Here is a 104853-nt window from a genome sequence, read left to right on the forward strand (position 1 = left end):
ACATCTCCCTGTTTGTTCTTGACCCCTCGCGTGCACGAGCCCACACTCAAAGCGCGTCACCAGTGATAGAGTTAAAACTGAGTTTTTGGTCACATCTTTTAACATGCAGTATACAGTATAATGATAAAGTTTAGTGTTTACTTGTCGCTGAATGAGACATGAGACAACGACGTTTCTACACAATACAAGGGATGAGTTTAGGTCCACTTCTGGAGCACCAGCGCTTGTGCATGTGAGTGAGGGGCGTAGCTATAGAGGGAGCACAGAGGGGAGGGGGCGGGTAAATGCGCAGCACTTGGAGGATGCTACTTACAAAATCATGCTAGTTTTTGAAAATTACTTACCCTGCCTTTAATTATGCGAGGCGCTCAGAGCATAGACTGGGTGCAGAAACTGAAATTGTGTGTGCGCACGAGTGTTTGTGTGTGTGTGCGCGCACGAGTGTTTGTGTGTGTTCGCGCACGAGTGTTTGTGCGTGCATGAGTGTTTGTGTGTGTGCGCCCATCTGTGTTTCAATCTTGGGGTCAGGCAACTGATAACTAAAATGTCTAGTAATTGATAAAAAAAAAAAAAAAAGTAATAGTGAATTAAAATAGTATTTTTGAAATTTTTTGAATTATTATTGTTCAAATACAAATCACACACAATACATTTCAAATAACTGTATTTCAAACTTAAAGTTTCTCAAATACAAATCTAGTTAAAATAAAATGCAGTATAAAAATATCTAAGGTGGCGCATTTGTCACTAATCCTGGGTACTCCTTATTAACACACTTTAATAAACATCATCAAAAACTAATTTCAGGAAGAAAAAAATAATTCTCTGAGGTTGGGAACCTCTGGGTTATGGTGAAGTAAAAATAAAGCTTATATAATAATGCAAGAATACTAGTTTAGTTTCCGGGCGGGAAAAAAAAGGTGTGCAACACTTGGTTTGTAGACAGGGCCCAGAATGTGGTGCTGTACGGCCCTGCAGGGACTACAAACCTTCTGGTTAAAACTGGTAGGTTTTCTGTATTGATATTAATGTACACTGTCCCTGTAAAATAAACCAATAAAATAAATGAAAACTATAACTCAGAATAGCATTTCTTTTATTAGCCCAACAAAGAAAGGCAACATTATCTCAGCAACAAACAACAAAAAAGAGATTCCCATAAGGCAAGGTGGGCAACTGGTGGACCGAGGACCAAAGACGGCCCTCATTTTGATTTAATGCAGCCCTCCAAGTAAACACAAAAAGTACTTTATTTTTTAAACAAAAATCTATAAAATTACAGAATAGAAAAATGCACAAAATGGTTCCAAAAACTCAAAATGAGAGAATGATATACAAAATGATATATTTAGAAAATGAAAAAACATACAAAACACTGACAAATATATAAAAAAATTACACAAAACGATAACATACACAAATGACTTCAAAACTGAACAAATGACAACAAAATACAAAAAATGACACATAACTCACAAAATAACACAACCCCCCCCAATACTCAAAATGAATTCAAAAACAAAATATGAAATAAATGCACAAATCAACAATAACAGAAAAAACAGCAAAGAGACACTTGAACGCAGCATTAAATCACAACACAAACTAAGAACGTAAAAGCCCAAGTTGGTTTGAACAAATGTGGCTTTATTTTTATTATACAAAGCACGTGTTTATTGTCAGCGACGACATTTTAAAAATGGTCAAAACAACAAAAACTCTTCAAAGAACAGTTACAGAATATTTCTCACTCAAGGGCAGATGACAGAGAAATAATTAAAAATGCAATTAAGTGACTTAAAATAAAAAAAAATGTTGCATTACAAATATTATGAAGAAAAAAAAAGAACAAAACTAGGCATTAAATACAATATTGTCAAACAATTATGAATTTGTCTCGCACGCGCGTGATTTCATACGCACAGAATAACGTATGTTATATTACTATATTAAAAGCATATAACAAAGAAAAAAAATGGCAACAATAAATAAAATAAAAATGTTACTGTGCAACGTCTCACCTCCAGCTGGAATATCTTTTAAAATTGCAACAATCTTAAATGAAATAGGGTGACTTAATATTTTATTTCTTTTTTTTTAAAAAAAAAAGCAAACAAACAATAACATCTTAATAACATTGTTAATAAGTCTATAACACATTCTTAGAGCAAGAAAAAAGTCCCAGTCGACAGCGATGAGTGATCACACAACCTCCAGTGCAACTTCAATTCTACACTTTTTTCTTTTTTTAATACTTCTAATACTCCTGCTTTTGACCGGGTCGTTTGGCATAGAATTTATTTGCCTGCAGACACACATCCTCATAAGATTTTTTTTTTACCTTCCATTTCATCAGATTCAATCGTATTGGTTTTATTTGTATTTTTTTAGGTTATTTTTTGTTAATAATACTGATCCGTGCCTGTGGACATCCTGTGTTTGCGTTCACTGTAAAATGCTGAGGATTTCCTTGGCGTTCTCCGTGTTCCAGCCCTGGCCCTGCAGAGGACCCTCACATGCCAGCACGTATTTGTTTAAGATCTGAGTGCCAATGTCCCGAAACTGGAGGCGGTCTTCCTTTCGCTCCGTGCTCTCGCTGCTGCAGTCCTCGTACTTCACCGCCCAGAAACACATCTCCCCAATGTACATCATGGTCAGCAGGTGTGTGTCTGAGAAGATGCCTGAGCAAAAACAGACAGACGTCAACATCAGTGCGAGACGATTTTTATTCCCGAATATAAAAGAAACGACTTTACCTTCAGATAAAAAGCTGGCTGCGGCACTGTCATGGAGAACCACACCGTCGTTGAGCTTCACTGAGTTTCTGACTTGTAGCATCCGCATCAAGTAGCGCACGCCCTCCTGGATACACTGGATCACAACGTGCATTAGGACCAGTATCAGCAAAACAATACAATTATGAGCCTTACATTTAACGTATGGTGGAAACTAGTGCTGCACGATTTGGGGAAATATTGCGATTGGATAAACAGTGTAATGACACTGTTTGCCTTGTTAACAAACATGCAGAGTATGGATCATTTAACTTAAAACACAAAGTATAATTAATTACAAATGAAAGCTTTTAGAGCACTTTTTTCAATTTATTTTCCCCTGAAAATGAAGTGCAAAGACATAATAATGCAGCATAACTGTAATTTTAAAGTATTTCTATATAAAAAAAAAACAAAAGCACATTGTACAGTCCTTTCAGAAAATAAAGCAATTTCTGCAAAACGTAAACAGAAACAGTGCGACTGTTAAATTACATTTATTTTTTTAGAAATACTTTATAAATGCTTTTTTCAGAAAAGATTACTTTTCAGCTCATGTGAAAAAAAACTAAATAAATAATAATAATAAAAAAGAAAACCATACTAAAAAAAGTATGAAAAAAATAAAAATGTAAATTTAAAACCATGTGTAAATTCCAATTAAAAGGTAGATCTAAGTTGTACTGACATGAAGGATTTATAAGATGTCTTATTAGTACTGCTCTCATACATCTTTATGTCACCCAACGCCCCACCCCCCCCTCGGGGATCAATGGTTCACTGAATCTGAGCAGGTTTATTGATGAAGTTTTGATCAACTTCATTTAAAAATTAGCTTAATTTAAATTATTGTGATGACATCATTGCAGACCGTGATAATTAGACAAAAATTAAACAGTGGATTCCGTTAATGTGGAAGTTATAGGGCCCTACTATTAACCTAACATTCATGTATTTTCATTGAGGGAAGAAGCAGGGATAGATGGAGAAAACCAACACAAGCACAACAACGTCACTAAACAAACATTATAGATCATGATGTAGTAGAGCGGTACCTTGAGGAAAGTGTCCTTATTTTTCTTGATCCACTGTTTTCTCTGATGAAGGGTGTGACAGTACATGTAGAGCAGAGCCCCGCGTCTCCAGTACAGACATTCCAACAGCTCCAGACCCAACACTGACTGCACCTAACACAGTCACACAGGAGTACACATAGTTTCTAATGTCTGTATTATATTCACACAAACATTACATTCATATTTTCCTGCAGGTCACATGATTTCAGTCAGATAAAGTCAACAGTTTTACTACTATTCTCGGTTTCTGTTTCATATTTATTGTACAGTGAGTTGTAATTTGAAGCGTTTTAAATAAAAAACCCTCTTTGAGGACATTTCCCGTACCTCCTGTGCTGGAGCTAGCCGTGCTGCTAACACTTCTGGTTCTGTGAGGTCCTGCAGCAGCTGCTGGATTTTGAACGGTGAACAGTCCTCAGGGAACTCCTGGTCCACCAGTTTATTCTCCTCATAGAAAGTAATGTCTAGAATCACCTGAACAGAGGAGAAAAAAATTATTATAAACCAACATGGATTTAATCAAATGTTCCCTGTTCATTTTTACAAAAAATGTATCAGCTTTACACCCAAACCTCCTTTTTAATTTCTTCAGGTATATTTTAAATTTAACACAAAATCTACTTTTTTTAATTAATCATTTATAAATAGGGATGCACCGAAATGAAAATTTGTGGCCGAAACCGAATAAAATATAAACGCTTGGCCAAATACGAATAATACTGAATATCAAATGCGGTTGTTAAGTTTTTCACTATTTTTTTTTTTAAATGGTGCATAAATAGCCTAAAATAAATTCTTAGAATATTAAATAACATTTACTTTATTTAAAAAAACATGTCTGACATTTTTTAAATATTCCAGTAGTCTGCTTTTCATAAAAGTACAACAAAGTTTTTCATTTATATTAGCCCTTCAAATAAAACAAAACATGCATTCAAAAAAAAAACTAAAGTGCATTAAAGGGGAGGTATGATGAAAAAAATCACTTTATAATGGTTTTGATAGTGATATACATCCTTTAGCTTCATTCAGAGGGACAAAGTAGAAAAAGTTCTGTTTCCTCCCTCCTTTGTTAATTCACATTTTATAAAAAGTCAGCTTTAAATGGGCGAGTTGGAGTTTGCCCACGTTGGCAGGTGACGTCACCTAACACGCCTCCGAGAATGTGAGCTCCTCCCTCTCCAACTCTCTTACAGCTAAAACAACACTGCGGTTTAATATAGAATATATATTATACTTTATTGCCATATATGTAAATACAAACCGTGTTCGTGTTGGGAGTCACTGCTTGGAGCCATTGTTTACACTAGGGATGTAACGATTGATCGTAAGGCAGTTAAAAATCGATTCATAGGTATCATGGTTCACATCGATGCTCTGAACTCATATCTGACGTGCTGACGTGGTGACGTATCGATCATTTCCTGTTTACACTCTACCGCTGTTTGCAGCGCTCTACTACTGTGTTCTGCTAACGCTAATCAAACTTGTTGTCATTGATATTTTAGCCTTGAAAACACTTGTTTTACCGTAGAGTTAAACGTACGAAGGTTAAGTAAAAAGCAATCCCGCCTCTTATAGGCAGTGTAATCTCCTTTAAACTTCCTTTTGTCCTTAGCTTAGCTTAGCTTAAATTTAGCACCAATGGCTTCTCTCTCCTCCCCTCCGCTCTCCTGCCCGGTGTGTCAGATGTTTAGTTACTCCTCGTCCTCCTTTAGGGACAATGGTAGTTGCATAAAGTGTAGCGTACTGTTAGATATGGAGGCGAGGATCAACAATCTGGAGAAGCGGTTCCGCACCCCTGATACCAAAACAGAAGCTAGCAAGCAGGACCTAGCCGGTGCGGACCGTGCTAGCGCTAGCCCAGCTTCCCCCCCGGCCAGCAATGAGTGGGTTACTGTCCGTGGTAAGCATAGTCGAAGGTCAAAAAGCCGCTCGGGACACCACCATGTTCACGTCTCAAACAGGTTCTCCCCCCTCCGTGAGGACAACACACTCACCGGGGAACAAACTCTGATAATTGGCGACTCCATAGTGAGAAACGTGAAGCTAGCGAAGTCAGCGGGCATCGTGAGGTGCATCCCAGGGGCCAGAGCGGGCGACATAGAATCAAATCTAAAGTTGCTGGCAAAGAGTAATCGTAAGTTTGATAGGATAGTCCTCCATGTCGGCACTAATGACTCCCGACGTCGTCAGTCGGAAGCAACCAAAGTGAACATTGAATCAGTTTGTGCTTATGCTAAAACAATGTCGGACTCCGTAATTTTCTCTGGTCCCTTACCAAATCTGACCAGTGATGACATGTATAGCCGCATGTCATCATTTAACCGCTGGCTATCGAGGTGGTGTCCAGAAAACGAGGTGGGCTTCATTGATAATTGGAGATCCTTCTGGGGAAAACCGAACCTGATAGGAAGAGATGGAATCCATCCTACTTTGGAGGGAGCATCTCTACTATCAGAAAACATGGCACATTTATGACATCTCATGAATGAGACCATGTTACAGAGGGGGAGTCCTCCACGCCCCTCTGCGCTTGCCTTAGGACAGTTTCCCTCCCATTGCTATCAGGATAGCTGTGTTCATCACCATGACAACTGTTGTGATGGTGATGAATATTATTTTATGGAGACGGTGTCAGTCCCCCGACCCAAATTTCACAATGATTTTAACATAAAATCAAATAAAAGAGCTATCAATTATAAAAATCTGAAAAAAATTAAAATCTCAAATCTAGAAACACCAAAACATAAAACCATTAGATGTGCTCTATTAAATATTAGATCACTGAGATCCAAATCTCTACTAGTAAATGACCTTATCTCAGAAAATAACTTTGATTTATTCTGTTTAACTGAAACATGGCTGTATCAAGATGAATATGTTAGTTTAAATGAAGCCACTCCTCCCAGTCATTTAAATACTCATATGCCACGAGACATAGGCCGTGGAGGTGGTGTAGCAGCTATTTATCATTCCTCTCTCCTAATCTATCCTAAACCAAAGGCCAGTTACACTTCCTTTGAAAGCCTGGTTCTAAATTTATCTCATACCGAATCAAAAACCTGCCAGCCAGTCTTATTTGCGATAATTTACCGTCCTCCAGGCCCTTATTCTGAATTTCTATCAGAATTCTCTGAGTTTATATCAAACTTAGTCCTCAGTTCTGATAAAATACTGATAGTAGGAGATTTTAATATCCATGTGGACAAAGATAGTGATAGCCTGAGCTCAGCCTTTATGACCCTAATAGACTCAGTTGGCTTTTTTCAAACTATTAATGAAGCTACTCATCATTTAAATCATACTCTTGATCTTGTTCTAACATATGGCCTTGATATAAATGAACTAAAAGTCTACCCTGAAAATCCTCTGCTATCAGATCACTTTTTAATATCTTTTAACATTATCCTAGAGGATCTCGCACTGTGCAATAAAATAGTTACGAGTAGAAATCTGTCCAATAGTGCTGTGGCTAAATTTAAAGAGGCCATTCCTGCTGCCTTAAACTCAGTGCACCATCCAATAAATAACTATGATATTAATTATAACCCCTCTCAACTGGATCGGCTTGTCGATAGCTCTGCTAGTCTACTAAAATCCACCTTGGACTCAATTGCCCCATTGAGGGAAAAAACTATTAAACGTCAGAGGAAAGCTCCGTGGTTTAGCTCTGAAACTCGCACACTCAAACAAACAACCCGTAAATTAGAGAGAATGTGGCGCTCCAATAAAACAGAGGAGTCACGAATACTTTGGCAAGAAAGCCATAGTAAATACATGACAGCCTTACGACATAGTCGATCTACATACTATTCCTCACTAATTGAAGAAAATAAAAATAATCCGAGGTACCTTTTCAGCACTGTAGCCAGGCTAACACAAAGTCAGAGCTCTATTGAGCCCATGATTCCTCTAGCCCTCAGCTGTGAGGACTTTATGACATTTTTTAACGATAAAATTCACAAGATTAGAGATAAAATTAGCCACTCCCTGCCTTCACCTGGGCCTGCTGTACCATTAAATGTAAATAGGCCTAACCTAAACTGTTTCACACATATAGGACTTCAGGAACTTAACTCTATTATTTCATCCTCCAAACCATCGACCTGCCTTTCAGATCCGATCCCAACTAAGCTGTTTAAAGAAATTATTCCCCTAGTCTGCCCATCTTTGTTGGAGACAATAAATATATCCCTATCAATAGGCTACGTGCCACAGTCCTTTAAAGTAGCTGTAATCAAACCCCTTCTCAAAAAACCTACTCTTGATTCCAGCACTTTAGCAAACTACAGGCCTATATCTAATCTTCCTTTTATTTCAAAGATTCTTGAGAAAGTTGTGGCAGCTCAGCTCTGTGAATTTCTTCAAAACAACAGCCTGTTCGAGGACTTCCAGTCAGGCTTTAGAGCTCAACACAGCACAGAGACTGCTTTAGTTAAAGTAACTAATGATCTACTCTGGGCTTCAGATGAAGGACGACTCTCAGTGCTGGTTTTATTAGATCTTAGTGCAGCTTTTGACACTATAGATCACTATATTCTACTAGAGAGATTAGAGAAATTACTTGGAATCACAGGGACTGCCCTAAACTGGTTTAAGTCCTACCTATCTGATAGGTACCAGTTTGTACACGTGAATAATAAGTCTTCTGTGTACACTAAAGTAAGCTACGGGGTTCCTCAGGGCTCTGTGCTAGGTCCAATCCTCTTCTGTATCTATATGATCCCCCTTGGTAATGTTATGAGAAAATACTCTGTTAACTTTCACTGCTATGCTGATGATACCCAACTGTATGTATCAATGAAGCCAGGTGAGACAAATCAGCTATCTAAACTTGAGGCCTGTCTAAAGGACATTAGGGCCTGGATGGACCAAAATTTTCTTCTTCTCAACTCAGACAAGACTGAGGTCATTGTACTGGGCCCACGACACCTTAGAGAAACCTATGCTAGCCTAACTGCCCTAGATGGCATTACTCTGGCACAAAGCACAACTGTTAAAAACCTTGGGGTTCTATTTGATCAGGACTTATCCTTCAACTCTCACATAAAACAAACTTCAAGAACTGCCTTCTTTCATCTCCGTAACATTGCTAAAATCAGATCTATCCTGTCTCAGGGCGACGCCGAAAAACTAGTCCATGCTTTTGTTACCTCTAGACTGGATTATTGTAACTCTCTTTTAGCAGGCTGCCCGAGCAAGTCGCTTAAGACACTTCAGCTGGTTCAAAATGCTGCAGCACGTGTACTGACTAAAACTAGGAGAAGAGATCACATTACTCCTGTATTAGCCTATCTGCATTGGCTTCCCATAAAATATAGAATAGAATTCAAGATTCTTCTTCTCACTTATAAAGCCCTAAATGGACAGGCACCAGTCTATCTCAAGGAGCTTGTAGTGCCATACAATCCCCCCAGAACACTACGCTCTCAAAATGCTGGACTACTCGTTGTTCCATTCGTCTCTAAAAGTAGTATAGGAGGAAGAGCTTTCAGTTATCAGGCCCCACTTCTCTGGAACCATCTACCAACCACGGTTCGGGGGGCAGACACCCTCTCTACCTTTAAGGTTAGGCTCAAAACATTCCTCTTTGATAAAGCTTTTAGTTAGGAACCAGCTCATAGCTCATAATTAAGATGCAATAGGCATAGACTGCCGGGGGGGGGTCTGGCATGCTCGGTTGGAGAGAGGTTGGAGAGGGCGTTAAGAGAGAGGTCATTTAGGTTAGAGAGGGACCGGAGAGGGTCCCATTCCTCTCTCAAACACTCCCTCTATGTCTGCTTCTTCCCTTGTGTGTTTGCTCCTGTACTCCTTCTGGCTTTTGTCTTGCAGGTCCGTGGGATCCTCAGTGTGGAGTCACAGAGTCTCAACAACTCTGTCTCCACCCTTTCCTCTGCACACACCCAACACAGCATAACGTGGATGGCTGTTCATCATAGGAATGGGATCCACACAAGGTTCCTGCTGCTTAACAGAAGGTTTTCCTTGCCGCCATGATGAATTCATGTTGGGTGTGGGATACATATGTATGTGTATATACGTATATATGCATATGTGTGTATCCATAAAATGAAGAGTTCGTCCTTAAGACTGCTCTACTGTAAAGTGTCTTGAGATACCATTGGTTATGATTTGACGCTATACAAATAAAGATTGATTGATTGATTGAACTCTGTACTTTTGTTTAAACAGTAGAGGGCGCTATATATATTTATCCTTCTCATCCAAAAGTGTAGGCGGCAGGCGGAATCTGCTACTACTTTTTTTCTGGCTGCCTTCTACTCTTAAACATGTTCATAAATGATTCCGTACTCCTTCAGCACCGAAAGAATATCTGTAATATTACGTGAATATCTGTGAAAGTCACATTTTTCTATTAGCTCTGTCTGCTAGCATAGCATCTCTTCTTCACTGCAATAATATCTGCATGCCAACCGACCACTGGGCTACCAGCGCCCTCTGCTGGTCCAAACAATTATCTGACGTAAATACAGACATTTTTAAACAAATGTTTATGTAATAGCACACAAAACAAAACAGTGCAACTAAATGATCAACACATAAATGTTACAACCATTTTAAAAAGCACAAAACGGTTGATTTGTTTAATAATGCATATCTACACAAACAGGTTTTGAAATAAATAAAAATACTTTAATTCCTCAATATTTAATTGTTAATTTCTTATAATTCAATGACACTCCGAGTGTGTGCAGGTACCTGAGTGTAATCTTGAAGAAGTTTGGAAATGTTGCTACTTTCCCCTCCTTGTCTGTAAAAGTTTTTCAGCTTTTCTAGTATGGAAAAGGCATTCTGCAGGTAGTCGTCATCTATGGCACAAAACACACAATAATGTTAACAATAATAACACCTTAGACATGCGTGCAAAAGATACATTACAAAGAAATGAAAGATATTCTCTATACAGTCATAGGCACAGGTATTTTTACTCCAAATATTGATTTAAACTCCAAAAGTATATGAAACATAGGTGTGGTGACAAAAGTTGATAATCACAATTATTAACGCTTATGAATCGATTTCTACATTTCATAGTTCAATTGTTTGAAATACAAAGAACAAGGCAAGTCTTCCTATGATATTTTCTTATTAGATAGAGATTCTTTATTCATCCCGCAGTGGGGAAATTTACTGACATAACAGCTCACTATTTATAGAAGGTGCAATAACAAAAGACAACAGAAGGCAACGCACGGAAAGACACCCAAAAAAATAGTGCAATGAAAATACTTTTGAAATAAACCCTAAAATAATAGAAGCTATAAATAAATATAAATATAAATAGAAAAAATAATCTAAAAATCATTAAAAAATACAAATATACATATTAGCAGGCAGGGGCAAGGAGATATATATATATATATATATATATACACACACACATATTTACAGACAGTACAATGCCTCAGACTGTTTTATTGAACAGTCGTACAGCGGTGGGGATGAATGACATGCGGTAGAACTCAGTCCTACACTGTGGGTGTTTCAGTCTACCACTTATTATCCTTATTCATTTAGTGCAAATTAATACAAACAGAAAAGATTTCGTAGTGTGTATATAATGTTTCTCCATTTGTAGCCTACATGGCTAATATACATGATATGTATTAACATATATACTGTAGATCAGGGGTGTCCAATTCCGGTCCTCGAGGGCCACTATCCAGCATGTTTTAGATGTTTCCCTCTTCCAACACACCTGATTCAAATGATCAACTCTGCATCCAGCTCTGCAGAAGCCTGATTACTATCCTAATCATTAGAATCAGGTGTGTTGGAAGAGGGAAACATTTAAAACATGCTGGATAGTGGCCCTCGAGGACCGGAATTGGACACCCCTACTGTAGATAAACAAAAATATATAATTCTTGATATATTAAATAGGCAGTGGCTATCCGCACGTAGCCGTATCAATATACTGACATTATATCCGTAAGTAGCGCCCCTCACTGGCCAGACGTGATGGGTCACGTGATTAATACGTTGATTCCTAAACTACGTTATGGACTAACTAACCCTAATCCTAAACTACATTACGGACTAACTAAACCTAACCCCTAACCGTCTCCTCTGGCCCCCTCCCTTCCTCCCTCCCTGCAGATGGCAGCAGGAGGTGAGCCGTAAGGGCAGCGCCATCCTGTGGCCGACCTGCGAAACTACCCATCCTAAGACTCATTCCCTGTGCTAACATGCTGTTGTATTGAATTGAATGTTGTGTTTGTTGGTTTTTGTAACAATGTTTGCTGAGGAGTTTTTTCATGATCCCAAACCCCGCCCCTCTCTACAAGGGCCTAGTTTGGTCTTATTATTATTATTATTTACCTCTTCTTCCTACTCATTGTTCCATACTTCTCATCTAAGAAATGGGGCGCCGCCTGCTGTGGCTGCTCCCTAGTACTCCCGTACCTGTCCCCCCATGCGATATGTTATTGTCTTACATGTTTCTTGGTCGGGATGTATCTGAAACTGAATGGCCCCTTGGGGATAAATAAAGTTTTCTGAATTTGAATCTGACCTTCTGAAGTGGATTTTAATTTCTCGCACGGAACGGTCACATGACTTCCGGTAAAATCATAGGCCATGTACAAATAGCACCGGGGGTTGTCCATGCAGCTACCCACTTCGTATTAAATAGAAAGTGTCTATTTGTACGTTTGCCGTATATTCAACCCACGGTGCTATTGGTACGGTTATCAAAGTACAAGTACGTATAGTCTTAGGGTTGGGGTTAGGGTATAACCCAATATCACAAAATTTTTTAGAGTTAGGTTTAGTCTTAGTCACACGACCTAAACTGGCCAATGACTGACCTATCACGAGACCTAAAACGGCCAAAAAGGGACGCTGCGTACAGATGGAATGTCGGTATATTGATACGGCAACTGTACAGATAGCCACTGCCTATTACATACACCATAAGATATTGAAGTTTATGTGAGGTGTTACATAGAAGAAAACTCGAATTTTCCCACAGTTTAAACAGAAGATCATCATAGTCGATAACAATTTAATATCAGTTTGTAATCAAATCAAGATTTAATAAATCGGAATCTGGCTAATTACGCTTACTGTATCCAGCTATAACTAAACATATATTAATGTTTCAAGACAGTCATTTTAGCCCTACTTTAATAATTATTTCATTAATCATTATATTAAATACAAACACACACATGTAAACGTATGAAAAACGGGTTGTTTGTAATTCCAATAACATTAATACAACTGTCAATGCACGAGTGTTTGTCAACATTGCAAATAAGTTAGCATTAGCATTTTAGCCCAGCTAAGCGCTAACAAAACCAACGAGTAAGTCAGTGAACGTATATAAAACATCACTGCACTACCTGATTGATACATTCAATCAAACATGGACTAACTATGCGCATAGTTGCATTATTTAGCGACGCACATTACTGTAGCAAGCTAACCGATGCTAAGGCTAGGTTAGCCCGTTTGCTAACCGGACAACACATCGAATCGGTCCCGTTTGCCTCGTTAATCGCGGTGTGCCCACGCGCACAGGACGTCAGCAAACATAGCCGTTGTTACCTTGTTTCTCAGCTCTGAGCGATGAACACTTGGTGTCCAGCTCAAATATCCTTCTCTCCAACTCGAAACCCTGTTGCCTGTAGTCGTCGGCCATGACTGAGAGAGAGCGTCACGTGACACGGGATTACTCACGTGCTCCTCGGATGTCGTTGCCATAGAATTTTTTTTTTTTTGACGTGTGCGCGCGCGCGATTTTTATGAACCCACGTGAACCCGTCAAACAGTTTACTTTGAGATTTTATTTATTTCGCTTTTATAAAACAATCAACTACATCTAAAAAATTGCTTTTTTATAACAAAATAGTGCAACTGATAAAGGTTAGAGAAAGTTTTTCAACCTTGGGGTCGGGACCCCATTTGGGGTCGCCTGGAATTAAAATGGCGTCGCCTATAAAGTCTAGTAATTGATGCATTTATTTTTTAAATGACTGATTAAAAATACATTATTTTTATTTTTCAAAATTAATATTTTACAAATTAAAACAACACAATCTTAAACTGTATTTGTATTACAAATACAGCCGCCAGTATTAGTAAGTAAGTAAATAAGTAAGTAAGTAAGTAAGTAATGTTAATTTATTTAGCACCTTTCACAGACAGAGATTGTACCAGCTCAGATATTTGTATATTGCGCTTTAGTATTATTATTATTAACTAGATTTATGTTTGACAAAATAAAAGTATAGCATACAGTTGTGTTTTTAATGTGGACAATGAGGTTAATGATTGCGATTAAGGTATGTAATGCATTTATGTATTGTAAATGTAATCAGTGTTAGTTTTGATTGAGTTTTAGTCATAGTCTTTTCTTTTGTCTAAAATGTAACTTAGTTTTAGTCAAAATGTAGTCATCAGTTGTAGTCCATATATATATATATATATATATATATATATATATATATATATATATATATATAGATAGATAGATAGATAGATAGATAGATAGATAGATAGATAGATTAAAGAATATATCCAAATAATCCATTCATCCATTTATGATCCACCCATTGCTCCTTTTCAGGGTAGCAGGGAGTTATAGTCTAGTTTTTAGTCAAATATATGACATTAAAATTTAGTCGACTATATTAATATATCACAAATATAGATTAGAATAGATAGATAAATAGATAGATAGATAGATAGATAGATAGATAGATAGATAGATAATAGATAGATAGATAGATAGATAGATAGATAGATAGATAGAAATAAGATAGATAGATAGATAGATAGATAGATAGATAGATAGATAGATAGATAGATAGATAGATAGATAGATAGATAGATAGATAGATAGATAGATAGATAGATAGATAGATAGATAGATAGATAGATAGATAGATAGATAGATAGATAAATAGATAGATAGATAGATAAATAGATAGATAGATAGATAGATAAATAGATAAATAGATAGATAGATAGATAGATAGATAGATAGATAGATAGATAGATAGATAGATAGATAGATAAATAGATAGATAGATAGATAGATAGATAGATAGATAGATAGATAGATAGATAGATAATATCAAAGTATTCAAAAGCTACATTAATGCAAAAATATCGTCAGCAATGACATTTTCTATTACATTTAATGGTAATTTTGTTTTAGACGCATTTTTACTTTGAATGACATGATGATATGATAACTTGACGGTATAATTATTAAATGACAACGAATTAAAGACGCGTACACGCCCCTTTAAACCTGAGCATCTCATTCGCTGGAGCAGTAGTGGCGCGTGACAGACCCCCCTTAGAGCGGAAGTGAACCCCTCGTGCTCGAGCTCGTCGTCCTCCTCGTGCTCGTGCCGCACAGTGCGTGAACGCGCCTCCGTGCTCCACCAATCATCTACGCGTGCTCGTGCGTGTGAGCGAGCTCAGAAACATGGCGGCCCTCAGAGCTTTGTGCAGAGCGGACGGAGTTCTGCTGCTCAGATCGGTATCGGTACCGGTACCGGGACCATACCGACTCACCGACAGCTACGGAACACACCGACTCACCAAGGTGGGAAATTATAACCATAATAAAGTTAGTGTGCTGTGACTTTAATATTGTCTATTTAATAATATAGTCGGTTGACAGCGTCACGTGTGGATCACATTATTTCATGTCATCTGATATTGTTCCATTTTTAAATAAATAAATTATAAATAAATTAAATTTAAATGATCACCGTATGGAATGTATGTATTGTTTACGTGTATTTCCATTATTTAGGACAAAAAATTATTTATATAGCGCTTTTCACACATAAAATTTAATTGATAGTGCTTTACACTTTACATGCCTTGAATCAAAATCAGAAATGTTTTTAGTGGCCATGTACAGTTTTAAGGACAGTACAAGGAATTTGTCTTGGTAGTTGGTGCACAAAAAAAAAAAAAAGAACAACCCAGCAACAATAATAATAATAATAATAATGATAAATATAAAGGATGAGTGATAAATAAAGGATAGATAGAGAATAAAGGATAAATAGGATAAATATATATATACAGTGCAGCAGATAATGTCATCATGGAGGTGGTGATCGGGTGTGGGGGGGGGGGGGGGGGGGGTTCAGTGGGTGACTTGGGGTGTGTTCATGTGGATGGTGGCAGAGGGAAAGAAGCTGTTTTTGTGTCTGGAGGTTCTGGTCCTGATGGACCGAAACCTCCTTCCAGAAGGGAGAGATTGAAACAGTTTATGACCGGGGTGGGAGGGGTCGGTCACAATCTTTCCTGCACGCCTCAAAATCCTGGAGGGGTACAGGTCCTGGAGGGAGGGCAGATTGCAGCCGATGACCTTCTCTGCAGAGTGGATGATACGCTGCAGTCTGGCCTTGTCCTTGGCCGTAGCTGCAGCGTACCAGATGGTGATGGAGGAGCAGAGGATGGACTGGATGATGGAGCTGTAGAAGTTCACTATCTACAGCTCCATCATCCAGTCCATCCTCTGCTCTATCATCTAAAGAGGCCTACATTAAAATATGATGTTATTATTAATTCCACTTTATTTTATTCACAAGAAACAGATCTTGTCCAAGTGTGATCGACTCTCAACCACAAGATTTTGGCTTCAGAAGATCAATACAAAATGTTATTTTGAAAAGGAAAAAAAAAGAAAAGAAAAATATGAATAAATATGATTACTATTATTATCAAATTAATTAAATACAATTTAGTTGACTTTGAATCCTGCGTGAGCGTTTCAAATTTCAAACTGAATATGAAAACAAAAAGAAAATATCTTGGGTTGGATGTGGAGTCCCTTAGACCTGTGTTTCTCAAATGGTGGTATGTGTACGGATATGATCAAAACTATCAACATAAATCTATTAAGGAACCAATAAATCCTGTTTCATTGCAGTTCATTACAAAATGAGACCATTCAAAATGTGCGTTATCATTCATTCCATCATTATAGTTGTTTTTTTCCTATAATTCTGAGCAAAATGTTGTAGTTGAATAAAAGGGGGAACTTGGATATTAATGAAGTGATATCACGGGAAATACCGGAAACATAAATGGAGTTAAACCATTCACTGTCCTCCTTATCTGGCGAAGAAACACAAGAAATCACAGTAAGAATGAAGTAAAAAGGCATCTATTTATCCGTCTACAAGACTCCACATCCCACAATGCAATGCAGCAAACTTTTCCAACAATGTCAATAAACTGAGATTACAATGGAGATCAAAACAAACTTTTGAGCAGTAATTTCAACTTTTTGCATCTTTTTTTTTTTTTCAAGCAAATTATCTTTGATTTATTGATCTATGAAGCTTACACTATGGATTTGATAGAAAACGATAATTTCGAACAGCTTGAAGAGATTTTACCCCCCAATAAATGTACATTTAGGGTGGTAGCAAAATTTCACCAAGGTTGTCATACGTTCATTCCCTGAACTTGATCATCCAATATCAACATTACAAAAAGTCACATGATTAGGTGTCTGTATCCAAAAGAACATTTTGTGTAAGTTCTATTTTGATAGTTTTTTCACTCTCACAGGTTTGTAGCTGCTACTTTTCCACCTCCAACCAGAAAAGATCAAAGTTTTACTCGGATCCTTTAGACGCGGTTCGGGATATTCCAAATGGAGCGACTCTACTCGTTGGAGGTATTACATCACCACTCAAACACACAGCTTTATGTTTACCTATGAAAGTAACGTTCATGTGCATTAAAGAACAAAGGTGTTCTGCTGCATGGTTAGCACCCACAACACAGAGCAGTCACACATTCCTTTGATCTTATTTATAGTCGAGTCCACGGTGACATTGTTGAACATTTTCCATTGGGTCACACTTCACTTCTGTCTGAGACAACAGCCTGGTTCAGTGTAATACTACTGTAGAAATGTTGACTATAAACACTAACCCAAGGTTAACGGACTTTGGTTTTTTTCCTCTGTGTAATTTGCAAGTGTTTTAATGGGATCATGAAGTCCTCGTAAAACGTCAATGGATCACCTTGAAACCTCTGCCTATTCTTTTCACTGACCGAATCCTTTCAACGCCTGTGTGAAATGCGTCTACATTCAGTCGTCTATTTTACACCAGTTTGTGTTTTATTGAAAAAGTTGAAAACCTGCTATTTAAAACGAAATAGAAATGTGTGTTTTGAGTGAATTCCAATTTATTTTGGCCTTTATCTTATTTCCTTTATGTTTTTGATTGTCAATGTTGTGTATTGTTTTTTTTTTTATATCAGTTTTTTTTTTTTAAACTTACAATAAAAAACAGTCACATATTTACAGACACACCACAGACTGTGTGACCTAAAGAGTTGACCCATGAGAGTTATTTTAAATGATTCCTCAGGCCAATAAACAGTGTTTAACAGAATCAATGCTCCGAGCAGGGCTTCCCTCTTGAAATAAGTAAGTTTGGAGAGACGGCCCGTCTTTCACCAGGTCATGTGACCTGGACAACGCCTGGAGAATGTTTCACTTTACTGCAGTCATGTGACCACAGGCTTGGATATACATTGTTCCCACGTGACGGGCATTTCTCGACTCGGCATCATTGCTGTGGGCAGCTGAAACGAGTTTAGCCTTTGTTTACATCCAAAAGAGCACAATATGGTAGTTTGGTGTTGGGTTAATGGTGCACTAATCGCTGCGATAGTTCAGTTAAACGTGGATTCTTTAGTAAGGGAAGTCGGCAAGTCAGATCTGTAACTTTGGGATAAGGATCGGCTCTCAGGGCTGGGGTGCGAAGTGGGGCTGGGCTGAACTACCGTCTGCAAACACAATCAAAAGACAATGGAGGCTAGCCCGACTGACTGTTTATTGATTTATGCGACAATGCTGCTGCGCTTTTAGCCACTAGGGGCGCTTGACGTGAAAGTTACAGGTCTAGCGCCCCTAGTGGCCAAAAGTAACACAGTGTGCCTTTAAGGATTGAGTGTGAAGGAAGTGACGAAGGATCTGAAGGGATTCGGTCGTGACAACCTCCATATTTCACTTTTCACACTCAGCTTTCCTGATGATTTCATGTTTTCTTTTTTTTTTTAATCCTAAAACAGGATTTGGATTGTGTGGAATACCAGAAAACCTAATCCATAGTTTGCTGAAGACGGGTGTGAAGGATATCACAGCAGTCAGCAACAATGCAGGGTAAGTAACTTAACCTTCCTATTATCCTTTGGGTCAATTTGACCCCAGGTATCATTAAAAAAATAGTAGTTGACCGTTTTCTTTTGCGTCATATTTCATGACTTTTCCTAATTTGAGGGGTACAGTTAACGTGATGACAAGTTTCCAATGTGCTGAACACATTGCACGCATTGGTGGTGTTTTGGGGTTAATTTGATCCCAAGTGGTTTTAGCTGTGTAAATATTTTGCGGGGTATTCCCACAACAACATCGGTAGTTCATGCAAAATAAGGGAGGAGCAAACACATAAAAACTTGCATGGCAACCATTTTATTTAATCAAAGCCTCCAAAAAAAAAAAATTATAAACAAAAAAACTAAAGAAAGAAGAAAAAAAAACAACTCTAACTCTGCCACTGCCGGTTCCAAGCCTGGATAATGAAAGAGGGGTGTGTGAAACTTTAGTTAATAACCCCTAATATGTTACCAAAAAAGGAGTAACAAATAAATAAATAAATATCTTTATGAGAACAGACACGGTGCCAGGATCTCTTTGTCACCCAGTGTTAAGGGGGTGCAGGATTGATATGTGGGGGTGCTGATAATTAAAAAAACAAAACAAAAAATATTACTTTTATAAGTCGTTTCTTATGTTTTCTTCAATTAAAGAAGTTGTGCAACACAGAATGTTACATATAAATCTAGTTTTAACTGAATTTGGTCAAAGAATATTTAACAAATTAGTTAAGCATAATACAAGTGACCACAAGAAGGCAATGGCAACAAAACAAATAACGAGCAAAAGTGACCTATTCAACACCTGACAGCCACTCTTTCACCTGCCAATAATCAGACAGTAAATCTAAAATGCAAAACGTCAGGGAAGAACTGACTAACCCTAGCTGTTTTATAGGAAAACAATGTGTTTGTTGTTGTTTCTGCGTGTTTGGACAGGCAGGCAACATTGCCGAGTCGAGGGTTTGCCTTTCAGTTTCTCAGGTATGTTTTAATGCTCGCATGCAGGAAAAACAAATAAACAAAGTGACAAAAAATCATTTACTTGAGGCAAATATCCCTGGGGTCAAATTGACCCCAGGGGTAAAATGTGTTCGTAATATTTGAGGATAATAGGAGGGTCAAATACAGTGTGGTGCAACCATTGTTTTACATGCAGCGCCTTCTTACATGCATTAAATGTCACATGCTAAAGTTTTTCCATTATTTTCGTTTTCAATATTTTCTCTATTTGTTTATTTAATGTGGACATCACAGTTACATTGGTTACATTACAAAGCAGATGTAATGATTTAAGTGTGTTGGCACATGTGCTACTTTGCAACACCTGCCCACAGGAGGCTTTTAAAGGGTTTAAAGTAATAAGAAAGTAAGGAGGAAAAAAAAACAATAAAAGAGAAGCATTATTAAAAGTTAAATAGTCATTAGTTAAAGTGCAGAGGCTACACATGCAAGCAAGAAGACCGTTAAAACGATTAATTTGTACACTGTTATTTAGATTGTTTTAGTCCTTTGTTCTAAGCATTGTCACTAGTTTCTAATCTCAGATCAGTGGGTTGAGAATTCCACAGTTTTTGCTCCTTTTACATAGAGAGCATTATTTTTTAAACAAATATTACTTACAGGCTGGTTCTAAGGTTAAAGAGTCTGTCGATGAAGGTGTAACTTGCCACTAATGATTGTCATTGAAGAGGTTATGCTCAGATTAACCATTTGTCTGTTAACCTTGGTGTTGTTCATAAACTCACGCTCACCCGGGGGTGGTGACCTTGGAGGTTAATCTTCATCTTTTAGTGGCTGCTTTGATTCTCTCTGTGCTCCGATGTTTCGTCTGATGCGTGTTTTTTATTATCTCTGTGATATAGAAACGTAAATATGCACGTAGAGCCCTCGTGACGCCACGACCTGAGTCAAATATCCAACACGGTAAAGTCGGACTTTTGCTAAAATCATTTGTCTGACGTCCCAAAACAACAATGGAACCTGTTAGAGGTGGGAACCTCTGGGTACCTCACGATACGATACGATACGCGATACAAGGCTCACAATAACGATTATCTCACGATATGACGATACTGCGATTATCGATATATTGGTCAGAAATCGATCTGCGATAATCTATGACATAACAAGAAAAACAAAGATTTTTATTTTATATCTCTGAAAGACAATACATTGAAAAAGTGTCCTATGAACAGTGACACTATTTTAGTGCAACGTTTCTGTAAATAAGTGTAAACAAATAAGTATCTCCAATAGTGTAAACAAAAAATAGGGTCTTTCTTACCAGTGACACCATTATAGTGAAATATTCCAGTAAACAATATCTTGGTTCCTTCAACAAACAGTGACAACATTTCTGTGAAGACGTACCTGCACATTCTAGTGAAAAAGCAGAAAAGGAAAAACCCCAAAAATAACAGAAAAGAAAAAAAACAAAATAAATAAATTAAATTAAATAAAAAAAATATATATATATATCGTGATATATCGCCGTATCGAGATATCGTCACACTCCTAGAACCCGTGCAGAACCACGTGTCGTTGGTGATTAAAGGCATTTTAATGTAAAAAAATTTAAGGTAATAATATACAATGTTTAATACGTTCACAGATTAATTACACCTGTTAAGCCTGTATTACTGAACACAGTAATGCAGGCTTTATTTCTTTAGATTTTAAATGTACGGAACATGATTAGGGCCACTGAAAAAAAACAAAACAAGGTCCAATATTTTTTCATTAATATTAAAGTAAAAATAAGTCAGAATTCTGAGAAAACATGAATAATAAAAAAAAAAAAAATTGGACCCTTTGTTTTTCTTTTTCACTAGCCCTCTTCTATACAGTTTTTATAAAATTTAAAAAAAATGTTTTGTTTTTTTTTTAAACTTGAGCCTTGCGTCATGTTTTTTTTTAAAGTCTTACGTGAATCACTTTGAATGCCTTGTTGTTGCTGAAATATACGACATAATGTTGCCTTGTTTTGTTGGTCCAATGGAAAAAATGAACATTCAGAATAATCATAAATTTAATCACAAATTATTGCCTTTATTGTAATTTCTCTGAATTTTCAACTGAGAAACACAGAGTTCAGAGTTGCCTTGAACGCAGCGTCAGTGTCACAAAAAAGCACTAGAATGGAGATGATGGGAAACACGGTTTACAATTGTTTTCATATTAGGTACTATTAACCGTCCCATCCAATTTTCTGGGGGCCCCCCCAATCAAAATACTGACATAGAGCTTTATTTTTTTGGTATCTGGGGGAAATAAGGAGCCAGATGGGCCTAAGCAGGAGTTTTTCACACGTTCCACAGATTCCTGTACCATAGATTTATTATTTGAGACTGTGACCCTTGTATCTGTTTAACACATCTGTGTCATATTTGGATTTCCTGGGTCTGTGGGAAAGAAGTCGTTATGTAACATTTAATTTTAGAGGTTGACTGGCTGAGACTGGATACTCCTCCTCGTACTGCCTTTCGGTCACTCCAGTTAAACCTGTAGAGGCGCACACATGGTACACGGGTGGCCCGGGGGCCCACATGAATCCAAAACGACAACAAAAACTCACAAAATGATGGAAAATTTCATGAAATGAATCCAAAAAACACACAAAACAACAACCAAAACACACAAAATGAGTCATAAATTTAGATAATTAATCCAAAAACACAAAATGAGAGAAAAATTCACAAAATGAATCCAAAAACACACAAAACGACAACGAAAAGTCACAAAATCAATTTAAAAACACACAAAAGGACAACAGGAACGCACAAATTGAGAGAAAAATACACAAAATGATAGAAAAATACACAAAATGATAGAAAAATACACAAAAAGAATAAACTAAACAACACAAAACAACCACAGAAACACACACAACCGTTTTAATGTTTCTTGCGTTAATGCTCAGATTGGTAATTTTTTAAAATGCTGACATGAACGTTAATAAAGTGACCCTCGGATCAAACAATCACAGTCGTGGCTTCTCACAGCCTTTTCTTAAATGAGGTATTGATTAAAATGATAACGCTCTTCTTTCCATGAACTTATGACACACACAAGCCAGAAATAAACAACATACCAACAATCTGATGCTAAATTTTAGCACAAGGGACATTTAGAATCAACTGTTTAATCACAGGCTTGTTTTTAAAATGTTTTAATTTGCATTAAGACAATTTCATTAGGCTGCATTTCTTTATCCAGAGATATTTTAAAAGTGTCGTAGTGTGTCATTCACTGTGTAATCTGAGATGAGACGCTTTCAGCTGCACACAAGGACATTATTGTGTCTCCCTCTGCAGCTACTGTGGCTTCAACTTCCTGTTTCATTGGCAGCTCAAACATTCACATACACTATTCTTAACATAATATAGTAGAGAATAGTCAGAGTTGTTTTAGCCTAATTCATTGATCCATTTCTACGTCAGTTTACAATTTTCTTCTTTTTAATGGCTTTTAAACTTTCCAGAATCATCCCAAACGTGCTGAATAGGGTTAATAGTCATCATTTGTTATTCATCTATATTTATAGAATGGTGGGACTTGATTTTAAAAAAAAAATAAATAAAAAATCTAATTAAGTAGCGATTTTGTATTTATTTAATCTTGATTATTCTAAATTAATCTCATAACAATATTTGACAAGAGAATCTATTTTAATGGATTTTGGGAAATGACTGAAATCAATGAAAAAACCATAAACGAGCTTAAACAACAAAATAATGTTTATTATTTCCATCACTGAGTGCTAACATAATGTGTAATATGAATAAAGAATATTATGATTGCATGGCTCACAAAGATATATTCACTTTATATAACAGTTATTCCAGGATATTCCAACTTTTAGTAATGTGTGTTTGCAATGTTTTTTTTCTAAATCAGAGTGGATAACTTTGGGCTGGGCCTCCTGCTGCAGACTAAACAGATCAAAAGGATGATTTCCTCCTATGTTGGAGAGAATCAGGAGTTTGAGCGACAGTATCTGTCGGGAGAGCTGGAAGTGGAGCTGACACCACAGGTTGGTGGAAAAATGTTGGAAATGTTTCACCAGAACATATTATAACAGGGGTGTAACGATTTGTTTTAACTATTTGATTGGAATCACGATTCATGGATGATATTCGTTAATTTAGAACGATTCAATCTTTTTATACAAAATAATAATAATAACCAGTGTGACTATGAATCAAATCCCTGGATACTGGACAGTACAGGTGAGCTTTCATAATCTTTCTGTTGTTTCTTGTTTAAAATACTTAAAATACACAAAAATATCAGAAAATTGTACTAAATGCCAACAAAACACGCAAAACTACCACAAAAATACACTGAGAAGTAACACCAAAGTATATAAAATGACATAAATACACAAAGGTAACGAGAAGTTGCACGAGACGACTTAAAATGCTCAAAAGTAACACAAGATCTTTGAAAATGACAACAAAATACACAAGGTAACAACAGGAATACACAAAATTAACCAAAAAAAGACATGACTTAAAATACACAAAAATAACTGGAAATTGTACTAAATGACAATAACAATATGCAAAATGACTTAAACATACCAAATTACAGAAAATAACACTAAATTATACAAGACGACAACAGAAATAAACAAAATGAAAACATAAATACACAAAATAAACCAAAAACTTACTTAAAATACACTAAAAGACTACAAAAAGACACAGAAAAACAACACCAAATTATATAAAATGACGACAGAAGTGCACAAAGGCAACCAGAAGTTGCACAAGACGACTAAAAATGCTCAACGATAACCAAGATCTTTAAAAATGACAACAGAAATACACAAAATGAACCAAAAAAAACATATGATGACTTAAAATACACAAAAATAACTAAAAATTGTACTAAATGACAATAAAAATATACCAATTGACTTCAACATACCAAATTACAGAAAAATACACAGAAAATAACACTAAAGTATACAAGACGACAACAGAAATACACAAAAGTAACTAGAAGTTGCACAAGATGACTAAAAAGCTCAAACATAACAGAAGTGACAACAAAAATACACAAAATGAAAACATGAATACACAAAATAAACCAAAAACTTACTTAAAATGCACAAAAAAAAAACCTGAAAATTGCACTAAATGACAATGAAAATATACAAAATGACTTAAACATACCAATTACAGAAAAATACACAGAAAAAAAGCACAAAATTTTACAAGATGACAACAGAAATACAAAAAATGAAAACAGAAATACACAAAATAAACCAAAAACTTACTTAAAAGATACAAAACAACCCTGAAAATTGTATCAAAGGACAACAAAAATACACAAAATGACTCAAACATATGAAATTACAGAAATATACCCAGAAAGAAAATTAAAATACACAGAAAAATAACACTAAATTTTATGAAACGACGACAGAAGTACACAAAGGTAACTAAAAGTTGCACAAAACGACTAAAAATGCTTAAAAAATAACAGAAGTCTGCCGTGCTTAAATCCAATGCATTATTTCCTTGTATCGATACAATCGATTGATGACCTTTTAAAACAACTTTATATCAATATGTGTCAACTTGCTGAGCACAGATCGATGTAGTTGGTTAGTAGGAATATAAATCCATTCATTGATCTAATGGATGAATCGTTGCACCCTTAGATTCCAATGTTGTGGAGATGTTGGAGACAATAGAAAATGATCATCTCCTGCAGCTTTAATGTAAAAAAAAAAACTATCAAAGTTGGTGATATTTTTGTGCATTTGACGTGTTGTGTGTAAAATAATAATATTCTGGTTTTATTCCCACAGGGGACTCTGGCAGAGCGGATCAGGGCGGGGGGTGCTGGTATTCCCGCCTTTTTCACAGCCACTGGTTACGGAACTCTGATCCAGGAGGGAGGCTCTCCCATTAAATATAATAAAGATGGAAGCATTGCTATTTCCAGTGAAAAGAGAGAGGTGAGCTTTGTCACGCACACGTTGTGTCATAATCCGAATGACAGCAATCACTGTGAATAATTTCCATGTGTTTACATTGTTAAAGATTGACACTTAGGATGTAATGTGCAACAGTCTGTGACAGAAGTGAAGCTCTAATGTCTTTATACACACATTAGGGAATGTAAACAGCTGATTTTATGACTAAACAGGCGTGTCAAACTCGTTTTTGTTCGTTGGCCAAATACTGTCTAGTTTGATATCAAGATGGCCTCAGATTTTAGGCGGAAAATTATTATTTTCAAAATGAATGTGCCTTAGTTTGCACTTCCACGTATAAATAATATATAAAGTGTGTAAGGGACCGACACGGTCCAAGCAACAAGTGACACATATCAGTAAATGCAGCATCTTCACTTAAAATTTCCTCTGTTTTGGGACAAATTTTTATGTAATATGGGGAAATTCAGTGGAATATTTTAAGAAAAAATAGCAGGATTTTGGAAAAAAGTGAGTTTGTGATTAAAAATAACTGTCGTCATGTAATATCATAGAGGTAGATTTGTGTCTTTATTATTCAATCAAAAAAACAACTTCAATCAAAATAAACCTTTTTGATTAAAAAAACAACCTTTTTCAATCAAAAAAATATTTGAGACCCAGCTACACAGAGACACAAATCTACCTCCAAATAATATAAGCATGTAACATAATATATGGAATTAGTTTGTGATTTACACAAAGATTCATATTTTTCTCCTGTGAGCCACATTGGATGCTCTAAAGGGCCGTATTTGGTCCTCGGGCCTTGGGTTTGACACATGCTGTAAAACAAAAACAGCATTATTGTGCAAATCTTCCATTTTCAGCTGACAAAGCTTTTAGTTTGAGTTTCTTTCATTAACTTCTATGCTCGTTCGACATCCCAATTATTAAAACTTTTCCTCACGTTATTTTAACAGTTTGCTCTAAAGGTTTCTGAAACATTTAAAGAAAGGAAAAATACTGACTTTCATTTCTCTCCTCTTTGTACGAAGGTGCAAGAGTTTAACGGGAGGCATTACATCATGGAGAAGGCCATCACTGGAGATTTTGCTCTCGTTAAGGCGTGGAAAGCTGATCGGGCAGGAAACATCGTTTTCAGGTACTTTTAACATTAGATTAATACAGTATGAGTTTAGTAGGAACATATGTAAATAAGAAGATCAGACATGGGCAGCAATAGATGGCCTGGGGGGCCACATGCAGCCTTATTTTGAGCGCCCCAAAGTAAACGAACAAAAAACATAAAAACCGACTGAATTATACACAAATGGACAACAAAAAAGTCAGAAACATTTAAAGTGAGAACAGAAACACACAAAATTAACTAAAAAACAGACATGACTACTTGAAATACACAAAAAATGAAAAGTTTCACAAAATTACAATAAAAATACACAAATTTAACCAAAATCAGACTTTAATGACACAAAAATTTTACTAAATGACAACTGAAATACACGAAATGACTCAAACACACCAAATTTCAGAAAAATACACCAAAGGACAACAAAAATACACAGAAAATAACAATTTTATTTTTTTATAAAATTATGACAGAAATACACAAAGTAACCGTAAGTTGCACAAGATGACTACAAATGCTAAAAAAAATAATCGAATATTTTTAAAAGTGACAACATAAATATACAATATGAACCAAACACAGACGTGACAGTTTAAAATACACAAAATCGATAACAAAAATACACAAAATTAACCAAAATCCGACTTAAGACACACAAAAATACACAAAAGGACCACATAAATACACAGAAAATAACTCTAAATTTTATAAAAAGGTGACAGAAATACATAAAATAACCAGAAGTTGCACAAAATGACTACAAATGCTAAAAAAATATTAGAATATTTGTAAAAGTGACCAAATAAATTAACCAAAAACAGACGTGACAGTTTAAAATACACAAAAATGGTAACAAAATGAAAACAAAACTACCAAAATCAGACTTAAGAGACACAAAAATAACTGAAAATTTCAGTAAATGACAACAAAAATACACAATTGTTCAAAAATACAAAGGACCACATAAATACTCAGAAAAAACACCAAATTATATAAAATGATGACAGAATTACACAAACGTAACCAGAAGTCTCATAAGACAATTAAAAATGCTTGAAAATAACAGATTATGTAAAAATGACAACTAAAAAACAGTGACAACAAAAATACACAAAATTAACCAAAAATTTGACTAATTTATATTAAAATATACACATAAAATAACATAAAATGACAGCAGGAATACACAAAATGAATCAAAACGCAGGTGACTGAAAATTTTATTAAATGACATCAAAAATACAAAAAATGGCAATAAAAATACACAGAAAATAACACCAAATTATATAAAATGACGACAATACATGAAGTAACCAGAAGTTGCACAATACGACTAAAAATGACAAAATATTTTTAAAAAATGACGACTAAAATACACAAGATTATTCCAATAACACTCATGACGGCTGCAAAAATAACAAAAGTTAAAAAAAACTAGTATAAAAATGCACCAAAACTAGAACAAAACCACACAAATGTTGATGCTTAGATTGCTCATTATTCTAAATGTCCATATTAATGTTGATCATGTGACCCTCACATTATTCTGTGATGAAATTAGATGAATAGAGGATAGAAGTAATGTCCTATACCACTAGAGGGCAGCGTCACCTCTCTAAACATGAAACCAATGGGTTTTTTTTAAAAATCAGAATTCCTTTATTAATCCCAGGTGGAAATTTATTTTGTTACAGCTACTTTATGAAAACTAAAATCACAAATAAAAGAATAAAACGTTTAACAAAGGCGGAAGAAGGAATAAACGTTAAATAAGCGCATAATTAAGTAAAAGACTGTTAAATATAAGGATCAGATATGCACACATTACAGTAGTAAAAAATAAAGTAAGATAGATAATAATAATACAAATATACAAATATGATACAGATATTTACAACAATCAAGCTTACAGTGATTTTTTTTTTTTTACGTGGACAGAAAAACAGCCAGAAACTTCAACCAGCCAATGTGCAAGGCAGCTAAAACTACTATTGTGGAGGTATGTGTCACTTTCACTCACTCTTCATGCTTTCAGTCAAACGTTCTCGTCAGATTTGATCAATATTTGTCAACCTAACTGTTCCAGTGGCAATCTTCGCTTCCTCTTGTGTTTCTTTTGTTCAGTGGAGTTTGAAAAGCCCACAGGCAGTGTTTAATGGTCCGTTCCTGAGCTTTAGTCTTGTAATGAGTAACACTGACCACACCATGTGCAACCTGGGTTAAAATAACCTGAACACAATGAGCAGATAATGGACGTAATGAGTTAAAGGTTAAAGATGTCTTTGCTTTTCTCTCTCACATGTGTGATTATCCACCTGTTTCTCCATCTCTTTGTCCTTTTGCTGCTAATGCATAATAAACAGCTTCACACCTCCGATAGAAACACGTTATAAAGGACAGAGCTGCAAGAAAGGAACTGTGAAATCTCCATAAATAAATATGTAAGAAAAAAAGTGTCTCATGAATCTCATAGAGCGACAAAAACTGATTAGGCCAGGCTACCGGACTCAAAACGCCACTCACTTGTTAAAATCACTACCCCTCTGTTATTCACGAATGGATCAGGCTGAATTTGGTAGCTATAATCTATGGATGTGTACGCATCGACGCTCGGAGTCCGATTTTCGATTTGGGGCCCAGGGTGGCTCCTTGGGGCCTCAAATGAAAAGAAAAAAAAACTTGATTTCTCATTTATTTGCGAGTCAAATATTACGACGGTTGGTGGTACCGAATCATTGGCACATACCAATATATACTGTAAATGGGGCCCATTACCCTGTATGTGTCATGGGGGTGCCAAGGGGCCCCCGGGACCCCTGTTTTTCAAATGACTACTCCGTTAGTTCTCGTTAGATTGGAATGCAGTTTGGTATGAATACTCTATGAATGAATATGATGAGATGCTCGGACACCTTTTTCTTAAATGGGGCCCACCCCCCATTTCTGGTAATTTCTAAATTTATGGGAACATGTCAACAGTCATGTGATATATCATTTCAAAGGTCATTCAACGTAGATTAAATGGACTGGACTTGGACTTGATTTTATATAGCGCTTTATCACCACACTGAAGCAGTCTCAAAGCGCTTTACACATCAGCTCATTCACCCAATCACTCTCACATTCACACACCAGTGGGACAGGACTGCCATGCAAGGCGCTAGTCGACCATTGGGAGCAACTTAGGGTTCAGTGTCTTGCCCAAGGACACTTCGACACATAGTCAGGTACTGGGATCGAACCCCCAACCTCTCGATCAGAAGACGACCCACTACCACCTGAGCCACGGTCGCGATTATACCTCACAGTTTTGATTAGGGGCCAGGGTTGCCGGGGGGCCCACCCCCTTTTTTTAGGCAATTTTCATTTTCTTCTTGGTGGTAATGAATCATTGCCACATACTGATATATGAATGGGGCTCATTTCTCCGTTTTTTCACATGACTACTCCTCTGTTAATGCTCGTTGAATTGGGCTGTAATTTGACATGGATATTCTATGAACGGATGTCAAGAGCCTCTCGGAGAACTTTTTTATTCGGTGGAACCAGGTCATTTGACTGAATTCTCTGGAACGTGGTACGTGCTATTTGGAGTGGAGACATTCCGGGAGCCCAGCCGTAGTTCATCCAAACTTGTTTTTTTAAGCATTTATCCCAACGAGGAGAAGATTTCACACAGTGTAGATGTTAATTAAGTTTAATGACACATTAATTAATCACTAAAGGCCAGTGGAGTTGAAGTGAACACTTTAATTAGTGTTTTAATTAATCACATGTCGTGCAGTGAACCAATGAGATTGTATATTTTAGTTTTCACATACAGCGATAACGAGGATAATTACTATTACTAATGTTACTATTACTGAGCTTTGGGATGCAGATGTGATTGATTCAGGTTTAGCATTAGGAATCATGTAGTGAAGAGAAAACGAGTAAAAATTAGTGGCTGTATTTAGGTTATTGTTATTGTTATTAATAATAATAAATAATAACTGTAATAATAATTTGGTGGCATTAGAACATAAATTAAATTATATATTGGATGTATATACTGTATATTATTAATGATATTGTAACAATATTATATTACATATTTTTTTTAAATTTGTATTATTATATTATCTTATTATATGATAACTGATTTGGTGGCATTAGAACATTATGATATATATATATATATATATATATATAACAACTGCAATAACTGTTCTATTTTATAATATTTTGTGAGATGTCTCACTATGGGATGCAACCTCTGTCTGCATTCCTCAGAAGCATTATTTCAATCTGCCATTCCTGATTGGCCAGTGAAGCATGTCCGTCCGCTAGGGAGCCACCCACCTCCTATAAAAGGAGGACACGGACAGACGTGCACCATTCAAACATCTCTTCTCTTCTCAGCTGTCTCGCGTTATTTTGCCAGTTTAACTGTCCACAGGCGGATTCTTTTTCCAGTCGACGGACTCTGGCAGAATTAGCGCCTGCTCTGGAAAACACCAGGTCAAGAAGTGGGTAAATTCAGCTCTTACCTTGCTTTGCTTTGTAAGTGCTGTCCTTCACTACCAAAAGGTAGTGACCCTCCGGGCCTCAGTTCCGACTGACGACTCCTTCCAGCGCTGCTGCTGCGGCGCACGTTGGTTCCCAGCGGTTCTCTCACTCCGGTGTTAGCCCCGCTGCATGGTCCTTGCCTCAAGGCCAGTGCGTTGACTTCAGCACACCCCGCTGTCGTCTCGGTCCCACTGCCTTCGGCGCCTACGGGCCCGTGCGCACGTCGGTCCTTCCTCTGGGCTCTCACGAAAGTGTGTAGCCTGGTTCCAGCTCCAGATACTGTGGTATCCGAGCAAACGGCTGCTGTCTCGAAATCCAATGCTGTCCTTGATGGACATCCCGCTCCCTCGGTGAGAGGGAGCGGGATGTCCGCTCTGGGATGCTCTGGGGCTTGCCTCTGTCCATGTGGGGGTAAAATCTCCACTAAGGACAGGCACAAAGTCTGCTGTAACTGCCTGGGACTGGAACATGCCCGTATGGCGGTCGAAACTCCGGTCTTGTGTCAGCATTGCGCCGTGTTCAATGCACAAAGCCTCCACAAGAGGCTGGCATGCCAGGTTAGCCTGTCCAAGCAGGACTCCTTCCCTCCTCACGGCGTCCCCATAGAGGCGGGTGAAGTAGAGACTCTGCTGATGTAAACTGCGGCTGCTCAGGGTTCCAGCTGGGGTTCCCAGCTCGTCCATGCTTCACGAGGATGTCCTCGTGATTGACTTTGGAGAGTTTGATGATGAGTCTTCTGACGAGGAGGATGGACCTTTCATCATCCTGGCTCGGGACGGGCTTCCTGCAGCTTCTTTTGCCTCCAAGGAGGAAATGGAGGGCTCCACGGCCGTCTCCTATTCTCCCAGCCTAGAGACGGTGGATGTGTGTAAATGCGTGCCTCATCCCTCGACTGTGAGGTGATGGAGAGCTTCGGACTGCTTTGTATGCCGCTGGTGGAGCCCCTCGTTGCGGCTCATCTGCTCCCTCGACAGCCTGCTGTGTCCCCTCGGAGGCCCATGTTGCAGTCCATAGCGGGCCGTCTCCAGTCGGACCTGTCCGGTAGGGCATTTGCAGCCGCTGCTGTCTCAGTCAGGGCGCTGAATGTCCTCTCTCCCCACTGTCTATCAGGCTGAACTCTGTGAGGATTTCTCTCTGTCTAAAGATCCTGCGACGATGGAGGAAATATCCACGGTCGCCGACGTGTGTCTCCGCACCCAACGCTGCTCCGTGCATGCTATGGGAATGGTGATGAGCAACATGGTGGTCCAGGAGCAAGCCCGCTGGCTCGACCTTGCCAAAATGTCTGACGCAGAAACGAGCGACATCCTGGATGCCCCCGTTGTTCCCCAAAGGATTTTCCGCTTTATCTTCAATGCAGCGGCCTTGCAAGGAGAAAAAGAGAGACGATGAGGCTCATCGCCTCAGTCTCCCCAGGAAGCCCCTGCTCACGTCTCCACTGGCGCAACAAAGGCCTTTCCCTCAGACTGCTTCCCAAGATCTGCAGTTTAAAGCGGCAAGACCTTCAGTTCCCTGGCCGGCTCCGCCACAGCCTTGACGAGGCCCACCCACCTGGCCCGGAAACGATGCAGCTCCGGCAGCTGCACGGATACTGCGATTGCTCTGCTGAGGAAGTGGGGCATTTGCCTGGCTACGTACCTGGACGATTGGCTACTTTTGGCACAATCGGAGATTGAGGCCGGGGCGCACATGCGCATCCTGCTGGATCACCTGTCAAATCTGGGATTTGTGGTGAATGCGGAAAAGAGCGTGTTGTCCTCTATACAGGAAACAATTTTCCTGGGTCTGTCCCTGTGCACGTCTTTCACCGTAGCGGGTAAAGACGTTCGGGTTGTGTCTCAAGTTGTTTCGAACAACCTTCTGTTCATTTTAGATTATGTCTTCGTTTACTCAGGTTGATGGCTTCGGCCATCCCGTGATCCGCCTTGGTTGCCTTCACATGAGGAATTTCCAACTGTGGGTGGCTTCCCATGGGCTTGATCCTGTGCCTCATGGTGCACGAAGGGTCTTGGTTACACCGGAGTGCGACACAGCTCTGCCTCGGGCTTTCTGACGGAGGGGGTGCCTATAGGTATCGTTACATCCAGGAAGGTGGTCTCCACGGACGACAGGCGAGGGCGGGATCCACAGGGGCAGGTCTGTGAGGGGTCGCTGAGATGCGATCCTCTAGCGCGCTCACATAAATTACTTGGAACTGTCAGCGGTGTTCATCTTGCTTATCCACTTCCTTGTGTTTCTCAGGGGGCATCATGTCCTAGTGAGAACAAACAACACCACGGCGGTGGTGTACATCAACCATCAGGGCGGGCTGTGCTCATGTCAGTTGCTGTCACTGGCACGCAAACTGATCCTGTGGATTGTTGGGCGTTTCCTCTTGCTGAGGGCGAGGCACGTCCCAGGGATTGTGAACGTGGGCGCGCCAGTTTACGGGGAATGGATGCTGCACCCGGAAGTGGTGCGGCAGCTGTGGGCCCTTTACGGAAGGGCCGAGGTGGACCTGTTCGCAGGGGAAGAAAACGTACAATGCACAATGTTCTTCTCCCTGCGCAGCACTGAGTTTCCCCTCGGCATTGATGCACTAGAAGCATGGCCGTGCATGCTTCTTGACGCGTTCCCCTTGTTGGCTCTGATCCCCCCACGATGTCCAGAGTGAGGGAGTGCGGACACACACTGATTCTGGTGGCTCCACTTTGGCCAACCATGCACTGGCTGGCGGAGATTTACCAGCTGCTGTGTGCACGTCATTCTGGAGGGACTTAAACGTCCTCCGTTCGAACCACTGGAGGAGGTGGACCTGAAGTTCACCTCTCTTAAGACTGTCTTGTTACTGGCTCTGGCTTCGGCCAAGAGGGTCAGTGACATCCATGCGCTCACCCGTCGTACGCTCAGCCTTTCCCTGGTGATGCGAGGATCATTCTGAGATCCAACCCAGCCTTTGTGCGGAAGTTTGTGGGCACATGTTCTCCCATTGGCCTTTTTTTTGCCTCACAGGGTGTTATGTCCAGTTTGTGCAATCCGCACTGATATGGATATGACGAGGAGCCTAACCCTAACCCTAACCCAGCAATGCCTGTCACACTGGGTGGTGGAGGCTATTGCTTTGGCTTACTCGTGTCAGGGTCTGCAGCCGCCTGCGGGTCTGCATGCACACTGCACACACACTCCAGCATCCACTTTTGATGGAAATGATGGGAGTGCGAGGAGCAGTAAAAGTTTTTAGGATGTGGGGCCACTTGTTTCAATTTACAACATTTATAAAAAAAAAAAAAAAATCTCTTCCTCACCCTCCGCGGGCGGTCTCTTTTTTCCTCCAAGCTCGGGTCCTCTACCAGAGGCCTGGGAGCTTGAGGGTTCTGCGCAGTATCTTTGCTGTTCCTAGAACTGCACTTTTCTGGACCGAGATGTCTGATGTATTTCCTGGGATCTGCTGGAGCCACTCCTCCAGTTTGGGGGTCACTGCCCCGAGTGCCCCAATGACCACGGGCACCACTGATGCCTTCACCCTGTGTTGGACCTGGAGTTGATGTACTAATTTGGCAGTTCCGCTGCAAATACTGTGATGTAATAGTTTAAAAAAACGCAATAGAGAATAGAAAAATCGAAACAGATTGAAAAATATGAGCAAAACAGAATATAAAGATATCTACGGAGCACCTGAAGAGATTAATTTGATTTTTTCTGTACTTCTAAGCACTCTAAATATACAACAAAATGCATATAAGGGCTAAAAAAGTAGATTTAGCATGATATGTCCTCTTTAAAGGATGTTGAAATTTTAAGTCATTGTGAATAGTTCTGGTTTATATTATTCTGCCATAGGTTTATCTGAACCTAGAAATCATTTCTGCAGTTTATATAAATGAATAGCCGACTTGATCACTTCAGAAGCGTAAGAGTTATTGGACATGAGAAGAAATGGCCGTTTCACTGCCACAAGACTTTGGAATTTTGAGGGTAAAATAGTTTTCAGTAACTTCCCTGATTCAGATAAAGAGTGCGATGTAAAAAGCAGGCGTCAGAGCAAGATTTCCTCCCATTTAATTAGCCCCGTCTACATTAATGTAATACTTGTCTTGAGAATACTTAATTATCTGTGAAATTAGCTGCTCTCAACGTCAGAGGAAAATGCTAATCATATCGGGATGATTCTCATTATTATTTGCTGTTAACAGATAGCGTATTGCTAATATTTTACAGCAATGCTACGTTCTGACTTCACTGAATGAACGCCACTGCCTATTAACTCCTTTCAGTGAGGTTAAATCCAGCAAAACCACTGGTCTGTAATGGCTTTTTGATGGTTTGTGCTCTGAATGCAGCTGGTGGTGACACTGCAACCTTTGGACTCAGATCTACATCATTTACAGCTGGATGTGAACATATTAAGATTCCCTCTCACGTGCTGATATTAAACCTTGAAATATTATTACGTCTGGAAGTCACTAATTGACTTCCTGAGGAGTCGATTGAAATCACTGTCACGTTTGTATCCAAAAGTCTATGATAAACATTAACGTTTATATCTTATATCAGAGATTTAGTTTTATCACAGCGGGGCCACAAAAATCAGATTGATTTTATGTTGTATGAGTCATTTCTGATAACTTTTTGTACTCTTTTTTTGTAGTCGTCTTTCATGTTTTTTGCCAAAATGTGTATTTTTTAGTCATTTTGTGTTTTTCAAGTCATTTTGTGCATTTACTTGTGAGCACAATTAGACTGAGGGCCACATATGTTTTTCTTATTTGAAACTGCAGCAGAATAAGCAGCACTTGGACATGCAGAGATCAAACTTAGATGATGGCTGATAGTGCTTTACTGTAATGGCTGTGGCCCAGTTCTAAGATGAATTTATTGAAATTGTTTTAAATGTGAAGAGATTACAGAGTGTCGGTGGAGGAGAAAAAAGAAAAAGAAAAAAAGACGGCGACGGCACAAAAGCAAAATTGTCAGAACGTTGCCAGCCAAAGCCGTGGTTGCCAGGCAACCAAACCCCTTCTTTTCAATCGCCCCAGTGCTTGCTCAGGCATCCAGCTGGTCCTGGTCATTGTCTTTATTGCAGGTATACAGTGACACACCCCGGTGCATTGTGGGACACAATGCAGCAGCAGCAGAGATCCAGAGCGTGGTTGGATGATGCTGTCATCCAACGATCAGTCACGGTTAAAATGAGTCAACGGCGCCTCGCGCTGCAAATGCAACGCGTGGGCGTTGGTGTGCAGGCACAGGCAGTCAGTCATGCATGAATTGAATCAACGTGTTTAAGCGTGATTTCTTTTTTTTTTTTTTTTTTTTCTGAGCAGGCAGTCGGGCTAATTGGATATAAATGACCTCCATCCTCAGGGGCTCCAGCATCTGCCTCCTACGGGAGATTTGCTTTCAAAATAAAATGATTTGCATTGCTTAGATCTGCAACAGAATATTGTTTTTATTTATTTTTTAATCACAGTTTGACTAAAAAACTGATATTAAAAAATCATGTTCAACATTTAATTATTTCCCACAAACCTTTGTTGGTTGTTGGTGTTTGGCAGCAGACTGCTGTAATGTTTTCCACGCTGTGCAGAATAGATTTGATCTAATTTTTCTCTGCCAGAATTTCAATTAGTTGCTCCAACCAGTCATTTTTTTCCTGCTGTTTTCCGTCGTTCACTGAGCCTCGTTCAGCTTTCGAGGGTTGGTTGTGATTTGTTGCCGTCTTTTGCTCCGTTACATAACCTGTTGACACAGAAAGGGCATGTGTTTAGTGCATTATTTGTTCCTTTAAGAAGGTTTATGACACGACTTCTACATACCGTACTTAAAGCTGTGCAGTGCGTCATTGTGTGTTTGGTGCATGAAGCAGCAATCGATCCTAGACTTACAGAAATACAAAAAGATGAGGATAAAATGTGATATTTGACCTTTTTGACCGGGTTGTGTTTGCACACACTACACACTACAGCAGGATTGTAAAACGCATTTTAATTCAGGGGCCAAATACAGACCAGTTTGAGCTTTTTAGTGGGCCACAGATCTTATTTTAGATGGGGAAAGAGTTTGCTCTTTCACGTATAAATTATATATCAATGATAAAGTATGCGAGTATATCAGTCCCCGCATGATCTTAACTTAAATTTCCCTGATTTTGGGAATTTGGGGAAATTTCATGAAATGCTTAAATTAATTTTTGACAGATTTTGGAAAAATTTAGCTCTAAAAATATTGTGGATTTTAACAGATTTTTTTGTATTTGGAGGGGCTTAGGTATCATTTACAAAATGTTTCATGTTTTTCCTATCATTTTAACTTTCGTAAGGGTCAGATTTGGCCCCCGGGCCTCGAGTTTGACAGTGTTTTTGTTCAACAAAAATCATGTGCATCAAGGTTATTCAACAGTTTTTCACTAGTTTAGAGCCTCCATTTCTTTGTAATTGCAGAAAAGGAACAGGAAATTATAGAATTCACTTCCAGAAACAGAGATGGCAAATTTTTTTAATTAAACAATTTAATGGAGGAGATTGCCATGTGACATAAAATATATCACATGCATCTTTTGGGGGAAATATGCCACATTTACTTGCACTTTTTCACCTCAGACAAGTGAGCGCAGGGAGAGGATTATTAAATGTGGCACAAAATGTTGCAACTAAAGCTGGTAACGTGACAGATGGTAAAAAAAATTTAGAATATTTTTTTGCTCTGAAACAGGTGGCTGAATTTCTGGCATATGTAGCAAAAACTGATGGTTAATACGGTGAAGTTTTTACAGTTTATTATGGTGGAGATCAAAACAAACTTTCAAATGACAACTTCAACCTTTTACATATTTTTTCTCGAACAAATGATCTTTGATTTATTGATCAATGAAGCCTATACTTTGTCTTTATCTAATAAAAAAATGAGCGTCTTGAGCTGTTTTTAGGAAATCTGATTAAACATAAATAGATAATCTCTGAAATGGAATTAAGTAAACTTTCAGACAGAATATCAGAGGTTGTAATAATACCAATTAAACCTAATTAAAAAAAAAGTTGTATTTTCACTAATCCGTGTGCTATATTGATTTATTCACATTTTCTCCTTCCAATATTTATCACGCTGTAACTTCTCCGCCTAGATTGTATATTAATTAGAGGCAAATTTCTTGTGTGTAATGCGCGCTGTGATGTTTGCACTTGTTTTTATGCACACAAACCTTTCACAAGCTTTTCCCTTGGGTCCCTTGGGAGAGCTCTTCTTCTCTGCTTCATTGTCTACTATGCCCCCTGCGATCACAGAATTTTTTTCAGCTCACAACTGTTTTTATCCTCTTTCGTTAAACAAAAGAAGGTTACATTGAGATCTTTAACTCTTTTATTTAGAGCAACCAAAAGCAGCATAAGTTGTCATTTTGACTGAAAAAGCTTCTAAATGATGTAAAAATCAGGCTGAATGTTTCATTCCAATAGAAAACAATGGGATGTTTACAGGCAGTGGGTCTGTGTGACATCATCAGTCACGTGATTTCAAGATGGAGGAACACAGGCTCTAAAATGGTAAAGTAGCCCCACATTTTTAATAAGCAATTAAACAAATATGATGCAAAAATAAGGCATAGATTATTGCATTATCTAATAAGTACATTTCAAAGCTTTTAGGCAACATTTGTAAAATGTTTTTATAATGTAACTGAAGGAAATATATCTTCACTTCACTTGGCTTGTTTTTTATTTATTTATTTATTTTTTTAATGAATAAAATAAATCTTTAAACAGTTTGGGTTGTCAGAGTTAAATTTAAGTTATGCTGACATTAACATGAACCTGATGTTGCTGATTGTAGCAGGTTTATGGTTTATTATCAGCTCTAGATCATCATAGATTAGAACTACTGGAGCAGAGACGATCCAGGTCAGTAGAAGCTGAAGAGACTCAAGAACTAACCTAAGTGTGTCTGTGTTTAGGACCTGATGTGCCAGGAAATTAGTTCTATTTGAAATGTAAACATTAGCATTTAGCTAGCAGCAGGGCTTTCCATTCATTTTGTTTTTAAAAGAAAGTATTTCAAGTTGTTATGAGTAAAGTTTGCTCTGGTTTTCCATCTGTGTTGGTTTCTATTTGATTTCACCTAATGGCTCTTAATCAATGAAAACTCTATTAGCTGAAAGGAAGCGGTTTGCTGATGATGTCAGTGTTTGGGGTCGGAAGATGGAGCCCTCAAAGTGCTAGCTGAGCTTGGCCACCACACACACACACACACACACACACACACTGGGAGCAGGATGGAGAGGCTATAAATACACTGGATAATAAGTGGTGTGGTGTCACTGTCATCATGCTCCATTGCCAACAGACGCCCAATGTTGTATTTCTCCAGAGTTTTTCCACCACTGCCCATCAGCTGGTTCACGCCCAGTCAACATAGAGATAAAGAGTGGCTAACTGTGGATTTTATAGTTGATAATAATGAGTGGTTCTCTGTGTGGTAGAGGAGCAGGTTTATGGATTCATCCCAGGCCATTAGAGTCCTCGTCTGTCACCACGAGTGACTTACTCATGTACCCAACGACTATAAGTCTGATACCGTAGATTTGACTTTATTAGCAAACATTCCACTTTAATCACAATATTTTATTTCAATTTCATTCTTGAAATGTATTTCTCAGTTTTAATCCAACACTCTATGGTCCCAATTTTTTCATTTTTTCCCCTCTTTTGTTTGGTACATTTTAAAATCCAACGAAAACATAATAATGTCAACAGTGGACAGACATTAACAGAAATCAATACACTTTAGAGGCATGCCAGGGAAAACCCAAAAAACCCTCAAGAGGCTTGAATAAGAGGGCTTCCGACATAACAGTTAAATTACAACAAAAATACAAAAAGTGACCCCAAAAAACTCTCAAATCATTGGCTAAAATGACTGAAAAATATACAAAAAGCGACCCTAAAAAAAACGCACAAATAGATCGCTAAAATTACAGAAAAATGCACAAAATTACAACAGAACACAAAAACTAACAATAACATACAATGACTCATAAAACAGAAAATGTAAACTGAATTGCCCTTTGGGGATAGGTCGTCTGAATCTGAAATGACAACAAAGACAGACACAACAACCACTTAAACAAACAAAATGACAACAAAAACATCAAGAAATTACCGAATAGCCCCAAAGCCACAGAAAAATACAGAAAACAACAACAATACAGAAATCAACACAAAAAATTCACAAATCGACAGCTAAAATAACCGACAAACACATAAAATGACACCAAAAATACAGTAAACGACCCCGAAACTGCACAAATCGACCGCTGAAATGATTGAAAAATACACAAAATTACAACAAAACTACAGAAAGCGACCCAAAAAATGCACAAATTGACTGCTAAAATGAAAATAAAATTACAACAGCACAAAAATAAAAAACACATAATGACAAGCAATTAAAAAAGACAAATCCATTTTTTCTGTCTTAATGCTTTGATTGGTCATTATTCTGATGCTGACATGATAATGTGACCCTGGGATCAGACACAAACACCCGTTTGTGGTATAGTTGCCCATCCCTGCTCTATGGAGTGATGCTCTGCGTTTGCTTAGTTTTGTTGACATTGTGCACAGATCAGATTTGAGATTAACCAGATTTGATGAAGCTGTCGTTCTAAAAAAAGCAGCGAGTGTAGAAGAAGAAGAGGTGTTAAGCGTGTCCCCGCAGGGCCCTTTGATTCCTTCTGTCCTGCTGCCAGCTCTGCAGTCCTCGCTCCGCTCTCATTGATGTGAAAATACAAGCACGCAGCACTGGAGCGCCGTCGTCGGTTTTTATTTTTTTTTAAATTTTTGCACGTACTCATTCACACCTGCTCATTTGCGTTTGTGTGTTATTTGGTTTTAAACGCTTCATCCCTCGTCTGTCTGAACTACATCTGAGCGTCGGAGCAGCGAGGACGCGTCCATCACAGATGAAAGGAACGCGGCCCTTTTTTTCTGACGCTGCACATTTAAATTGTATGAGCTTGTTATTGTGGATAATTGAAAATGTACTGCATGGTTTTGGTTTGTTTGTTGGTTTCTCTCTGAAAACAAACGTCTCTGACCAACTCCAAAATAATTTTCAGTCTTGAGCTTTATTGTGAAGGAGGGCAACTTTAAGCATACAGTATATGGTAGAGATGAGCGATATTATTGGTTGTATGATTTTTTCCCGGAGCTTTTATTGAACAGCTCTGAGGACAGATGACAAGAGTAGAACTATTTAAATCATGTTTATTCTAGTTACAGTCACTGTTATAATATACACACGGGTGGCTAGCAGAAGAAGTCAATAGCTGGGTTTCCATTTCAGATTTTCGCAAAATAAAAGCAATATTTCTAAATGTCGACAAAGTGTAGTTGCGCTTTGAACGTGTTTCCATTGAAGGTTGTTTCGGAGCCTCGCAACGCCCTTGAAATCTCCTCCCACAAGACTTTGCCGCAGAAAGACGGACGCTCCGAATCCCCTCATAACACCCTGTATTCCTTTGTTTTTTCACGTCTAATGTGGCAGTAATAATTTTTAAGTATAATGCTATGAAATGTCTGGGTCTCCTCTTCTGTCCACACGTACCGTGCCATGTTTTCTCAGAGAGAAGTGGTCATGTGACCAGGTATGTCACGTCCTGTGATGTGTGTTTGCGGAAAAAGTGTTTCCAAAGCGCGTTTGCGACACATTTCAATATCGAAACGTCTGGGAAAAACCTCTTCATGAGAGCGTAATAACTTTAGTGATATTTGAGTGTTTTTTTTTTATTTTTTAAATTGGGTGTTTCCATTATGTCTCTATGTAATAAAGCACAAACAGGTATCTTCATGGCTGGGCCCTCCTTTTTGGACTGTACACAGAAGAGGCTGGTACAGTATATAACACAGGGAAGTCCAGTCTCTGCTCTGCTCACTCGGTGACCTTGAGGTCATGTGAAAACATTGCTCAATGTGTGAGTGTTCAAACCAAAGCATGTAGAATGTCAGGGCCTACAAGAGACAGAAATTGAAAAATACAGAAATAAAAGAAAAATCTTTCACGGTCAACATCCTCAAGCTGTGTGTTACCGAATTGACTTTATTTATGGTGTTGCAGCGCTCACTAGTGGTTGAAAAGAGTATTGTTTTGGTTTCGGCGGGTCATTTATTTTGAAAACAGGAAGTAGTATAACATACTCCCATGACGCAGTTATGCCTTCTATAAATTCTGTTGCTAAAGCAACATCTGTGTTTTCAGTCACTAAACATCATTCATGATGTGTTTCAGTCATTTTAAGTGCTCCTCGTTTCATTAGATGTTTAACTAGCTAACTCGCTAATGCTAACTCACTATCTTAATTGACTTGCACCTCATTTATAAGGGGAGAGCTTTTTGAGGCCCATACATAAAGTTAGCAAAATGATGATCCATTGTTCTATGAATCTGTGATAACCATATTTATTTAGTTATCTGAATAATATCCACTGTTATCCAGGAAGTTTTTGATTATTATAGTCATCTTAAAGATGTAAATCTTTGTTTTAATCTTTAAAAAATGGGTTAAAAGTGACCAAAAATGGTGGTGAAGTTGGATTTTAAAAACCCACAGAAATTGGTTAAAAGTTGCAAAGTAGAGTAAAAAGTAGTTAAAAGGGTTCAAAGTGTCATTATTGGAACAATTAGTTTAAACAGGCAAATAATGGGCATGACAAACTGTGAATGTGGTTAAATTGGTAAAAAAAAAAAAAAAGCATGAAATATGGTGAAAACATAAAAGTGACCAAAAATGGTGGAAAATAAGATTTTAAAAACCACAGAAATTGGTTAAAAGATGCAAATTTGAGTAGTCAAAAGCTGGTTGAAAAAGTGGTAAAAAGGGTTCAAAGTGTTAATATTGGCTTAAAAGTGGCAGAAATGGGTGAAGGGGGTTTGGAGTAATGTATGGTAAACTAAAAAGTAGGAAAATTTGGTTTTTAAATGGCAAATAACAGGCATGACAATGTGGTTAAGTTGGCAAAAACAAGCATGAATTATGGTGAAAAGAGGATAACCCTACGCAACATTAGGTGGGAGAAGTAGTGGAAAGGGTTTATAAGTGCTGAAAATGTCTTGAAAATGGAAAAAATGTGCAGAATAGGCATTGAAATTTGATGGAGAAGTGGAAGAAATGAGAGTAATGTAGCAAAAATACATTAAAAGGAGCAAAAATATGGCAAGAAAAAGTGATGAAAATAGGTCACAATATGGCAAGTTTGGTGAAATGGCAAAAATGGGCTCAAATTTTTGGACGGGCCAGATTTGGCCCCTGGGCCTTGATTTTGACACGTGTTCTGTAATATATACATTTGGTTTATCTAATCCTATTTATATTAAATCTTTTTTTTATTTTCTGTAGTTTCAGGGATATACTGTATGATGTTCTTTAATGTCCTTATTGGGCCCTATGGTGCATATGTAACATAGATTAATCCCCTCTGAAAGCAGTGGGACTGCTGTATCACTGTTCCCATGCCACCAGTTTCATCTCTGGCCTAGTTTAGCTTTTACAGCAACAGACAGTTGCTGTAAACCAAGAAAAAAAAAAAATACCTGCGAAAATGACTTTATGGACCTGAATGGCCCCGGCTCATATCAGACCAAAGCCTGCGTATCCATGACAACGCTAAGATGGGATCCACTCTAAGCCATTGACTCGTCAGTCAGCTCCGAGTGCTCAGAGAGGAAGTAGAGATAAGGAGAGATTCAATTCAATTTGTAGTGAACGGCTGCTTGGCCCCTCATGTAAATGGAATAAGTAGCTCCAATCTGAGCCGCACAGGAGCCACGAGCACAAAGGTAAAGGAAAAGGTGAGAATTATGTTGTCAAGGCTAAACCCTCAGATAGATTTGATGATAATCAGAGTGCGTTTTATTCAAACCATTTCCCTGTTTAACGGAGAAGCAGTTTCTCACGTAAGTTTATTAATAGGAGAGAGAACTCGGGGAGTGCAAACCTCCACCCATGGTGCCAAATCTCCTCCAAATTATGGAATTGATCAGGTGGTCTCTCAATGCAATCGACCACATTTTTTGACAAAAGAACGGGCAGAGCCGAGCCAGCCTGTCCTGACAGAACATTTGCGGCGGGATACACAATGGACTCCTGGAACAAGTGGAGGATCGTGTTCTGTTGGCTACATAATTGGAATTATGATTGCAGGTATGCTGCTGATTGGAGCTGTCAGCTTTCTGACCTCTCGCTGTCAGCTGTTTTGGGAGGGCTACCAGTCATTTCTGATGGATTGTGCAGGGCTCTTATCACTCATTCTCCAGGATGTTCGTGTGGAAGGATACTCCGCCCACCTTCTCCTCCTCCTCTTCCCCACCGCCACCACTTGGAAACTTTGAATCAGATCTACTCAAGGTCATTTTTTCGTCATCTGCGATGGGCTGAACTGTACAGAACAAAGCACAGCAGGAGGGGCGAGCGAGGCACCTGTAAGAGGCTGCACGCACCCGCCCCCCAGCGGCTGGCTACAATCCTCCCTGTCCACAAGTCCCCTCCCCCGTGCTATGTCCTTGAATTTTGTTTTAATTGTGTTTTTTGGAGCCTCTGTGTCCCGAGGAGTTTTTTTTTCTAATTCCACACTGTGCCCCTAAAGGAGCACAATTTGGGACCTGCCTTTTCCCCACTTCTTACATCATGTTTTCCAATTCTCAACTAAGATACGGGGTGCTGCCGTTGTGGTGACCCTACAGTTCTTGCGCTTCCATGTTATATGTGATTGTCTTTTCATGTTTCTTGGACGGGATGTAACTGAACCTGAATTGCCCCTCGGGGATAAATAAAGTATTCCGAATCTCTATCTGAATCTGAAAATATGAGCACCTCCTTGGTGGAGGCAATGACAACAAGAATCCACAAAAACACAATTTAATCACACAAATTGTTGACAAAAAATATACAAAGATGGCAGGAAAACATACAAAACTACAAAAAAAAGACAAAACCCCCTTTTTTGTGGGTGGAATGACTGTTTTCTTTATTTAGTTAATAAAAAACTCTTCATTACAGATTTTTGGCACTCAATTAAGTATTAACACAGTTTTCCACATTTGGTACAGTAATTGCGTGCATGAAAAACAACAAAAAAGCCCCAAAGGGATCTGGGATAAACACAAAATTGGAAATAAAATGTACAACATTTTAAAATAAAGTGAAAGTAAACAAATACATTACACAGAATAAAATCAAACACACAGCATACAGATATTTAAAATAAAAAAATAAGCAAAACAAAAATTATATACTGTATATAAAACTAAATAATACTAAATAAATGAATGAAATAAAAGTTAGGATAGGTCAGATGGTAAACGGAGGTTCATCAACAACCATACCAGCCATAGCGTACCAATGTGTACAAAGTTACAAAAGATGACTGTTTTATTTATGTGATACTTTCATCTCGAAGAGATGTGATGTCTGCAGATGAGGAGAGAACTCATCACTGTGTGTGTGTTTGTGTGTAGGTGGAGGAGGTGGTGGATGTTGGGACATTTGCTGCAGAGGACATCCACATCCCCAGCATCTACGTCCACAGGGTCGTCCAGGGAGCGAGCTACGAGAAGAGAATCGAGGTACGACTGAAGAAAATAATTTAACATTATTTTTTTAAATGTTTGATACTGTAATTAGTGTCAAACACACAAACCGTGTGCGTCAGGAACCTTTTTACTTATTATCTTGTCTCTTCTGGAACGTTTCAGAAACGCACAGTGAAAAAAAGCCAAGAAGCAAAACCTAAACCAAAGAAAGATTCTGACATTGTTCGAGAAAGAATCATTCGTAGAGCTGCTCTGGAGTTCCAGGATGGGATGTATGGTATCCTTTGTCCTAAAAAAGCCCCATAATAATACATTTTTTATTATAAATTATCGGAAGTAAAACCACATTTCTATGCTACAGGAGCCACTGATGAACCAAACATGGAACTTTCCTCAATATAACTTTTGTATTATTTTGATTTCTGAAACAAAACTAATTTATCTGTCATTGTGGAAACGTGTGCTATACTTCAAATATTTGTTAAATATTTAAACAATGTCTCAGTTTCTAAGCTTGACAGAAAAATACACAAGACAACAGGAAAAATGCACAAGAATTACTCTCAAAACACACAAAACAATGAAAACAGAACATTATTCAAAACAATAACAAATATACACAAAAATGACTCCAAAAACTTACAAAATTACAGAAGAATACACAAAAAACTGGAAAAATACACAAATGACAAAAAAATACACAAAACAGGAAAAATACACAGAATTACTCCAAATATACACAAACTGACTAGAATAAAGAATAACAATACTATGCAAAACAAAATTACAGAAAAATGCACAATACAACTGGAAAAATACTCACGATTATTCCCAAAACGGATACAAAAACACACACAATAATAACAAAACAATATGCAAAACTTTAACCAATATACACAAAAATGACTCCAAAAACTTACAAAATTACAGAAGAATACACAAAAAACTGGAAAAATACACAAATGACTCCTAAAACACTCAAAATGACAAAAAATAATACACAAAACAACAGGAAAAATACACAGAATTACTCCAAATATGCACAAAATGACTAGAATAAAGAATAACAGAACACTATGCAAAACAAAATTACAGAAAAATACTCAATATTACTCCCAAAACACACAAGACGACTACAAAAACACCCAATATAAACAAAACAACACGCAAAGCGATAACAATATACACAACAATTACTCCAAAAACATACAAAATTACAGAAAAATACACAATCATTACAAAAAATCTGAAAAATGTGCAAAACAATGACAAATACACAAAATGCCTAAAAAAACAAAAAGATAACTGGAATACACAAAAGTTATACAATAAATATCCATAAAACCATACAAAACCACAGAAATACAGTCAAAAGCTTTTGTTGTTTCCTGTGTTAATGCTCAGGTTGGTCATTTTTCTAAATGCTCACATGAATGTCGATCACTGCCATGTGATACTGTAAGTTGTCCATCTCTGTCATAGTTTGTTATTCATTTCCATCCTTCTTTAAAACATAATAACAAAGTAAAAACAGCAAAGGAAGCAAAAGTCTTTAACTTTTTGTACAGCTAACCTTGGCATTGGCATCCCCATGTTGGCGAGCAACTTCATCAAACCAGATATCACCGTTCACCTTCAAAGTGAAAATGGAATTCTGGGATTGGTAAGGAATTTCTCCTCTTTTTCTACCAGTTGTGTTTTTACTTGGTTGGAGGATTGGACGCCTTTGGGGTGCGTGTGTGTGTGTGTGTGCATGTGTGTGTGAGAGATGCTTCTTTCTTTAACACAAGACGAGAAAAAAAATCAATGTCTCATTTAATCGTGTGTGTGTGTGTGTCGTGCTGAGTGACGTGTGTGTAGATTGTTGTTTGTTCATCTTTATCTGTCTGTCATAGGGTCCGTACCCCACTGAGGATGCAGTGGACGCAGATCTCATTAATGCTGGTGAGTGTTATTGTAATTAATAAGATCTATAAATCAAGTTTGTATTATTACCTCCACCATGGAGCTCATATTTTTTTTACCAGCGTGTATTTGTTTGTTTGTTTGTTAGCAAAATCACGTCAAAATCAGGGATTTTGATAAAGATTTAATCAAAGATAGACTCAGTTATGTTGGGTTGGTTCTTCTATTACCTCACACAGTTTCATCCAGATTGGATTAGGTTCATCTAGATCATTGATTCCCAGCCCCTAGGGGTACAGGAGCACATTGCAGGGGTTACTCTGAAACATTTTAAGAAAAAAAATTACGAATATGTTTCTCGTTCTTTTTTAAAGTTTCATTTAGTGCGTTATTTTTCTGTAATTAATTAATCGCAATTAATGCGATAAATTCCCAGCCCTACTCGGAACACTTTGAATTACATTATTCTAAAAGGTTATTATGGATTTTTGACCAAATGATGCCAAAAAAAAACTTACATACTGCAGCTTTAAAGCCCGATAAAACTTTCTCCAAGAGATCAGACTAGAAAATGCAACTATTGAAGAATCCTGTTATTTACAATTTTCACTGTTGGTCACAATTTAGAACAGCCATTAGTGCAGTGGTTCTCAATCTTGGGGTCGCCAGATGCCTTCAAGAAACAAGGAATGTTTTTTTTGTTTTTAACATTTTGAGCCCATTTTGGCTTATTTTGACCTTTTTTTTTGCAACTACAATAAACTTGCCATATTTTAACCTATTTTCATCACTTTTTCTTGCCATATTTTTGCTCCTTTTAATAAATTTTTGCTACATTACTGCCATTTCTGCTACTTCTCAGTTACATTTCGATGTCTTTTCTGCACATTTTTCCTGCTTTCAAGACTTTTACAGCACTTATAAACCCTATCCACCACGTTTCTACCTAATGTCACATATGTTGATCCATTATTGTCACTTTTAATCTCTTTTCATGCTTATTTTAACCAATTTAACCACATTCACGATTTGTAATGTTCATTATTTGCCAGTTTAGACTAATTGTTCCTACTTTTGAAATTACATTACCCCAATCCCCTTCATTTCTGCCACTTTTAGCCAATATTGACACTTTGAGCCCTTTTTTTACCACTTTTTCTGTCCGTTTTCTAATTTGCAACTTTTAACCAATTTCTTTGGTTTTTAAAATCCCTTTTGGCCACTTTTAACCCATTTTTGCTCGTTTTGAACCTTTTTTTATGCAACTACACCAAACTTGCCATATTTTTGCTTCTTTTAATGCATTTTTGCTACATTTGCAACTCACTATGGTTGTATAATTGAGGTGTTGGTGTCTTTGTTCCACAGGAAAGGAGACGGTGACTGTTCTACCAGGGGCCGCCTATTTCTCCAGTGATGAGTCATTCGCTATGATCCGAGGGTGAGACTGTGATAAGTCATCAGCTGACTAAATGTCAGGAACCGCTGACATTTATGTGGAAAGTGTCCGTTGATTTCTAATTGGATAAGAAAAAGAAAGCAAGGACTCCTTTAGCTTTAGCGCCCGTGGCGTCTACGGTCACACACGTATATGACTTTTATACAAACGCAGCAACAAAAACATCACCGTGCCATTTCAAAAGCATGTCTGTCACCTGTTGAAAAAGTGTGAGCAAAAGAGCGAGTAATAAATGACTGCCCTCACGCATAAACCTGGACAGCTCTAAAGTCAATATTCCCAAGGGCTGTGATGCTATTGATTTAGCAGCTGGCTGGAACTGCCCACCCGCACTCCGACAGCATCGTTTCTGTTTGTCCACCCCGTAGAAATCCAATAGTTCTCATAAATAGCGTTCTCTTGTCACACGGGTGTTTGCCATGTGTGTGTGTGTCGGTGTGCAGGATAATGAAGGTCCAGAGCTGCTTCAGAAACAACTACTCTACCCACAGTGGAGATGTGGATATATAGACACCATATTGTCACACAACAGTGTTTCCTTAGTTACTGATTACATTTAGTTAAATTACTTATGTATTATGTATTTTGAGGCAGTGTCATGAAGAATCAAGCCCACGTCAGTGCCTGATCCTTTCAGAACTACGTCAATTCAGCCTGTGAGCCAGATAGCAAAATAATAGGTGACATGTAGGAGGTAGCAGCGCACCTTTGGATGAGAGATCATCCGAGCTCATCACAGCTCAGAGGGAGAGAGGAAAGGCGCTTACGAGACAGAAAATGGTGCTACGTACAGGGTTGACGTTCCCAGCAGCGCACACTCCGACCAGAGCAAGTGTGGAATTCATGGATAATGTGGCGATTGTGAGATAAAACCATAAAAAAATGGGGAAAGCAGTGACACTCTGCATGTCCGGGAGGAAGAGGAAGTTGTATGTGTGTGCAGACTGACGGGAGAGAAAGTTGGAGGAACGTCAAAATACAGTAAGAAATCTATTCAACTCTGACCCAGATAGATAAATAATAATAATTTTGCCATCAAAAGCCCGGTCTGTGTTTTTTTATTTTATTTTTTTTATATGAGGAAATGATTTAGATGGTTTAGATTTTAGAGTTGTCACTAAAGCAAAAAAAAGCTTTAAAGTCACTGACGGGTTTTTTTTAGAAAAAGGCTTTGTGTAAAACTTGCTCTATTCAACGGCTGATTACAAAAGAACAAAACGAGCCAGAAACAATTTTTTCTGTTGATGAAAGTAGAGGCTTCAATCTTTCAGTATCTGGTGTCAGATTTCAGGTAGTCATAGTAGAAAATATTCTGTGGGTCTTTAAAATCAGTCAAAATGCTCAAAAACGGCTGGCACTGAGGGGGGTAGAAAATCTGAGAATGGCTGGCACTGAATGAGTTAAGTTAATATTTCATGGTTGTTTAAAATTATTCCTGCGTCTCAAAAACGGAGCTCTCTGAATAGATCATTTGAAACCGTCAGCCACTGGTGAGTCTTTTGCTGACAAGTTTCCCATTGTGTAAACCATATAACTGTCCGTGTAATTGCTCACTAACGCGCTGTTTCACTAGAGTCGGTATTGAACTCAACCTGTTCAGTACTACATCTGGAAAACTGCGGGTGTTTCTTCTTCTTATATTCTGTGTGTTAAAGCAGAACAAAGTAACTTGCGCTTAGCGCTCCCCCTAAAGGTCCCTTTTGGTTATGTCACTGTCGTAGACACACCGCACCCCCTGAGGCAGAAGCTCCTCCCTCCCGCTTCAGTGAGACGGGCAGCGGGAGGCTTCCTAAACGTACCGGGGCAAAATTAAAGCGGTTCATTTTGAATAAACCAACATTCTGAGTGAAGTCATCCTTTAGTAACTCAGTAAGTTGATCATTAATACCGTAAAAACAGCGCTGTTTGATCAGCCAGTTGTCTCTCCTGTCACCCTGCTGTGCAGACACACACACACACACACACACACGTTACCTTGTAATGACATCACTGGAGAGATGAAGTGACCAAAAAGCACCACTGTGTTCAAGCGACTCATCACGGGCGATTGAAGTGACTCCAGCCACTACAGTCGCGTTCGGTGTGAACGCGCCTTTAGTGTGTATTGGGCTGTCGTAAAGCAGTACGTGTTATCGCAAGAACAGAGCTGCGTGACTGCCATCGGGTCGGAGGCAGGGAAAGTTGCAAGTGCTGTTTTCTGGCCAGAGACAGTAGGGAGGGGATGAAAAGACCCTTTGATCACCCCATAAACACTTGTATTACCCTCATGTCTGAGTCTCCTCTTCTGTCCACATGTACCACGCCATGTTTTCTCGGAGGGAAGTGGTCATGTGAGCATAAAAAGCATAAAACGTTGTTTGCGATATTTGAGTGTTTTTTCAAAATATAGGTGTTTCCATTACCAGTTTGTATTGCGCTATTTAAATTTTGTGCATTTCCAAGGGTAATGGAACCGCAGCTACTGATCTAATCTCAGCCAATAGCACAATCAAATTGCAATAGCCGGCGTTCAACCCATAGAGGGCAGTCACTCTGATAATTTACAATTAAAAACACTACATTTAAATACCAGGATCAATAAACTACATTACTTCATACCTAATCATATAAGAATTCAGCTTAAAAAAGTGGTTTTAGGGTGTCCTTACATTTCAATTGTATAGCGCCATTTCATGCACAAGGTAAACAACAATAAAATAATCACAAATAGTGATTAATAAAATTATTAAAAGTCTCCCTGTCAGTTATAAAGCTTTTAACTTGGATTTAAAAATGTTCATATGTGATGCTGACTTCAGCTCTGCTGGCAGTTTGTTCCACTTCTTTGCAGCATAACAACTAAAAGCAGCGCCACTATGTTTACTGTGAGCTCTGGGCTCCACTATCTGACCTGTGTCCATAGATCTGTGAGACCTGCTGGGTTCATACCTCACTAACATCTCACTGATGTATTCTGGACCAAACCCATTCACACATTTAAACACCAGCAGCAGAACTTTAAAGTCTATTCTGAGGCTGACTGCTATATATATATATATATATATATTTATTTATTTTTTTTCTAGGGGTCACGTCAACCTGACTATGTTGGGAGCGATGCAGGTATCAAAACATGGAGATTTAGCCAACTGGATGATCCCAGTAAGTGATATTTTTTTCATATAACATGATTTCTGTTTAATGTGCAGCTTTTAATACTGTCACTGTTGATTAATTACAATGAATGATCACAACAAAGTGCTTTCAACAGCTGCTGAATGTAATCAGATGTATTAATATACATTTATGAGCACACTGCTGGATGTAAGACACAAGAGAATTTGATTGAATCTTAGTATTTTCTCAAATCAATAAAGAATGACAAACCATGCAAATGCGTTTATTATCAACACTCCTATTGGCTCCTTATTTATTTACTCTTTGAGGTTGTTGTGCAAATATTGACCTCCAAAAGCTTCATGCTGCACTGTGGCTGCAGAGGTTAGATGTTTATGCAAATTCACAACAAAATGTGACTCGTAAATGAACTTTTACATTTGTAACCATGGTAACAGCCTGTGGTATTTGTCTCATTTTTATTGTTTACGTTATTGATCAGTAGATACAATGTTGCATCTGTTTTATTCCTCAAACTGTATAATCATTTCATAAATATATATTTTTCTGTATTGAAAATGTTGTGGCTATTAGCTAACTGTTGCTACAGTATATCTGCATTTAAACAGGGGATTGTGTATTTCATCTCATGTTTAGTTGCAAGCATAGAAATCAGGTCCTCAGACTGGGTCATTTCATGTTATTTCAACAAATGGACTTTTCCACGCACTTCGGTCTAAAAAAAATTCAGAATTTTTACCAATTGTTCCTTGATTATTCGATAGGCACACTGTAAATTTCTAGTTTGATCAGATGAACACTTTTTGAGATATGGCCAATTTAGTGATGGGGGTTATGTGTTGATTTTTGCTCGTTCTTATTTTTCTTCCATTTTCAGCTTCCAATATTTTAGGAACTACATCACATAGAAAACTGAAATTTGGTATAGTAATACAGCTTCACCTATTCTCTCAGAATATATAAAAATATCTGCTGTACATCCTATCTGGTGGACATGGTAGCCCCTCAAAATTGGGAAAAGGTTAGTGTGTGTTTGGGTCTGGAACTTGTTTGGACCTTCAGTAAATAACTTAGCATATGTCTCAGCTCCCTGTAATGTGATCATCTTAGAGCTATGAACATAGACTGTTCACATCACTAATGATTAGTCACATATGCATTGGTTCATGGGTGACACGCTCTTAAAATCTGAAAAAATACTTTTTTTCACCATTTTCATTGGTTTATAACTGCATGTGGAAATGTCGGAAAAAAGCTAATCTGTGTTTTAATTTATAATATAAAGGTTACCTTTTCTTGGGATATAAAATTTTTTGTCTTCTTGGGACTTCATTTTTATTTTGGACCCAACTTTGGGTTATTTCACCACTCACGATTATTGAAAATCATTGTAGCTTGGCTGTGTCTCATAATATTTATTTTGATCAAATTTCTCAGGAATTTTTTTGTATATTCTGAGAAAGTAGGTGGAGCTGTATCATTATACCAAATTTCAGTTTCCTATATAATGTAGTTCCTAAAATATTGGAAGTTCAAAATGGAAGAAAATTAAGGACAAGCGAAAATCGACACATACCCCCCTCACTGAATTGTCCATATCTCAAAAAGCGTTAATCTGATCTAACTGATAATTTACAGTGTGTCTATTGAATAACTGGGGAACAATTGATAAAAAATTCAGAATTGTTTGAGACCGAAGTGCGTGGGATGTCCAGAAAATGTGTTGAAATGACATAGAATGACTCAGTTCTGGTTTTATGGGTGGACTCATTTTGGTCTTTGCTGCTTTGGAATTGGTTTAAAATGGATTCATAAAAGCTCCGTTCTCACTCTGCAAACGCTTCACTGTGACGGTCAGATGACATTTGTGCAACATGTGTGAGGCGGCCCGGAGGCTTCTTGTTGAGGGTCAACGACCAATCGAGGGCTTGTTCACGTTCTAAAGAGCTCAGCAAGAGGCCCTTCAGCGTAGAGATGTTTACCGTTGTCCTCCAGTGTACAATATGCAAAAGTGTCAGTGTTTCGTTAAAGATAAAACCTTTATTTATAATAATGTTGATAACAGGCAATTACAATATTAAATATCATTATTTATTATTATTATAGTATTATTTACTGAGTGTCTGTTCTTATTTGTTTTTACATTTATTTATTTATTTATTTTTTATGACAATTGTGTAATGCAGGGGTTCTCAATCTTGGGGTCCCATTGGGAATTGTAAGACACTGTGAGGGGGTCACCAGATGCCTTCAAGAAACTAAGAATATATTTCTTTGCAATTTGAGCCCATTTTTGCTTATTTTTACCCTTTTTCTGCAACTCCACCAAACTTATTTTAACCTATTTTCGTCACTTTTTCTTGCTATATTTTCTCTCCTTTTATAGCATTTTTGCTACATTACTCCTATTTCTGGCCTTTTCTGCACATTTTTTCCACTTTCAAGATATTTTCAGCACTTCCATCACTTTTTCCACCTAATGTCACATATATTGACCCATTATTGCCACTTTTAACCTTTGTTAACCATATTTCATGATTATTTTGCCAATTTAATCACATTCACGACTTTTCATGCCCATTATTTGCCAGTTTATACTAATTGTTTCAATACTGACACTTTGAAACCTTTTTACTACATTTATGGTCTGTTTTTGTATTTGTGTTTTAACCAATTTTTAATGATTTTTCTAAACCCAATATCACCACCTATTCTACCATTTTTAGTCAATTTTAACCCTTTTTTATTATTAAGACAAGGGTTTACATCTTTAAGATGTTATTTTATTTCAGGGGCTTAATACCAACAACTTTAATCTCAAGTGGGCTGCAGATTATAGGTGGGAAAACCAATTCTTATTTTATTGGGAGAAATTTAGTGGAATAAATTATGGAAAATTGCAGAATTTTAGAAAAAAAATAGCTATTTCAACAATTTGAGATTAGAAATTAAAAATGTGTGCGTATCTGTGAGCCTAGCAAATATTGTGAATTTTTATTTGAATATGTTTTATGATTTTTATTTTCTTTGTTATTTTACTTTCTACTGATTAGGTGCTTTAAAGGGACGGATTTGGCTTTTAGTTTGACTATATACTATCTTGCAAATAATAATAAACTTCCTGGATAACACTGGATATTATTCAGATGAATAAATAAATGTGGTTATCACAGATTCATAGAACAATGTACTATTATGTTGCTGACTTTATGGATGAACCCCAAAAATCTCTCCCCTTTATTCCCCCTTATAGATGGTCCTGTCTCCACATGACTGTTCTTCAATGTTCATGTTTGTGTTCAACCACCTTCAGTTACAGTGGGGGTCCCCGCTCTCTGGAACCTTTATTTTGGGCGTCACGGGCTGAAAAGGTTTAGAACCACTGCTGTAACGCATGACTGAGCATGTAATATTTAATATTTATATGTTCAGGTGAGCTGCTCAGGAGGAACAGAGAGTTTATTATTATTTTTGGTCAATCTCGAGGCTGTTTAAGGAGTGTAAAAAACAAAAATAAAAATGCAGGAACGCAGAGTACTTCTTAACTTGCCCACGCATCAGTCTTCATTATCCGCTCTGTTTGAAAGGACGGATCAAGAGAATTACATTCCCCACCTTCGACGCTAATGGGAAATATTCACTATCTAAAGATGGGCGCATAGCGTGAAATTGGAAATGTTTTACGTAGGAGTCAGGGACACTGTACTCTCAGCACGATTATGATGATTGAGAATATTTTGAATATGCAGAATTTTTTCATTTAATTTTTTTTTTTTTAAATCTAACTGAAGGCTTAAAAATGATTATAAATCCTCATACAGCAGTAAAAATGTGAAAAGGATGAAGAATGCTGATGGTTTTACACTCCAACCTTTTTTTAAAGCACCAAAGCTCTGCACAGAAAGGCTGAGTGTTAAACCATTGTCATCTGGAATGTTTACTTTAGTTCACACAGTCAGAAAATATGTTTTGAAAGAGCTAACGGTCTCTCTCTCTTTAATTGAAGCGACCCAACTTTCAGCGTTGTCTCTCTAATTGCACACACGGTTGTGAGTGAGTGTGTTTTTCTGCCCTTCTGATTCTAGTTTGTAGTTGTCTGTTTATTGGAGGCTTGTGGCAGCTCGTCGCCATGGTATTGAATATAATTATTTATGTTAGAAGGGGAAGGAACTCTCAGATCGTGAACAGACACTTTAAGACAGCAAAGTAAACACTTACACAGCAATGAATAATTCCATTTGGCTTTATTAATTACTAGTACAGTTAAGTACAGTTGTCAATTATGGCCAAATGAGTATGTGTTTGAAAGTTGGATGTACAAAGTGGTGTACATACTCAGTACTCTGTAGTGTTATAAAGGGGCTTATTTGCGGGTGCAAAGTAAAAAAGCGTGTGCAATTTCCCTGGTTTAATTCTATGGGACATGCACATGATACTGTAAATTGATAAAGTTTGCACCAATGCAGCGGTTTAGATAGAATCTAATAAAAGACATACATTCCTACAAATAAAACTTATTTATTTAACATTTGTTAGTGCAGGGGTGATTATCATCCAAGGTTAGTAATTAATATACAAATAGATGTAACTTAGCGAGCAGACTGGGAATAACTGTGCTCACTCTCACACACACACGCGCTTCAGCTGCGCACATGCACGCACTCAATGATTCACATCAGGTTGAAATGTGTGTCTCACACCCAATGCGAGAGACTTGAGAGCTTCGTCCAGAAACAGAAAGTCTTTTAAAACTGTGTAAATCATTTTTATTTCAAGCATGTGATGTTCGTTTAAACTCACCTGTGGCAAGTAACAGGTGCTGGAAATATAGAAGCCACACCTGAAGTCAGTTAGAATGGCTAAAATATATTTAAAAAGGTCATCCCTTTGAAGTCATTTTTATTTCAGTCTTTTTCCATGAAACGCACGTTAAGTTACATGTGAGAACTCCAGAGCTTTTTTCTGCCATTTTATATAAATGTAAAGTTATAACAACCTTCTGAAAAGTCTAGTTGTAACTGATTTCCCATCAGTTATGAATCCAATCTTTTCCAACCTCTGACTGTAGTCAACACGTTTACAAAAGAACAACTGCGTTTCTCAGGTCAATGCATATAATTTAAGTTCTTTTTTATTTTTTATGCAGTCAGAGAAATTACATTTTCCACTCTCGGCGTGTGGTGTGAATTTTCTCTCAAAGCTTGAGTTTAATTTGTTCTGCTTTTGACATATCACTTCTTGACATTTTTTGCCTGTGGCCTGAAGCTGTTGCAAATGTAATTTTGTTTACAGTGTTACCCATCCCCCCACAGTGTCGCCACCAGCTAATGTTTCCACACACTGTGGCAGTGGTTTATGATTATAGATCTTACCTCTGAACTGTTTACCAAAGAAATGCTTTTAATTTGAAAGTCTTCTCTATTCTGGAATAGATTGTTTCTATAGAAGGTGCTACACGACATGTTTGCTTTATTTCTCACCTTTAAAGTGGATTCATTGGAAACTTGTGAACAAGTTAAAGTCACAAATGAATGAGAAATGTTTCTGTAATGCCTGTAGTTTTACAATAATTTAATTTCACATACAAAATATGTTTATTGTATTTGGCAATTGTTCTCGTAGGAGTTCTTTTTATTTTTCTTCCGCAACTCCTTTGTCCCGGGTCTCCTCCTTGGCTATTAATGCAGCACTAATGACACATATGTTATCTCATAGGGTCAATGTCAAGGATGTGTTGTCGACCTATTTTGGAGCCAAAATGTCAAGGTCAAGGTCTTATCAAGTGTCAAAAACCAACATTTTCTATATCTCCACGAATATTAATCGTACAAGTTTGATGCTTACATTTATGAAAAGCTCATCTCAAGTGGAGCATTTTATTTATTTGGACCAAAGCATGTACGATTGGTAGGGGCCATGTTCATGACGTCACAAAAAAAATATTTTTTTTTTCCTATAACTTGGCGACTGGTATCATTGAACAACATTTCCTTTCAATGTGTGACCTTAGCCTTCACTCAAGGTCATATTTACGGTCAAGAACTCCTCAGAAAAGTGAACAAAGTGAGACCTCCATGCTCTCACCATGACGCTCAGCCAAAACAAAAACAAAAAAACTGCTTTTTTCCCTATAACTTTGCCACAAATTGAGACACAGTGCTCAGACTCGTACCATTGAACAACATTTCCTTTCAGTGCGTGACCTTGACCTTTGTTCAAGGTCAAGTTTAAGGTCAATGTCAGTCTTCTGTTTTTCCTGCATTATTACTTTCAATTTAATTAGTAAAAAGAACAAACTTGTCAACAATCACAGATACAGATTCTAATTTTTGCCATTTTTTCCAATTGCCAAATACGTATTTGCCTTGCAAATACAGGTCTTGCCTGGTTTTATTTTAGATCCACAGGTTTTCGTGCTTATGCCACTGTAGCCTGACATTTCAAATGCTTCAGATTCACTGAATTAATTTTACATTTTTATTTTGTTTGGTTTTACCAGTAAGAACAAGTCTAAAAAATAACATCTAAAAAAAAAAACTAAAAAAAAAATGACCAGGTTTTGATTTTGAAGGTTTCTGATTGGTTCTTTAGTACATCTGAATGGAAAATGTTAACATGTTTGTTATCTTGATCTTATTTGTATAATTTAAACATGTTTTTGTGTTTAGGGTAAGATGGTGAAGGGAATGGGCGGAGCCATGGATTTGGTGGCGAGCGCAGGAACGAAGGTGGTGGTCACCATGGAGCACTCAGCGAAGGTGTGTATACACGAGCAAAGATTTCATTTCAATACACGGATTTAACTAAAGATTATTAGGATTATTGCTTAAACCTCCTTTACACAGAGGTGGTAACTTCAATCGGGAAAAATGATCTTATTTATTATTATTGTATATATTTATATTTACTAGTATATATTCCAGTGGTGTTAAATAGGTTTTACCCAAATGCGTATATATATGTAAGTTTGCCCAGAGTTAGTCAAATAAAGGCATGGTTTAATTACAAACTGCAATTATTTTTTACCCTTTACAAAAATAGCAGTAATGATTAGTGACCGAAAAATGCCCCAAAAGTGAATTTTCAAAAACACTTTTAAATATCGAAACAACCTGGCCGAAACACGATGTAATGACTCAAGCAAAAACCGCGATTCGTGCGCGTGTGTATACAAGCAATTGTGTCCACGGATATTTCATTATCTTTAAGCAGCCCAGTTACATTTTTATTTAATATATGATTTAAAGATTTTATTTAGTATTTTATATGGTGCATTTTTGGAATGTCAGTGCTAAATGAATGTCCATATATTTTTAACTGATATATTATTTGGAGCAATAATATAAATGTATCCAATTGCAATGCTTTAACAATAATGAGGTAAGGACATATTCATATAGCCATAAATTTGATTATACTAATAATTGACAATAATTTCTTCCTGTGTTCCGGTTTAGAATTGTAGTTTTTATTTATTTATTGTTGTTTGTTCTTCTATTATGTTGCTGCAAATGGGAATTTCCCCTCTGGGGATCAATAAAGGTGTATTCTATTGTATTTTATTCTATCCCGAATAAATATCGTTAACGTGAGCTCAGTGTTATATATCGTATCATCTCATATACTTTGTATGTATTCCCACCCCTGGTATAATCACGTATTTGAGAAACGGAAAACACCTGATTTTCTTTTTTCTTACGAGGCACGCTATTGGCTGATGAAGCTGCCAATCAGAGCGTGTTTTAGGTCGCGCTCTGGAACGTTTCTCTGCAGTAATGAATTCGTACACATGTTCACGTTAAAGATTTCTAACAGGCAGAACGTTTTCTGCTCGTTCTCTTTTAGTGTGTCCTGCTTGTTCTAATGTGAGTTTTGCTTTTATTGAAAATGAAAAGCGCGCAATTATTTTTTCCGTAGTTATTGCCCTAGTTCCATTTTTTTTTTTTGGCGGGGGATGTTGATGACTGTTTTCTTGTTGACTTTAATTTAGCTGGTTATGTTTTTGCAGTCGGTCCAAATGAGTTCCTCCTCCTTTTCATGCTGGGAGTTTCTCTGCTGTATTCCGAGTCTGTCATTTACATGAACTAATGTGTTGCAGTTGATTAGGGATCATTGTGTTGATGCATTGCTCAGTGGCACTTCAGCGGGGAGGGAGTGCCAGCTCATCCTCGTGGGGTCGGTGTGTTTGAAAGAACTGATTAGTTGGATCGGTGCTGGACCTCATGAGGCCTCAGACAACAGCAGAAGACAAGCCTCACAAATTGGTTTTGGTCGACGTCACATTTGAATTGACAAAAGCACGCTGTTCTGTGCTAATGGGACTCAGCGGCGCCGTGCACGGCGTGCACGAGTCCAGATGGTGCAGCAGGTGGACACTAATTTATTGCCCTCTGGCCTGTTTTCATTCATGATGACGAGGAGGAGGAGGAAGATGGAATTATATGTGCACTTACCAGCGGTGTGAGGTCATTAGTATCTGTTTGTGCCCCATAATGGAAACATTCATTGACAGTAAAAGCTTGGTTTTAAACCCCTAAATGTTCTGAAAGCAAATCAAACTTTACATTAAAATACAATATAATATGTATATAAATATAAAAACACATTAGAGTTCAGATTTTAGAGATGTCTTTGCGATGTCATGTTTGGTGTTGCCTGTTGACTATAAACGCAAATCAAATATATTACGGCAACCGGTGCAAAGTGTTTTGTGATTTTATTTTTTGTTACATCTTTAAAAAAGACAAGAAACTTCTACTGATTTATGGGAGAAAAAACTAAGCTGTCCTAACACTGAGTAAAGCAGACAACAGGCCCTCAGTTTTAATGTGTGTGTAGCTCCCAAAGTAAACAAACTAAATTATTTTTTTAAAAACAAATAAAATTAAAGAGAATATACAATAAAATAACAAAAAAATATTTTTAAACGACTACAAAAATACACAATGATGACAAAAATGTACTAATTTACTCCCAAAACACACAAGACGACAACAGAAATAGCAGAAACATAAATAAAATTACAACAGAAATGCACACAATTGTCGCCAAAAACAAACAACAATGACAAAAACTATTTGGAGTGGCTATAGCGTAACTAGCACAAAAATCATAGCTGAATGTTTATTTTTTTAAGTAACTTTTCTCTTTTTTTCAGGGAGGAAAACATAAGATCCTGGAAAAATGTGGCCTGCCTCTGACTGGGAAACAGTGTGTGGATCGAATCATCACAGAAAAGGTAACTTTGACCTCAGAATAAAGTGAATAATTCACATTTATCGTATCAGCCTCAGAAGACATTTCACATTTTAGATAAAAATGGATAATTTTTGCCCCAAAACATTTTAAAGTGATTGGTCAAACCAAAGAAAGGTTGAAAGGAACTTATCTTAAACTCATCATCTAAGGGGCGGTAACTCTTAGTAGACCTCTGGACTAAGATTATAGATTATTTATGTATTTTTACATTTCATGAATCTACCATTTCACCCATAGCTTGACGTACTCTATGTATTTCTGACATGTTTTATCCCAAATCAACCTTTTTTCGTTGAGGTTTTTTAGCTGTCAGATTAACCCAACTTTCATCCGTCTACGAGCCTTTAATGACCTTTGACCCCGTGTCAGTTTACCTCTTCTGACTCCTCGGGACATTTTTAAAAGATACTGACCACAATAAACTAAAAAAATGAAAGTGCTTCAACAGTTTTACAGATGACCTCATCATCTACACATTGAAATATACACTGAGGGTTATACTGACTCTGAGGGGTTATAAAGTGTGTTACACTGACTCTGAGGGGTTATAAAGTGTGTTATACTGACTCTGAGGGGTTATAAAGTGTGTTACACTGACTCTGAGGGGTTATAAAGTGTGTTATACTGACTCTGAGGGGTTATAAAGTGTGTTATACTGACTCTGAGGGCTTATAAAGTGTGTTATACTGACTCCGAGGGGTTATAAAGTGTGTTATACTGACTCTGAGGGGTTATAAAGTGTGTTATACTGACTCTGAGGGCTTATAAAGTGTGTTACACTGACTCTGAGGGGTTATAAAGTGTGTTACACTGACTCTGAGGGGTTATAAAGTGTGTTACACTGACTCTGAGGGCTTATAAAGTGTGTTATACTGACTCTGAGGGGTTATAAAGTGTGTTACACTGACTCTGAGGGGTTATAAAGTGTGTTACACTGACTCTGAGGGCTTATAAAGTGTGTTATACTGACTCTGAGGGGTTATTTTTGAGAAGGGTTATACTAACTCTGAGGGGTTATAAAGTGTGTTATACTGACTCTGAGGGCTTATAAAGTGTGTTACACTGACTCTGAGGGGTTATAAAGTGTGTTACACTGACTCTGAGGGCTTATAAAGTGTGTTATACTGACTCTGAGGGGTTATTTTTGAGAAGGGTTATACTAACTCTGAGGGGTTATAAAGTGTGTTATACTGACTCTGAGGGCTTATAAAGTGTGTTACACTGACTCTGAGGGGTTATAAAGTGTGTTATACTGACTCTGAGGGGTTATAAAGTGTGTCATACTGACTCTGAGGGGTTATAAAGTGTGTTACACTGACTCTGAGGGGTTATAAAGTGTGTTATACTGACTCTGAGGGCTTATAAAGTGTGTTACACTGACTCTGAGGGGTTATAAAGTGTGTTACACTGACTCTGAGGGGTTATAAAGTGTGTTATACTGACTCTGAGGGGTTATTTTTGAGAAGGGTTATACTAACTCTGAGGGGTTATGCTTAGTGTTATACTTACTCCGAGGGTTTTTTCTGATTCTGAGCGGTAATACTAAGGATTATATTCACTCCGTGGGGTTATAATGTGAGAGGGGGTAATACTGATTCTGAGGGGTTATAAATATACATCCTTGCTTTTATTTTCTTTGGGAAAAATAAATGTTTAAAACATAAGGTAACACTTTACTGTAAAATAAACCGTTTGCTTTTATTCATAGAAAATATGCTGCTACATTTTATTTTGCTATGTAATTATTTTGTTCTTGGTGCGTTTATAGACGTGCTTTATACTCACGGTTGCCATAAATAGGTAAAGGCAGAATATACCATTAGTAAAAACACAGGAACCAGAAAAGAAAAACAAGTTTCAGACAATCTGTAACAAAATGACTCATAGCCAGGTCTGGTAATGGGGAACTATTGACTGCAATATGTTTATTTGTTCTCAGAAATAAATAGATAGATAATAAATAAATAAAGGGGGTGTCATAGGTTTTCAAAGGAGGCTGGAGAAAGTGAGAAAGCTCTGAGGCTTTAAAGGGATGTTCATTAATGTTCAGTAGCTGATAACTCCCTCTATCCACTGAATCAAACCTTTAGAGCTTTTACTCATTCAAAGCATCACCTGTGCCTATAATTTACTGCTCATCTGGGCTTTGTTTTGATCATCCAGCAGGTTTGTGTCCACGGTTCTAAAGGTCAAAGATTAACTACCATCCTCACCTCCTCCATTTACAAAAAAAAACCCATTATCACAAGCTTTAGGCTGTGATTTTAATCATTCTGACTCACAATAACACAGTGGGGGTGTCAAACTCATTTTAGATCAGGGGCCAAATACAGACCGCTGGGATCTGAGGTGAATCTTATTGGAGGAAAAAACACTTCCATGTATAAATTATATGTAAAACACAGACAATATCCAAGCAATAAGTGATAGATTTCAGTCCCTGCAGGAGCTTCACTTACATTTCTTTAATTTTTCTGAGCAGTTTTGTAAAATATTCTGAAGAAATTCTCAGTTTTTTGGGAAAAATTTAGTTCATTTAACAATTTCAGAATAAAAATGTCATCATGTCATCATGTGATATAAGCATGGGAAAACTGAGAGAACTGCAAATATTGGAGTGGAGTTATTGTGTATTTGGTAGGACTGAGATATCAACAACAGAAATAGTTGAGCTCACATTCTTATGTAGGGTAGGAGGAGCCAAGATTGTCAGGAGGAGGAGGAGTTTCCCCATTACGTATTAAAATTAAACTCACTCATTTGGAGCTGACTTTTTACAAAATATGGAATAACAAGGAAGGGAGGAAACAGAACTTTTTCAACTTTGGCCCTCTGAATGAGGCTAAAGGAATGTATATGACTGTAGCAAAACCGTTATAAAATGATTTTTCATCTTACTGCCCCTGTTAGTGTTTTTTAGATTTGTAAAAACTTATTTTTTTAATGTTAAAACCTGGACTACATCAATCTTTTTTCCTTAAAATTAGTTTTGTGGCCTGTCCCGAATCCGGTATGAGGTCAAACTTATTTCGCTCCTGAACTTAGATGAGTTTGACCCCCATGACATTAAATGAACAATATCAATATTAACAATGGTTGTGGCAGTTTGGCAAAACGTGTCCTGTTTGTTATTGAAAGACGAGGCACATGAGGCGTAATTTTTGTTTATTAATGTATACATTTAAATCTTAGCTTCATGTGGAGATTGGAGTGCCCAATCTTTTCCTGGAGCCTGCAACAAAAAGTGGGAAGTTTAAAGTCTGCAAAATGTGCTGTAAGTTGGGCTTCCTTGGCTCAGAATGGCCCCGAGGTTTTTAAATGCAAATGTTGTCGTCCACTGCCTGAGGCTCTGCTCCACGGCTACTGTTGAATTAGTTGATGCTGCATGTCGGCATTTTATTTACTGTACAGTGTACACACACTAGCAGCTTATAGTGAGTGTTTGTCCAAGTGTGCATGCATTAGTATTCATGATTTAAAAAAAACCAAAACAAAACAGTCAGTGAATCCCATCATTCCTTCTTTTGCTCCGTTTGCTGCCCAAAATGACTCCAAAAAAGAAAGAACACACAGAAATGGCAAGAGGACACAAAGAGAAGAAATACACAATGATTAAAAAAAACATGTAGGATTACAGAAACACACACAAAAAGAACAACAACAAAAAAACAAAGTTACACACAGGACAACTACAAATAATTGCCTAATCGACAAAATGACAAAAATACACAAAATGGCAACAAAATTAATTATAACACATAACAAAAAAAAAAAAAAACAGATTAATGGGAAACACACAAAATGGCAAAAGGAAATACACAAAAACACAGAAAGTACAGAAAAAACTGTAAAAATACACAAAATGACTCCCAAAACATAACAAATAATGGACAACAAAAATACACAAAATTATTCCAAAAACAAGCAAGACCATGAATAAATAACAGAAAAACAGCAACAAAACAGAGAAAAATGTACAAAATCACTAGTAAAATATACACAATGACTCAAAAAAACATGCTAGATTACTGACAAATACATAAAAAGGACAAAAAAATATACAAAGTTACACACAAGACAACTCCAAATGAACAGGCTAATATACCAAATGTCAAAAATACACAAAACAACAAAATTACTCCAAAATGCTTTATAACAAAAATAAACGGAAAAATGTGAACAAAAAAAAAAATACACAAAAAGCCAGCAAAAATATACAGAGTTAAACAAATACAGATAAGGGACAACAAAAATACACAAAAGTATTGTAAAAACAAACAAGTAAACCCCAAATAAATAACAACCTGACAAAAATACAAAAAAGTAACAAAATGAGAGAAAAATGTACAAAATGACCCCCCAGAACATACAAAATTAGACAAATACACATAAAAGACAACAAAAATACATATTTTTTTCTTAAAACAAGCAAGGCAACCACAAATAAATAACTGAAAATTATACAAAACAACAAAAAAAACACAAAACTGCAACAAAATGAGAGAATGATATACAAAATTTCTCCAAAAACACACAAAATGGAAGAACATTTATGGAAAAACAGCAAAAGTACAAAAGAAACAGCAAAAAGACACAAACGACTCCCAAAGTCATACAAAATTAGACAAAAATACACAAAATGATCGTAAAAACAAACAAGACAACCACAAAAATGCAGCAAAAATATACAAGAATCACAAAATGACAACAAATACACGCAAGACGACTACATTTCTACACAAAAATAACAGGACAACACACCAAATGACTACACTTCCCGTGTTAATGCTCTGATTGGTCGTTATTCTAAATACCGACATGAATGTTGATCATGTGACCCTTGAATCATATTAACTGCTAATTAATTCAGTTGGTGATGGTTTAAAATGTTCTTTCCCACACTGTCATTATCAGGGTCTTTTGCTACTGCAGCATCGAGCTGTGATTCTACATTTTCTCACACCGTGTTCTGTCGTCACATCGATAACCACATCACATAACGCCACATTTTGACAAATCTCTTATTTCCCTTAATCACTTGTGACACGTGTCACAGTTGTAGACGCGTGTCTGAGGCAGAGCCGTCCATTAAGCCCTGGTCCTCGTCACATTCCATCTGCGTTGCTCTAATGGCGTGAGATTTCTGCCTCCTGCCCTGTCAGCGTCTCTGTTTTACTCTAATGAGCCCAGAGTCCTGACACGATGTAACCAACTTTCTATTTCACCCTTAATGAGGAAGTAGTGTCTCAGAAACATGAGTTCAGCCCAAAGAATTAGGCTTTTTAGCTACAGTTTACACTTTATTTCATTTTTCTTTCCCACTTGAACATCTCGTACGATTCTAAAAATGCACATCACAGAATAATTACACGTTGACCAGCACTTCATTGTTTAGCCTGACCCCTCCCACCCACTCTCACAAAACAACTGCACGAGTGTGCATGAAATCATCATAATGATAATAATTAATAACAAAGCCTTCAGGAACAGATTGGTGCAAAATGGAAAGAAAAGCGATGTCATGAAAATGAATCACGGATAAACAGATAGTTTAGCTGGGATCAAAATTGGATTAGTTGCAGTGGGAGGGAGATGTTGTATTATTAACAGCCTTTCAAAATAAAATGTTTTTATCAGTTTGAGGTCAACATGAGGTGTTTTTCACACACAAACTCACACGGCTTATGTGCCTCAGGGAGAAATAACGCTGTTAATCGCTTTTTTTGGCGTTCCAAACAGCGCAGAACCTTTCTTATTGCATGAGTTCCCAGTATACCCATAATACTAATCTACAGACCACAACACAACAGGAGTTCTGTGCAAATGATGTACTAAGTGCTATTTTTTTCATTTTAATACAAAAACACATTCATTTTAGAAAGTTTACAGAAAATCCACAAAAGCATGAATATAGCTTAGTTAAATTAAAGTTAGTGCTTTGTGAACAATGCAATCATAATATTCTTTATTCACTATTTAGTTGTTTAAGCTCATTTATTTGTTTCCTTTAATTCAGTCATAGGCCAAAATCCATTTAAATTGGAATAACGTTGTTAAGCGATTAATTTAGATTATTCAAAATTAATTAATTACAAAGTCTCTAATTGATTGGATTTTTTAAATTAGATCAAGTCCCACCACTAATAAAATATGTATTTTTTTTTTTAAGTTTTGTTGTTTTTGTCGTTTCTCATTTCCGCCCTCATTTCAGCTTTTTCCGTTTAGTTTCTGTTTCATCGATATAGACAATATATATATATTTATAATTACTATAATTATAATAACTTCCTGAAATCATGTCATACCTTCTAAATACAGTTCACAGAGTTAACTATTGTTATTAGTTAAGTTTTTCTGCTGAATGCACACGTTGAAATGACTTTGCGCGAGATTTGACGTCTGTCCGTTTGCTTAAGTTGTGACATATTAGATCATGGTTTTCAACCTTAGGGTCAGGACCCCACTTGGGGTCGCGAGACACTGGGAGGGGGTCACCAGATGCCTTTAAGTAACAAAGTATATTTTTTTGAACAATTTGAGCCCATTTTTGCTTATTTTTATCCTTTTTCAGCAACTACGCCAAACCTTCCATATTTTAATCTATTTTTATCACTTTTTCTTGCCGTATTTTTGCTGTTTTTAATGCATTTTTTCTACATTACTCCCATTTCAGCCACTTCTCCATCACATTTCAATACCTTATCGCCACATTTTGTCCACTTTCAAGACATTTTCAGCACTTATAAACCCTTTGCACCACTTTTTCCACCTAATAATGCATATTTTCACCCTTTTTTTTATCACTTTTAACCTCTTTTCACCATATTTCATGCTTATTTTTGCCAATTTAACCACATTCAAGGTTTGTCATGCCCATTATTTGCCAGTTTAAAATAATTGGTCCAATATTGACACTTTGAACCCTTTTTACCACTCTTTTTGTCCGTTTTTGGCCACTCTACATTGCATCTTTGACATTTCCGTCTCTCTGACCACTCGTTTACAAAGACAAATTGTTTTTTAAAATTTGTGTTTTTGTCCCGACAGAGGCTGTGAGGCTGTATTAAGTGTCATTGTGCAAATTCGGCTTCATTTAGTTTAGGGAAAATAAAAATGTAAAAATAACATGTTTTATAAAGGTGAGGTGTGTTTTTTCTGGCTGTTTTTTCAACGATCGCGGTCCCAAAGTCTATACTGTCCTCATTTAAGACCAGCGCTTAAAACTGATTGGGTTTTTTTTTACTCTATGTGCACAAATCTACAAACTTGGAGTCAGATTTATCGATTCCACTTCATGTCTTGTCGAATCGTCTCCAGGCTCTGAGAAAGTGTGATCACAGGTAGTGAGAGCGCCAACACTTTCACACCAACTCACAATGCTTTTGTGATGCTTTCAGTGAAGTCGATGGATGATGGACAACTGAAGTGTTGGAGGATGAAGTGTGTTTATCAGCACACATTTCCATGAACTCCTTCATTAATGCTGATTATTGAAGAGGAAATACTGAGAACTAAACTACTGAGCGCTTTTAATTATGTGGACAAGACATGGGCAACCCCCAAATGTATAAAATATACACAAAAAGGATCATGAAAATATATAAAATTACTCCCCAAAACACTACAAAAATCACTGTAAAATACACAGAATAACAATACAAAAAATGCACAAAATAACGGGTCGAAAAACACAAAATGACTCCAAAAAAACATGAAATAGCGCAAGCACACAAATGCACAAAAAGGACATCAAAAATATACAAAAAGATTCCTAAAAACATACAAGACAACTACAAAAAAAAAATGACCGAAAAATATACAAAATGACATCAACTGCACAAAACAACAAAAATACAAAAAAATACTCCAAAAACACGCAAGGTAACTACAAATATAAAACTAAAAAATATACAAACGAACGAAAAACTGACAAAACTGCAATAAAAACAATATGATGCATGCACAAAACAACAAACATTTACAGAATGACAGCAAAAAGAAAAATGCACAAAAATGGGAAAAACTGCACTAAAAACAGCAAAAACAAACAAGACTCCCAAAAACATACACGACAACTACAAAAACATGTACGACAAAAATATACAGAATGACAGGAGACCCAAATATGGCAGGAAAATACTCAAAAATTAACAAAATTAGACAAAAACAATAAAAGGACAGTAAAATACTCCAAAAATGTGTTTTGTCACATCTCCTTTTTATCCTCTACACGGACAGCTGTAGATCTTCAGAGGAGAACAGATTTTTCATTAAATTCTCTGACGACACAGTTTTGGTGTCGCTGCTTTCAGGATCAGACACGAGCCATGACCCTGCACTGGCACAATTTGTCACATGGTGTGAGGATCATTATCTGGATCTGAACGTCACTAAAACCAAGGATACGGTCATTGATTTCAGACGTGTTGTCCCAAACAGTGTTGGCGTCATTCAGGGTGAGATTGTTTACAGCTATGGAACAACAACAATCAACAGCAAATGGAAGTTTGACCTGAACACTGATTGGATTGTAAAACGAGAGCAGCAAAGGAGATAACTGCTGAAACGTTAACCAAACGATTCTTAATAACTTTTATTGTTCTTTTATTTGTTGGTTCTAAGGCTTGTCAGTGAAGGACAAAAATCATTTCCAGAGCAATGAGGTCACTGGGGTCAGAATGAGGGACCTCCATTCTTTGTGCTGAAAAAAGCCAAATGTATCCTGGCTCGGCCCGTTTGTCGTGTTGCCTTCAGGGCGTCGTTTTAACGCCCCGGCACGGGAAACAAATCGGTTTCCAATTCTTTTGTGCCCTCCATGATTAAATTGTGAAATTCCAATGGTGTAGTTTGAAGTGATGTTGTATTCTGATGTTTATTTTTCATTTTATTGTATATGGTATCCTGATGCTGCTCCATAGATTGACCGTAATGTACTGACCACCGTGTGTGTTGTATGTATGCGACTGTAAATAATATATAAACAGAATGACATAAGAATATACAAAATGACTCCAAAAGCGTGCGCGCAAAAGAACAATAATGTAATGTGATATAACTTGAGTCACATTTTTCTATTTTTATTTCCATACAATATTTCTCCTACTTTTTAAAAATCTTGAATTGATTTACCCTCTATCTTCTCTGCCAGGCGGTGTTTGATGTGGATAAGACACGAGGACTGACTCTGATTGAAATATGGGAGGGGCTTAGCCCAGAGGACATCAAAGCATGCACTGGCACGGACTTTGAGGTAAGGTGTAAAGTGACAGTTTGGCTTCTTCTTTGGTGTTAATAACCTTCTCTCTGTCTTTGTCTCTTTGCAGGTTTCTCCAAACCTGAGAGCCATGCAGCAGATTTAGACGAGCTTCTAGTGGCTCAGAGACGTGACTTTTTGGTCCTTCCTTCTTGTTTTCTGTGACTAAATCATATTCATTAACAGCCAGAGGAACGCAGCTAAATAAACACTTGGTACAGTTATTTAGGTGTTAGCATTGACCACTTTGTGTTCATTTATAGGAAATTAAAGGTATTCATAACAGCGTTTTCCCTCCTGACATTTTGTCACTCAATCGATAATAATGCATCAATTTTATACAGTGCTTTTTTGGACACTCAAAGTTGCTTTACAGAATTAAGGGATTATTCTTTCACTCCACACTTAGTGGTGGTAAGCTACTGTTGTAGCCACAGCTGCCCTGGGGCAGACTGACGGAAACGAGGCTGCCAAAGTGCGCCATCGGCCCCTCCGACCACCACCAACACTCACACACTACATTCATACTAGGCAATGTAGGTACAGTGCCTTGCCCAAGGACACAATGACAGATACCACTGGGGTGACTGCCACCCCACTGTGGAACCTGGAATTCTCAGTGGTCTCCATCTAACCACTAACCAGACCCAGGCTGGTATGGCCACATAGATGATGGTTATGTTAGACCGTTAATGTCGTGCGTTATTTAACAGGTATATTGTAGGTGGAGTGATTCATCTGTAATCGCATCAAAGCGTTTGTGTGATCAGTGTTAATCAGTCGTTACGTTTCAAACCTCATGATTCAGAATGTAAAGGAGTTCTGTGTGTCAAATTGACATTAAAGCTTATTGAAAGTAGTGGTGCAACGGATCATCATTGATCCGTGATCAGCACGGATCTCTCTCCACGGGTTCAACATGTGCTTTTCCTGTGTTTGCATTAAAAAAATACAAACAGGTGTGAAGAGTGAAACCAATGAGAGGTGTTTTTTTATTTCTTTGTTTGGGGTCATTCCATTTTTCATTGCTCCATAACTGCCAATGACTGCAGAAAAAAATCTGTTTTAATTTACAGTATAAATGTTACTCTTTCTTGGGATATGAGATGTAAAAATCCTTTACATGAGGCTAATCTAGCTTGGCTGTGTCTGATAATTATTTAATTTTTATTAGTTTTTCACTAGTTTCTGAGATATTGGAAGCTGAAATTGACACATACCCCGTCACTAAATTGTCCATATTTCAAAAATTATTCATCGTATATCAAACTAAAATTTGACAGTGTGTCTATTGAATAATAAAGGAACAACTTTTTTTAGGCCAATATTAGATTAGTCTAATAGTTAGTGACGTGCTGCAGGTTGTAAGTGTTTAATCAAAGGCTGATGGACTCACATTGACATTAATGTGATTTCTCCACTTGAGTTGAGCAGCTCTACATTACCTGGGGGATGGAGGGGGGGGGGGGGGGGGGTGTTACATAATGGTGGGTTTAGCTCCAGGGTTTATGGAGATGAACAGGTTTGGGTCAACAAGCAGAGAAATGAGGGAAGGGAAGCTACTTTTGACCTTTAATTCCCTCCTGATGCAGAGCTATCGGTGTGAGCCTATATTTGATAACCATTATTTTTTAGAACGTAAAGGCGTCATTTATATTCCAATTAATAACCATGCAGTAGGTCCAAATGTATGGGCACGCACTCTTTTTTTAAAAAAAACATTTTTTTTAGAAAAATTGTGCTAAAATTTGCAATCCAGATCCAGGATTGGTTAATTTAGAACCAAATGTGAATTTTTGAAAAAGAAAATTTTAACTAGGCAAAAATGTATTTTTTTAATTTTTAATTTTTGAAGCTGATCCAGTATCAGTATATACAGTATATATTGATCTGAATCCACTCCAAAATTGTAAAATCCGTATTTTAGACGTCATCCTGCTAACGGACGAACAAACAAACTAATAATCAACCTCTGGTGAAATTATTACGTCATTGGCTGAGTTAATTATAAAAATATACACAAAAGAATGACAAAAATTCATAAAATTACAACAAGAATTCACAAAACGACTGCAAAAACACATAAAAACAGGAATGAAACTTTACAAAATCAGACAAAATACAGAAAATTACTCCAAAAACATGTAAAACAACAACACAACTCCTAAATGATCTAAAAGAGTTACTAAATGATTTAAAAAAAGCTACTAAATGATCTAAAAAAGCTGCTAAATGATCTAAAAAGCTACTAAATGATTTAAAAAAGCTACTAAATGATCTAAAAAAGCTGCTAAATGATCTAAAAAGCTACTAAATGATTTTAAAAAAGCTACTAAATGATCTAAAAAGCTGCTAAATTATCTAAAAAGCTGCTAAATGATCTAAAAAGCTGCTAAATGATCTAAAAAAGCTGCTAAATGATTTTAAAAAGCTCCTAAATGATCTAAAAGAGTTACTAAATGATTTAAAAAAGCTACTAAATGATCTAAAAAGCTGCTAAATTATCTAAAAAGCTACTAAATGATCTAAAAAAGCTGCTAAATTATCTAAAAAGCTACTAAATGATCTAAAAAAGCTGCTAAATTATCTAAAAAGCTACTAAATGATCTAAAAAAGCTGCTAAATCATCTAAAAAGCTACTAAATGATTTTAAAAAGCTGCTAAATCATCTAAAAAGCTACTAAATGATTTAAAAAAAAGCTACTAAATGATCTAAAAAAGCTGCTAAATGATCTAAAAAGCTACTAAATGATCTAAAAAAGCCGCTAAATGATCTAAAAAGCTACTAAATGATTTAAAAAAAGCTACTAAATGATCTAAAAAGCTGCTAAATTATCTAAAAAGCTACTAAATGATCTAAAAAAGCTGCTAAATTATCTAAAAAGCTACTAAATGATCTAAAAAAGCTGCTAAATTATCTAAAAAGCTACTAAATGATCTAAAAAAGCTGCTAAATTATCTAAAAAGCTACTAAATGATCTAAAAAGCTGCTAAATTATCTAAAAAGCTACTAAATGATCTAAAAAAAAGCTACTAAATGATCTAAAATCAGGCTGAATGTTTCAATCCAATAGTAAACAATGGGATATTTACAGGCTATGGGGCCGTGTGACATCATCAGTCAGGTGATTTCAAGATAGAATTTTTGAAATTTTGCCAGTGATGAAAAATATTTGAAACTCGTCTCCAAAATGTAGTGAAATCTTCCAAGGTGTACGGTCTTTCTTTTTAAAAAAAGGTTTTGCCAAAATCTATTTTTGTACGTCATCCTGCTAACGGACAAACTAATGAACTACAGAAATTCACAAAATTACAATAAGAATTCACAGAATTACTCCAAAAACACTCAAAACGACAGCAAAAACTCACAAAATGGGAAAAAAATAATCATAGGAGGAGAAAAAAATACAGAAAATTACTCCAAGAATATGGAAAAAAATGATAAAAACACACAAAAGAACTCCCAAAATATCACACAAACCCTTTAGTCTTTCCTGTAATGATGCTGAGATTGGTTTTTATTCTAAACCCAAACATAAATGTAGATAATGTGGCCCTCAGATCAGATAATAACAGTTTCGTGTCCTCACTGTGATAAAAGTTGATAAAAAATAAAGTAGGAGGGACTAGAACCAAATATAGCTCCCTGATTGGTTGTAATATTTTCAAAAGCCAATTACAAGCCTGCATTTGCTTTTCCCCACCCCCTTATTAGCATTTAAGCTAAATTGTAGTTCAAGTGACACTTTTTCCTTCACTAACAGTCGTGCACTAGTAAACCTAAACTGAGTACATGTACTCCTAATGTGATACTAGTAGAGTGTAACTATAGTTAATATCAATAATATTACATTTATGTTCAAACTGTGAAATTAATAAATCGTCTGAAAAAATGATAAAGATTTCTGTTAAAAACGTCAATGTTCAGCCAAACCTCAATATGCAGCGTTTCCATTTTTACTGTGACGTGTTTATCACTGACTCATGTTATGATGACAAAGCATCTGATGATGATCACACTGAATATGAATGTCTGCATGTATGAGGAATGCCAACATATTACGTCACTCGTTTCTATTATTCCACACAAAAGACCAGGCATGGGAAACTCGCGGTGCGGGGGCCACTTACGGCCCTCAATCTAATTATATGTGGCCTCGACAAAATGACAGAGAATTACACAGAATGAAAAACAAAAACATGGCAGAAATGACAGAAAAAAAGAAGGAAAAAAAACATTCAAAATTACAGAAAAAGGCATAAAATAAAATAAATAACACAAAGGGAAAACAAAAACACACAAAAAGACTAAATAAGTAGTACAAAAATATAAAAAAAAAAAACCAAAATAAACAAAATAACTCACAAAACAACCAATAACACACAAAATGACTCAAATAACACACAAAACAACAAACAAAACACACAAATGACTCCAAAAAATACACAAAATGACTCAAATAACACACAAAACAACAAACAAAACACACAAATGACTCCAAAAAATACACAAAATGACTCAAATAACACACAAAACAACAAACAAAACACACAAATGACTCCAAAAAATACACAAAATGACTCAAATAACACACAAAACACACAAATTACTCCAAAAAATACACAAAATGACTCAAATAACACACAAAACAACAAACAAAACACACAAATGACTCCAAAAAATACACAAAATACACAAAATGACTCAAATAACACACAAAACAACAAAATTATACAGAAATGTCAGGAAAACAAACCAAACGCCAACAAAAACACATGTACAAACCCTTTGTTCTTTCCTGTGTTAAAACTCAGACTGGTTTATATTTTAAACTGTGACATGAATGTTGATAACGTGGCCCCTGAATCACATGTGTGGCCCCCGCTGTGATAACAGTGGCCCATTCTGCCATATACGTTATTAAATGAACATATTTGCTAAATGGACATTAAAGTGTGCTCTTGTTCCATTCTAATTAATTATGATATGGCTTTAGAGATGATTGACATTGTCCCTAATACCAGTCGTACAGTGATGTGTCCTGTATTTATCAGCTTTACACAGGAATCAACACTAAACTAATCATTCATCAACACAGACGTTATACAAACACTGCTTTATAGGGTTTGCTCTGCTTGGTCATGTGTGTGTTTTAGACAGTCCTCATAGGGCAGCGGTGTCAAATATAGGGCAGGGGTCCAATATGGACCAGTTTGATCTCAAGTGGGCCACAGATTTTATGTGGAAAAAGAAGAATTTTATCATCATTGTGTCGTAATGTTTCATATCAGTTCAATTCACTTGATTTTCACTGAGCAGTTTTTATGGAATTTAGACAAATCCTGTGTGTGTGTGTCTCAGTGTGTGTGTATGTGTGTGTCTGTGTGTGTTTCAGTGTGTGTGTCTGTGTGTGTCTCAGTGTGTGCGTGGGTCAGTGTGTGTGTGTCAGTGTGTGCGTGTGTCAGTGTGTGTGTGTGCCTCAGTGTGTGTGTGTGCGTGTGTCAGTGTGTGTGTCAGTGTGTGTGTCTCAGTGTGCGTGTGTCTGTGTGTGTGTGTCTCAGTGTGTGCGTGTGTCAGTGTGTGTGTGAGTCTCAGTGTGTGTGTGTGTGTGTGTCAGTGTGTGCGTGTGTCAGTGTGTGTGTGTCTCAGTGTGTGTGTGTGTCTCAGTGTGTGCGTCAGTGTGTGTGTGTGTCTCAGGGTGTGTGTGTCTCAGTGTGTGTGTGTCAGTGTGTGTGTGTGTGTCTCAGTGTGTGTGTCTCAGTGTGCGTGTGTCTGTGTGTCAGTGTGTGTGTCAGTGTGTGTGAGTCTCAGTGTGTGTGTGTGTGTGTCTGTGTGTCAGTGTGTGCGTGTGTCAGTGTGTGTGTCTCAGTGTGTGCGTGTCAGTGTGTGTGTGTGTGTGTGTCTCAGTGTGTGCGTCAGTGTGTGTGTGTGTCTCAGTGTGTGTGTGTCAGTGTGTGTGTGTGTGTCTCAGGGTGTGTGTGTCTCAGTGTGTGTGTGTGTGTGTGTGTGTCAGTGTCTCAGGGTGTGTGTGTGTGTGTGTGTCTCAGTGTGTGCGTCAGTGTGTGTGTGTGTCTCAGGGTGTGTGTGTCTCAGTGTGTGTGTGTGTGTCTCAGTGTGTGTGTGTGTGTGTGTGTCAGTGTGTGTGTGTGTCTCAGGGTGTGTGTGTGTGTGTCTCAGTGTGTGTGTGTGTCTGTGTGTGTGTGTGTCTCAGGGTGTGTGTGTGTGTGTGTGTGTGTGTCTCAGTGTGTGTGTGTGTCTGTGTGTGTGTGTGTCAGCAGTAGAGGCGCGGGCTCGCGCAGCCTCCGCTCCGCTACACACGGAGCTCGAGGCTCAGCAGCATGGCTTCGTCTCACGGGAGAACCAGCAACCTGCGCTTCGTGGACTGGATGGCAAGTTTACCGCAGAGCATGCACAGCATCCCGCTCACCAACCTGGCAATCCCCGGTAGGTTCTCCGCTGTCAACGCTTTTAAACCTCCGTATGTAATGAACGGCTAATAAACACTAGACACGCGCGTTGTGCTTTAATAAACTAGTTTTTAAGGCGGTTTCCTCGTGTCAGTCTGAACGTGTTACTTTCCATGTGGATGAAGGACAAAGGAGGAAACCAGACCTGTTGCGCAATGATTGATGCTGATATGTAAAGTGTGTGTGTGTGTGTGTGACTTGTAGTGTGTACACTGGGTGGTGGCCACATCATCTAATCCATGTGCTCCAATCAAACTGTATAGATCCCAGTATACACTATGGATCTGATGGATGTGTAATTATTAGAGGCTAATATCATCATCACACCTTCAACTCTTCTTTTTTTCTAATATCTCATCATTTTTTCCTCCCTGTCACCTCTCACTGTGTCAGGATGGATTTACATTACAACATGTGACCAACTCTGATTAAACCAATGCAAATAATCATCATTATTTACTAATCACTAATCAATATGAATGGTGCATGGCGTCACCTCCTCATGTTACTGAATCACTATAAATCACATCTCTCTCTCTCCTAAGGTTGTAGCAATTCTTGTTGTCATTTTGCTTTTTTGCATCATTTTTGTGGAGTTTTGTTGTCAATTTGTGGGTTTCTTTCCTACTTCTTTGTTGCTTTGTTGTAGTAATTTTGTCTATTTTGCACATTTTTAATGGACTTTTGTTGTCATTTTGTGTATTTAGCTCATTTTTGTTGTCTTTTGTTTAATTTTCATCCCATTTTGTATTGTTTTGTGTGTTTTTGGAGTCATTTTGTGTAATTTGCAATTTTTTTTAATGGACCTTTGTCTTCATTTTGTGTATTTCGCTCATCTTTGTGATATTTTGTGGTCATTTTGTGTATTTTTTTTCCCCCATTCTGTATTGTTTTATTGTTGTTTTATGTGTTTATGGAGTCATTTTTTGCATTTTCTTCACCGACAGTGCATGGCGTCACCTCCTGATATTATTGAATCACAACAATTGATCTGTCATTCTCTCTCTCTCTCTCTCTCTCTCTCTCTCTCTCTCTCTCCTAGAGACAATTCGTTTTAGCAATAATTTGACTCTATCTGAAACGATTCAATAAAATCAGTTCATTACCTTTTTATCCAAAATAATAATTCAATGAGTGAAATAAATCCCAGAATACTGGACAGTTCAGCAGATGTTTCATAGATTCCTGTTGTTTCATGTAACAACATGGCACATGTGTCAAACTCATTTCAGTTTGATCTCTAGTAAGCTGCTGATTGAAGGTGGGAAAACGAGCTATTTCAACATTAATGTGGCCTGGTTTGTGGTTCCAGATATAAATGATACACAAAGTATGTGAGGCACGACAATATTTAATCAACACTTGACAGATATCAGTCCCTGCAGGATCTTCACTTCACAATTTCATTGATTTTGTGACCAATTCTTCTTATATTCATTTGTGGATATTTTTGAGAAAAAAATTGAAGAAAATTATATTGCTAATATCGTGGAGATCTATTGAATTTGCATAGTTTTATACATGTTTTTATACATCAAAATATTACAATATTAATATCAACACTGAAGTCCAACCAATATCTTTTCAGTTTAAATGAGCATGTTCTCATGAGGCTTCTGCCGAGCTAATGCTAACAAGCTAACGCTACCACCGCTACTGCAGTGAGTCGGCCGGAACGTCTTTATTATTAAAAGAGCTTTAAAACACATCCATATAAAGTCTGCCGTGCTTAAATCCAATGCGTTATTTTCTTTTATCGGAATAAACTATAAACAATTTTAGATTGATTAATGGAAGGCCAACTTGCCGAGTAAAGATCGATGTAGTTGGATTGTAGGAATATGAAACGATTCATGATCCAATGGATGAATCGTTACACAGACACTTGCTCCTGTTTCATTAGCTTTTAAAATCACATTTGGATACAGATTCTGTAAACACTTAGCAAAGCTCGACATGTTCGCACACATTTGGTTTCATGTTTGTTTAGAGAAATCCTAAATCTAAAGGATTTCATCCAAGCTTATTTTAGCAGCGGCAGCAGAAGCCGTGTGTGCGCCTTTTTTTGGGCGTCTTTCATTTCTTTTCAAAAGGATTCAATTCCGTCCTCAAGCAGGAATAAAACTGGGACAGACAAACATAAAAGGAGACAATAGTTCAGCGTCTGCCATGAATTTTTTTTGTTCAGAAACATGCTCTGTTACTGCCAACCCAGCTCTAATGATTCATGAGATTCTCCATTACAAACAGTTCTTTATTATTTAAGGCTTGTATATGAAGTCAAAACACATGTGGATGCAAACTAAAGGTAAAGAAAGTTAAAATATATAGAGCAGACAAGGCCACACACATGCAGTCTTTGGCCTAATTTTGTGCCGCCGCCAAAATAAACACACAATGTTTTTCTATAAATACACAAAATGATAGAAAAACACACAAGGCGTCTACAAATATGTAAAAAACAAGTGAAAAATTAACAAAATGTCACCAGAAATACAAATTAATGACTCAAAAACCACACACAATGACAATAAAAAACACAGAATGACAACACAGACACACAAGACAACAACACAGTAATACAAAATGAGAGAAAAATTACACAAAACAAGAACAAAAATTCACAGATTGACTGGCAACAAAAACACACAAGATGACAACCGAAATAAACGAATTGACTGAAAAATGACAAAATAATAAACTAAGTTCCTCCAAAAACACACACAATTAACAGAAAAACAGACTAAACTATTTGTTGTTTCCTGTGTTAAAGGGGACATATGCTAAATCCACTTTTTTAGCCCTTAAATGCATTTTGTTGTATATTTAGAGTGCTTAGAAGTACAGAAAAAATCAAATGCATTAGCAGTTGCACCATCTTCAGACTTCATATGTTAGCGCTGTGTGCTCGTTTTAGATCCTTGATGATATGGCCTACGTGATTTAATTTAAGTCTAAAGTTAGTCATTTCATTTTGCCGTTTTTGTCTTTGAAAAGACTGTATTAAAATGCATTTTGTGACGTTAGCTTGGCGCTAGCGTTAGCTCACTTGTTAGGGTTCTGCAGGTTCATCACCTTCATTTTCATCTCGCTCCACTGGGTCAGACTCTGGCTCAAACATGTAAGACTGGATGGACAAGTCTAATGTTGTTGACATTTTGTAAATAACCTCTGAATAAAAAGTTTATGCGCCGCTACATAGCCGTATCTCTTCTATCAAACTACAAAAATGGCCGAGCAGGGTGGAGTTGAACCGAGTGTCACCTGAAGAGGGGGCGGGGTTTGGCGTGTCTCATTTGCATTTAAAGAGACCGCACCAAAACGAGTTGCTCTCAGAAGCACATCAGAAAAGGGGTAGAAAAGGGGTGGAGCTATAATAATGAGGAATTCAAACCCAAGCATTGCAGTTCCGCTTTATATAGACCACAACTGTATGATTTATATGTAAAAAGGAAGGATTTAAAACCATGATATGTCCCCTTTAAGGCTCTGATTGGTCATTTTTCCAAATGCTAAATGTTCATAATGTGGCCCATCTGCTATAGAGGGCTCTGTTGTCTAATAAATGGACTTAAAACTACTTAACTAAGTGATTTGAAGTGAATCCACTTTAATAGATGTAAATAGGGAGTTATCGTAAAATAAATTGTCCAATCGGGTTAATAATCATAGGTTTTATCATTACTGACAGCATAAAAAGCAGCTCCAACATTGACTAGGTCAATGAATGATTGCTTTAGATTCCTTTTTTTTAAACTGTCAAAACATTTTATTAAAAAAAACCTGTACAATCAAAACATAAACTTTTATTGTTTATACTCATATAAAAAGGGCAAAAACACAATTATATCACAAATAACCTTTACTTCTGTGCCATTCACAGGTAAAACTACCTAACTGGACAAAAAACAACAACAAAACAAAGGCAAACATCAAAATCCTTGACTTTCCCCTCTTGAGTTTGAGAAAAATTATGTAATTTCTTTCAACAAATTTGCTTTAGATTCTTTTGGAGATTCAGAATGACAAATAGGTGCATCTCGACAAGGTTTCATGCATGTTCTCAAGCATTTTCACAATGATTTAGCTACAAATATGCTTTTCAAAGCCCAGCTTTATACTCATAGAGACAAAGAGAACAATTGTCTGTTTTCCACATCTGAACGCAGGCCTCAAGGATAGGTTTTCACTCATTTTAAAACTAAAAACACTACATTTAAATACTTACCTAATCTTACTTACCTAATCATAGATTTATTCAGCACAAAAAAATGGTTTTAGGGTGTACTTACACTTTAAAACTAATCGTCAATTAAAAAAGAGTCAGAATTCATTACATAACCCTGTGGTACACCATAGAGCTGATAGCCTGTGAGATAGGGCTGGGCAGTATACCGGTTCATACCGAATACCGTTATATATTTTTGTTATGATGTGAATTTTCAATATACAGCCATACTGGTATATTTGATTACACAACTTTCAAAACGCTACGCTGCGCCTCATTTCAGACCGGACCCTTTTCAACGTTGCACTTCTAAATATGAAGGTAAACAGTAGCGCCCTGGTGTTAGTTACGGTGTAAATTATGCGTGTAAATGGATCAGAAAGACACAATTGAAAGCTCTGAAGCTGCATGTGAGCATGTGCATGCCTCTGCTACAGGAGAACAACACTCACGGACACGGAGGCACGGTTAGCTTAGCATGTCGGCAGTAATACTCAAAAAAAGAGGGCAAATGATCACAATTTGTAATTCCCGTAACGCGGAAATAAGTCCTGGTGGAGCTGCAAACAAAACCCTACTTTATTCACCATAAGAAACCAACACACTACTGAGTATGCAGCATTTAAAGCTAGCAATCAAGCTAATGCTAAGCTAGCGTGGCAAAGAGCCATTGGGCTGCTGTTGCAAACTTGTATAACTACTAGTGTGGAATTATTCTACAATATTCACTCATCATTACAGTAAAATAGACCATCCTAAGTCAATCTACTGCAGTCATTCATCTCTTAACCAGTAGAAAATGCTGTGAACACCTGAATATGCATAAAGAATTTTCTGGTCATACCGCCCAGCCCTACTGTGAGAAGTGGATAACTGTAAAGCCTAATCACAAAACAATCAAATAAATCAACTTTTGGCATCATTTTTTATGCTAAAGAGTGTTATTTATTTCCTGCGACACAGTCGACTGAAAGATACAATGTGAAATGCAGAAAGAGTTTGTCCTTGAAACCAACAAACAGACGAGAAGGAGATCTGGTTTTAATCCATCTCAGCAGCAGGATAAACTTAGCTCTTTGTTTCTTTAACTGCCAAGTAAAGGGGGATTCATTAACCCTTGACTCATGATTATGTCATTTATTATGTAGTATGTACATTCTTAATCCTACCTGTGTGTAAACCATCGCAGTATTTATCTTATAGAAACATGATGAGATTCAGTCGTGTGCCTTTTAGCCTCACGCTGTGCTGGAAATGTTTTCTTCTTCTACACGATGGCTCATTGGGGGGAAATTAAAAAAGGAGGAGATGAAAGTAAAGAGTAATTTATTGAAGCTGGGAAGGGAGAGTATTTTCTCTCCTGCAGATCAGTGGGGGGCCATGGTGAGCTGTTAGTTTTTTATTTATTTGTGGGTTTTATTTCGTAGCTATTGATAGATCTGCTGTTTCAGGACTGCAGACGACTTCGCTCTCAGCGTTTCAAAGGGACACAGTAAATATTTTTCTCTTTGATTGTGTTACCATGAGACGAGCTTCAGTCGCAGCTCAGGAAAGCTGACAACTTTCCCTCACCACCATAATTAAAAGTGAATTTTCAGCATTTTGGGACCAAAGCGTCCTTTTTTTATAGTTAAAGCTGCTGGAGTCGATAACTATTTTCTTTTATCACATAATGACACAATGATGACCTCACAGGTCAATAAATCAATGATCAGTCCATGAAAAATAGGCAGATTTGGACAGAAAACGTCCTAATGATCTGCCGTTGATCTGATTTAATGCAGCAGCTGAGTTTGTAAATCAGTCAATCAGCACCATTTGAAGATGATCTTCTGACCATCATCCAGCGGGTCTGAGCAGCGCTGTGTGACGCACACTCATACTGTATGTGAACATTGGTCCATTACTGCGTAAATTACGCATCTGATCAGCTGATTCTGGCCTGACATTAACACGATGCAAGAGTTTTTTGACGATCAAAACATGGAGAGAAAGACACAGAAGCAACATCCATGGAGGTCCGCGCACAGCGACCCTCTGGCTCTGCAGCGCAGCGGACACACAGACTCCACACCGGCTTCAGGCATCCAGCTTTTTCTCTCCCTCACACACACTTTATTTTCTCATTCAGTGACTGTTAATATTGACTATTGTTTTATTTGAATAATTTTCTTATACGAGGAAGATTAACTGGAGCATTTTTTTTTCCCATCTCTGCTGTGTTTTGTGTCAACATTTACTGCAGCGGATTTCTGCGTGTGTCTGCACCTGCTTGTCAGTCGTACTAATTTCCTGTGCTAAAATAATCACCTTAAACAGTTACAGATTTGATCAGGGGTGGGCAACTCCAGTCCTCGAGGGCTGGATTCCTGAGACTTTTAGATGTGTCCCTCCTCCAACACACCTGAATAAACTGAATGGCACGTTGTCATGCTTCTGCAGAGCTTGATGACAAGACATTGGTTTCTTCTGGATACTGTAGCTATAGTACCTTCTGGATCATCTCCAAAATCAAACTCGTTCTTCCTTTTGACATTGTCTATCAGCTCACCAAATTTCATTTAAATTAGTTCAGAACTTTTTAAAGTTATCCTGCAAATAAGCATCCACATTAACAGACAGATGGACGGATAGACAGACAAACGCTGGTAAAAAAAACTTCTGAACTTCTTTGCATCCATCTACAGGACTTCACATCCGATAATGCAATTCTAACAATGTCAGTAAGAGAGTGTTTTCAGTGGAGATCAAAACAAACGTTCAAGCAGCAATTGAAACCTTTTACATTTTCTTTTTTTTTTTAGCAAATTATCTTTGATTTACTGATCCATGAGGCCTACATTAAGTCTTATCTAATTAAAAATTTGCTTTGAATCTGAATGTAAACATACAATAGATACAAATCATGTAGTCATCCCTTTTTTCAAACAGTTTGTTGTGGAAGAACTAAATGTGCTGTTCTGTTGTTGATTCATATGGAAGAAATCAAACCAAAACTTCCAAAAACTAACATTTAATGTGTGACTGTGTTTAATGTGGTTGCATTTGATGAATTGTTGTTGATTGAAAACATTTCTAACTCACGGTTTGACTTGGCAGAGTTATAATTAAACATGCTTGTCAACTAATGCCTATACCAGTATTTCTCAAATGGGGTACATGTACCCCAGTGGTATGCAACGGCACTACAGAGGGTACAAATGAAAGCATTAACATATGGAGTTTTATAATGTTTATTTTTTTTAATTAAAAATGATAATCACAATAATGATGATGGAAATGATCTCGACTAGAATATGAACTGAAAATACAAGGGGTGTGGCAGGAGATGACCAGAGATGATATGGTTTTATTCCACTTATTTACAAAATTAGTTTGTTTTTTTCTTTTAAATGTGTGTGTTATTAATTCCAACATTGTGCTCTATAGTTGTTTTTTCACAGTATTCTAAGACAAAATGTTGGATTCAGAAATAAGAAAAACTTGGGAACTTGGGCCCAAAAATGTTGAGAACCACTGCTCTAGTCTGTGATAAATGTGTTGTGGTGCATGGCGTTATTTGCACCTATCCAGCTGCTGAAGGTTGCAGTGACTCAGTAATACAGTGCCCGGCCCCACATGATACAATACTATCAGATTTTCAAAAGGCTTAGAGGAGTCTTTAGCCTCTTGAGGGTCTCACTGTGAATGCGTAAGGCTTAAGGTAAGAAATGAATAGCTTAGCTGTGGTCGAGGGGAATGGATGAGAGCAGATATTAAAGCTAACACAGAATAACAGGCAATAAAAACAAATCCTTCAGCAGGGAAGGGTTTGTTTTGGTGATTCTCATGGGGAGCAAGAGAAAGGTAGTCTGAAACCTTTAAAACCAAGTTAAATAAATAAAAACTGGTGATGTAACTTCATGAAGGAGAAGGGGTTAGTGTTGGTGTCCATCCATCCATCCATCCAAAGGGGGATTGGAGCCTTTTAAAGCTGCTTAACCACGTATCTCACATTATTAAAACTGTACCTGTGTGTCCTTCAAAAGCTGTTCTCATAAATCCTCCAATAGGGATTTACTAACAAACTAATGTCCAAGGTTAATTGCTACTCAAAGGTTTTGTTGTTGACTCACCATAAACATTGGGCTTCTTTACTAAGGGTCCTAAGATTTGAACTTCAGAAAGGTTTGGTGCCTTGCGGGATTTGGAGTCCTGTAGAGGAATTCAAAGACTGCACCATAGCAGAAAAGTTTATTTGAGGAGTGTTTTTATTTCATTCTTAATGTGATGTCTTTTGATTTTTTCACCAGATGAGGAAGACGGTGAATGGCCGGACGACATTTTTGTTCTGCTTTGTTTATCATGTTCATCGTGATATGCCGTCACTCCGATATCGGTGGTATATGGTGCCTTCACACCGACAGACCCGCAAGCGTTTAAAACGTTAGCATTCCCAGGTCTTTAAAACAACCAGGCTTAGAACCAACAAACTTCTGGCACTAGCAATAGCACCGAACAAAAACTCGGTTCTTTTGGCCGAAGAGGGGTAACTGAGAGATGTTGACTCTGCTTTCAGAAAGCAGGACGGGCACAGCCGCTCTAGTTGAGTGCCTATACTAATTCACTGGTACCGAGTATTGGTTCAAATGTGAAAGATACCTATCCCTAACTCCTAGAGCGATTGATTCTCTAAGCATTTCTAATGTAAGGCTAGAGCGATTTGGTACACTGTGAACACAACCACGCCCGGTGCAGACTAAACACCAGGAAGTATCAGAGATGATGTTGAACACACGGCATTGTGGATGATCAGAATAACCCGCGACGGTGCAAAAGCACGACAACTTGTTGCTGCTCCATTGTTGAATATTGGTAAAGAACAAACGGAGAAGGAAGAAGTTTGTGAGCACTCTACAGCGCTGGCTTTGACCCATAGATGAGAGCCTCTTCTTCAGGTTTCTGTTTCTCTGCCGAGAGAAGTCTCTACTCCAGTAACCGGTGTGAAAGCACCCATTAAATGTGAGAAATGTTGAAATGCAAAGATTGCCACTAGTTTAAAATTAGCAAGACACTTGTTGAAACCTCTATCTTTGGAAACCAGATGGAAGTAAACCGGTTTCCCTGTTTCTGCCGCAGCACAGACAGGTAATTGAGTTTATATCAGAAGAAGTGAAATAATTCAGCCTCATCGAAACGTTTGCCCTCTCCTCGTCTTTCTCGTTGGAAAGTTTTGCTTTTTAGTGGATGCTAGAATATCCAAAAGCTCATTTCATGAGAATAACTTGATTAACACGAGTCCATTTGGCCGAGCTTTAGCAGTCACTGTCACTACTCACTGTTATTACCATCAAGCATGCCATCATCTCCTATGTAATCATCATTAGTGGTTCTCTCAGTCTCAGCTGTTCAACAGAAGCCGCTCCTCCATCCGCTCCCTTCACTCCCATTCACATCATTGCAGTAGGTGTTGGTTGCAACAATGTTGAAGGAAAAGTCTTCCCAGTATTTAAGGATTGAGGGTTAATTTAAAGTTATATAGTAGCTAATACAGGGATTTATTATTATTATTATTATTATTATATCATCATTAAATACTACGACTTTAAGCCAATCACAATCCTTTGATTTAGTGGCATTAATGAGGAAAGATGGCGCTGACCATAACCTCCCTGAATGTCAGATTCATAACACTGGCTGCTTCACAAGCTATTAAACATGATTATTTGCTAGAGCTTGCAACTACAATTGATCACAGGTAGCCTTTAAGGGCTTAACGGCAAACTCGGGTAACATGTATCACCATGACTTCGATAAAGCAAAAGCTATTCAACAATGTTATGGCCACTGTCTAATTCATTCCCCTTTTTCTGCCGACACTGACACCGTATGGACTTTAGTTGTAAAGATGTGCAGCGCTATCTGGCATTAACACAAAAGTAGGAGATTCACCACATGGTCCAGCTCTTCCCAGGGCATTCTGAGGTGTTTCCAGGCCAGCCTAGAGACATAGTCTCTCCAGCGTGTCTTGGGTCTTCCTCGGGGTCTTCTATCAGTGGGACGTGCCATGAACACCTCATCAGGGAGGTGTTCTAATCAGGTGCCAGAGCCACGTCATGTGGCTCAAGGAAGAGCCCAACCACCCTACAGAGGGTGTTCTGTAGGACGTTCTGTATGAGTTGAGCCCAACCACCCTACAGAGGACTTTCTGTAGGGTGGTTGGACTCAACTCATCTCCCTCTTCACCGCAACAGAACGGTGCAGTGTAACGAAAAATACGATATGAAATACAATACAGGGCTCACAATACGAAATACTTATGATGCGATATGAAATATGAAAAAAATTTACAATGAACAGTAACAAATGTGTAACAAAACTTTGTTGATGAAAAACAATTTGACTGTAAACAAATGTATCAACCTAACTGTTAAAAAAAATAAATACTTCTCATTTCTGTAACAAAAGATTTGAAGGCTGCGTTTTGGAGTAGAATACACAACATCGCTCAACGGACACGTTGGCTTGTATCCAGATGTGTGTTCGCTGACTGTGGTGTTTGCTCGTCATCGCTCTGCTGCGCTCCTTTAAAAATGTTTTTACTTGGTTTTATTTCCTGAACCTTTTAATTTTAAATTGCCATTTTTTTATTTTGCTAAATTCTAGGCCTCCGAATGCCGTTACATTTCTAGTGCAGAGTCACCGTTACTGCAGATTTCGCACCAATTGCCTGTCCATCTCTCGCTCCATCCTTCCATCACTTGTGAACTCCTCCACTCAGGGCAGGATCTCATAACCTTGCCCGGAGAAGTCACTCCATCTTTTTCTGCCTCATTGAGACCTGTGCTAACTGCTACAATTTACATGTTAAATACATTGTTTAACGTTAATTTCTGATGCATATGTTGTCCTTTAGAAATGGTAAAGCATTGCTAGGCTCAAGGATATAAATCATAGGTGTTAGTTTCCTGTCTGTGCATCTGTCACTGCAGATCTCACAGATGTTCTGCTCACTCGACAGGAGACATTTTTAATGCATGGATACTGTCTGTTGAGTCATCCAGCAGAAAGTTTTTGTAAAAAAAAAAAAAGAGACACCCAGCTTTGCTCTGTGTTCTACTGCTTGTCCTTTGATCCTGTTGGGGTGGGGGGTGTTGTAGGGGGTTGCTGTTGCTGCTGTTTTTACTTGGATTAGTTGTGCACGACATAAATCGCAGAAATATCCTTCTCAAGTGTACAGATTTGTCTTGTGTTGTCACAGATGCCTGCAAACAGCTTGAGCAGCCAATTCCCCAAAGTCTTTTGTTTGGATATCAGGATAATTTGAAAAAACATTTGTGTATAATAAAGTAAAACATTGAGATTCAGAATCTCTCGTAAGGTGAAGAAGGTATTTTTGCCCTGAGGATAAAGGCATTTAATTGATAGAGCAATTAAACTATTCATGAGGGAAATAAGTATTATTATCAGATAATCAAGCAACTTGTGACAAAAATAGAGCATTATTACGTCGAGCTAAAGTGAAGGTCACACTTTGCTACTATGTGAGCCTGATGCTGCTTTGATGCTCAGCCTCAGGAATCAACTGTCCACACAGGTTAGCGTGTGGAAAGCTGGAGGTCCGGGGCCGACCGGTGAATGGGTTCAGCCGTCGTTGAGACGCTTGAGTCGGATTCAGGGGCGATTCGTGACTGAAAGAACAGGAGGAGCAAATTTGTACATGCACGCGTGCACACGTGTGCTCTTTGATCCTTTTCAAACAGACATGACAGACACAGAGGGAGACATGACCTTCACATCCACACACGAGCAGAAAAGGAAAGGTTTCCTTCTTAACAGGAAGCGATGCACCAGACTCCAGTTGTGCTGGTGAATAAAAGCTATGATCATACTCAAGCTAGGGCTGGGCAATATGGAGCAAAACTTATATCATAATATTTTTCTCTCAAAATGGCAATATACAGTATGAATCTAGATATTTTTAACTCAAAAAAAATCCATCCTGCAATATATATCACAATTATCTATACGAATCAAATGAAATGTCAAAATAAATTTTTTTAGATCATGTTTTTTAACAAAAAAAAACAAAAACATTTGATTGCGCTAACATATGCATAGCAAGTAAACTCCCTGTCACTAGGTGTCAGTGAACGCACCATCAGACCTTGTTAAACTACCTCACTCCTCAATGGATTTTAACGGGAAGTTGATTGAAAAAAATTAATTTGACAGTTTGAACATACCACTTGTTTTTGATATTGGTTCTTGAATTACAGTTAGTTACCATTTACTAATTCTTGCAAGTTAAAAAAAAATTAAAAAATTGTGTGTCATACCATTTTGTACTTGTACAGGTGAAATATGTAATTTTTGATATTGCGATATATCACAATGTATATCATATTGTTTAGTATCAGGATACATCAGGATTTATCAGGATATCATGTATTGTGACATGCAAACCGTGAATCGCATCGTACTAGAAAGACCATTGTGGGTTAAATTTGCTGATGCTGAATAACACACAGGCACATTTATTAACAAACAGCTGCACAATATGTGCCACTTTTGGCTTTTTCTCCTCTAAGGGACAGCACGTGTGAGTGAGTTCTGTAGTGTGGCTTGTTTAGAGGAGGATCTGGGTTAGGACGCACTCAGTGATTCATCTAACTGTGCTTTTCATGCTGTTTTGAGAAGTAGTGAAAGCAACGACTCCTAAAATGAGTATTTTAATACAAAATAAAATACAAAATAAAAAATATATTGTTTTAGGCAATATTGTAATATTCCATATTGCCAAAATAGAAATCTCGATATATCTTGAATCTCAATATATTGCCCAGACACACAATATAATACCTTATAATCCTTCTAAAGAAATGGCTACAATGTTATTTTTTCATTGCTTATTCAAACCACTGAACACTTATTGGAAAATATTGAGGAGAGATTGAATTATCACTTGGTTAGATGGTTCAGTTTTATTAAAATCCCCAAATTGGATTTTGCATTATATAAGCTAATTATGAAGATTAGATATTTTCAGTAAGAAACTGTTTACGGTGAAGAGGCGAGGGATTCTTACGGAGATTCTACACCATAATCCATATGTTGAAAAACCCAGAACGTGACGCGGAACAATAGCCTGAAGCAGTTCTCCATAATTACTTAGCGATGAGTCATTGTGTGGGGGTTGACGACGCATGATTTAGTTCTTAGCGCAGTACCTGTCCAAAGGTGTTTCATTGTGATGAATAAAAGCAGGAAGCTCTTTATGAGCACCAACAGACATTATTCAGCCTGTCATTCTACATCGATATAAACACGGTCACCACATTCATCAAAGCACCTTCATATTTATCGCTCTCTGGAGATCTTTGCCTGTCAATGATCATCTGTGGAAAAATACTTTGCCTTATGTTGCCAACAGTCGATTTAAAAGTCTGTTAAAGCTGCTACTCGCGATTCATTTTTGTTCCAGTTTGTTCCCGGTATTTTCTTGTGATATCATGTGAAGTAAAAAATGTATAAATATATCCAATGACAACTAAAACCTCAACAAAAACACACAAAATTATGGAAAAATATACAAAATTACAACAAAAATGTAGTTACAATTAGTTTAAATGGGCAAATAATGGGCAAGACAAATTGTGAATGTGGTTAAATTGGCAAAAAAAAAAAAAAAATATGGTGAAAACAGGTTAAAAGTGACAATAATGGGTCAACATATGCAACAATGGGTGGGAAAAGTGGTGGAAAGGGTTTAAAAGTGCTGAAAATGTCTTGAAAGTGGACAAAATGCTCAGAAAAGGCATTGAATTGTGATGGAGAAGTGTCCAAAGTGGCAGTAATGTAGCAAAAATGCATTAAAAGGTGCAAAAATATGGCAAGAAAATGTGATGAAAATAGGTTAAAATATGGCAAGTTTGGTAAAATTGCAGAAAAAGGGTAAAAAAAAAAAAGAAAAGCTAAAGGGTCCGAAACATATTCTTAGTTTCTTGAAGGCATCTGGCAACCCCTTCCCAGTGTCTCGCAAACCCAAATGGGGCCCTGACCCCAAGGTTGAGAATCCCTGCACTAAATTACTTTAAATAATGTTTGATTCATTGAATTATGAGGCACTGATTTTATCTAATCAAAATAAAATGATGGTGGGTGGCAGCTTTAACTGTTGATTAAAGCTGGAAATGGTCAAACTTTGTCTAAATTAAACTTCTCGTTATAAATTATTAGCATCATTCTTTTCTTAGATGATGCAATGATTGGAAAATGTATGAAAATAGATTAATGTTGTACAAATGTCACCTTTACGGTAATTTTTTGGTTTGCAGTTAAATTATTTTTCCCTCCACCATGCAGTTTGTTAAGAGACAGCTTTTTACGACCATGAATATTATTTTTTGGAATATTATAAAGGTAAAGATAGCATGTTGCCTCAGGCCCCTTTACTTTAACTCAGGGGTGTTAAACTCATTTTAGTTCAGGGGCCAAATATGGAACAGTTTGGGCCACAGATTTTATGCAGGAAAAAAAAGGTAATTTGTGCACTAGTTTACACTGTTGTACATATACATAAAGTACTAAATATGTAATAAAATTGACAATAACCAAGCAATAAGTGACAGATATCTGTCCCAACAGGGTCTTCACTTTAAATTTACTAGATTTTGTGACACATTTCTATTGGCAAATATTATGTAATAATTTGAGGAAAATTTAAGGAGTTTGTAAGAATTTTGTGTTTTGTCAACTGTTTGTCATTAAAACATGACTGCAATCATGCGATATAAGCACTTGGAAAGCTGCAAACGCCTGCAAATATTGTTGAGTTTCATTTACACATTCATTCATACATCATTCATGTTTTCTCTGTCTTTTTCACTTTCTCCTGCGGGCCAAATAGGATCCTCTAAAAGGCCAGATTTGGCCCCCGGACCATGAGTTTGACACATGTGCTCTAACTGATGTATTCCTTCTATGCAGGTTCCCATGATTCTTTCAGTTTCTACATCGATGAGTCCTCTCCGGTTGGTCCCGAGCAGCCGGAGACAGTGCAGAACTTTGTCTCTGTTTTCGGCACCGTGGCCAAAAAGCTGATGAGGAAGTGGTTGGCGACGCAGACGATGAACTTCAACAGCCAATTGGAGGCTGGGATTCGTTTCTTTGACCTGCGTATCTCCACCAAGCCCCGTGACCCCGACAACGAGCTGTACTTCGCCCACGGGCTCTTCAGCGCCACGGTCAGCATCAAGCATACACAGTTTAGATAGTTTTCATTTAGTTGCTTAGTGATGTTGATGTATTTCAGTGCATTGAAATGCAGAATAGGAGCTCAGCATCCACAGCCCGAGGACATATGATGTTACTTTTACTATTCGTCTCGACATGCAGTTATCCTGAAAATGATTTGTCTGAATATTGATCATCTTCTCTTTTTATTTCCAGGTGAGAGAAGGTTTAGAGCAGATCAGTAGTTTCCTGTCAGCACATGCCAGAGAGGTGGTGTTCCTGGACTTCAACCATTTCTACGGCGTTCAGAATCTGCATCACGAGAAACTGGTGTCCATGTTACGGGACGTGTTTGGGGACAAGCTCTGCCCGGTTGTTTTTGCACACGAGGTGAGAGCTTCACTTAACATTTGACAGTAATTATTAATAAGGAGAAAATGTCAGCATTGGTTCAGGTGTTTCTTTTACGTGATTGAGAAATGTCTCTGGCTAATTATTGCTTTCTCAGCTTTGCATAACTCCCATCTCTGTTTTGATCACTCGACATGCTAAATGGCGGTTATTACATCTCTAATCATACTTCATTATTTTTGCACCGTGCTGCCCTTTTGCATAGAAGATGAGCAGCAGCGTCTCTCATACTTAGAAGGATGTCGGCGTAGAAATGGTTTGACCTTAAAGCTGCTATCAGGAGTTTCTGAAAGAATGTCTCAATGTCCCGCCCTCAACAGCACTACTTCCTCCCCTGCCTCTGCCAATCTACCAGAAGCCACGCCTCTACGTTTGTGTACGTGCATTGCAAAACATAACAAAGTCGCATCATTACAAAAACTACACATTTATTGTTAGAGTGCCATAACTTTTGATTAAAACATTTTTTTACCTGTACATGAGAAATGTCACCAAATCCTGGTCTGTTTGGAATTCTATTAAAAGCAGCAAGTTCCTCCCCCTTTGAAAAGCAGCTCTGAGATAAATTCTGTTACGGTCATGATGTTTATTCACAAGCTTTGTACCCGGACTTTTATTTTCTTTTTTAGTAGAAGCTTTATACATTGGCAATCGTGGAATGAGAAAGTGGAGTTTTGGAGCGCTCCTCCATGACGTTATGCTGCTCAGTGAAACGTGTTTGATGTTGTGACGGTGCACGCGCATTCACTTTGATTGACAGATGCCTGCTCCAGGAAGTCGAAGCCTATTGGCTGGGCAAAGTCAGCACTTTCTTGCATTTATATAGGGATTCATGAATGAAGGCGGGACTTATATGCATTAATGTATATGAATGACCACCATCAGTAGACCATAGTAAAAGACGAGTTCGCATTTCAAAAGAATGATACATAAATGTAGATTTCTCAGAAACTCTGGATATCAGCTTTAATGAAGGTGATGCAGGTTTCAACTTAGACGATGGAGGAAGAAACACGCAGTCATTCAAGGAGTACGAACCAATGCCTTAGGGTGCGTTCACACCGATGGACCCTAGAGCATTTTAAATGCTCTAGGGTCCAGTCTTGTTTGCTCTGATAGTCCTCCATGTTTGAACACGCAAACAAAGTCTAGAGTAGATCAAAGTGGTGAATATTAGAGTGATTGTTTCTACCAGTCTCGAAGCGTTTCCAATCTACGTCCAGAGCGATTAGGTGCGCTGTGTCAGGTGGTAGAGTCCTCGTCTTCTGATTGAGAGGTTGGGGGTCCCATCCCAGTCTATACCTGTCTATGTGTTGAAGTGTCCTTGGGCAAGACCATAGACTGTAAAAAAAAGATGGATGATGGACACTCACGGGGAAGTGAAGCTTTATTTTTAGAGCTCCCCCTGCTGACTTCTGCAGTATAGGTCATAAACCCCGCCTCCTCAATGATAACGGATGGGATTTTGGTCAAGCTGTAAATACTTGTCACATAAATTTTTCCAAAGCTAAACTCTGCTATGATCATTACTTATTATCACCCTACATTGTGATCAAGTGCTCATTTTTCTGTGAAGTTTGTTTTAAATACGTTATTTGAGGTTGAAATACGGGATTTGATGTAATATATTACGATGATTGACAGCCTTGCGTAGCTCTCTTTGTGAATAGTATAAGCAGTTACATCATGAAGAAAAGCCGAGAAGCCATTTGACTTTTCTGTTTTTTGAGCTCCTAGTACTAGTGCTAATCTCTATGATCAGATCATCTGAACATGTTCTTGGCGTAGCTGGGCTTGCGTAAGTCATTAGGGCAGTATGTTAAATGGGCGGGGCATGTTACCAGGGCTCTTCCCCCGGACACTACTACGCAGACTATGACTTCAAATTTGCAAGATGGAAACGCCCCTAAGCGTTGTGTTTTGGCTTCCAGAACGTTGAGTGGGAACAGCTACAGTGCACGCCCACTGGGCAAGACACTGAACCCTAAGTTGCTCCCAGTGGTCGACTAACGCCTGCATGGCAGCTCTGTCCCATTGGTGTGTGAAAGGGTGAATGAGCTGATATATAAAGCGCTTTGGGACTACTTCAGTGTAGGGATAAAGTGCTTTATAAATCAAGTCCATTTACATTTACCATTTACCCGTAGACTGATGCATAGATGTGTTTTTATTTCATTCTTACTGTAATTTCTTGAGTTTGCCTCCAAAAACTCTGCCAAAGTGACTTCCCAACACATTTTTGGTGTTTTTACTGAAAGTTGGATGTTTATTTTAGGGTTTACTTGGAAAGATCTAAATCCAGCCAAAATAAATGTGTGGTGGAGTGAGGAGATATCACGAGGAATACTGGGAACTAATGAGAACAAAAATAGAGTCAAAACAAACTTTCCAGCAGTATTTTCAACATTTTACATCTTTTTTGATTGATGATTTATTGCTGTATGAGGCCTATATCATGTCTTTATCTGACATAAATTACTTTGTCTCAATCAGCTTTACGCTCAGGTGAAGTTCTCCTCATTGCACAGCCTGATTAAATGCCCTCATAAGGTTTTTTTAGTGTAAATTTAAAGACATCTTTCCAAACAAGTCAATTTAAATTTAGTAAAGGTTAGCGAGCACCAGTTGAAGTTGCCACTAAACACCCACCGAGACTTCCAAAGTGAAAGGAGGCGTGGGAGGAGCTGGCAGCGTGGAGCGATAGTTTGTAGTCTGCTGCTGGAATGAGTCTGGCACTGTCACTGAAACGCTGCCCCAGAGCTGCTAATGTTTCACAAGCATTGTTTTTCACTCTGGGCATTATGTAGCAAAATAACCATAACCAGCTTTTCATACTTTTTTCTCCTAGCTTCAATAAATGACAACTTTGATGAAATTAATTAATTCCAATTCAGTTTTTCTGCGCAGAAATCTATTTGTAAGTTTTTTGTTTGGTTTTGGGTTTTTTTAAAAAGGAAGAATGTTGTACAGCAAGGGAACAAATGCTAAGCTAAATGTCATTTTAGCACTTTAACATGGCATAATAGAGTTTTCAGAAGCTTTGCACGAATGATTTAGTGGCGAAATTAAACAGATGTGACATTAAAAGGAATCAAATGACTCGTTATTTCCAGCATTGAAAGGGGGCGAAACGTTTTCTCGTAATTTCTCGAGAATTTTCAGAATATTCTAAATATAAACATTTCACGGAAATTATTCATTGGAATTAACAAGAATTTGGGAGTAATTTTTAAATAACAGATGCTGATATTTTTAGATCATTTAGATTATCAACATTATATATTTGGGGCCAATCTTCAATTTTGTAAATTCAATTTTTTTTTCCTGTTAATTTTTGTTAGTTTCCATGGAAAGTTTCCAACTTTTGTAACCCGATTTGAAATGTTATGTTTTTTAATTGCATTATATTATACATATTATACTAATAGTTATTATATGGATCTGATAGTTATTTCCGAGTAATTACAATAAACAATTCCCATGATAAGTTTACATTTTTGAATATTCCAGAGTTTAAGTTCCCATGCAAATTTACCAGACATTTTCATGCGACCCATGGTACTTTCCCATACCAACCTTTGTTATCCATAATGATACAAACAACTTATCCTCAGCACTTTAGTTTTGTTGACTCTTACCTCAGTGTTGTTCTTCTCCTGCTGATGTTCAGCCTATTTTGGTCCAAACAGCTCCTGAAGGAAACATAATCTCAGAGTGAAGACAGGCCTCTGAGGCCGGAAGTGGAAAAGTTTCATTACATTGCATTTTTCACCTGCACACACATCATCTGGTTATTTTATTACTGTAGCCTGGTGTATAATTTGCAGCTGATTTGGTTTCCTTATTATTTCTTTAATTTCAGATAGTTTTAGTAACAGTGTAACCATAGAAACACATGATGTTTGTGATTGCACTATATGTTTATTCAAAGGGAATGCCAGTTTAGGTTGTTTGTTCATTTTAAATAAATAATGACAAACAGTTCATCCAGTGATATTTCAAAAGAATGCATTAGTTGAAAGTAGACATGGGAAACTGGTGGCCTCATTTTGTGCAACCGCCAAAGTAAAGGCACAAATTTACTCCAAAAATACAAGCACAAAAATAGACAAAATCCCATAAAACAAGATCAGCTCATCAAATTTCATTTCAATCCATTCGTATCTGTTTGAGATATCTTTGTTGAAAAACTTCTTCTGGATACTATATCTATAACACCTTCCAGATCATTTCCAAAATTGACATCAGACATCCACAATAACAGACAGACGGACAAATGGAGAATAAAACAACAAATATATAAAAAAAATGACAGAAAAAATGCAAAGTGACAACAAAAATTCACAAATTACAGGAAAATACAAAAATATACCAAAGTCTTTGTTATACAACTATGAGGTAATGTATGAGGTTTTTTACTAAAGGGGCGTGGTGGTGTCATGGTTAAGGAAGTGGGCTTGTAACTAGAGGGTCACAAGTTTGAATCCTGTGGGATGTTGAGCAAGTCCCTAAACCCTAACTGCTCGTGTGGTACATCACTTTGGATAAAAGCATCTGCTTGGGTTCACGCCCTTGGGCGGACACTTGGGTCATTTCTGTGTGGAGTTTGCATGTTCTCCCCGTGCTTTATGGGTTTTCTCCAGGTACCCCAGCTTCTTCCCACAATCCAAAAACATCCCGTTAGGTTGATTGGAGTCTGTAGGATTGAATGTGAGTGGTTGTCTGTGTCTGTATGTTGACCTGTGACGGACTGGCGCTCTGTCCAGGGTGTACCCCAGTCTAAGGCCCAATGAGAGCTGGAGATAGGCACCAGCAGACCCCCGCGACCCTGAAAAAAGAGCAAGCGGCTCAGAAAATGGATGGATAGATGTTTGTTAGCAGGATATCTGAATAAGCTCTGAACAGATTTGAAATAAGCTGGTGAGCTGATAGACAATGTCAAAAGGAAGAGTGTGTTAAATTTTGGAGATGATCCATAAGGTTCTGTAGATACAGTATCCAGAAGAAGTTTTTCAGCAAAGATATCTCAAACAGAAATGAATGGATTTAAATTAAATTTGGTAAACTGATCCAAACATGGCAGAGCTATGTGCTCTCTGAGTTCTCTCGTTCTTTCATGTGTTAATGCTCAAACTGGCCGTTATTGTGAATGCTGACATCTCTGTGTTTTAACTATAAAAGTAATGCTGCTGGTGTCTTACTTTCTTTTCTTACGTCTGCTCAGGTGACTCTACAGTACTTGTGGGAAAAGGAGTACCAGGTCCTGGTCTTCTACCACCACCCCATGGCCCTGGAGGTGCCCTTCCTGTGGCCAGGGCAGATGATGCCGGCTCCCTGGGCCAACACCACCGACCCAGAGAAGCTGGTGCAGTTTCTTCAGGCGTCGGTCACTGATCGCAGGTCAGTGGGTTCAGTAGTTTACCTCTGAGGAATCTGTGGTGCAAAGAGGCCAGGACAACATATACAGTATGTAGTTCATGTGCAGTAATAAGTAGAGCCAGTTGCATCATGGGGCTGTGGCTTCAGGCGTCCTGGAGGTCATTTGTGATAAACATGAGTCTGAGACGTGCTTAACTTTGGCAGTAAATTACAGTTATTACATCCTTTTTTAACGCCAATAACTGTTGTTCACGAGATGCCTTCAAGTAACTAAGATTATTTACTGAACAATTTGAGCCCATTTTTGCTTATTTTTACCCTTTTTGATGCAGCTACACAAAATTCGCCATATTTTAACCTATTTTCATCACTTTTTCTTTCCACGTTTTTGTTCTTTTTAATGCATTTTGCTCCCATTTCTCACACTTATTCATCAAATTTCAATGCACTATGGTGCACATAATAGTAAACTTCCTGCATAACAGTGGATATTATTCAGATGCATAAATAAATAAAGGTGGTTATCACAGATTCATAGAACAATGGACCATCATTTTGCTGACTTTATAGATGCTCCTGTCTCCACATGACTGTTCTTCAATGTTCATGTCTGTGTTCAAGTGGGGGTCTCCGGTCTCTAACACCTTTATTCAAAGATAACCAAGAGTCCTTTCCCACACCAGCTTTTATTAGTTCCACCAAAATGTTTTCATTTCATTTAGCTTTTAGTCTTTTTTTCTGGTATAAAATGTTGTTAGTTGTTGATATGATAGAATAACTGACTGCTTTGTGTGTGTGTTGTAGGAGAAAGGGAACGTTCTTCGTCTCCCAGGTGGTTCTCACTCCAAAAGCCAGCACTGTGATGAAGGGTGTGGCCAGTGGACTGAGAGAGACCATCACAGAGAGGTGTGTTCACTATTTATATATTATAAACCCTAACTCTATTCTCTTCTTCCCTACGCTCCTCATCCTAATGCCACCAGTTTGTTAAAACCCTGAGCACCAAACCATCCGTTTTTCTCTCATGAATAAATCATGTAATAATTCCACGATGAGCGACTCCCAACAGGCAGTTTGGTTGCTTTGATGTTAGCATCCTTCACACGTTACCCCCGTTGATTCTACGCCACAGACTGGCATCGCAGGCGTCTGCATGTCACACAAAGCGTGCAACGACTTGTAAGATTTGCAGAAAGAGCGACAGTGATGGTTCTGAGCTCACGTACAGCGCATGTTTCATAGAAAGCCTCTCTCTGTGCTGTGAACTATACCGTCCTGTCTGCGTCTCTTTTTCTTTACCCAACAGCAGGGACCAGCAACTTTGATCACAGAAATGTGATTGTATCTGATCTGAGTTTCACATGATCAACATTCATGTCAGCATTTAAAATAATGGCCAATCCGAGCATTAATACATGAAACAGTGGTTTTTGTGACTTTTTGTCTTTGTTCTGTATATTTTTGTTGTCATTTTCTAGGTTTTTCTGTTACTTTTGTGTATGTTTGTGTGTTTTAGGAGTCATCTTTTGAGTCATTTTTGTTTTAATTTAACATTTTTGTGTTATTTTTGTGTATACTGTATAGTATATTTTGTGTATTTTGTTGTCTTTTTGTAAATTTTTCTCATTTTCTGCATTTTTTTTGTATTTTTTGTCATTTTCTATATTTTTCTGCTTTTCGTGTGTATTGGTTGTGGTTTTGCATTGTTTTGTATGTTTTTTGAGTATTTTTGTTGTCATTATGTGTGTGATTCGTTGACGTATTTTGTGCAATTTTGTCTCTTTTTTTGTAATTTTGTATATTTTTGTGTTTTGGTTATTTTGCATAATTTTTGGTCATTTTTGTGTGTTTATCTGTTGTTGCTTTTTGTCTATATTGTGTTTTAGGGGTCCATCTTTGTTTTTGGAGTGTACTGTATGTTATATTTGGTGTATTTTGTTGTCTTTTTGTAGATTTTTTGTTTTGGTTGTTGTTATGCATAGTGTTTTGTTGTTTTGTGTGTTTATGGAGTAATTTTGTTCTCATTGTGCGTAATGAATAATTTTTTATTTTTATTGTTATTTTGTATTTTTTTTATATTTAGTGTTTTTTGTGTAATCTTGTCTATTTCTGTGGTAATTTTGTATATTCTTGTGTTTTGGTTGTAGTTTCACATAGTTTTTTTGTTGTTTTGCATGTTTTTGGAGTAATTTTGCTTATTTCTGTTGTCATTTTGTGTGTGATGAGTCATTTAAAAAGAAAAGAAATTGTGTGTGTTTAGTATATTTTTGTGTATTAGTAGTTTTTTTTTTGTGATTTCACATTGTTTTTTGTTGATTTGTGTGTTTTTGGGGTAATTTTTTCTGTGATAAGTAATTTTTTGATGTTTTGTATATTTTTCTGTTATTTTTTTTGTAATTTTGCCTATTTCTGTTGTCTATTTCTCTCAGGGCGTTACCGGGCATGATGCAGTGGATCAGATCACAAAGACCCGGGGAAAGCGGCATCAACATCATCATCGCTGATTTCGTGGAGCTGGGAGAATTCATCAGCGCCGTCATCACGCTCAACTACCACGTGGATGAGGAGGACGACGACGACGCCACCTGAGGGGCTGCTGGGGGGGGGGGGGGGGGGGGGGGGGGAGTGGCGTCAGAGAGCACTTCAGGTGGTACGCTCTGCTCCTTCACTTCTCTTCTTTACTATTGTTTTTCAAGTTAGGAGCTCAGAATGCTCCTTTAACTTCATTTAGGGCTACGGTGGATGTTAAAGGTCTAACGTTGCACAAGTTGAGGAACGATGAGAGGAAAAGTGGGAGAAAATGCACCGATATTTGTGTGGAGAACAAGATTTAAATTTGTTTACCTATTTTTGAGATGAAGATGTCAGGGTTTTATTGTTGGTATATTTATTTTTTCCTGTGTGCATAAAAAAAATAAAGTAAATAAAAAACAATAACCTTCTTTTCCCAGTAATCCAAACCACATTCTCCTGATATAACACCACTCCTCCTCTACATAGAAGTAAATCTTGTGGTTGTAACACTTCCCAGAGGTTGTTTTTTCGATGATGTCTGTGTAACTGGAACCATTGACTGTCGTTGGTAGCTTTTCAAACTGGATGTCTCGATCATTAAAGTAATCTGTCCTTGTTGGAATATTTCTGAATTAGCTTTTTAGCGGTAGGAGGTTTCTCTGTCAGATCACAGCAGGTGCTTTGAAATACTGTTGCACATTAAATCCTTCATTGCACAGGCAAAAAAAAAAAAAAACTAAAAAAGAAGCATTTCCTTTAAATGTCAAAACAGCACGAATCTGCAATCATTTCATTCGCCAGTGTTTGTTGATTTAAAAACACTTTTAAAGAAAAACGCTCGTCTCTGATAAGCTAGTATAGCAAAAATAAGTTTCATTTATTCAGACAATTCTTTTTCAGGAAATGTACTTTGATGTCCTGACATGTTTTGACTGTTAACTGCCAGTCTTCTTCAGATGCGCCCGCTGATCGCTTTGATGTTTTCTTGACTTCGGCGTAATAATTCCGCAAGTTCTTATTGTATATTATGTTAAGGCTACATTTATTCAGATGTTTTTTCAGGAAATTTGCTTTGATCTCCTGACATGTTTTGACTGTCCACTGCCAGTCTTCGTCAAAGACATCAGCTGATTGCTTTGATGTTTGCTTGAATTCTGCATAATAATTTCAGCAAGTCTGTTTTGGCTTCATTTTGAATAATATGTTATTTAATTTATTTAGACAACTTTTTTTCAGGAAATTTGCTTTGATCTCCTGACATGTTTCGATTGTCAACTGCCTGCCTTCGTCAAAGACGTCTGCTGCTTGCTTTGATGTTTGCTTGACTTCTGCGTAATAATTCCAGCAAGTTCTTTTTGAATTATGTATTTTAATTTGATTTATTCAGACAACTTTTTTCAGGAAATTGACTTTGATCTCCTGAACAGTTATCTGAATAAATGAAACCTTAACGTATTATTCAAAAAGAAGACAAAAATAACTTGCTGGAATTATCTTATTTTTGCTGATCGCTTTGATGTTTTCTTGACTTTGGCGTTTAGTATTCTTTTAATGCATTTTCTTTTTTCTTCAGGAGATCAAAGTAAATTTACTGGAAAAAAGTTATCTAAATTAAACCTTACCATTTTATTGAAAATAAACTTGCTGGACTTATTACACGGAAGTCAAGAAAACATCAAAGCAATCAGCAGACGCCTCTGAAGAAGACTGGCAGTCGACAGTCAAAACATGTAAGGATCGCTTTGATGTTTTCTTGACTTCAGCGTAATAATTCCAGCAAGTTCACTTTGTCTTTTTAAGTGTTTATTGGGATGTTTTTAATGGATTTTCTTTTTTTTTTTTTGTTAGAAGATCAAAGTAAATTTCCTGAAAAAAAAAAAAAAAAAAAAAAGGTATCTGAATAAAAGAAACACTTTTCAAAAAGGTAAAATGAACTTGCTCAGTCGAGTGAAAATCAAGAAAACATCAAAGCGATATTGTCTATTTTTGTTGTCATTTTGTATATGTTTGGGTTTTGGTTGTCGTTTTGCATCATATTTTGTATTTTTTCTGTTATTTTTAGTGTTTTTTGTACATTTTTGTGGGTTTTTGTATGTATATTTTTTGTAATGGTGTGTTCGTTTTGCGAGCACTTTTTGTTAAGCGTTTATTAGTATGCTTTTAATGCATTTAGTTTTTCTGTCAGAAGATCAAAGTAAATTTCCTGAAAAAAAAAGTTGTCTGAATAAATTAAACCTTTAACATACAGTATTATAAATACTGGAATTGCTGGAATTATAGGTGTGTATTCGCCTGAAGTTTATTGTCTCTGAAGTAATTTTTGTGCGTCTGTGCTAAACGGCATGTGTCCAGCTCGTTAGCAGGTTAAATGTTTCAACGCAAGAATCAGCATTTAATGTTAAAAAATGGGCATATGTCAACATTTGCGATGGTTCCATTCTCAGCGAAACACAGCCATTGTATCTGCTGGTGGGTGCAGAGAGAGTCGTGATGGCCGAGTGTAAAAATACATTATCTACCGTCTGTCTCTCTCTCTCTCTCTGTGTGCATGTGTGTGTGCATTATATAGAGCAAAGTATGTGAGTAACCATTTGACTGTGTCGTGTCTTTCACTGAACCAGGTGATAAATGCTGCTTAACTCAAGCTCAACAGTTTACTTCACTCTTTTTTTTCTGGGATAATGTTTAATATCATGAGAAGTTTAACACAGGGGTTCTGAACCATTTGAGGTTGCGAGACACTGGGACTTTGAGCCCATTTTTGCTTATTTTTATCCTTTTTCTACAACTACCCCATACTTGCCAGATTCTAACCTATTTACATCACTTTTTCTTGCCATATTTTTGCTTCTTTTAATGCATTTTTGCTACATTACTCTCATTCCTGTCACTTCGTCATCAAATTTCAATGCCTTTTCTGCACATTTTTTCCCCCTTTCAAGACATTTTCGTCCCTTATAAACCCATTCCTTTTTTCACTTGTCCCACCTAATGTTGCATATGTTCACCAGTTATTGGCACTTTTAACCTCTTTTCACCATATTTCATGCTTATTTTTGCCAATTTAACCACATTCACAATGTGCCATGCTCATTATTTGCCAGTTTAAAATAATGTTCCAATATTGACACTTTCAATCCTTTTTTATCACCTTTTCTTGCCATATTTTTGCTTCTTTTAATGCATTTTTGCTATATTACTCCCAGTTCACTCCAAATTTCACTCATGTTCTCCACATTTTTTCCACTTTCAACAAATTTTCAGCTCTTTTCACCCCTTTTCCACCTAATGTCGCACATGTTGACCCATTATTGTCACTTTTAACCTCTTTTCACCACATTTCATGCTTATTTTTGAAAATCTAACCACATTCACGAAATGATTTGATTTATTTGCCAGTTTAAACTAATTGTTCCAATATTGACACTTTAA

General features: G+C 37.4%; 3 protein-coding genes across 3 annotated transcripts; 2 read left to right on the forward strand and 1 right to left on the reverse strand.

Annotated features, from left to right (window-relative positions):
- Positions 1 to 1626: 1626 nt before the first annotated feature.
- On the reverse strand, positions 1627 to 13563 carry rimoc1 (rab7a interacting mon1-ccz1 complex subunit 1). Its single transcript, XM_028458688.1, has 6 exons — positions 13427 to 13563; positions 10574 to 10683; positions 4178 to 4324; positions 3830 to 3961; positions 2757 to 2871; positions 1627 to 2681 (listed from the first exon to the last, which is right to left on the reverse strand). The coding sequence occupies exons 1-6, from the start codon at positions 13518 to 13520 to the stop codon at positions 2446 to 2448; spliced, it is 834 nt and encodes a 277-aa protein (XP_028314489.1). The 5' UTR covers positions 13521 to 13563; the 3' UTR covers positions 1627 to 2445.
- Positions 13564 to 15221: 1658 nt separating this feature from the next.
- On the forward strand, positions 15222 to 71497 carry oxct1a (3-oxoacid CoA transferase 1a). The gene is made up of 17 exons (XM_028458681.1): positions 15222 to 15437; positions 17429 to 17537; positions 18947 to 19037; positions 23930 to 24065; positions 25854 to 26003; positions 27020 to 27126; positions 29050 to 29110; positions 46141 to 46248; positions 46378 to 46492; positions 47784 to 47878; positions 48111 to 48159; positions 49489 to 49561; positions 52645 to 52720; positions 59365 to 59454; positions 61854 to 61934; positions 71103 to 71204; positions 71278 to 71497. Exons 1-17 carry the CDS (start codon positions 15318 to 15320, stop codon positions 71311 to 71313), a joined length of 1599 nt encoding a protein of 532 aa, XP_028314482.1. The 5' UTR covers positions 15222 to 15317; the 3' UTR covers positions 71314 to 71497.
- A 5910-nt stretch (positions 71498 to 77407) lies between these two features.
- On the forward strand, positions 77408 to 102157 carry plcxd3 (phosphatidylinositol-specific phospholipase C, X domain containing 3). Its single transcript, XM_028458684.1, has 6 exons — positions 77408 to 77652; positions 92872 to 93128; positions 93334 to 93507; positions 98753 to 98928; positions 99712 to 99813; positions 101337 to 102157. The coding sequence occupies exons 1-6, from the start codon at positions 77547 to 77549 to the stop codon at positions 101494 to 101496; spliced, it is 975 nt and encodes a 324-aa protein (XP_028314485.1). The 5' UTR covers positions 77408 to 77546; the 3' UTR covers positions 101497 to 102157.
- Positions 102158 to 104853: the final 2696 nt, after the last annotated feature.

This window comes from Gouania willdenowi, chromosome 9 (genome assembly GCF_900634775.1).
Source record: "Gouania willdenowi chromosome 9, fGouWil2.1, whole genome shotgun sequence".
NCBI classification, from domain to species: domain Eukaryota; kingdom Metazoa; phylum Chordata; class Actinopteri; order Blenniiformes; family Gobiesocidae; genus Gouania; species Gouania willdenowi.

Bases quoted from the DNA above. Each gene is read 5' to 3' on its own strand.
- rimoc1 (XM_028458688.1), bottom strand. From the start codon at position 13,520: ATGGCCGACGACTACAGGCAACAGGGTTTCGAGTTGGAGAGAAGGATA. The intron at 10,684-13,426 runs GTAACAACGGCT...TTTGTGCCATAG, and splicing joins GCTCAGAGCTGAGAAACAAG to ATGACGACTACCTGCAGAAT. The intron at 3,962-4,177 runs GTACGGGAAATG...TGACTGTGTTAG, and splicing joins GGCTAGCTCCAGCACAGGAG to GTGCAGTCAGTGTTGGGTCT.
- oxct1a (XM_028458681.1), top strand. From the start codon at position 15,318: ATGGCGGCCCTCAGAGCTTTGTGCAGAGCGGACGGAGTTCTGCTGCTC. The intron at 17,538-18,946 runs GTATTACATCAC...ATCCTAAAACAG, and splicing joins AGCGACTCTACTCGTTGGAG to GATTTGGATTGTGTGGAATA. The intron at 71,205-71,277 runs GTAAGGTGTAAA...GTCTCTTTGCAG, and splicing joins GCACTGGCACGGACTTTGAG to GTTTCTCCAAACCTGAGAGC.
- plcxd3 (XM_028458684.1), top strand. From the start codon at position 77,547: ATGGCTTCGTCTCACGGGAGAACCAGCAACCTGCGCTTCGTGGACTGG. The intron at 93,129-93,333 runs GTCAGCATCAAG...TTTTATTTCCAG, and splicing joins ACGGGCTCTTCAGCGCCACG to GTGAGAGAAGGTTTAGAGCA. The intron at 98,929-99,711 runs GTCAGTGGGTTC...TGTGTGTTGTAG, and splicing joins GCGTCGGTCACTGATCGCAG to GAGAAAGGGAACGTTCTTCG.